This window comes from Syngnathus leptorhynchus, chromosome 15, assembly GCF_054491065.1.
Source record: "Syngnathus leptorhynchus isolate UIUO chromosome 15, UIUO_Slep, whole genome shotgun sequence".
NCBI classification, from domain to species: domain Eukaryota; kingdom Metazoa; phylum Chordata; class Actinopteri; order Syngnathiformes; family Syngnathidae; genus Syngnathus; species Syngnathus leptorhynchus.
In genome coordinates this window covers 4,411,343-4,544,905 of record NC_141209.1, presented here as the reverse complement: position 1 = coordinate 4,544,905, position 133,563 = coordinate 4,411,343, and the positions used below count along the sequence as shown (strand labels likewise).

The following is a 133,563-nucleotide window of genomic DNA, read 5'->3' as shown; positions in this document are numbered from 1 at the left end:
CCATAGTGGAAAGTGTGCGTAAGAGGCCTCTGGAGCTACATGTCAAAACACAGAGCACTGACTCACAAACACATTAAGAGCCTATGGACATCAGCCAGATGATCGCTGTTGATGAACACAGAATCGTTTACAACTAATCAATCAGAGCCACTGTAGAAATTAACCAATACATATTATTTATTTGGAATTTAAGAGAACATTACAGAAAAAGTGGACATCAGCCAGATGATCGCTGTTGATGAACACGGAATCGTTTACAACTAATCAATCAGAGCCACTGTAGAAATTAATCAATACATATTATTATATGTATTGTATTGTATTGTATTATTTTATTATTATTACTTGGAATTTCAGAGAACATTACAGAAAAAGTTCATTTGAAACTTTGGTTTTTACCAAGAAGTTTGTGAGTCAGAAAGTATTTTTCCCAGGAGCTGCATGGGCGAGTTGCAAAGAGTTCTCTTTTTTGTTTCTGGCGCATGTCTGAACAGTGGCTGCCATAAATCACAGAAGAGGGCCATTCACTAGTGCCTCTGTCAAAGAGGAGAGGAAATGACCTTATCTGTAGCAGAAGATCATTTCTGTTCCTGAGAAAAAATATCAAACATGCTCGCTTGCATTCGTCACCAGGAATCAGACACCGTTCTGTATTTGGAATCTGACAAGTGTATCTGAGAAAAAATACATGGAAGAAAATGATAAATTGGTGGCGGTAAATGCGTTCAATCCCGGCAAGTGATGTCATGACGTGCTTATAGTTAATGGATATTCGTCTTTTCGCACATATACTGGACAAGACATCTGTTGTAACATGAATCAACCAAGTACATCTACATCTATGTCTTTCCATGACTATTCCAGTCTCTCTTATCTTATCTTATCTTATCTTATCTTATCTTATCGCCGACCCCATTACCATTTCCCTCCTACTCAGACTCTCAGTATAACATATTCATCTAATGTATTATTTAAACTTTATTTCTTGTGTATGTGTTCTTCTTTTTCCAACTTTGAGGCCAAATAAGCTAATCAGCTTCTGTGTGTTTGTTAGCCAATGCTAGCTTAGCATTGAAAAGGAAGTAGACTAAAATACTGGCTATATATTAAATAAGAATTATGTACTTTATGAATCATATTTTGAACAACTTTCTTTTTTGTTCAGGTTTTAAAAGTGTTTGAAACTTTGGTTTTTACCAGGACTAAGAGTATTAAACCTCAATCCCTTGAATTAGCTCCATGTCAGTTAGCAATGTTTGGCATAGCATCTAACCAGGGAATTGCTATTAAATAGCCTACACTGTTTTTTTAATCCTCTGATTCTCTATTTTGTTAGCCATAAAATCAGGGATCAAGGATTGAGAGATTTGCCACAAAAAAAATTCTATCCCACAATGTCTCCATAGGAAGTATTAAAAGTCCCCCATGACACTATCCAGTGGGCTTTACTGACAAAAACTATTTCCTTGTCCCTCAACACACATTTCCAAGCTCCACTTGCAGTGGAAACCCCATTTCCTGGCCTCGTAAAATTCAGCGCTGATTTTGAGAAGTGCGTGCCGTGACCGTGGAAACGTATGATATGAAACGCTTGGGGTTGCAACGTCCCAAGATACCCATCAACTATTTTAAAGCATGCTGCCCCCCTGCAGTCCCTAAAACCTGCCAACTCGACGATGAATGCCACCTCATTCTGTCAATCTGGAGAAATATTTGTCCTCATACGGGCGAATTATTCTGCTTGATTCGTATTCCGCCAAAACAACCGCAATACCGTATTTGTATATTATACTTCAACTTAAGTAGCGCGAGTTCTTTTGCCACCTCATTGCTTTTTGGTCTATTTCATATTTCCCCCTTAAGTGTTTTTCCCGCCCCACCTTAATTACCTGCACGTGTTGACTGTTACTCTTCCTTCCTCCTTTGTTTTGATCTATGCAAGTAACTGTCTCCCTTGTTTGTGGCTCAGCCTTGTTCTTCTCTTCCAATCTGACCCACTTTTCCATTTCTTCTTTGAAGCCTTGGGCCTAACGATGTGAATGTCTTCGCTTTAGTTGATGTGGCCCAGACTCAGGAAAAAAAGAATTCCAAACGTCTAGCTCTCACGTGAAGACTTGGACTGTTTCGTGTTAACATATGTTTGTTTGGGTTGGGGCCAGAAACATCATGTGTACAGTTTGGAGGCCGATGTTTGTTATTAAAAACACACTGCTCAGGCACCCATTGCATTTGTTTATCTTGTTCTATAGTGACGTGGGTGGGTTCACTGACATCTGACTTGATTGACAGTTGAGTGGGTTTACTGTTCTCCCATAGTTAAGAACAACTTTCTGCGGCTATACAAATGTCAATTATGTTATAACCAGAACATTTCCATTCATTCAAATCTTAAGTCCCCATTGAAATGAATAGAAAATACATTAATCCGTTCCAGGACCTCCGGAAAAAAATACAAGACAAAATCTTAAATTACACTATATGAGGTCAAGTTGGGTAGTTCAGGGAACGAACGATTAGCATTTTTACCTTTGTCAAAGTCAAAGTCAGCTTTATTGTCAATCACTTCACATACCAAGACACACAAAGATTCACATTCGTGTGAATGGTTGCTTGTTTTTGTGTACACTGCAACTAACGGCTGACTGATTCTGGGTGTACCCTGCCTGAGGCGAGTCAAATATTAGCAACACACAGGACTTGTAGTCATGTGAATGTCTCCAAATATCTCAACAATTGTTCTTGTGCAATGTTGCTATGTTGCTGTCTGCTGTAATAGAGTAATTAGTGTTTGATTTAATGGCGATAATTTTCGCCTCAGAGCTTGAATTACAGTTTTTACCGCAATGGCCGGCGAGGGAATTTCATTCTGGTAGGCCGGGTTTTCAGCAAAGATATGTGTGGTTAAACAAGGATCCCCTCCAAAAACGATGAGGTCAAATTTTTTGTTGCTATAGATTGAAAACGTTTGGATTTGACATCAAAAGATGAACATGAGACCAAAAGATCAACAGTTCATCTTTTATTTCCAGGTATTTACAGTACATCTGGATCTGATACACAATTTACAAGATCAAAGTTTTATTTGTAACAAATGGTGCATAGTTTTAGGTGAGCATTGTAACAGTTTGATTTAAGTTAAATGTTATATGCGGGGTGGCAGAAGCTCAGGCTATATTTTTATTTCGGGTTGAAGGTATAGCCGATTTTAACACCATCGGGAGGAGTAAATATTGTTTGTCGTTATTGTAGGCCATAGTCGTATTTTTTGGAATCCAACTTAATCCACACGTGCTTGAGGACTGAATTCCTGGTGAATTCCCAAGAAATAGCCACCGGGCTGCTTGTGTATAGAAAGAACATTCTTGGCCGTTTTATTGTGTTGACAGAACATCCACACTGAATAACACTTGAATGTCATCACCTCGCCACGGTCAGCATGGCGAGACATTTGGATATCACTCGGGTTCCCTTAAGATTACTGCTACGACTGACCTACTTTTAAAAATGACCTAATTAAGTACAACTATACATCTACTATTGTCATCCAGTAGATAAACATTACAAATTTCTTAGGATGATCTCATTTTCCAGGTTATACCTAATACTTGTGAGGCCCTATCTTTGGGATTCCTTACATTCTTACACATGTTTTTGCTCAATCAAAGCTGGTAAGCGTTGAATATTTTCCAGTAGCTGTATGGCACACACTTGCCTCGAGCTAGAGGTTATTCCATTTTTGCACGTTCTGGGGTTCCCTGTCTATACTGCACATGATCATGTTTGTCTCTTGTTTCACGACCGATACCCGAGGCCTCTGTAATATAGACGTTTAAGTATATTTTGCGGGAAGTATAAATCAGAGCATGATGTGTAATTGTGGATCAATCCCGTGCCGTCTTATGGTTGTGTTGCATGAAATGACTTTCTTGCCGTTACATTGAGGACTGAAAATATTTTTATCAAAATGTGTCTTTACTGTCTGAATGTTTTCCTCTTGACAATATAATAAAATCCACATTTTTTTTCTTGACACTTTTAGATTTTTTTTTTAACAATTAGCTTGATCTTAGCTCGTTAATGTCAAGTATATCTGGTACTTAGGGGAACATCTGCTGGAAGATTATGTAAGACAGTTTCACAGTTTTCTCACAATATTACGACTTCATTCTTAAAAGATTATCACTTTTTTTTCCTGGAATTTTTTACATAATTTTATTGTGATGATTTAATTTGCCCTTGAGGGACTATAATTAGTCCAATAAATAAAACAAATACTGCCATCTTATTTTGTAACATTTGGATGTTCTCTGTTCTTGGAATAAAATATTTCATTACGTAATTTTAAGACTTTATTCTTGGGGTTTTGAGGAGTTTTTTCCACATGTATGTATTGTTGATGACTGTAAATGTCACAAAAGGCGTTTTAGCAATAAACCAGATACCACGTGTACTGTTTAAAGTTGCTTCGTGTCCAGTGCTTTTTGCTCCGTCATTCCCCGACGGTTCTCCTGGAAACCAGTCATTCTTGTCTGCGGCTGTCTCTGTGAAGAACAGGGGCTACTTCTTTTTTATGATCGCCCTTCTGTTTCATAAAGCCATGTCACTTCTATTTCCAGCATCTCAAGCATCTCCTTCCAGTCAGTGGCGAGAATTCTTCCAATGCTCACGGGCACATATTCAAAAGTTTACAAGCGCATTTGATAGATCACCAATAACAATACAATTGATTATCCTGTCTGAGCTATGTATAAAATTCCTCGTGTGTTTTTATGTACCTATCACTGAATCGGCTACACCATCAATATTTTGACTAGTGTGCACACAATTGTGACTGAGGTCAGTTTCGGTGCCCGGGAACGCGGCCTAAGAATGTACCAAACACAAACATTGCCTCGTTTTTATCTCTTCACCTTTAACAGAATCTGGACTCGTTGAGGAAGCTCTGACGCATTCGAGAAAGGTCTTAAAGGAAGTGCTGACTTCTTAGTATGTGATTTGTGGCAATGGCAGGGAGTTGTTTGTGAATGCGGATGGCTCGGTAGATGAATTATTACACTGCTGGAATGTTTTTTACAGTCATTGTGATGCCATCATATGTGGGAAAGGAGAGCCACAGTTGCTGATACACTTTTCAGTTATTTATTATATGCCAAGAGCACTGGCAGATCTAACGGGGGGGGGGGGGGGGGGGGGGCAATAACACTGCCCCCCCCTACTGAAATATGCTTGGACTCCCCAGATGGACGAGACCTGATGATTGCCTTTTGGGTAATATCCACTTTTTTTTACAATCCTACCACGAGACCAAGACAAGTACTTTTACACGTGTACAGAGGCACAGACGGATGCACCTGTTCTTTAAAACAAACATTCTTTCCAGCTCTGATCATCAATAAAATATATTTTTGTTCTCTCTCTGTGTGGCCAGGTACCAAATACCGTAGTTGGGGACTGCTGGTATATAAGAATCCATACAAATATGCCAATTATCGAACAAAAGGGTGGAATTTGCTGGCAAATATTCACAGAGTTACGGAGCCAATGCATGTGCACCAGATGGATAGAGTGCCCGTTGTACCTTTTGTGTTATCTTGGTTGCTTGGGAGGCAACTAAAACAGACCATCTAGGATTATTTTTCTTGCCGTTCAACATTGGCCACCCACCACACCGTGTTTAAAATATAGAAGTGGACAGTTTGTGTGGTATAGCTGGACTGTGCAGTTTAGTCGATTTTTATTTTCTTTATATGTAGAGGAAATCTAAATTTCAAAATTTGATGGATGGATTAAGATGAGTAAGTAGCAAATTGCCGACCTATCGACTATTATGAAATTATTTTTCCTGGCATAAGCAATAGGTGCCACCTGTCCCCGTTTGTAAAGAATTCGTCTTAATGTGTCTTTTCTATCTGCATCAATGAATCGTTACGTCGCCACTTGCCAAGTGGTGACTAAGTGTCTTAAAATTGGCAGCTGTCCGGCCAGAGCGCAAGTTGTGAAAACCCAAGTCCTGCAAAAGTTTAAACATCACTTCCAGTTATCAACAAGTGGGGGCATGCAGACTTTGCCTCCCGAGGTTTTTTTTCTTCCACGTCTGCAAATTTGTATATTTCAACATAGCGTAACTTAGTGGTTGATTAAGATGAGTATAAGATAATGGCTTTTAGTAATTTTACATGTGCTAGCCAGATGTGATCCTCAATAAACAATAAACAAAAAAAGATGAATGGATTCTTCCATGTGGACACATTGAAATGTGTCATAAATACCTGGATTGTACAAATTTGGTCAATTTTCCCTTCACTTTACAGGATGACTAAAAAAAGAAAAATTCTCAGAAAGACGTTTCGGGTCATCAGTGTACAACGGTTCCGGGAAGCCTGGCCTCCCCTTCCTCATGCCGCATGTCTTTCCATGCCCCACGAAAGAAAGGTTCCCGCCGCTCCTCCAGTCATAACTCTTGCTGTCATGTCTGAGCATTAACGGTAAAGCCCGAAATATGCACAAGCTATGTCTCGAGGGAACATAAGGAGATTCCATACTTCTGAGTTTGGGTCGGCCCGGATGTCCTTTAGTCTGGACATGAGGGCTTCCCCCGATGGAAAAAAAAAGGGGGAGTGACTATGATGAGACGATATTGCAGAGATTGACCGTAAATGTCAGTTTTTTAAGATTTATTTGAATGATCTCATTGTGACTGTCTGATGCCCAGCCAGCACATATGTTCAGAAACACATTTATGTAATATTTATATTGCACGTGTGTATCACATTTATTTCGTGTAGTTTCAACGTGAAATCTTGCGTGTGATTTTCTTCCATATACACCAAATTGAGTCTAACGGAGACTGACAGTGGACATACATGGAGCAGTTAAGGAATTAGAAAAAGTGTAATTCCGCCCATGCTGACCATGCTAGTTTTCAACATTTGGGTCCAACTGAATGTCACTGCATTCGCTTCTGTGCCCATTTTATGAACGGCGTGTTTTGTTTTGCAGCTGAAAACCACCAAAACCGCACTGGCCTCAAGTTTGCTTCTTGTTTTGTTTGACTTCAATTTCCCATTCCGCTGACAATTTGTTTGACTGCACACTGTACAAATAATGTATGATGAGAAAAATGGATGTACTACCCTGTAAGTGCCTGGCGACCAGTCCAGAAACTGATTTTTATTCAAATGACTTCTTGTGATTTCTCGCTGCTAAGCAGAATTTATTATTTATTTACAAATTGTGTTTGGAAACATTGGATGGTTGGACTTGTGCATTGAAAAGTCTCGTGACTGACATTTTCCGGCGGTGCTCCCATTGGGAGGCACGATTTAGGAGTGAGTGCCCTCGTGCAGTGGGGATAGAATTTCCAGACGTCGCAGACACATTGATGAGAGAAAAAAAACAATACACTGATTTCTCTTTCATTTGCTTCCACTTTTTAAGGTATAACTTAATTAATGATGTTTTTGCAGACTGTAATTTAGCTTCGATATATCATGAGCTCATACGTTCTGTCAGGGACTGAGGTGAAGTCATGCCATTGGAATTTTTTGAAGCTATATATATAAATATATATATTTTTCTTCCAGTTATTTTGGATCTTTTTTTGGACCAATTAGGAGTCAATGTATCGTGAAAATGCCATCGGCATAAGAGTCCAATTAGTCGCCGTAAATCACGACTACAGTATTCCATTTTTATTTTTGTGTTTTGTTCTGATTTAAAAGGTGAAGAAATACATCTGAAGGCTAATTTCATCAATATAAGAAGTGGGTCACGACTAAAGAAAGAATGGAAGGTGACCTACATTTAGAATGACCTTGAAATTACCTTTTTTTTTTTTACAGGACCATGTGCTTGTCTTTCAGCTAACGGTGCTTAATATCTGACACGTATGTGTGCTCAATCAATACCTTCATGCATGTGGAATTCAGAGTGCAAGGAGAAGAAAGAAAACCTGTGTTGAGTTGGGTGGTTCTGGAACTACTTTAAAAAAAAAACATCATGTCAGAGCAATTTTTGGATATTTTGCCACTTTAGATTTGAGTTAAATCAAAAATTTATTGTATTTTTGGAAGTGAATGTTGTCGTTAGCATTCGGCTAATTAGCCAGGGGAACTTCCTCAATCCCTGTCGTTCATTGCTGGTATTGGTATTTTTTTCAAGGATTTGGCAGGTATTTAAATTGAAAGGTTTTTTTGAGAACTTGTAGTTTAGTAAATATTTTCACTGCAGTCGGAGGGAAGACAGCCTCGCTGTCATATTCCACGATTATTGCCAAGCTAAACTCCCCCCCCCCCCCCATTCAGCCTACATGTCTTGTTCTCTTATGTAAGTTTTGGATGACGTACTATAGCGCTACGACTTAAAGTCAATCCTGGGGACATAGACTTGATGGGCATGTTTCTCCACAAGCAATTTATAGAGGCAAATGTAAGCAGTTATCAAATGGGAATTTAGTTTTCCAGTGACTCTTTGTAGGTTTATTTTGGCTTACAAAGGTATCATAATGTCAAGGATGTGGCTCTCAATTGTGTCGTTTATGCAGGAGACATTCTCGACTCGGTAGCAAGGTTTTCCATATAAAAACAACCAAGAATTTCCACTTCACCTCTCAGATTTTCTTCGAATTCTTAGGTGTGGTTGGAAATTGGATCACTGGTTGACGAATGGACGTTTTGCATAATTAGTCATTAGTCAGAAAATTTTTCACCAGCAAAAATAACACGGGTCAGTAAGGATATTTAGTCCCTTCTAGGACTGGTGTCACAAAACTTGCACATTCAAAACTCCAAGCAGTCCTGGAACTTTTCTGACACTGCTCATTAAGCCAACCACACCTCAAAACAGAAGAAAATCTGAAAGATGAAAGGAAAACCCTTGATTTATTTTACATGGAATGACCCAGCATGTATCTTTTTCCACGGGCCCTCACACTTGACCACATGAAGTACCAACAAACTTTTCACCCATAGGATGAGAGAGGAGGTGAAACTCTCTCGTCACCTGTCAGATTAAAAAAAAATGCTCCCATGGCTTCAGGGGCAAATGTACCTGCAGTGGAACATCAGATCCATCCGCCTGTCTGCCCATACAAAATTGTTCTGAATAGAAAGCAGCTGCGTGAACTTCAAATATGCCTATGAACACGATATGAAATAGATTCAATTAAATCGTTTTGATTTGATAGTAAAATCAGATCCCTGACCCTGTGTAGACCTTAAGTCACATGTCTCACGGTTGCATAATTTCAGATCAAATTTTCATATAATTTCATTTGAGCACGAGGTTCAAACAGCAGCATCTGATAACTGATGCTGATTTATCACTTCAGCACATCTGCCAGCCAGCGCACGTGTAGCGCATGTGCAGGCAATGACACGAGTAGGGAAAACCTTACCATGTGCCCGTGACAAGGTAACATGATCTTTCAAGAAATAAGCAGTTTATAAACTAAGGTCTGACATGACTCGGCATCCGAAGCAATTTGGAGTTCAGTATCTTGACCACAATTTGACATGGTCAAGTATTGAGGATCGGACCTTCAGGATGGAAGACAATCATCATCTGAACTATGCCGCCTCCTGTTCACGTAGTGTCTGAATGGCAGGAATTCATATGGCGCAAGTTCCCACCTATAGCTTGAGTGGAACAAGTCAAAAAAGGCCTATGATATACAAAGTATGTCTGGAACAGCTGGACGTGAGAATGTATTGAAAGCAGATGTGGCTTGGAATGTCCACCACATGGAAAAGCTGATTGTGCCTATACCTCAGCAGTAATAGGGCAACTAACAGCCAAGAGTATACTCAACGGAGTTGACCTCTCCCCCCCCGCATCTCCCGTCTCCTCGCTCTAAAAAAGACTTCTGGAAAAGTGAGGGATTAACACAGAAGGAAAGGCCTCCTGTTTGGAGATCTTTTGTGTGTTTTGTTATATTGTGTACATATATGTGTGTTTTCCCAGTGTGGATGTGTGAATGGCAGCCCCTCAAACGTAAATCCATATGCTGGCTGTCTGCTCCGTAAATTATCTGCAGCTCAAAGAATGTCAGGACCGCATTGAGTTGTTTTCAAACTGAGTTTCCATCTTTGGAACGATGAACTCCTTTAACATGTTTACGGCATAAGAGAGGAGGAGAGTTGTCTGTTGATTGAAATCAGAACATGAAGACACCATGGACGATGAACATCACGTGGGAGTCAGCAAGTTTCAAGGACAAAGCTCTCAGACTGGTCCAATCGTAACATGAGCAAAGAAAGTGTCGGGGTGTTTGTTCCAAATCTTCGATACTTTATTCAACAATGACAAATGCTGGAGGTCAAGAACCTCAATTTCCTTCCTGTCTTGGTGTGAGCTTGCTTCACAGGTATTTTACATTAGAGCCAACTTGCCAGAATCGAAATGTTAATTGCATCTGGCGGGGTAACATAACATTTTACCTTGGGCTCAGTCTCTCAACATGGAGGAATATTTATTGTGATTTGAACATGCAATCATGGAAAACTCGCAAGAATACCTCTGCGCAAAGCTCTCGGTAGACGTTAGCTATCCAAGTCTACTCTGCTAAATCACTTAGCGCTCTGGTAGCTTCACCGACTTAGCATTGATCTCACTCTGGAGACGCAGAAAAGAAAGTATCCATACCACAAACGGGTATCAGCCTGTTCATGCTTTTGACTCCACTTTGGCTCTATCGTCCTGTTAATATTTCTAGCAGAGGTTTTTAGAAAAGTTCTGGCAACCGCCGCCACCTCACAAACGAATACCCACGAGCTGACGAACCAACGTCTGCGAGGACGCAATCATAGATGATATTACAACGTGATCGTTAGCAAAGCGTAACGCAGTAAACCGACGGGCCCGAGAGGTTTACAGAATTAGATCATGTCTTCAGGAGCAATCGGCAGCATTCTGTGTTTTACTGATCTCGTCATCCAGAGTGTTTTTCTAATTTAGCAACAAAAAAAAAATTGATGTGTAATATTGGTAAGGTAATCCTCCATTCATCCATCCATTAGTAAACTAGCCAATGAGCCAGATGCTCACTATATTTTGTCATTGTATACAATTATATTCATTTATGCCTATTTTATTGGAGTGAGTGAAGACTTTGGTCTGGAAGCAGAAGTCATCCAAAGGCTGAATCATAATAAAAATATTCTGCATCATAATGACCTCATCACTCAGTCTTCCTAAGTCACAATATCATCATTGTTTCATTTGGAATTTACTCTGATTGTTTTGTCTGCTTCAAATAAAAACGTGCCTCCTCACTGATTGACGGCTTTATTTTTCCTGCCAAATAAAGAGCAGACTCTTTAGTTGTCATTCTTGGTTCGGATTAGGTGGCACAGTAGCTCTTTTGGTTGGCCTTTGTCCTGAGGATAACTACATTCATGATGATGTAAACAATTAAAAACAGAAAACAACAATTAAAAAGCGTGTTAAATTTTATTAAATGTTCCACTCATTAACAGGGAAATGATGTGCTTCCTGTTAAAAGGCCTTCTTGTAAACAGTCTCAGCGGGAAATGCAAATAAGACAACCGCTGAAGCTTCATAGTTCTCTTGCACAGTTTTTCATCATGAAATTTGGGTCTCGGCTTGCAAAAAAACGTTGGCAAACCTTTCATCTCTCTGGGACGGTGAAATTTACCAAATCGCTTCATAAATGCCTCCAATTAGATGTCTGGAGTTACTGACTGGATTCTGAACACGTTCGTCAGAGGAAATAAAAGTACAAACTAACAAAAATTTATGTTTTCCATGCAGAAACCGCCAACCAAATTTCTGAAAAATAAAGCCTCACCAAAAAAAACCCCACATGGCGGTTGATGACACGTGAATAATGACTTCACAGTGTACATTGTGTTTGTTTATTTTCAATGTTGAATTATTTTAGCCATAATAAAAGGTGTGTGCTACAAAAGTAGCAACGCTAATGTTACGTTAAGTTATATTTTCCGTCTCTGGCCATAATCAAATTTCAGCGCGGTGCAGTTGCGCGGTAGGTGACGCGCTAAGGTTGCGCGTTCGGCAGTGCGCTGCAGTTGCGCGATCGGACAAAATCAAACTTCCTGCGCACTGAGGTCCACTTAAATTTTGGAAAGTACATCAGGCCTTTAAAAATATTTTCTAAATTTCAGCGAGGGCTCTGTCACAGTAATGCGACCAGCGCGGTGCAATTGCGCGGTCGGTGACGCGCAACGGTTGCGCGTTCAGCGGTGCGCTGCAGTTGCGCAATCAGACAAAAATGCGCAAAATGAAAAAATGACGGGGTTTTTCGCTTGGAACGGATTAAATACATTTTCCATTATTTGTAATGGGAAAACATGATTCGGAATTCGAATGATTCACTTCTCGAACAGCCTTCTGGAACGGATTGTGTTCGAAAACCGAGGCTCCACCGTCTATTGCAGTCTATTTTTTTTTTAAATATTCAGCATAATGACACAGGCCATGAGCAGAATAAATACATTTAGTCTCCATAACGGCACTTTGGTTGCCGCCATTAGCGTCATCCATGGTGTCCACCCTTACGAGACACAGAACATAAGCGGCAAACGAAAACATTATTCTTTAAGTTTCACCCTGCTTTTTATACCCACAAATATTTTTGCGCGGCGAATAAACGTGTTGCCTTACAGAAATAAAAATGTCATGGATGAGGTTCCATCAGTACGCCACATGATTATGGACCTTACACAGCCAAAATAAAGTCTGTATTAGGCTTTTGAATGAGTCTATTCAGTAGCTGAGTGCATTACCGTATTGTCAGAGGGCCTAAAAGTGATTTAGTAGACATTTATCTCACATCTTTGAAAACATTTTAGATATGGTACAAGTTTTGGATAAATGTTTCGTTGTAATGTTTGTTTGTACCATGCTGTTTTTTATGTTTTAATATCAGTGGTGTAAATATCTTTTATTTATATTACCAAGGAAGCTAATTTGTTGAATTTCTCAGATTTGATCCAAACAAACAAAAAAAAAAAAGTGTGGTGATTTAGTTTTATTTGTTCACAGCCAGCATACTGGCTTTCAGACAACAAAGATTTTCCAAATATGCCACACAACAAAACTTTTAACATCAAAACACATTTAATTTCACTACAGTCCGTGACTCATCATTGCCATGAATCTGCTCTGTCTGCCCTTTCAGCTAAAACAAAATGCTACAATCTGTTCAATTTTGTATTACTACCCGTGATTAGAGACTTTCCTTCATCTAAATACAAGACAGCTTTGGAATCCCCTCACGTTGGGATGTCTAAAGAGGAGAGTCATCTGATTTAGTGGAATCATTATTTGGGTGTCTGCTAGCAGTAGGAACAGTAACTGTGACGGGAACGTTGCGGCCAACCACAACTATGACTGGAGTGAAGCTACATATAAACACACAGTTGACTTGTTTAATTCCACATTTGTTACCTTTTAAAGAAGACAACCTTGGATACTAAATATGGAATATCTTCAGACTTATTCGTGAGATTTGACTCAACAGTCTTGGCTTTCCAAAGTTAGAATTTTTGCGCAATACCATTTTTCCAGACTATTTTTTGTTGGAATTTTTGTGACATTCTTAATCAGCCACTCATGGCCTGATAAGGACTTAATTTACCATGAATAAATTGAATTTATCGAATAGCATACATCACACTTTTCATGGTCAGATTTCTTCCTGCCAGCAAGAATAAAATATAAAGAAGGTAAAATAAAATAAAATTAAATAAATTGAATATTCCTAATGCCAGTAATAATTAGTATTTGTTTGTTTACACAATACAGTCCTGATTTGATTTAAATTTTTGAGAGCTGCACAATAACATACTGATTACATTTTGTTGATATAATCTGGTTTAGTTTTTCCCAATTATTGTTTCAAATATGCACATTAAGCTCACAGCACTGATTTTTTTCCTTTCTGACATAACCTTGTAATGATGTCAATCCTGTCACTACTTCTAAAGGATAACACGTTGAGTTTTAAGGACTTAGAAAGTGAAACATTTGCACTTCCCTGGGCAAATTCCCAGAGAGTGAGCTAGCCAGTAAAATGACTCAACTTTTTCAGGCTTGCTCTTCTGAAATTCAACATCTGTGCTGGAACAAAATGCATTTATATATTTTGGATGTAGAAAGTCATTAAAGTTTTAAAGCCCATTTGGAGATGAGATTTTTGCATAGGTGTGGTTTATGATTATAATTCGGTGCAAATATGTTTTCATTAGAGGTCAGAGTTGCACTAATTGCAGCAAATCCCAAATCCGAGTTCATTATTAGGCAAAAACACGTCATAAACCAAAAAATGAAAAGCTCATGCACAACCGTGTTTCCAGAAATGCTGCAAGTGGGTAATTAATGACAATACTTTTATTTCGACCGCAGAATAAAACTGTCATAAAACTGTCATCTAAAAGAGATTTCACAAATTCTTTGGACTCGATATTGGCCGTGGTAGGGTCCTGTTGGTCATGATGTGGCTATCCCGAAGGGCTCTCTACCAGTGAGATTCCCGATGAGGGGGTCCATAATGAAAAACAGATATTTGATTGAAAATCTGAGTCATGCCTGTTACAGTAAGAACATAATCAGATAATCAAGATTTTAGAAAGCTTCTTACTGGCAGGGTGGAAAAACCTGATTTTGACCAGTCGGCTAATCGTTGACTCTTCTTCACGCAACGATTTCTGGTATCAATTGTACATGGTTCCTTATGGCTCTTTTTGTATATTTACAGACAGGTGGCAAGTGTTGCATAATAACAACAATAAAAAAAGATGATAACAGCAATAATAAAAATAATAAAAAATAAAATAAAAAAACCATAAATAAATAATGATAATAATAATAATAATATGATTCTAAAATTACTAAAGATTTCAAGTCAAGGTTGCCGGCTGTACTTGGTGTGCTAGAGATCAATGACGGTAACAAGAAAAAAACAACAACATGTATTTAACATCAAAGTCAACCAATCGGATGCCTGTTCTCCGAATTGACAAATGCAGCACTATTAAGTTTTACTATTACGGGCGTCCATACAAAGTTACTGCATTTGTGTCATCAAGTATCAGTTACACAATATAAAATGGAGTTGAGGTCAAACTATTTTGTCAATATCGTCCTTTGTGTGTGTTCTTTCTAGATCATTTCATTTCAAAAGATATCTTTCCAAATATTGTTTTGATTTTCGTTTGCAAGATTTAACGCTCTATGGGGCTATTTATTTTTGAACTTTTTCCACCTTGCTGCTCGATAATTGCCTTTCACCGCTGTCATCTGCAACAGTTTTCCCAATTTTGATTTGCACATCAAGGCCTCCATATTTTCCCCCTGATGACAAAAGCGAGGCGTTAGTAAAGCTTTATACTTTGTGGCGATGATTTTTTAGCACATAATATTGGCTGACTATGCTTTTCCTTCATTTTTCAGCCAATCTGTTGATTCATTCATATGCCTTTGCATAATTTGGCTGCAAATGATTCTTTGAACAACAATGAAGGGTTTGTTTGTTCTCAGCTGGATTAACAAACAACAGCTTGTTCTGCTCTGTGTTCTCATGGTGCCGCTAGCCATACCAGACATTCCAGCCACCGCCGTTGCCAAAGCCGACAAGAATCGAGCTTTAAGCTGTTAACATACACTCAACGTCACTGCTACGTCATTCAAAGTTTGCTCTTTCTTGGACTTCCAGGGTGGCCATCCCCAACAGCAGGACCACCGTTGCCATATAAGGGCAAAGCTCCAGTGTCATGGCAGACGCCCTCCCCTGGACGGATGGTATGTACATGGAAAATATGACTCGGCTCTTCAGCTTTCTTTTATCAAAGCTGACGCGTGTGTGTCCATGCTGTTTGTTCTTGCCGTGTTCTTACGTAACTTGAAAGGAGGTGTCAGAGGAGTGCTTCCATTTTGTCGATGAGAGAATGAATGAATGAATGAATTGTTGTCAATTTGACTTTCTTCAGGCTTTTAGTTTGGGTTTCACATATTTCTCTAGGTCAAATTGTCTGTGGTAGCCACTGAGCTGCACTTGAGTGAATTTATCTAACGATGATGATGCCTGAGTGTCTTCTTGGAAGTGAGAAATGTTAAATAACACATGGGTCGTATTTACAGTATGTTGAATAAACAGTCTATAAATTACGCATCATTTGGGATCTTCTTCACAGAGTTCCTGCACACTCACACATAGTCACTCCCCAGACTCGCAATTGCGAGTAAACAGTAAAACTAACATCTGTGACAAACGACATTACCGCGGAATGTAGATTTGTGGATGACTTCATTTTAGGATCGCTTAACATATTTGGATGGTGAACTCAAATGTATAGTTAAAATCTTAAGTTTTGGCAGTGTTGCTTAATGTGTTTACTACTGTGATGGATTGCGTTAACTTTCATAAGTGTGTATTTATCTGTGGTTATTGCCTTGTCATCCAATTTGGAATATTTCTGGCACGAGTGCAGGGAAAGTACAGATAACGCCGACGCCTGCATTCCAGTCAGGTGATCCGATTGGACCAACATAATAACATCCTGTCAGACTCAGTCGACTTGGCTATGGAGCAAACAACTATCAAAATTATAAATGTGAAGCAATTTTAGTTTTTGGGTCAGTGTCAGTTTACCTCCCAAACATTGCCTGAAAGCCCTCGAGCATAACGCTACATCCATTCGAATAGTCTGACATTATTGTATTTTATATCGTATTATTCGGGCTATAAGTCGCTTTGAAGTGTATGTCGTACCTGTTAAAAATGCATCATGGGAAAAAAAATTGTGGTTGGGATTGATAACTGGGAGGGATTCTAGTCTATCAATGGTCCTAGTGGCGGCAATCGGTTTAGAAAATGGATGGACGATTAATTCCCCGGAAAAATCAAACGCTTACCTCAAGTAGCTAATTGGTCAAGGTGTGGCAGGGTAGTCCGCAGGAGTTTGGAATAGATTCTGAATGGCCTATTTGGGGAAGCAAGAGCGGAGGCAATGTTTGACCTCTGGATGTTTCTGGTTAGAATTACAGCAACAGCATTTTGGATCGACTCTAAATGATTCAGAACAGATTTTCTGAGACACGTATGGCGGGACTTCCAGCCGGCTTGCATTTAGAAATGTGTGGAGGTCAGAAGCGGAGACAGCCTATATGCCACTGTGCAAATGTTTTTTTTTTGTTTTTTTTTAAATGATCTTCGGAAGGCTGGACAATAAATTAAATGGAGGTCAAAGTGCACATTGACTCTGCAGCAGTGAATCAGCAGATTCACAGATTGAACAGCGACATGTAAGAAATTCTGTTAACGCAAAAAGAAAGATTCAAATTGTATTAATTTGGTTTCGCAAGTGGCCATGGAGTTGGCAGCGTCTGCTCTTTGTGTGCACGGTGAAAGCTGACTTCCCTCCCTCGCTTTCTCTGCTTCTCCCTGTTGAGGTAGAAATGAGTCACTGAGTCAGCAGCTGGTCTTTATCATGCAATATCACCCAGCTGCCTGATCATTACAATCTGAAAACATCACTTCCCCTTTGGCCTTTTATGGATATTCTCAGCAATTGTGGCGAAATATCCATCCATCCGTCCATCTTCTTCCGCGTATCCGGGGTCGGGTCGTGGGGGCAGGAGCTTTAGGAGCGACTCCCAAAATTCCCTCTCCCCAGCCACTTCATTCAGCTCATCCCGGGGAATCCCAAGGCGTTCCCAAGCCAGTTGAGAAACATAGTCTCTCCAGCGCGTCCTGGGTCGTCCCCGGGGTCTCCTACCAGTGGGACATGCCGGGAACACCTCCCCAGGGAGGCGTCCAGGAGGCATCCTGATGAGATGCCCGAGCCACCTCATCTGGCTCCTTTCAACATGAAGGAGCAGCGGCTCTACTCCGAGTCTCTCCCAGATGACCGAGCTTCTCACCTTATCTCTAAGGGAGAGCCCGGACACCCTGCGGAGGAAACTCATTTCGGCCGCTTGTATCCTGGATCTCGTTCTTTCGGTCACGACCCATAGCTCGTGACCATAGGTGAGGGTAGTAGCATAGATCGACCGGTAAATCGAGAGCTTTGCCTTGTGGCGAAATAGATCAACTTTAAGGTAGAAAACCCAAAAAGGGAAATGTTTTGCTCGTTTGTCTTTAATATTAACCTCGGGCAATATAGTTACTGTAAAGATCGTAAAAGATGGTTAGCCAAAAATTACTAGATAATTTATACTGAATTTATTTGGTTGCCAAATATTTGGGCTCAATGACGGCGTTTTAAACAGTCACGTGTTATTTTTGAGTAATTTGAAATTTGGAGTTGGTATTAAGTATATTGCTTAGCTGAACTTAAGCAAAATCCACATTGCTTTGATTCATCTTGTATTTTTACTTTGTGACATTATATACTCATAAATGGTTAGAATTTTTTTTCAAGGATTAGTTGATTAGTTTTGGCGGTCACAATATTTGACTACCTCATAAACTCAAAGTCAAAAAAAGTACAACTGTCAACTCAAGCCAGCTGCACTTTGTCATGTGGTCGACTCTTTTGGCCTAATAGAAAGAACTCGGAGCAAATGCTTGTTATATTTTTCTTTTATTGGATGGTTGAAAAATGTTTAATGAAAACAAAAGGGAGTCGCAGTTTTTGTCAAGGCCGTGAATCACACACGAGTGGATTCCGTGATTGAATGTTAAAAAAACCGCAATGTTTATTTTTCCCATTCCGCTCGCCTAAAGGACAGGCAGCTCTCTGTCTTGGTCCATCTCGCCTCTTTTCCTTCTCAAGAAGCTCCTTTTGCCTCGTGCAGCCTCTAAGTGGGCTTCCAGTGGAACCTCCTGTCCTTTCTGTTTGCTTGGTTGCAGGCGTGGCACTGCAGACGTGAGCTGGAGCTGTCACTGTCACTTTACCCCAAGACAGCCCATTCCACTTGATGTTTATCCACATGTCTCGATGGAAAATAGCGCCTGAATTCTTTGAGACAGGCGGATCTCTCTCCATCCTCTTTTTATGCTTTCAAGCAGTATTAGTGGGCCGTCCCAAAGTTTTTCTTTGCTTCATCTGGCATCATTTTTCAAAACAAAACAAAGCAAGTGGAAAGAAGCGGCTGTATTCTGACTTCTGGAGAATGTAATTACATGCTGTTGCTAAATTGTTGCTTTTAGTCATTTCATAAGAAGTCCAATGGGATTCACATTAACTTTTAAGACTGCTTTCGATTGGGGGAATCCAATTGACATCACCTGTGAAGATCTCCTATACGATCCTCTTCTCCATACAACACTGACTTTAAAACTGGACCTCAGAACCTTGCGATATATATTATATGGTATAATTATTGCATTCCCAGTCAGATGTAGAATAAATAGACTTTATTCATTTACTACAGACTTGGGTCATTTAGACCAAGAGTTCAAAGCAAACATGGTGAAGCAGCATTTAGTGGTTATGCTACACGGAACAGAATTGAAAATTAAGCTCCATAAATGCTTTTAAATCCAGGTTTAAAAAAAAATGCTTTTTTAATGGAGTTTGTTTCAAATTTTGTTGCTGCGTTGTATGATTTTTTAAAAATACTTTTTATTATTTAATTAGTTTATTGACTTTGCTATTAAACGTCTTTAGTTTTTTTGTAGATGCTTTCTTGCCTTATATTTATTTTATATCAATGTTTTTCTTGTATGGATTACTTCAAATTAATTGTCCAATCAGAGGACCCAAATAATCATGTCAATGGTTATGTAATATAATCACTGCTTCACTAAAGCACTTTCATAGTTGAAATAAAAACCAAGCGTCATTAAAATGTCATCAAAATCGATCAAATCTTTCTGTTCCTTTGTATGGATTAATTTCTCCAGTTTGAAGTCTGCTCCATATGTTTGGCATGAGTATTTGTGATATCAACAGCACAGTGTTAGAATTGTGTTGTTAAATGCGAAAACCAGTTGAGCATTTTCCTTGGTAATCTCTTCAAGTAAATATTGTGGACAGTTTAGCATCTTTGGGAAACATCTGACCACTTGACCCTCCTTTGACACTCCTCCAGCCTTGATTAAATACTAAAAAGTACTGATTAATCTCCAAACATGGTTTAATATGTTTGCCAGAAAGGATTATTGCTGTAAACACTTTTTGGGGTTTGACCTACTATCACGCAAACTTCCGAGAAGCTGCCTTGGTGGCCATTTTGATTTACTGAGGTCAGAGACAAATTTGTGGTGGATTTCAAATTGGAGTTAAAACCAAAAACAACGCTGCTGTCTGTTTTTCCGTCATTGCGGCACACAATATTTCTCGTGAATTGTAAAATTTTGTTTCAGCTGTCAAGTTTTATAAAGAATCAGTGCTGTTTTTTTTTAAACAAGGAAGCAGGGATGAGGCTAACTCAAAACAAAGTTTGATTTAGAGGGAATAAAAAGTCAAACAAAACACTACTGGTCATGAACATAAAAAGAAAACAGCACATTAAAAACAACAGTGTCAAAAGAAACATTAGAAAAACAAAGTTGTGGAACAGACCATAACAAGGCGCGCCGAGACGAAAGCAGGAACTAAATACACACAAACTGACAAGACAACAAGGAACACCCAGACAGGTAAGAGGAAGCTAATTGGAAGACACAAGAGGGCGGGGCTAACAAGACAAGGTGCAAAAAATGACCTAACGAGACAGACATTGAAAAAAAAGAACACAAGGAAACGTGACAGCAGGAGTTAGAAAAACAAGGCAAAACTAATTCAAAAAAATTGCTTTCGGTCTGACCCCACTCGAGGTCTTTCCCGTTGACGACACAAACTCCATGACAATATTCTGCAGGGATGACTCAGTGAGTTTGCTGTTAATTATCATTTCATCTCAATTTTGTCAAATGTTACAAATTGCTTGAATGCAGAAGGACAAGTCTCGGCATCTGCTGCTTTGCTCTCCTCTTAGAAAATATGACTATTGGAAACCCGCTGGATTAAAATTCCTTGGTCCCATCATCTGGTCCTCTTTAACGCCCAGCGGTGCTCCTCGTGTCGTGCTTCCAACCAATAAGGCTTCTTATCGATTTTTGTATTATTATTGTTGGACCAATCAGAAGTTTTTTTCCACCTTATGGAAAAATTAGATCTTTCCTTTCCAAGAGCAATAGTCTGCTTATGCAAATTTTCACTAGAGCTGACAATATTACATGATTGAGGAATAATCTAAGAGCACTTGTGGTTCGGTGCTGCGTATCTTTCGATCTGCTTGTCATTCCTCACCATGCGCACGTGAACAATCTGGTGACTGACCATCGGGAGGACAGCGGGAATGTGAGAATTACACGAGGAAGCAGATGCTTTGGAGTCAGGCAGCTTAAAAGGATGACTCACACAGATCTGATGGACTGCTGTTTGAATGTATCAACGGCGTGAAATTTAAGACCCACATCTGCGTATTTGACACGTGCGTGTTTTGATGAATTATGCTCATTAAGCTCCCTAAAGTCACATGAACGCAAATGTTCTCCTGGTGGTCTTTTTGAGTCTGAATTTGGTGATGATTATACAAAAAAAGGACTAAGCCCAATTGTAAATTCATCAACGGGAATTTCGGGAATGAGAAGTTCTTGGTTTTGGTTAAACGAAGACGCAAGAAAAGGCAGGAAATAGCCAGAGCCAATTCACAACAAAAGTTATTTCAGAGTACCGTATTTTACGGACTATAAGGTGCACCTAAAAACCCCAGATTTTCTCAAAAGCCAACAGTGTGCCTTATAGTCCGGTGCGCCTTATATGTGGACCAAATTCCTAAATTTAAACTCGGCCGAAGCATTGTGATGAAATCAATCATAAGTGGCCCGATTTGGATTAAAAATCTGACATGATGCATTAATGGTGCGCCATATAGTCCGGTGCGCCTTATATGAGGACAAAGTTTTAAAATGGGCCATTCATTGAAGGTGCGCCTTATAGTCCGGTGCGCCTTATAGTCCGGAAAATACGGTACTTTACATGTGGAGCGGGTCTGCAACTTTTTTAAATTAATGGTAGAATACAAAAATACAGAACTGGACAAACAGTTACTTGTCATCTAGACTGTTAAATGAAAATATCTACTGCTGTGCCAAAATTGAGTGACTTCTTCCTTGAACCATCCATTGCCCCCTCCGCATTTCCTAGAAACCAACGACATGGGCCGACGGTCACGCTGTTATAGCCTTAGTGTTTATTTTTACACTTCTCCAGTGTACATTTACTACAGTGTCTGAACCTTTTAAAGAAACACAGAAATGAAAAAATATTCCATTAAAAAAAAAAAAAATAGTTGAGACGCCAGTTTTCATACCATTGAGCGAAGATATAACGTGAGAGACGGAAAGCAGCTTCTCACCTTATTGTTAAAGTCATCGGTGACCCCGTGCTAGGTGCTGGTACGCACAGAAAAAGCTAAGAATAGACACTGAGGAGACGTGAAAAGTCTGCTTTGGATGAAAAGATGAGTTGCTGGCACTATTTATTTCCCCACGCAGCTTTAGACTTGAGATTTATTTCAGTCGTGTCTGAGGCCTTCCCGCGCCATAAGACATAATTCTATTTCGTCTCGCTGGGAATCAAACCTATTTGTTTCGTTGCAGTAAGCACAAGATCCCAAATGAAAACATATTATGAAACCATTGTAGGAGCACCGCAGATGGGACAAACGGGGAATGACCTTTGAGATAAAATGAAACAGATTTCTGTAATCAGACTCTCAGTGGCTTTGGCACAAAAGACAGTAGCCAGGGTCTCCCAGTCCGTCCAAAAGTATTTAATCTTCTTCTCATAGAAGGATGGGGAGATGCCACGACGTTTTAAATCACCAACTGGAGTGAATCCTGTTTTCTCGTTTTTGCTCCTCTTTCTCCAATCATGTCAAGAACTTGTAGTGATAAGTAATTAGTATTCGGGATTTTGAATCAATTATAAATGGACTAACAGCTGTATTGTCTTTAGATAGCTTGAACAAAATGTACAATTCTTGCTTCTTCTGACATCCACCTTATTTTCCAATACACATTTCTTCAGTAACTCGCACGTGCTCATCTTCTGCTCCACCGCACGTGTTGAGCATGTGCTTCGCATTTTGACTTTGCGGGATTAATCAACGCAATGTATTCAAAATATGCACGGCTTTTAATGAAAACACCAGCCCCATTAAGTCTGTTCAACATCAACGCACTTGTGTTGAATTGAAACAACACTGAAGCAAATGGGACCTAAGAGACATTTTACTTTGCGAAAACAAAGAGCATCCTGCCACAGTATTGAGTCGCCTACGTTGTATTGGTTTTCTGGTGGCGGGGAGAAAGAAAATACCAAAGTCACATTTGAGAGGAATCCTGTGTTCCTCATTTCTCTGGAGCTTATATAAAGAGAAGGTGACCACAACATCCCCGCCCCCCCGCCTCCCCGCGTGCAGCCTCCTCTCGGCCGCAGTACAGCAGCCTCGGATAGACATCTCGTATGACTGCTGTCAACACGGTCATTAAGTCTTTCAGTGTGCGTCTGTTTAAACAAGCTTCTTCGGCAGCCGCCGGCCGCACAAAAACCCTTTCTTTGCCACGCCGTGATCTGCTTCTCTCAAATTCATGCCAGTGTCCCTTTCAATGGATGGTTGAAACGTATTGTATATCAAACAAATACTGTGTACGCAAAGGAATAGGAATGAATACTCTTAAAAAAAAATCTGTTACCGCCCAAGAAGAACGAATGTTCCCAGTTGAGTTAAAAAAATATTTTTATTTATACCCATATCTTTGAAGTTATTTAATAGCTTTGTGAAGATTATATGATAATGATGCTAATATGATCACTGTAAAATGAATACTGATCCAGGTTTGGCAGAATGTTTGAAGTATTTATCAGCAGTGTATGCCAGTTTACAAAGTTGATATAGGTGGAGGGCACCAGAAAGGTTCACGGGAGTCTCAACAGCCAGAGAAAAATCTAACTTTCATTTCAAAGCCGTTGAGATAATGTTCAAAATAGCACAGTTAATGCAGCTCGCTGAAGAATTTACCTATAAATTACTGATATTTTAATATATGCAAATGCTGTCATTTAGACCCCAAAGCAGATTCAGATAGTTTTAATTGTATTTCCTGGATCTAACTAATCCCCTCAGTAATTGTTGGTCTGTATCTAGACTGTTTTAGGTCCAACTCTCGAGGATCTTGGGCACTCCTGATCTAGATTATATTGGTCATTTTAGAAAAAAGACCTAAAACCAACATAATGTCATGTTCTTTGGATATATTTTGCACCACTATAGGCAAGTTAATAAATCTAGTTTCTCCAAACCCACCAAAGATCGTAAGCAAAAGGGACATAAACTACCTGTCGGTCTGTGTCGAACCGCCTCGTGTCACAAGTCCAAGAATATGTCCTCTAATGACAAAACCGACTGTTATTCCTGGCCAGATTCATTAAATATGTTCTCGTCTGTGATTTGAGACATCTGTGTTTTTGGTAGCGGGTGCGTCAGTCAGTCCACATTAACAGGTTACTAAAGAAGATCAGGTTTTTTTTTTCTAAAGGTGCAATGGAGAACCAAAATTGGACGTCCAGTTGGATCTTAAAGCGCTCCGTAAACATTGAAAAGCGACATAGGCTACTGTCGGTCGGGCGTGATCACGCTTTTGAAAACAGCGCTGGATTCCATCCGCCTAGAGATAATTACCGTAGAATGTGGCTTGTGGCTGACTGTATTTGGTTTTTCTACTTGCACCAAACTCTTTAACTTAAATTCCCAATCAGTTGGCTTTCCTGACAGCCCAAACTTTTTATGTCATGTCTAACGAGACAAAGTCTCCAATGGTCTAAAATACTTTCGAAATAGTGGTTTTGTTTGACATTGCATAGTGCCGAAAGATCCCTTACTGCATCAAAACCAGAAGCCGAAGTGTTTTGTGGCCGTTCCGAATGATCCTGCAGCAGGTCCCAACGGGAAACAGGGTGTTGAAATACTGTCGAATGTCTGCCGTCAGGTTATGCCCTTGTCATAACACTCTTGCGGGTCTTAAGGATTTCCATTAGATGGGCAAATGTGGTATTGAATGGTAGCGGCAAGGCCGTGTTTCGAATGCTCAAAGGGTTTGTGGTTTCCAACCTCTCTATTTGTTCCCCTGATGTGAGAGAGTGCAAAGTGAGGTCTCTGCACGTGCCTGGAAGTTTGGAAACAGTGTCCTTAGACTCTCTGGGGTGTTTGGAGTCTGGAATGGTTGAGCTACCAAAAATACCAAATCAATCAGAACATGATGGTTTTTAATGGAGTTCTCTTGTTGGAGGTCATACAAAAAAACAGTACCGTGACATTCGATTAGAATAATGACTGAAATTATATACAGGTAGGTGAGTGACATAGGTAGAGCAATATCTTTCATCGCAATAGGAAAAAGCCTCAGTGAGGCAACTAAACTGATGGACAAGCTGCCTTGCCTGTCACATGTGAAATTTAGGTCATTCAATATCTTAACTGGCATTGTTCTCCAAAAATATGTTGGATTTGATTTTTGGTCAGTAGTGGCAGACAGCAACTAGACAGACATTACCGAATCCAGACTTTTGGAGTTCACCAAGTGCAACTGTTGTTTTATGATTCAGAGATGAGAATTTTTTTTTTTTAAGCCAACAACATTCTTAAGTGCCGCCAGGCAACTTGGTTGCATACCCCGCATTGTCGCTAAGATCTCATGGCCTGGTCTAAAGTTATTGACTCGAATGTCCGCCCCCTTGGCAGAAACCATTGCTTCCTTCCTTTCTTGAGAACAATAACACCTTTGTCCAAGAGACATGACCCCAAACATCCTTAGCTTGTTGTGACAACTTGACTAAAGACTTTCCCTGAGCAAAACAGAAACCAAAAAAATGTCTTCATGGTGCATCATACCAGCCATACCACGACGTATATCAACCCTATGGGGTTGATTTCCAATTCAAGCCACAGGCATCCGGCATTAACTAGAAAATCGAAGCGCTTCACTTTTTCTGCCACACCGACACAAACAGTGACACAAATCGGTATGATTAATGACAGTCTTTCTGAGAATCGGCACGGGGGGGATTATTGGAGAGACCTCCCAGAAAAGTGTCGTGTATTTTCACAACAAGCTATTTTTAGCTGTTTGTCATGGTGGTGGTCCAACACTTGTTCATTTTCACACTTGAGTCATGGACTAACACTGATCTGCCGAAATGATAAAATATCTTCCAAACCCAGAATTTGAGGGCCTTGAATCCGTATCAGGATTCATTACTCGTTCAAATCACCATCGATTCGTGCGTGGTCCTTGTTGTGTGTTCTTTTTACAAGCACATATACGGGATCTGGCAAAGGCCTTTATTGAAGCAATAATATATATGATATGTATCAAACAAGTAAATAAAAGCAAATGTGTTCCCCGTAAACGCCAAATAAAAACATGTCAACAAGAGCTATTTAAAAAACATCACAGTTCTGTTGCGGCTGTGTGATAACCACAACGTAAATCAACAAAGGGCAAATAATCTGGAGCGACACATAGTTGTTTTTTTTCCTGGATCATGATCAGTCCCTTTCGTAGCAATCTAGGAAATCACAAACGATGGCAAACGTGTGTACCATGTGGCACGCTCATTATTAACAGCGAGAACTTTCCGTATATGATTTTCCCAATGTTGGAGGATGGCAAAGTGGAAAAAACGGGGCAGCTTTTATTGGACTATAAAAATGATCACATTACAATTGTAAACAAGCGCAATGGTACACTTTGGGTTACGCACAATCTGGTTTCTGGTTTCCCCGAACGTCACCTTTTCCTCGTCTCGTCGGGTGTCAGCAATACATCGTGTACAGCCTGAGCAGGTCAAAGAATGAAATCTCAGCGGTGTTACTCATAGGCTATAGATACGTTTACAATAATGAGGCTGTTAGCGGTAGGTAGGTAGGTAGGCAGGTACACAGAGCACATGTGACCCCAACTTGCGTTTGTGTCTCTTTCCTAACGCCAGACACCGCGGCACTGCGGGATATTGACATCAGAGAGAGGTTCAACAAAGCTGTGGTTCCATACATTGTCCTTTTAGGAATTCCTAAAGAGGGAACCCTTCCATTTTCATATTTAATTTACTGTCCCAATATCAATAAAAAGATACCTAAAATATATCTTTGCTTTTATATGTGAGACAAATTGATTCTTTGTGATTAATTAGTTGTTTTGTTTTGCTGTTGTTTCCTGAAAAAAAAAGTTCATAGAATGGCAAGGCAATGATGCTACGATGCTAATATTATATGAAACCACCTCAACACGCCGTTGTTGACAATATTAAAACTAGAATCAATTCCAGAGTAGTAAATAGTGATGCAACGTGAGAAACGTAAGGAAAATATCCTAAGTGTCTTTCTGCACGGGCCCAAGCCACAAGCCTTTCCAGGTTACATAAGAACTTTTTGTGTAGGCGGAGATTTCCATTTGTCTTTTAGGGTTGTTTTTTTTTTGCTCCCGTTGGCCCCTCGAAAATTTCCAATACACTGATAGGGTTAGCTAAAAGGAGAATGTCATTTTAATGAAGTGATAGAAAAAGGACTTGATCAGCTCAAAATTGTATTCCCAGCTTTTTGCTTTAAAAAAAAAAAAAACGCGTAACCCTTTATTAACTGTCAATTTATTTGGTTACTGACTCTAAGTGGGTGTTTGGAATAGAGCCTGCGTGATTCACTACCATTATTCCTAACAGATGATTATGCAAAATGTATGGAATTGTGATGATATGTATTTTGATCAGGAAAATATTTTTCTAACATGAGCTTGTCATAAAATACTTTGATTGATCTAAGATTAATACTGTAAATAAGACTTCTGTATATTATGATGGCGTCATCACTGTTAAATAATTGAACACAACAAACAGTCCGGGAAACATAATCCAAGAAAAACATTTGCAAATGGAATGTCAGCCAGGCCAAAGTCCTGCTTTTTGAATTTGACGGGTTGTTGGGATCACGCTGCTCTTTTTTGTAACTGTCAAGGACATCGGGCTGCCTCAGCGTGCAAATTTGTGAACCTAAACACCCGTTAGTCGCACACAGCTGCTTTCGGACTTAGGCCCGCACATTAAACGGTAAAGATCATGTCCCTGCCTGACCTAAGATATAAAAATGGAAATCATGATGGCATGAAGGCCGTGGTCTTGATTGTGACACCACATGGTACAGCACTCGAGTGAAGTGAATACATTTCAAATCAGGACTAAGCAATATATGGCCCGGGTGCCATAAATGGCCCACTCTCTTCTTTAATCTGGCCCACCGATTATTTCTGTTGTCATATTTAAATTTAAGGAAATGATGGGAATACAAAATATGCAATACAATATATTTGTCACATGAGCATTTACTACCACAGACGTTGACATTGAAAATCACTCCTCCTATGAACAGGATTAATAAAATCCCTGCGCTAAATTAGCCTGAGTTTGATTTGTTTGCAACAACAGGCAAGACATTACTGTGACTTGCCCACTCAGAACTTTCGGTGCTGTGTGTGTTTACACATAGAGTATCATAAAAGGAAACGTATGTCCCGTGCATATGAAGCGAGCAGATATCAGTGGTTGTGGGATTGTTCCCAACAGTGCAGATGGCGGGCCGGGCTCATGGCCAGCAGGTCTGTGACTGTTTAGTCCCTGGGATGTATTGTAGGAGTAGGCAGCTGTCCTAAAGTTGACAAGCAGATATCTTCCTGTCTGAAAGAAGGATGATGAGTGCATGCATATGTATCGCTCTTTTGTATTGTCCTGCAGATAGAAGACATAACGGTCAGCACTCCTCTGCAGTTGCGGTGCTAGTGGGGGTCCATGGGAGCACTGCCTCCCCCTCCACCCCACTTGGGTGCCAGACCAGATAATTAGCTTGTGGGTTTGGTTTTTTGGGGTTTTTGTCGGGATTTTTGTCCACATATTCATCCACTTCCCGGGTGCCAGACCAAATAATTAGCTTGTGGGTATTTCTTCCACATATTCATCCACTTCCCCCAAAAAAACATTTCTTATTGATTTTTTTTTTTTACCAATATTTTTTGAATAATTTTAAATATTTTTTTTTTTCTGTGAACCAAAATATACAGTAAATGCTGATGATCTGAGCAGATTCAAATGCGGTGTTTTCAACATGGAGATTATATTCAAGGTCTCTATAATTTGTATTTCTGGTACAGTATTGTATGTCGATTTTACCAGGGGGAGTTAGAGATGTATGGAAATATGTATCACACCCCTCAGCATCATGACCATTAATCTGTGGTGGTAACATCTGCTTTGAACTTCCAAAAAAGTGCTCGTTTGGAGAAACAAAATGTAAACTACCGTGGCCAGGCCATCACTAATTAAAGGAGTTTGAATGGACATTGATGCCTTGACAACACCCATTGGTTTTTCAGAGGGGAGCTGCAGGATCCGAGTTTACGGCAGTTGCTGCGGTCGATGACTGGAGCCACATTTGCAAAAGCAGGGCACCTCGGGGAGCTTGGTCTGAAGTTGAGATGAGTCATTAGAGACTGCGCAGCTGACTTTGATAGATTTGAAACACTTGTCACTCAACAAAGGAGGCCTTTAAATACACCCCTTTCTACCCATGACCTTTTTAAAACCCTGCAGTTGTTAGCAGATGTTAATATTAATGCTAATATTGCTATTGAAGTTCCACCAGCTTCATATTTAATACAGATGGTTCTCGGTTCTTTGCAGGGAGCAGCAATTTTGTCCTTTAAAGGCCAAACAAATACTCAGAATGGAATCGGGAAGAAATATCCAAAAATGACACCTGGAAATTTTGCATGGAAAGCTCTCCCTGATGCCCATTTACCAAGACATTTGTGGTTTTTAAATCCATCTTGAAGACAGCAGGAGTTCTTCTTCTACATGGGTCATTAATTGCTGACGGAGAGGATCGTTTTACGTAATGTTATGTAAGGATGACATAGAATTGTGTTACCTCCACTTATACATGAGCACTTGAAGAGCGATCGGGTGCAGAATTAGGTGAGAATGGTAAATGTAAGAGTAAAAACAAGGAAAAGTCACCCTTACTATTTCATAGAAGACTTATATAGTGAGTCAGGTTGTTTTCTACAAACTGCCTCACTAGTCAAAGAAGTAATCAAGTCTTGTCCATTTTTTGATCTAAGAATATTCTCAAATTCGTCATCTCTATCAAATGATGAATTACAATTACTTTCAAAATGCCATTAATATATGAATGATTAGATATTTGAACACAATTTGGAAATAATAAAACACTAACAAATGAATTTTTAACTAACTTTTATTGCTGTCAAGTCTCCAACCCTGAGGTGTTCTTAAAGTTCTCAACAATATTAGAGCTACATTGAAACATGTCTGTTTTCACGCGGATTAATACTGCCCTTTAGTGGTTTAAAAGAGCAATAACAGTCAATTAAAAGTCCACCACAAAGTTTTCAAAGTGTGGAAAAGTTTCTCCATCGTCAAAGTCACTACAGTATATTTATATAATCCATACTATGGGAGTTCTGCTTCACATGTTCACCATTCTCTGATCTATAACCAATAACTTATTCCCATTTATTTGCTTTTCCGTTAGAAATAGATAAAAGATTAAAAAAAATCTGCTGGATGTCGCATTCAATGCAGATGAGACGTTCCCTTCACGTCACTTAATCCCATTCGGAATCCCCTAAATGCCCACTTAATCCCAATGTTGTGTTCTTTTAGGAAACACAAATCACAGGCCAATGTTTTGCCCAGCGACATCGACTTGCATTCTTTGACTGATTAAGCCACACAAAGAGTTGACTTGATTGGAGCCTTTGCATTTTCTCCCGCTGCTCTCATCCCGGTGGAATGCTGACTGAAACATTTTGTGGTTAGTCCTGTTGAAATTGCCTTCAAGCTTGGAAAAAGACACAGAGAGGGTGAGCACAACAAAGAAGAGAAAGCACGGTGAAGGATGGAGAAGCTTTGACGCGTGTTATGTAATACAAGGAAGGGATGATGTCCGGAGATGGTCTTCACTTTCCTGTGTCTCCTTCTTGTTCCAAATGAAAACACAGCTCGAATGATTTATGGTCATTATTTTTGCTGATTCTATTAACATTCTCTCTCCATTTGCATACATCAAGCTTATTTGAAGAAAAATGATATTTAAATGAAGCCCTCGAAGTATCACGGGTGGCAGCTGTGAGCTTTTCCAATGATTGGGACTTGAAATTTGCGGCTTTTCAATGTTATTTTATTCCTGAAATGTTTGTGGTGACGTGACCCCGAGTCTCACCTTTCACCGCAGGCTTCTGGCATTTTGCAAAAATGCCACTAATGATGTCGGTCTTTGCCGCAGATGAAGGCTTTGACACCCAATCATAATAAATGGTGGAATGCTATTGGGAACAGAACACGTCCGTTTATCTCATCTGTCTTTGCGGCATTGCTAAAAGATCATAAGTATTACGTGTCGAAGGAAATTTGCTGTCAGTAGTTTTTAGAGGGCAAATGTCTTATTTGGATATAAGATATTTCATGCCAGCTTTAAAAAAAAATATATGGTTATATATTAGAGGTCGGGCCATTTTTTTTTTTAATTATATGAAATTTTATTCTGTTTCTCAAGGTGTAATGGATTGCAATTCGGATGACGTCGAGCCACATTGTGAAGCGGCTCTGGAGATTGAGTCTTCCCGTTTCAGAGTCAGTCATTCTCAAGGAGGCCAGGCGGATGGGGCTAAAAAGGAGTTCAATAAGAAAAGGTAAATTCACCGGCACCCTGTCCAAAAAAATGATTCAAACTGCTTGTCATGTGTCCGGTCAGTCGCTCCGGCAACAATCCAGGCAGGCTAAAGCGAGTGTCGTCTTATAAGAGAAAGACCCGACATTTGGCGGTGGTTCGGAAAAAGCCCCAAGGGTCAGGCAGGACGCAGGATGCGGCAAAGAACGACAACATGCTGAATATTCACCAGGGGATGTTTGACACGGATCCTCAGGTGTTGACGGCAAACCACGATACTCAACTCGATGAGTTCTCCAAACTTGCCGAGGTCAGCAAAAAATTTCTATAATTGTTGCTGATTATTCGGAATGATATTTTCTGATTTTTCCCAGCTCACGAAGGATCACAGCACAATAACCGAGGTGCTCCTTGGAAGAAACTTAAGACTCAAAGTAGCCTTAACACTGTGGAAAAGACATTTTGGAGAACTGATAACATATTTCCAAAGGTATTGTAAATTATTACAAATTTAAGACAATGTGATTAATTTATCAACCAGACTTGATCAATTACAGACTTACTTAAATTGTCATCCTCAGAATCCAAGATAACAGCGTCTTTGTTGACATGCTCCCTCTAATAAGCAAACGGTAAGATCGTCATGGAAACGCTCTGTCAGCAAATGTTAGCCTAGTCGAATGTTCTCCGCAGCATAGATGATGACGATGACTCCAACATCACCATCGGCTGTTGCGTGGACCTCTTCCCATTGGTTCGGAATGTTCTCGTCAGTCCATATGACGAGTGAGTTCGGATCTCGGAAGCTGTCGTCACGCTGGATCTCAACCGTTTTCCGTCCGCTTAGATACGTCACCGTCGGTTTGACGTGGATCCATTCCGTTTTGAAACGCTGGTGGGAGCAGCTTCAAGAAAGTGGATCAGCCGAGACGTTTTTGGATAGGTATGTGGTTCCGCATGTCTGCTTTCTAACCAATTAAACATCAACCTGTAAATGTAAAAATTTTGGGGACATATTGTGTTTATGATCTGGTTGAATGTTGTTGCAGAAACTTCCACGTCTTTAATCAGCAGTTGCTGGAATTATGGCAGCGAGAGCCAAAACTGAAATCTTTTCCCGGTTCTGCAGGAGACATGGCAAAGGTCATTGACTCCTTCCTGTCTCAACTTACTTTCCATCCATGAAGAGCCAGAAAAGAAACTCTTCTGCAGTAGAAATTCATCCCTTGAGGTTCTGAAAATGTCTTATGTAATTCTAAATGAAGACATTTATCAAGCAGGACAAGAAATGTTGATGTGATGCTGTCTAGTAGTGACCATTAAATGTTTTTCTTTCCACTCTATTGATTGATTTGATATTTAACCGTGAATACGTTTGAGCTTAGCTGTCACTTATCAGGAGCTGAACCTTGTTGGCCTCAAAGCCGAACTGGACTTCAGCCTTGTTAGCTCTTGAAGGCATTTGAGTTGGCGAGAGATATGAGTTGACTCATCTCACTACTCACATGTGGCTTTATCTGACTTGACACAGATAAGCGGAAGGGTTGGCGTCTGCCATTGTGATGTCAAGTCGAGGTTGAAGTCCGGCCAAGATTAAAAGGGACGGCTTGTTACTTTTTATTTGTGCTTGATTAAAGTTGCAGTGTGGACGAAGAGTTGCAGATTTATTTTTTTTACTGTGGGACTTGAGTGAAGGTAAGACTTTTTTTTGTGCCTCGTTTTTTTATTTTTTATAGTCACTTCTGCTTGATGCATTTAAAACGTGATTGCAGGAGGATGGTGATATTTAAAGTTTGGCTCATGCTTTTGCTCTTGCCGAGTCTATTCGGAGACAACATGGAGCATCTTCAAGGAGAGAACTTGCATCTGCTACCCCCTGATCAGCATAATGTGGTCATGAATTACGGAATGAAAGGTAGCTTCAATTTCCTTCAATTACGTATAAATGAGGTGGTACGTTAGATTTAAAAACCTTTTGTGATTAAAATTTGATGTTAAGGAAACTCAATATATTTTTGCATAATTGCTGCATCAGCAGTTTTCTAGTCATAACAGAAATGAAATGGGGGGGAAAAATTTAACATTAAAAGTCATGGTTAATGTTATTTATTCTCTGAGTACAATTAAATCTCTTCAAGTTAACATCTCTGATTGTCACCTGCAGTGTTACAATTAAATCTTTTCAAATTAACATATCTGATGATCACCTGCAGCGTTGCAATTAAATCTCTACAAATGAACATCTCTGATTGTCACCTGCAGCGTTACCGAGAGATTGTCACGAAATGCTCATGAGCTCTTCAGGTCACGCCAGAGACGGCGTGTACCTGATCCAACCGGGGGACGCCCCCATCCTGGTCTTCTGCGCCATGCAAGAAGGAGGATGGACTGTAGTCCAACACATCACCGTTAACAGCAGCGTCAATTTTGACCGAGTGTGGACCGACTACAAACGTGGTTTCGGTGACGTCACTGGCGATCACTGGCTCGGAAATGAATACCTGCACCAGCTTAGCGGAGGCTCGGCACGCTACAAACTGGGAGTGAAACTCGTGGACCGAGACGCCGTGACAAAAACGGGGGAATACGATCCATTCCTGGTGGAGGATGAGTCATCGGCGTACAGGTTGAGGCTGGGTTTGTTTCATGGCACGGCCGTGGATGCCCTCACCCAGGACACGGAGAACTACCTGCACGATAATCAGAAATTCACCACTAAGGACAGAGACAATGATAATTACTTCCAGAACTGTGCCAAGTTGGAGTTCCAGGGAGTGGCCGGGGGAGGTTGGTGGTATGATGCTTGCGCCGGTGCCAATCTGAATCGAAGGAATGTCATCTACTGGCAAAAAGACTGCAACAAAGAGCGACTGTGCAAATACGCATGGATGATGGTGAAACCGTCACACACGGTTAAAGCCGTTCATTGCGGTGACTGCAAAAAGGATGAACTATGAAAAGCTTCTCAGCAGAAGATGCAATGTGGCTCTGGACAACGATCCAAACTGGAGGTAATTGTACAAATAAAAGTAGAAAATGACCTGTCATTCGGCGGGAAATAAAAAAAATAAAAAATGAAAAAAAGAAATTTGAAAAATGCACTAAGTGCCAAACCCCATTCATTTACAACGGCGTGTCCGCCAGACGGCGACATTTCCCCGTTACCGCTGGCTGCGGCGGGAGATCGTAAGTAGAAAAGTCCCAGAAAAATACATACATAAGAAGGATAAAACAAATCTAAAAAGACTCAATATATTCTGCAGGACATTGACATTTATTTGAAGAAAATGGATAAAAACGGTTTCTAAAATACAGATGCATAAAAGCAACAAGCCAAAATAAAAAACAACTTTCCTTGTACATAACATCACTATCCAGTATAATGGCAACATACTCACTTTTAAATTCCCTGTTTGAAAGAGTCTTTCAAAAAAGGAAAAGATATTGGCTTTGCCTCAGTAAAAACAAAACAAAAAAAAGGTTATTTACAAATAGCAACTTTGTGATGAGAGCTGTATTTGGAGTGCTGTGGTATAAATACAGTGAAGATTCGTACTAAGAATTAATTGTGCCCAGCAAACAGGATGCTGCCACAACTGCCTGTGCTTGTAAACAGCAGCACGTTAATTAGAAGCTAAATTATGTCAGACACAAACAATTATTTGCAACACAACTGGGCTGTACCCTTTTAAACAGGTGACATCCACTGGCGGAGATGGAATTTTTCCTTGGGGGCGGGCAAGATACTTTTGGGGGGGTCCTAAAAACAAAAATTGCAAATCCCCCAAATTCTGTAGCAAACACTAATAAACATGTCCCCTACTTATTCAGCCTTCCAAACATCTTTGGGGCGAGGGGGCAGTGCCCTCCTGGACCCCCCCCCCCCCCCCCCCCCCTCTCCGCCAGTGGTTCCATTCTATTTATGATATGGCTCCTTCCATTTTGTGTTGGCACAGAAATTCGGACAAAGTAGCGACAGGCTGTCTCTCACTGATAGCGTGGAAAGGACTTCAAATACCACTAAGGACTTTTTAAACAGTTGTAGTTATGATGTTTTTTGATATATAGGATTCTTTTATTTTTGTTAAATTCTGTGAAAATGGAATCTAATCTAATAATCAAGTTGCTATTTAGAGCACCAACAGAAGATGGAATGTAACATTCGGGGGTGGCGGTGGTTTGGAGGTGAGGCCTCCATTTTGAAAACCTCCAGCTTCTAAAACACATCAAGCAAGTTTGGCACCGACCATTGGGTTTTGTCCGTACCAATAGAGTTTCTCCTCAATCCGCTTCTTCTTCCACTGGCAGAGTAGAAGCATGCGGAAGGTTTTTTGGAAAGTCTTGTTGCAGAGAGCGTAGCACATTGGGTTGACGGTGCTGTTGACGTAGCACAGCCAGTAGCCCAGATGCCACAGGGACACGGGGATGCAGTCCGAGCAGAAGGTGGATATCAGCACCATGATGTTATACGGCGTCCATGTTAGGATGAAGGCCAGGAGGATGGCACTGAGGGTCTGCGCTGCCTTCCTCTCTTTAATCAGCACCATCCTCTTCCGCTTTGTCATCTGGTTCTTCAACGTGACATCCTTAAACGCCGAATGGCTGACCGACTCCGCCGAGGATGACCCGGTTTTGGCCTCGCCGTTTTTGCCCCGGTGGGGGGCCAAGGCGTCTTTGGTGGCGGGTTTGAACTTGTACGACACGCGCTTGCTACTCTTCTGAGAGTTTCTTTTGAGCGGCGTTTGGAAGAAACTGTCCTCGTCGTAGCTGCTTAGCTGTTCGCTCTCGCTTCCCGCCACGCTCTTGCCGCCTTCGCAAACTTGGTTCCCCAAAGGGGGCTGCAAGGCGGACTTGTCTTCATCTTCTGAGGATGCGTAGCTATTGGAAGCGGTCATGGGACCGGTTTTGGACCACTCCTCGTTGGTGGAGGCGGTGGATTTGGCGGCGTGGCTTGAGGATGACCATGAGGCTTGAGTGCGGTCTTGCGCCGCAGACTTTAGCTTGCAGCTAAAACACGATCGACTGATCCGTACCCGGTTGACGTCGGGTTGTGCGGACTGATTCGCTCCCTGAAGCTCCGCTAAATCCTTGGTGCGTTTTTCCGTCTCTTTATAGATCCGACAGTAGAGGATAGTCATGACTGACACGGGGATATAAAACGCTGCAATAGCGGTTCCAAACGTTATAATGGGCTCTGAGAAAAACTGAATCTGGCATTGTCTTTCGGGGACGGTTCTTTTGCCCACAAAATATTGCCAGCATAGGATAGGCGGTGCCCACAAAACAAGAGACACCAGCCAGGCTAAGCCTATCATGATGCCGGCCCTCTTTGGTGTCCGTTTGGCTCTGTAGGTGAGAGGCCTGGTGATTGAGAAGTATCTGTCGAAACTGATCACCAACAAGTTCATGACTGAGGCGTTACTGGCCACGTAGTCCACAGCCAACCACAGGTCACATGACAGGTTCCCTAAGGCCCAGTAACCCATCAGGATGTAGGAGGTGTACAGGTTCATGGAGAAGACGCCGATAATGAGGTCAGCAGCCGCCAGACTCAGCAAGTAGTAATTGTTCACCGTCTTGAGTTGGCTGTTGACTTTAAAGGAGAGCATCACCAGGATGTTCCCCACTATGGTGATGAGGCTTACAATGGCTGACACGGTCGCTATGGCCACCACCTCCCAGAGATTGTGTGTGACCACTTGGATATCCATTGTACTGTTGTTTACTGTGACATTTGGGGCATGCACAGTTTCCATAGTTGTGGGCTTAGTTGCACCGCACCACAAAGAGACATGTTGAATTTGACATTTCCTGTTAAGAAAAAAAAAGGCGGATTAGGGAGGAACATTGTTATCAAGGAAAATGCGTTTTGTAGCCACTAGATGGCGATATTTCAAACTAGTGACCACTAACAATGCCCTTTTGATGGAAATGTTGCTCAATATTTAACCAAAAGGGAGACTTGGTGTATTTCTATGTAGGAAATAATTACAAATAAAATGTTTTGTTCAGTCTACAACAGCCTACTCTCTTTATTTTGTAATACTTTTATTTATGGTTGTATGTGGATGTTTTTAGTCCAATCAAATTTCAGCATTTATCAATCAATCAATCAAGTCAAGTTTATATAGCCCTAAATCACAAGCAGTCTTAAAGGGCTCTGTCCTCTGCATTTAACCCATCCCCATGTGATTTTGATCCATCCCCTGGGGGAGAGGGGAGCAGTGAGCAGCAGCGGCGCCGCGCTCGGGAATCATTTTTGGTGATCTAACCCCCCAATTCCAACCCTTAAATGCTGAGTGCCAAGCAGGGAGGCAATGGGTTCCATTTTTATAGTCTTTGGTATGACCCGGCCGGGGTTTGAACCCACAACCTTCCAGTCTCAGGGCGGACACTCTACTACTAGGCCACTGAGCTGATTTATGTCAATCAAATCTTCCCAGAACCCTCAAACTGGAGAAACTGCAGTGCAACCTACTCAAAACTGAATGCAGTGTTTCAAAACCACATCTTTTTCACCAGCAGATGAAGCCAAAGTCTCACTTTGACTCCACTGACACACATTTATCATGGGTGAGGGAGCTACTTGAAATTAATATGCTGTGCTTTTCATGACCTACAAGAAAGCACAATTTCATCATGTGCTGATTAAATTTGCATATTGAATCTACAGAGACCTCAATCTTCTCCCCGCATAGCCATGAGATTTTTTTTTTTTTTTTCATTGGTGTTCCCGTAGAGGGTAACATTTAACTTGCACCCTCAGGCTCACATACACCTGCTTCAATTGGGCACCGGAACCTGATATTTATAAGCTATGCTTTTTAATACAATAGCACCTCTACATTATTTTTAACACACGTGTGCAAAATGCAACATTTTGGCAAAATATCCCAATTTGACAAGTGACTTTCACATGCATCTGGATTGATTTGACAGCTCCAGCAGTAGCCCGAGGCTCACACAAATAACATTCCCATCTCCAGGGGGGGGTCCTCCACCAGGAATTGGATTGGACCTCACCTTGTTGTACAACATTTCACATCACATCACTTAAATCTCTGATCATTAGACTGAGCCATTACAGGAACGTCTGTTTTTTTCTTTATTAAAGCGGTGAGACTTAATAAGACATTTCTTTCTTTTCGTCATGGGACTATAAAAAAATTGTGCCCCTTACAGGATCCGGAAAATATGAAGTCTGGTTGTTGTGGCTTGACGTGACAATCAATATACATCACACCACAAATGTAAATGCCCCTAATAACCTACTGCAATAACACATAAAATAATAATGTGTTCAAAATAATTCAAGTGGATGTCTTTTTTTTAATTTACCTAATAGCGTTCACATTGCACATAATCCCACACACTCGAGCTAGAAGAAAGATAGATGATGTATTAAAAATCCAATCCGTCCTCATTATAAGTGAGGGAATATAATTAGCTTCCATAAAAATTTGTTTTGCAAGATTTGTTTTTGTGTAGGTTTTCCAGCAAACGATTTGCAAATATTGGAACTAAAGTGAATTTGCATGAAAGTGAAATGTTGGAGTGACGTGATTGGGCAGGCGCTGTTTGTACCGGTTCGGATGGTTGCCATGTCACCATTCATGCCGTTATCTATAATTATAGTGTCATTGGCCATGTATAGTGCCAACTAACCACTCATACAATTCAACTTAATTCGTTTGATTTGAGTGAAAGAGGCACGAGTTCCTGCTGCAGAAAAGCAGCTGCCGATGATCATGACTCAGTTTGTCGTCATTCTGCGGATTGTCTGCCCTCCCTTGATATGTGAATGAATGATTTACAGCACAGCCATGTGTGATGATGATGAAGAGGATGATGATGATGCACTTCCTTCATGCATATTCCAATTTTCAAAAAAAAAACATTCAGTGGCATGGTCATTGGAGGAATATGATTGGCCGTCTGCAGAAACCCGATTTATGTCTGCAGGCAATATATGAAGTAAAGCTCTGTGAAGGAGATAAGTCACGCAAGATGAATTTTACTCTTGTCAGGGAACTACACGTTAAAATCAGGAAATGGATGACCCGATTGTTATTTTCGAAAAATACAGATTCATCCCCGTGACATCAACTTAAATATTGCATTAGGCCCGTATGCATAAGTAATGCTCAAGTTTCCTTCAAAGTCAAGCGAAAGTGATCGAATTCTTCATCTTCTGTGGTCATCTCATCGCTGTAGCTGGGACGTCATGCTTAATAACCTTCTCTACACTGGGGGGGACCGCGGCAGCAGAACACATTGTCACGCGCTGATCGCATATGTTTGGCATTTGTGCAAGGAAGGTCGGAAGATGAGAGATGGAGGAGAAGAGATTAAAAAGGGGCGAGTGGAACACGAGGCACAAAGAAGCCCAGAGGTCTCTGGCACAATGGTTATTACATTCTGCAGTCAGCTCACTGACCCATAGTGAACACTTGTGCCCACAGTCGTATGTGACAATGTTGAACAGCACCTGAAAAAAAAAATGCATTCTGTGCACTGGAGGAGAAACAATATTGTAATCATGAATGTAGAAGCACACAAGCATGCAATGTAAAATACTCTCCAGTGGTGCTTGGTGGCATTTAATGACTCTAATGCTGAGAAAAGAAATGCAAATGAAGCATTTGTGCCAATGCTTTTTCAACTCCTCATAGAGCAGGGGTCGTCAACCGGTGGTCCGCGGGCCTCTAGCGCTCCGTGGCGATATTGCAGGTGGGCCGCGAAATTGGAAATGGATAGTAATTGTAACATTTTTAGAAATAATATGGATTCTTATTTAGACTTGATTTATTTTCCAAACTAATCTTGTGAATCATTTACCCATCCAATCATAGAGGATAAAGAATCTATGACTATTGATTGTCTAAATGTGTTGCTGCACAGTTTGTATTCAAATATCAGCTGCATTAGCAACTGCTTCAAGGATGTTTTAAATATCTAAGGTTTATTCGGTGGAAGATTGTCTTAATGTACCGTCGTGGAAACGACAATGTCCTCTGACTCACTTTCTAAATATGAGTCTGTGAGTGCGCGTCTGCTCGCCGTGTTTGTGCCTCCGGCTATTCTGCTCCTGCCTCACAACATGCATACATGAATAACCTCATTACGTGCATGAATTTGATTTTTTTTTTGTTATTGTTTATTGATTAAAGCAATATTCATGTGAATATATTGGAGAAATTGGCAACTCATATCTAAGCGTTTACTTCAGTGCGATAAAATATAAACCCATCTTTTAAATGGCCCTAAATTTTGTCGAAATTTGTGAAAAGAATAAAAAGTGATTTCCTCAATTTATAAAAGAAACTATCCATGAAAACTGAACAGACTTCAAATGATTGCTTGACCCTCATTTGTTTTGTCAAGGAAACCAAAAGAGGAGGGGATATTATGCACTTTCCTTCAAACTAATTCATAATTCAAAATGATAAGGCACATTTATTAAAAATGTATTCACATGCATTTGATAATATCACATTCAAAACATCAGATGACTTTATCGTACAGTATTTGCTACTCATGCCACTTTTTTTGTGATACAGCAGGTGTTCCAAGAGGGTGCACACACACACACACACACACACACACACACACACACACACACACACACACACACACACACACACACACACCTTCCGTGAGCATTCAATGAGGTAAAAGTGCACATTAATAATACATGCTAGCGAGACCTCTCAGATATGCACTTGTGCTGCTATTTCCTGTCAAATCCGGGTCAAAGCCTCTGAGCAGTCATCAAGAAGTGCATTATTAATCACTTCCGAGTCGCCTAAGACGATGATGACACACAAAGATAAAAAAAATTAAAAAAAATACTCACAAAGGCAGAGGTCAGAATGAGCCTTGCAAGTTAATCCCTTTGTTTTTTCCAGGAAGTCTTCTGAGGGTCAAGTGCATCTTAGAGGTTCAAAACACAGTCGGAGAGGTTGAGGAATCCCGCTGACTTGGAGGCAAAATGTGTGCAAATGGGAGGAGGAGGATGGAAAGGAGGGAGGAGGAGAGAACCGCGCCTGCTCCACACCATCAGCTGCCAACCACAAGATGTCCAAATATTCCCAAGTTGTTTTCAGCGTGGAGTCAAAGGTGAACTTTTAAGTTGAAACAAAACCAGCTGCTGTTTTTTTTTTGCTCCATCTTCCTTCTCCTCTTCTTCTCTTGCCACTACTGATGATGATGAAGTTGCATGTGGCTGAGACACACGTTCTTGCACGCCGCCGGGAGCAAAATTTCCCATAGGGGCGACTGGTTCATCATTTTTCGGGACAGTGAGCACGCAGCTCCTGAGCCACACAGAGTGGAAGAAAGTGGAGGGTGCATGGATGGAAGGAAGGAGGGAGGAAGGGAGGGAGGGGCGGGGTCGATGGTGGTCAGATTAAACAGCGGTCCCCGCCGACCGATTTCACATCGAAGCCGGTCGCCATTTTAAACAGTTTTGTATTCATGTAGAAGTTCTTATCATTTAAATGTAAACTTACTTTACAAATGATTTTCTTACAAAAGTAAGTGCTCATGGAAATAAAACTCTCGAGAACAACCCAAGCTAAACTTACCTCCTCCCCAACCTCCAAAAATAGGTCTCTTAGTCGAGATGCATCACTTTGACAGATTTACTGTGCTACTTTCAATTTTTAAGCAACTTTGGCGACATCATAGGGCGTTTCAAAAAGCACACAAAAAAAGTATAGTCTTATGAAATGGGATCGATTCTAATACGACTAACAACGAGAAAATGTATTTTAGATGTTGGCTATCTCCAATAACTGCTTTCGTGAGATTTGACACGAGGCTTCAGATCAGAGGAAACCTGCTTATCTCCTGCGTGGTGTTTGAACATGATGGAGGCCAAGGCAGTGTGGCAGACGTGTGGACCGTAAAACACCAGCATTGCTTTTGTCCTCACATGGGAGAGCACTGACATGGCCACAGCAGATAAGGACTGACAGATGTTTTGTGCATGTGTGTGTGTGTGCGTGTGCGTGTGTGTGCTAACCAGGGAATTCATTATTTCAGCAGCGCTGGTTGTCGCTGAGGTCCGTCCGTGTATGTTTTAATCCGGATGATGGGTGCTGAACTGTCTAATATGAGCCAGCCAATGTCGAGTTATAGCTTGGAACTGGAAAGGTACAATTACATTCTCATATCCGATGTGTGTTGCCGGAAATAAATGATCCAAACATTAGCATTTATAGTGATTTGTATTCCAGCTGAAGTTAGTTATGTGAGGATAAAAAAAACAAGAATTTCAATTTTCTCTGTATTCTGTTTTTCAGAGAAAAAAAAAAAAAGATCGTCCTAGAACAATTTGGATTTAGTAAATAGTTTTCAGATTTGACTCAAATGTTTTCAAAACCTGACGTTTTATGAAAAACATTTTAACTCAAAAGAAAATGACTTTATTTTTGTAAGATAGTGGATTTTTTTTTCCTGTAACTCTCAAAATATGACTATTTTAAAAAATATGCACAAATTGGCCTAACGTTACAACTTTTTGTTCCACTTTCAGCGTGGCATATCCCCCGTTATTGATGACATATTTTTTTCTTTGACAATGCAATCCACTCATTGCAACTCACAATGAAAGCCAGCCATCGTACGGCTTTGTTAAAAGTCTAAATGAAAAGATGAAATCCAGTGATAGCAGCCAAACAAACAAGGCAGAACTTGTATCGTCACGTGCGTCTGTCCTGCTTCCCGTCCACTTTTTGCGATGAAGACATTCAGCCGTCCCACCTCATAAGCAGCTTTGACCTCGTTTGTCCTTCAGGGCCGGCGGACACGGCCTTCCCTCGCTCGTCACCTCTCGAGCGCTTTTCCGCCTCACATAATATCGAGAACGTCGCAGGGCACGAAGCCTCGTTTCTTGCCGCTTGCCACCCTGATGAAGCCGTTGCTTTCGTCCTCACTGCTCACACAGATCTAGTGGGACAAGATAGTCATGAATTATAGTTAACTCTGTCACGTTTGATTTTTTTTTTTAGGGAGGCCAAAAATAGCAATTTAAGTCGGAATTTGTAAATTATTGACATTTATGGCAACTGTGGGAGTTAGCAAAATGAAGCAAGGAAGTTACTTGCTCCAAATAAATTAGCTGTATTGTTTATATTTATTTAAAGTGGATTTCAAGACAAGGTTCTGTAAACTCTGCTTTGTTGTGATAGCAAAACTCAAAACATTTAGTTAACTTGCCCAAATTACAATTTTATATAGTATAGAAAAATGTTAATTAAAAATACTGTATTTAAATAAATGGTTTAGTGTAGTTTGCGCGATATCGTCGTTACCAGGTCTTTCCAGCAGATGGCGCTGTCACCCTGTTGCTGACAATTGTTCATCAGTGCCGGGATCTTTTCATAAATTCAAAGTATTTCATTTAACTTTCCTAATTCTTTAAAAAAAAATGTACTTCAAGTTAAAGTCGGTGTATGATTTTGCAGCACGGTCCGGATAAAATTTATTCAATCTAATTTATTCCAACTAAGGAATAGGTTAGAAAAAAGAAAAAGTCCAAATTGAAGGAGCTCTCAAGTGCCATTACAAACACGCTGAAATGTTCCAGATCATTTTGTGCAACCTGTACTCTCCTTAAGTGATCACATTACGCTAAACTCTTAGGGAACACGCCAATCTCATATTCTGCGGCTTCCTATCCGCTTGGGGTTTGCTTGCAGGATTTTTTTCTCCAGAGTCACACCATAAGCATTGTGGGAAAAAGAGACCACTCATTAATGTGCATATTTGACGGATAAGTCACATGCGGGGGCCACAAAAAAAAAAAATTGTGACGTGATGATGCAAGGGTGAGTGATAAAAGAGGACTCCTGGGAGCAGCAGGAACAAAAAAAAACCTTCTTGTCATAATCGGCCTCAAAAAGGGGTCAACGAAGACAATCTCAAATGTTCATTATTTACGACAAAATATTTTGTGTGTGCGGAAAGCCGTATGTATCATGCAGGGTTTTTTGGTAGAGTTAAAAAAAAAAAAGAAGACCAAATAGTACCTGTCCTTCCTTTAGCGTAATCTGGCCCTGCTCTCTGCAGCCGATGAAGGTCCTGTTACACCTGAAAACTTGATCTCCCACCCGCAATTGATGCGCAAAGGATGCCGGGAAGAAACCGATCCTGTCCTCAATCACCCCCTGGAAAATATTAAACAGATGATAGATGATATGTGAGTTGTTGTTCTTTTGTCAACTTCCGCATTATTGGTTTTACTGGCGAAATTCTCCAAAGCGGCCAGATGTGTGTGTTTATCCACAGCATGATGAGAAGCAGCAGTGAGAAATGCACAATGAGTTGGCTCGTGGTCTGCTAGCAGCATGCCGCCTTTTATCTCCTTTATTAGGATTCCAAACTCTCTTTTCCATCTTTTCTACTGCGATCATTGACTGTTCAGTTCATCAATCAATTCATTTCTTCCAGGTTCATTTCATTGTGCTTGGGGAAAACATATAGTTATTATCATTGCCTTGGAAATGATCCAAAACAATTCATCATTACTAATAAGTCCAAGAAATCACAATGTGTGAAGGGAATTTAACGCTTACCTTCCACCAATCACCGTTGGATTCGTCAATAAGTAAAATTCGGTCTCCTGCCCTGCAATAAGAGGCAAAACAATGGACGGTTTGTAAACAATTTGTCTATTTTGCGTTGAAAGAAAAGAGAGCATTATTATGGAAAACATTTGTATAATGTTCATTTTATTTGAAATGTCTATTTTCCCACTATTTTATTTTATTGTATGTGAAATGTCTTTTAATTACACCTGTCTCACCTGCCGTCAGAGAAGGAGAGCCAATCAGAGTGAAGGATAGGGAGTTGGAGGAAGAGAGGTGGACGGGAAGACAGGGGGAAAAAAAAGACAGGAAAATTGTGAATCACTGTGCCGCATGTCTGTGTGTGCCGTAGTAATTACAAGCATCTGCTCGCAGTCATTGTTGGCAAAGTTTAATGTAGTTAAAAAAAAAAAAAAGGAAAAGGAACAACTCGATTGAGGAAAATGTGAGTTTTTACGTAATTTCCCTTATTTCCACCTCTTGTGATTGTTGGAGTGTGTCTTTATCCTGGTAATAATCACTATTACTGAGAAAATACGATTCACTGTGAACAGAAAAAAACAATTCCATATCTAAAAAAATCTTCAGAAAAGGACCGGGTGAAAATTTCTCAAGTAGTTGGACTTGCCAGTTCTCATCATCATTATAATCATCACGTTGTTGAAGTAATCACATAATCAAGCACAAGTAGAATTTTCTCACTTGCAAGTAAAATGAATCATTTTCAAGAAGTATCCTTCTCCTCTCCTGAATTTATGTTGCATATGCTGATTCAAGTGATTGTGTTAGAATCCGTTAGCGGAACACAGGTATCACTCCATTTGAGTAATTTGGTGGGAAGAGGAAACCAAATTGATGCTTGAGATGAAGGACTGCACGTGATGACTTTCGTTTCCTGTCTTAAAAAGTGTGTCAAAGCGTACGGTGGCCATGATCGGGCGCTTTGACACTAGCGGAAAATGCAGCAAATATTTTTTATATATATTTTTTTTTTTTAAATAATACTGTTTCACCTGCGAGTGTTTTTGTAAAAAGCTCCATCATCAAAGTCGTGTTGTTGTGTGTGTTTTGCAAACTAGCCTCATCTCCAGGTCATGGCTCTCCTGGGCAGTAAAACTGTACAAGGCCACGTAGGTGTTGAGCCGGAGTGCATCTTGGTGAAGCTGGCTGTCTTCCAGCTAGACACACACACACACACACACACACACTCAACAATAACCACACACAAGCTGGTGGGTCCCACGCAGCACCTAAACAACAATTTTGAATCTGTATCGTTCCGACCTCAACAGCATCAAGATTGCCGAGTGGCTTTTCGTCAGCTTTTTGCCATTTTTTGTTTTCATCATTTTCATTACTGTCCCCGGAGGCCACACAAGCAATTTGCCTTGTGCCTGCTTCCAAGTCATCCATCAGCTACTCCTTGTGGATGACACATGGCTTCATTACCACCTGGTGCCTCAAGGAAAGCAAAGTTCTGCCATCTTGTAAAAATACCACCTGTGTTTCACTGTCACCCCCCCACCCCACCCCGTCCTGCTACCAAACGCATCTACTTTTCAAGGAGTGTGAAATGTAGCAAGCAGGCTCCACGGTGGAGTTAACTGTGACAGAACTGACAAGAGTGAAAAAAATATATATATTTTATGGACTGGTGCTAATTGGGACAACACTTCTCCGACAACTTCCTGTGTGCATGCCTCTCGTCCCATTTTAACTTGGTGTTGACGGAACAGATTGCAGCTAATCTTGCACAACGTAAATATAACGTGTGCCAAAGCTATATTTACTGTCCCAATGTTTGAGAATCTACGAGTGTGAGTATATATCATCCATCACTACTACTCAAATGACTAAAATGTTTCTTTGAGTGAACCCAATCGGTTGAATTACCATTTTCCCAGTACGCCTCCATCTGTCTCTGCCTTAGCCAGAGCTAATGGACCCGTCGGAGGATGCGCTAACCATGCGCCGCCAGCTGTGCTCGGCCCGCCCAGCGCAGCACCGCGTATTTGAGTCTCTTCTTTTTTGAGAAGCGAGGGGACGTTTGTGAATTTTCCTTGTATGGTTTATTATTATGTTTGCCCAAATATCTGTGGTCTATTTCTACTGACAATGAGGCCTAAACATGCTCAAAAAACTCCTCTGTGCATTCCAGCAGGCAAAAAGAAAAAAGAAAAAGACGGCCTGGTAAGCTCCCGATGAGATTTTTATCATCACCCTACAGGAGTTGATAAGATATTTTTTTGCTAACGGAAGAGCCACAGATGCAACCAGTGAGGTCAAGCCTTGGCTCCATCAGCGCAAGTTTGCCGTGCTTGTGTCAGCTCCAATTTGATTTGTTACCGCAGGAAAAAGAACTTTTCCCTCCATTTCCTGGGAACTGAAGCGGTAATAGCGGAGGGCATTCAAGATGAGTGATGCGAGGCTGCATTTTTCGACTCGCCAGTGTAGCCAACAAATGGATTCGAAAAAATTTCTCACCTCAGAATTGTGGGGTGTTCTCTCCGGCTGAACTCGGTAGTACTCAGCCCCGTTTTCCAGAACCGTGAAAACTGAGTGAAAATATACACACGATAAATTGCAAGCTGTCGTTCGATTGGATCGCAGAATCGTGACAAATGGAAATTTTTCCACAGCCCCTCACCATCGTCGCTGTGTTTTCTTGACAGTGCCTGGCTGCTGCCGTGAGCCACCGCTTCCTCCGGGACGTTATCCAAGTCACTGGTCTGCAAAGAAATCTGATTTCAATTGGACAATTCTATGAAAACAACAATACATTTAACGGAATCATAGCGGCGGGAATCGTCAGTGACGCTAAATAACAAAGGCCCTCGTGAGTGTAGACAGAGCATGTTTCCAAGCTTGCATTCGTATACTATTTCTAAAACACACACACAGCTACACAAACAGTTTGACTGTCTTTTCCATTGTCATTACACAGTGGCACAAATCCAGAATGCAGTGGAGAAATAAGTGGAGCCTAAACATTAATAGCCCCCCCCCCCCGGGTGATTCAGTTTTAAGTAATACAGCGCCGTGATTCATTAGTATGCACTCGTCAATCATGCCAGTGTTATTTGTTGGAATAATTTCCCTAATGTCCAATTTTCCCTGTTCCTGCTGACTCTGTGTTCCTGTTCCTGCATCGCATCCTCATACCTTCGAGTGTCAATGAAACAGCCTAGCGGGGCATAACTAGCAATTTGCGCTCCCAAATGTTCAAACATTTAACGTACAATCTTATCGTCGTGAGTGAACACGAAATTTCACCGCCACAAATATGAGGATCGTAATAAATTAAGCCCAAAGAGTTTTCGGACTGTGAAGCCTTCCCTAAGTGATTCGTGCCCGTCTATTATCCTACCCTGTACGAAAAATGTCACGGGGTGGCCTGAGAGCGTTTATAATCAGTCCAATTCATCTCGAGGACTGTAACATGAGCACGACAGCTCCCCGTCATGACCGCTAAGACCAGAATGCCTTTATTGGTAGTGTTTATGACTCCGCTGAGGTGGTATCTATTTGCTCCATCAGCTACAACATGTCAAAGGCAGCAGCACCAAATAAACAAAGTGTGTGAGGTGGACCGACAGTGAGATGCATGGCTCTCGACGACATATTGTAGTGTCGGGTTAGGAGAACTAATGGAATGTTTCAAAAAAGATATTACCAATCGACTTGAAATGACCTTACCGAATTTCTTTGTGGAGATTCTGAGCCACTGGCCCGTTTGGATTTTTGTGCCAACGACGTCCCGAATCTGAGGGCCTCATAGACGGGGTCGACTTTATTACCGCAAGCTGTAGTGGTACAAAAAGAATGGATTTTTAAAAAGTGTTGTCAATATATTCAATCATGTATTGATAAGTTAGGCCGCTTACCGATGGGCATGACTTCTTTGATGCAGCCGTATTGTTCCTGAATTAATAACGGAGAGCTGTAGTACCGTCGGAAGCCTTTAGGCTGGCAAGAAACACAACAATACAATGATAATAATGGAATATTGCTATTTTGTCACCAGCCCAAGTCTCAAAACATCAAAGTCAACCCAAACAGTTAATAACAAGCACTGATGGAAATAGCAGCAGACCAAGACCTCGGTACAAATGAAGTCATAGAAATAGTCTCGGTCGCCGAGCAAGCTAATGGAGAAGCGATGGGAATGAGAACTCGGAATATCACCTTTGCGGGAAATGACATTAAATGTGAATTAAAAGAAAATGAATGATTACAGTCTTAAATCATGCATGACCGTCATAAATCATCCGTTTAAATCTACAGATGGCTTTTGGTAAAGCGGGAGAGTAAAAGTTGTGTGACCTCCAATAAGGACAACCGAGGTCTGAAAACTACAACGATAATCATTTTGTTACGAAACCAAACTACGCTATAAATATTAGCTCATAAAAACAGATATTCCTAATGTCGTGTTCGTCAGTGACGCAATAGATGTCCGGGTTTTTGCTTAGCGTTCTCAGGCTGAAGGGAAACAAGCATGCCCGCACAAGCGTCCCAAGTTAAGAGAGGCAAATTTAGAGCCCAATCCCACAGGGGGAAACTTTGTCCTCTTTAACCTCTCAACCTGATTTTCCACTCCTGAGAGCCAATCACTTCCTTGCTCCCTTTCCACTCATTCCCGAACAGGATGCGCTTGTAATACAAGGATCAAAACACATTTTACAAAGAGAGCAAACATGTTTAGCTTTATGGAAAATAAAAATAGGTTTGACATTCGAAAATATTTTGTCCGGGGCTGCAGGAACATTCCAAAGTGTCGCTCACATTAGTTGGCAGTTTATGTTGTTGTTTAGTTTGCTTCATAAAAACTCTAGAAATTATGATCGTGACCTCAATGAAGTCAACGACAAAGCCCTCGAGCATCGTCGGATCTATCCTGTGACGTTAATAGATCGACGGTGACGTCGGGCGGCGGGGGTCAGAGGTTTGGTGTCGGTGGCGTGCTTGGTGACAATTAGCTTGCAGATTGACTGGCAGAGGGATGATATAATGAGGAGGTGGAGGAGGAAGAGGAGGAGGATGACGAAGATGGCTGGATGGCAGTCGCAGATGTACCAGCACACTCACACATACACTAAAGTGTGATTTCTGAATATGCGCATTCTGGTGAGGGATGTTATTCATTATTTCATGTGATTTCAAGTTGATATATCAATATTATTTTGATGATTAATGTTGTTTTAGTAAGTCATTATTTTGTTTGTAATGTCAGTCCAACATCTCCAATGGCAATAGTGATGACATCACGAAATGGATACGAATGTGATCCCAGGCGATGCACATTTCATGAAGACAGGCGCTCTCACCAGTTTGCCCATGCAGCGCTGCTGCCCGACGCCGTTCTCGCACTTGTGGTGAAGACTCATCTTGCAGGCTTTACAACGCAGGCCGTGCTTGGCCGTGTTGCCCGCCAGGAACACCACGTGTTTGGCTGTGGTACCTGAAAAACAAATGGGATGTTTCACATATGCTTGCAGTCTGTTGACATTTTCACCCCACAGCAAAAAAAAAATAATAAATGTTTATGTCATTTCACAGTTGATGGAGAGGCCAGCACAGAGACCCATAGATTTTAAAAAGCCAATTTTCCATTAAAGCGAGATCAGAAGCCACCACGCATCAGTCAATGGCGACTGCTCGCATCCTACACAAAGGAGGTCAGTTTGTTTAATAGTTCTGCATCTGTGCTTGGGTATCGATTGCTCAGTGTGCAATTGCTGTGGCCCCGCCCACGTTCTGTCCATGTGAAAATGTGGACAACTATTGATCACATTTTTTAGAACATATTTTTTTACCCCCCCCCCCTTTCACTAATTGCTTATCCGCTATGCTAATCTACTACATATTGTGATGTTTAATGAATCGTATTTTCCCGTACCTCGAGGCAACGATATACTTTTATTTAAGTATTGCTTTGAGTTACACTTTTATCCAAAACAGTTAGTGATAGCACACACATGTCCCTGCTGTCCATCAGCTCGTTTGGTGTGACTCACTCCAACGTGGAAACAATACGCCTCCGTGCTAGCAGTTTAGCGGTTGGACCAGAAAATGACAGCTTGGCAATGGTGGGTGGGTGGGTGGTTGGGGGGGTCTCGGTGTTTGCGTATTCAGTAGTAATTTTGAGACTATTTAGCGTGTATGAGAGGTAATCCCAAATTTGAACTCTTATGACCCCTGACAATTGTCATTTCACAAATGTGTGATGCCACATTTGAAAATTGACCTCTTTGTTTATTTCTATCTTCCCCACCAGCACAACTTTTTGTTTTTTTGTTTTTTTTGCTTTCAGAATAGCATTGATCCATTAGTCCAGCAGTATTACTTTCCGCCCTCATACTTCCTACCTCAAATCAACCTAGCTGAGGTTCTGTAGACTAATTTGTTACTTTGTTTTTGCTATGACAAAATAAGCCCCGCCCTCTCCCCCCTAAATGACTAATTGACTGCATTTATTACAACACTTCACTGGTTTAAAGATGTTAAAATACTATTATTCCAAGCGCCCCCCCACTCCCCTCATGTAAATTACATTTCACACTCAGTCAGACATACAAACATGTCCTTCGCCCACGTAGGTGTTTATTTAATTAGCAACTCGCTGCAATCCATAACACAGCGTCGCTTGGCACGCAGGTATTTTTATTATATGCCAGTGTATTTAATTCACTTTTACTTAGAGCCAAATCAAATTTTCTCTCCGCCTCAAGCTTGAAATAAAAGAAATTGTTTTTGTAAAGCAAAATGTTTAGACTCGCTATGCCGTGATGCAATTCTTACATATTTATGATTCAATTTATGCTGACATTTCTTATAATGACGGATAGATGGTGATGCAAGAAGCAGGTGGGCGTTTAAAGTTGGTACATAATTGACCTCTTGACTTGATAAGGATTCATGTAGTGTTAACTAACCCCATACCTACGATCATGTGGTTGCAAACGTCGCAAAAGGTAGGCTTCTTGAAGATGTGCTCCATGAAGCAATGTCCGGCCGAGTCCACCTGCAGAGGGTTGCGTGTCTGCGAACGCGACGTAGGGGGAGGAGCGCAAGGGATGGCGGGGGGCACGGGCGGGATGGGCGGGCCGCTAGTGCCGATGTTGTACAGGTGCCCCGTGCTCCCGCTCACATCGGAGAGGAGCTCCGTCTTGTTGTCGCCGCCGCTTCGGAAGAAGTTGTCGGCGCTCTTGCTTCGGATGCTTTTGGTTTTGAAGGACAACGAACGTTTGAGCTTTTGAAGCTGGAAGCAAACAGAATAGAATTGACTCTTTGGAATTCAAAATAGAATCATTGCTAAAAAAGCTTCCCCACCAGGACACTAATGTCGTTCTTTCCGGCCATGTTGTTTGTCAATCTCATTACCTTCTACACTGACAAGCCTTTATTTCATCTGGTTCTCCTTCAGTTGCTTTATAAAAAATCCCTTTGCTACTGTAATGAGACTGAAGGGCTCTTATGCAGCGGAATGGATTCAGTTTTGACGTAATTGAAGGCCGGAGAAGAACTCCTTAATCAGGCTTTGTGTACTAATTAAGCCGCACAATGCCGGGAGGAATTTATTTATTTTTTTTGCAATTGCTCGTGAAGATGCTCCCTCCTATTTTCATGTAAATGCATGGCATCATACAAATACATTGCACCTAGATTCAAGTGTTTATCATTGAAGCTTTGTTGCAAAGAGGATCAATAAGTCCTCGGGGTGACATCTGATCAATTTGGCAAACTCACACGACTGTGGTGGGTGGTCTAACCCTGATCTGAGCACCATCAAAAGCACTGAGATATAATTACCATCTAAATTCCAATATTTGCTCTTGAAATTGTAGTGATTAAAATGCACGATTCAAAGATAATTGGATGGTTTTAAGGGCAGCACATGCTTTGCTTGATAGCAGTTAACTTGCAAGGCACATGAAGCATGGGAGCTTAAGGATGAGGATGACACCTAATCAAATGTAGCACCATCAAAAACACATTAAATGAGACTTAAGGAAAAGCATAATCTACTGGATGAGATCGTTAATTTATGGCTTAAATATATTATGTTGCATTGCACTAACCCTCCTGCGTGCAGAATTAAGAGCAAATTAAAAATAAATTTACAAGCAAACCAATTTTTTTCCCCACAGGTCATTTTGACCCGCAATATCACAGGAGGGTTTCTAATGTGTGTCAACATACGACCATGTCGTTCGTCTCACCTTCCGTTTGGGATGTTCGGGCCTTGCGGTAGTCTTACAAAAAGGGGGTAAGGAAAAAAACAAACAAATATAATTTTATTTCTGTGCAGGGAACCGTGTAGAACTATTTAGCCTTCCGCCTGCGTTCTTTTGTACGTCATCTTTTATAGGACAGATATATTTAGATAATTTACAACCACCAAAATGACCACTAAAGTAAGTCCTTATGGAGGAAGATTCCAAGCGCAGGGTATCCCAAACTTGGACTTGAGGCCTGTTTTGGGTCGTAGTTTGGAAAATTCGCTTTTGGTCGCCACATTCGGTATACTCAGAACCAAAAGCTGTGGCTTGAATGTAATAATTCGTTTGGATTGACACAGAGCTGCTTCTAATTAAGAAACGCTGGATTTGCGTAACACATTTAAACATGAATTAAGTCATCATCTTTCGGTACAAGAGACGGCACGGGTCTTTCTGACCCGTAGGCGAGACCAATGTAGCAAATTATTTGCACTCTGAAGAAACTGTTTGTTCCTTATTCCGGTCAAATGAGGTCACAGAAGTAAGATGTCAAGTGAAAAGGTTTTATTTTATTGGGGACATTACTCTAGAAACTTAAGTTGATTTTTTTTTTGTAACTTTTAAAGAAGTCCTTACCTTGGTCTCTTGGTTGGAAGTATTGCTCGGGGATTTGGGAGACTCATTCTGCTCGTCTTCTTTTCCCCCGCAACTTTCCTCCTGGGCAGAGTTGGCCGGCGGGATCATAATTTCAGTTTCTAAATATACAAAAAAAGTAGAATGTGTTTCCTCCTCTTCTTCGCCTCCTCCTCCTGGCAATGTTTACATCATGTTCATGATGGTCACCGTGACCCGAGCAGAGGTCAGCCAGAAGCGCCCTACTCCTAATAGAACGTACGAATCACATGGGAACACACGAGAAGGTGTGGTTAACAAGTCCAAAGTGAAAGTAAAGGGAAAAGAAAGTCCGATGCTGCTGGAGAAAGTGGCGAGCTTCTTCCTCTGTGGTTGGTGCGTAAAGACTCCACAAGCATGCTGTGCTCCACTATGAGCTGGAGAGAGAGAAAGGGAGGGAGGGAGGGAGGGAGGGAGGGGGGACAGGGGGGAGGATCTATTTGGTCGTACACTAAATTATCCTCCCAGTCAACATTAGGGCATTTGATAGTATACTGTATCTGTGCCAGAAGGTGGTGCTGTTTTTTTTAGTGATGATTTTATATTAAATACAGAGCAGGGATTTATTCATGTATCATAAGTATGATAAGATACAGTATGAAATTGAATGGTATGATTTGAAGGGTTATGAAGCACCACGTCCACCAGAGGAAAGAAATATATCGGAAAATATTTCTTGCAGTATAAGGCGCGGCTGTTGAAGCGAGACATCCCTCTAGGCGTCCTCTAGACACCACGTCCTTGAAGTTTCGTTGTGGGACGGAGGAAGAAGGCGCCAGACTGCAGCCTCCTCACTCTGACGGGGGATGCAAACACCCACCGACACGCATACAACGAGACAACTGAGCACTTCCTGCTCAGCTTCCGATTCCCTCCTCGAGAAAAAAAAAAAAATCTATATAGATTTCTTTTTTTTATTTGATTTTTTAAATTTATAGATAGAGAGATACGTGTTGAGCAAGGTCCTCTGAAAATCAGTTGGCAACACTAGAAATAAAAAATAAAATAAAAGCCGGCAGCCACAGGAGGTTAATTATTCCAAACGGAGGGTTTCATCACACCTCTTCTATTTCTACTATCACTGCAATTAGAACACTGAGACCTGGACCGTAATGGACATGATGTCTTTGAGAGGAAAAACAGCATCATCTTTTCTTAGAAAGTATATTCCAGAAGTGCAGAATGTTCCCTGTGAAACTTGTGGTCAGTGTCTCAAGAGGAGTGTGATGACGAGGAAACATGGAAACAGACGCTGGCAAGGGAATGGAGTTCCATTCCGGTGTTTTGATTGACATTTGTATTCACGCTCATGACGTGGTGAATAATGGGCCGCTGGCTTGTTTTCCAAGAGCGCTACTCTGAATATTTAGCTGCTTCTCCACACGTGATGTACCAACAGCCACGTCACCGTACCAGTTATTTTTGGACTCGTCCAGATGTCGAAACCAGTGTAGAAATCACTACAATTAGTGGTTGCTTAACGGAGGAGAAGGGAAGACAAATCGATGCTCGCTTCAAAGGAATAACTCAAAGACTTCAGTTTTTTTTTAGTCAGCTTTTTGCTCAGTTACGTTGGAACTTTGCATACTCATGTTCAAAATCTGAATGCAGAAAAAAAAAAAAGAGAGAGAGGGATAAGGACAAATGAAATAAATTATAATCCACACAAAATCGTCCGTGGATCTGTTATCTTCAGTCAATGAAAAAAATATTTTAGAACTAATTCTAAAACTAAGCTAAAATGAAGCTATTTTGTAAAAATAAATAATAAAAAATATTAATAATAAAGTTGCTTTTAAAAATAATTAAAATGAGTCCATTTTAAAAACAAAAAAGTCAAGATGAAATTGAAAAAAACAAAGAACTATAATGAAAAATCTTGCATCTTGCCATACTCCACTTGTTAAAATTTTCCCTCCCTCGCAGTCTCCAAATTTGAATACGATATAGTGAAAAACGGAATGATCGAACACTCTTATCTCGTCAAATGAAAGGAAGAACATTAAATGTCAGGTTCTATTAAGTGCTTGAAATAGCCCTTTAATGCCTGTCATCTAAAAGTGTGCCAATTACCAACTTGACATTACACACACACACACACACACACACACACACACACACAACTTCCACAGCATGTGTTACAGCGGTGAGCAAATAGATTCCCTGAGAACCGAGGCTAATTAGGCGATCTTATTATGAGCTGTCCTAGGAATAGTCTCTGCAGGGTATATGACAAAGTAATGAGACACCAGCGTCTTTGTGGCCATATGAATCCGAGTTCGGTTAAATGATATTAAACGATATTATGGAGGAAAAAAATGCTACAAGTACGTTTATAGGCAAGTACATTGGGACGTATTCGCCACTCAAAATATTTACTCATATTTATCAAGACTTCATTCAAGTTAGCTTCTGAATGAAATGATCAATCTTATGCAAATTTCACCACGCGTTTATTTAGCATTCTGAAGGCGTAAAAACCGATTGAAATGCCAAACACTTTCCTCCCGCTGCGACTAAGCTCAAAGCCATGTGACGTTCGTTTCATGATGTTTCTATCATTTGATGGAATGGCGCCGCTGACCTTAAACGGTCTCCAGCTGGTCATCTCGGACTCGGTGCGCGGCGGTCAGCGCTAACGAGGCGGCGGCTAAAAACAGAACGGAAGGAAGCAGCCGGTGACTGGGGACAGCTTTGCTTTCAATCGCAGTAGCGTCATCTACTAAATGATGCTGTTTATTTCTTTCTGCACGCGTAATATGTTTCGACCCCATTTAAATCGTCCACTTATAAACTCTAGAGCTCATCGAAATCTATTAATAGCCCGTCTGATATCAACAAAACATATTTGGTGTCAAGGTGACCTTTGACCTCTATATGACTTTTTTGTTCCTTGCATTTTTTTTGTGTATCTTATTCTCTTTGACTGTTTTAAGATTCGAGAGTGTTCAAAACAATTACGCTAATCAACAGCGAGAGCAAAATCAGACCAATCAACAGCAAGCGGCTCTGCAGCTAATTGCGCGTCTGCTAGCTACCCTCAAAGCGAACAATCGGCCCGTGCCGCAACTGTTCTACCTCCGTGTCGTTAGCGTGCCAAACAATACCGCACGGGCCTTAAGTGCCACAAACAGCTGCACGATTCACTTAAGTTCTATTACAATATGAATGCGAGCGAGCGTCCCGTTGTGAGTCTTAAGTGATCGGCTTTGTGTCTTGATGACGCGGATGGATGCTTGGGAGGGGGTAAGAGGGCACAACGCCTGTCTTCCTCCAGACCTTTGTCATCCGCTCTGCGTCAACTTATGGCAGTTGCTAAGAGACAGTGATAAGATCAATCAAATGGAGCAAAAAAAAAAGGGAGGGGGGGCAGTTCCTTGGCAAAATAGCTCTTTTTTTAGCCTACACAGAGGCAGATGATCATGTTATCACTTGATCAACTCACAAGCTGCACATTGAAGAACTCATGGGATCATCGGAGCATTCTGCTCTGGTATTTCCTTTTTCCTAAGTGGAAGCTTACTCAGCCTGGAAATGGGAGTGAGTCACAATCTGGCATTGGGAAATAAAAAGAAACACAAGTTGAAGCCATTTCCCATTTTCATTTAATACTCACAGGATAGCACTTTGGGTTTCTTTTTCATTTGGCAGTTTTTAGACTCACGTTTTTGATTGGGGGGGGATAAAAAAAGGCAAAGTTTGGAAATGTGACCCAAGAGCCAAGCTATTTCCCGTCACTCGCTGGGAGGATGCGACATGTTAAAGACTATTAACTGTGACAACACCTGCGCTCTGCAAACAACAGCTGCTAGAATGCTTGTTCTTACCCTAGTTTGGTTTCAGCACAGCTGTAATTCAGAATGATGAATGCTCACCACAGCACTGTTCAACATATTTTGGCAGGTTCATCAATCAGTAAAAAACAAAATTTTCTCCTAAAAATGAAGTACAGCAGCTAACAAACAGGCTGGTGGAGTAGAGAAAAAAATATATTCTGACACAAAAGGGTCCACTGAAATAGGCGGAGGAAAAAAAACGATTATATATAGCAGGAAAACACAATCATGACTTATGGGTAACACAAAAAAGTAGCAAAATTGTTTTGTTTTTTTAAACAGCTCTATATTTAACAGAGACTAATTATGAGTCAGTCTCATTTACGCATCCCCCCAGACATTTATCAGGACCTACATTCAGATGGCTGTTCAAGGTGGAGGTGAACTGAACTAGGCCAAAGACTCTCTCAGAAAAATAGACTGGCTCACTTAGGAGCAGCTTCATTTTTGAAAAAAAAAGAAGGAGGGAATGGGCCAGAGTGTATGATAATAATGTTTGATTAGGGTTATTAATTACATTAATGGAGCTCATTTCTTTTTCAGACGTTTAGATGAGCTCAACTGCCCTCTTGTGGTAACATTTTAAACTGCACTAGGAAAATAGGTCCTGACGTACATTTATTTGGCTGACATGTTGAAGTTTTCCCCTTAGACATGATGCTGCTAGTCAAAGACCAAACGATATTAGTTTCAAAACATTTGCTCATTTTTATTTACAAATCAATACATAAAAAAAAACATGCATATTCTAGCAAACTAGAATTGTGTTCAACCCAACAAAGAGGCTCAATGGTGAGAAACCGAGGTATCATTTAACTTGTCAGGTGACGATGAAATGTCTTCATTTAATAGTGATAGAAGAGAAGAGAAAAGAATGCAAGGTTAAATAAAAGTGGCATGACAGCAAGCCTTTTTTTGGTGGTGGTGGGGTCATTCCAACACATTTTTGGTAATTTGGTGAAGGGGGGGGGGAATAGCACACTCAACAAATGTTAACAAAAATTGTTAGGCAATAAGGAATGGGATAATAAAAAGTTGTGGCACAAACAGGGGTGGGGTAAATAAAATCAGGCATTTTAACAGGCAACAGACGGTAAGGCGTCACCAGGAATATTTATAATCACCACTCATCTCCTGTACAAAGTTATGAGAAAACACATATAGGTCCTCCCGCCCTCCTGTTTTAGCTATTTAAACTCAACGTGTACATTGACTTTAAATTTGTTGAGTGTACTCACAAACCTATTCAAGTAGGATATAGAAAGTGGAAAAAAAAAATCCCAATTAAAAACCCTCCTTTTGGATGGGCTAAAAAGTGCTCCTTATTGGGTCACTGGTCACTCCTCAGTTGAAACAGTCTGTTGAGTTATTGTTCTGAAACCTGGAGCAAAAATTGGACTTTAAGAGATTTGTTGACTAACAGGCAGCAAGCAGGCAGCTACTGCATTGAGGTCTGAGGAGCGAGGCTGCAAACCACGGGAGAAGACCTGAAAACAAGCAGGGAGATAAAAAATGTTCAAGACGTAGGACCATACTAGCGTCGTAATATCATGTGGATAAAAAGGCATTGCGACTTACATGGAGCAGCGGCAAGCCAGGGTCAACTAATTATGCTTGCCGGCAACGCTGTCTTCTTCCTTCAGGACAAATTTTTTCCTTAGTGCTTCGGAGATCAGAGAAGCCGAATCCTCCTCTCTCAGGGACGTGCAGCCTCTGTTAAATCTGACGTTGATTTAAGAAAGAAAAATTTTTTGAAGGAATATTTAAAAAAAAATAAAATAGTGACATTTCAAACAATTTGTACCTGTCTTTACTCATCTTCATACGGTTCATGTCCTTCAGGATGTCCATCACGTCTGCAAAGCTGGTGGACTTGGACAACGACACCGTGTCCTCCTCCGCCTCGCGGTAGTCCATGCTGGGCCTGTCCAGGTCAAAGGTGGCTGACGCCGTCATGGAAACCGGCGGCAGGGGATCGGGGACCAGCTCCGACACCACCGACACCATATCCTTTTCGTCGTCTTCCTCTTCCTCCTCGTCTTCCTCTGTGACGTCGCTAATGACGAAGGAGGCGGCTACTGTGGCCGCCGGCTGGTAGGGGGCGGTCTCGAAGGGCGCCATGGAAAAGCTCATGGTGGTGTCGTCAGGTGAGAGCAGGTCAGGGGTCAACGGGTTGGAGCCTGGAATTAATTATATAATTAAATGTCTTTTTTGGGGGGGGGCTTTAACTATAACGAACTTACCAGTGTCCTCAGCCACAATCTTTGCAATCTGTGCTCGAAGTTTGCTCAGCTCATCCTGCAGAGCGGTGGTGCGGTTGAGCGCAGTCACCCCAGGTTTCCTCAGGCCCTCCATCCGCTTGCCCTCCCGTCGGAAGTTGGGCACCGAAGAGTTCCTGTGGAGCACCAGGAGCGGCGTGGGCCTCCATTCGTGTTTGAGAGGCCGACTGTCACTCCTGGAAGAAAAAATAAAAAAAGAACCTCACAGGGTAAGCTTCTAAGAAGCATCAAATTGAACCAATTTAAATGTTTCCACTTTCATAAATCAGATAAATTCCTCTATTCGTCTTTACCGCACTCTGGCATATGTCTCCTCTTCATCTGCAACGATCCAGGCAATATCTGCCAGGGTTGGAACCATGGGACCATCCGTAGGGCGAAGAGAGGGAAGACCAGGTAGTTCCTGATGTTTACGAGTTAAATTAATTCATTTTATATTACATAAAGAGAGTTTTTAAAAAATGAGGGGGCAGTACCTGGAAACATGCCCTTTGTGGGGGTTTGAGTGGAAGAGTGGAGCCTATTCTCCTCACCACACTGCGAGTAGATCCATGAGGCTTGTTTTGCCAAATAGGAATAACGTCCTGCAACAACAAAAAAAGGCAAAGACTGCATCTCTGCACATCTAGATTACAGGATGTTTCCGCTGGCAAAAAATGAACATGGCAGTGCTAATTGATGCGGTGTTTAAAACAAAGTGCTGTCTTACTGTTTGGGTTTCCATGGTGACGGCTCAGCTTGATGAGGCGCACCGATGCTTTGGTGCTCTTAGTGGCTCAAGACTGAGCAGTTCAATGAACAGATGCTGCGTTAATCTGACAACTCTCGGGATGTAAATTGGAGATTAGTCAGGAGCATCTGTTGGGGAGACACAATCGGAGAGACAGAAGACATCATCAACTAACTTTAGACGAATAAACAACTAAATTAGGGATCAGATTTGCTTCGTTGTAAATTAACACAATTGGTGCATATGATGTGATTAGACTGATTTAAACTGGATTATGTGAAATGAAAAAAAAGAGTCATTCTACTTTAAAAGGGACGAATTTTAATTATTTGTATAGTATCAGAATTTGTCAATTTGACGCTTGGTAGATTTTCTTTTGCAATCAATTAATTCCCCGTCATTCACCAAGACTCTTGTGCTGTTTTGTGCAGTGACAGTATTCTAATGGCGCCATCTGGTGGCATTTTGGTGTCAAGGACCGACGTTGAAGTGACTTAAAGGGTTTCCCTTTAAACATATGCAGTGTTTTGCCACTATCTTGTGGCATCTATAGGCAATTACTAACTTTTTCGGGTAACACCAGGTAGCACATTTAAATTGGGGACAAAAAATAAATCACCTCTCCACTTTGTTATGACGTCAAATTTACCTGGTTAATTCAATGGGGGGGGGGGGTTACTATATCTTCTCATCATGATGTCACCGTTTATGCACGGTTCCGATTTTTCTCTTTTGATGATTTAAATAAAAGGATGCCGAAGTGCGTGAGTGCAGACAGCGTCATTGGATTATTAGCACCGGCGGCTAACGGTATCAAATACAATAGGCCGTTTATTAGCTTCGGTAGCAGACGATGATCCTCAAGTATACCATCGGTTTCCCAGGCGCTGCGTTTGAATTCAAAGATAAAAACTAAAAACACGCCATCAAAACTTACGGCAAATGAAATATGTGAGGTTCGAAGTGGTAGATTATATCCGAGGCGAAGTTTCTCCTTTTCGTCTTTCACTGTTGTGATGTCCATTGGCGGAAGCCAGTGTTCAAATTCCGGTGATGGAATTGAGAAGATTTTGTATCATGGCGCCTCTAGCGGTGGCGCCGAACACTTTTCAATCAAAGATTATGTTTAACTTCAAGCAAATTTAACAGCAATTTAAATTCGAAAGTATAACGTTGTGTTTGCAACAGCTAAAAGAGAAGCTTACACACTGTATTAAACACTGTAGTAGAAAAAGTTGCCGAGTCGCTTATTTGTCATCTCTGATTATATAAGAGCGTTCCCTCAAACAAATTTCCGCTTTTGCAGGAAGTTAAAGGGCGAAAACTGGTTTTAATAGCTAGTGGGCGGACCATGATTGCAGTACTGTTTTGTATGCGACGTTATCATAACACCGCATCTTGAGGACTGGGGCTTTCGGCATCCCTCAGCGAGTGACCGGTATGTGACAGCTTTTGCGTGCTTCATCCATTGGGAAGTTGCTTTGTTGTTATGCTTCCGATCCATTGCTGCCTGTCAAACGCCGCGTATAGTTTTGCACTTCCCCTGCGGCGATTAGAGCAAACTCGTCAGCACTTCCTGAAAGCACGCTGATTTACTTGGGTGTGTGTTGTCAAAGGACGCTCCGCTGATCAAACAAATCAAATCACCTCCCACAATAAAAAAAAAAAAGGCTGCGGGCCTTTGGAATGATGCATTCCTGTGCTGTGATTTAAATAATTAAATGTATGTCTGCACGCAGCATAGACATTTAGAGCAGTGTTTCCCATTTTGTTATGTTCTACTGCTCATATTTTGAATCGGGAAAACCTCACAGCACACTTCTAAACAAATGCACCTACTTTGAATGCAGAAAAAGCTTTACACTGTTTGATGAATGACAACAGGTGGATATACAGGTTAATTGTGCCTACTGCCCTCTAGTGGAGGGGCATTTCTTCCAAAGATTCAGTATTTGCAGAAAAGAGTTAATGATTTTCATCATCAGTGTATCTTCATTTTTATTTTACAACAGGGTGCAATGAAATAAAATAAAAAAAGACTTAACCCATCCAAGAAACAGGAATAAAATCATGACCAACAGGACTGGAGTTTATTTCACCTCCTGTATACATCCTCCCAATTGTTTGGACATGCTAATTGAATTGGCAAGATGGCGCCATTAGTCCACTAAGATCACTTTCCTGCGTCTGCAAAAAGGCATCCATGTATGCAACCTGACCCCCCCACCCCCCTTCTGCACCACAGTTATGTTGCCGCCTTTTCTTGTGAACTGCAGATGCTGTAAAGTGGGAGCGAAAAAGCCAAGCCAGTCATGGGCAATAAGAGGAGGAGGAAGGATGCCAGTTGAGCCCCCCTCCTCCTTCTACAGCGGGACCACAGCCAGCATCAGACTAAAAAGACAAAAAGGATGGCTCAGTCTGTGAGAAGGATAGACATCGGCATGGAGCACAAGCCGCAGAGGGACAAGAGCCGGACCAGCTACTTTGGCAATGTGAAGAGCAGGTTAGGATTACGGCGTGCTGCATAGAAATAAAAGCAAGCCACGTGATGCGTTTGGCTCACTTTTGCCTTTCAGGTTTAAACCTGCCACAATACAGCCTTTCATTCATTTCTTGATGTGAGGAGAAGGCCGGGACAAAGAATGTGTTGTGTCAGATTATGCTATGAGCAAGAATGTTTTTAGCTGCGTTCAGTACAACTATCCTTTCCATTCATTCTTCAGGCTGGGTTCCAAATTGCCCGCGGGGGTCTCTCAGCCTCCGCATTTCGCCAAGCGGCCTTGGGATACCCAACCTCAGGCCCAAAGCTTGCAGGAACCTTCAGCCAGCCACCAGCATCATCAATACCAAACTGCCGCTGGCCAACCTTTAGACCACATCCCGCACATTCGAAACCCGATACTACGGCAGTATTACCTGCAAGGTACCCTGAATGTGTTGCTGTCAGTAGAAGACACCATTTTTTGCAAGTCAGTTAATTATCCATTTTTGTGCCGAAATAAAAGATAATTATACCAAATAAAATTCAATACTTGATTATCTTAAGTATCATTAGAGTGAGCCGGTACTCACACCAGACTTTGAAAATCACTGTCCGACTTGATTCCATTCTATTGTCATGTGATCTCAAATTAATGTGTGTGTGTGTGTGTGTGTGTGTGTGTGTGTGTGTGTGTGTGTGTGTGTGTGTGTGTGTGTGTGTTATGTGTGACTTTTTGGTGTCTCCACAGGGACCTCATGCGACTCCAACACGGCAGTGAAGCAAGAGCAAATGTCACGTGAAGTCAAAAGCAGCACGGTCAGTCCAATAGTTCAAAAAAGGAAATACTGGAAAATGTCATATCTATTATGTAAACGTTTATGGCTGGGAAAGTGATAAAGTATATGAAAAGAAGAGTGTCCAAGGTTCAGTTCATAGACGAGTGTTTCGGTCGTCATGGGTAGACTGAAAGTGTTTGAGAGCCTCTACAGCAAATACAAAAGCAGGACTGCATTTTTTCATGTTTACTCAAAGGTATTTTTTTCTTTTATTACATTCATTAGCTCAGCTCTTCCACGGGGATAATTAAACTAGTCGTTGTGTCTTCTAAAAACAGCATCGGGTCAATTTGCGATGACTCAACAGTTATCTAATTCTGTTTTACCCTAAATAGTTTTTTCCCTTTAACATGCTATATTTTTCCAGAAAAAAAAAAAAAAAATCTCCCAAACTAACTATTTAAGTGTACCTAATTTAATGTCCTGTGGTTTTTGTTGTTTCTAATCCTCCCAACAGGATGAGTCAGTGTTCAACATCTCATCCCGCTTCAGCAGCGGTGACACAGCTCCTCCTCCTCGGTCACAATCAGCACCTTTGTCCGCCGTCCTTGTCCGCATGGAGGTAAGAGTCAGCACTCGTCACATGATGCAAGCTCACTTGTTGTTATTATTGTCACTGCCCGGAGTCGACATGCAAAAACAGTACACACGATGGATGCCGAAAGCGTTTTTGTGAAGCATTTTGTGACAGGGAGTTATATAAAGATGTATGATCAAAAATACAATGGAATACTGATGTGTTCAAGGTATGTATGCACGTTCTTTACGGTGACTTTAATGTCTTAAACGGTGTCATGTGGAGCTCTTGCTATGACTACAAACACAGAAAAGGAGGGGGCAATGCAGGCAGAAAGAGGAAGTACTTCACAGTTGCCGGGCTATGTCACTCTTAACATGGCCTCCGTTGTGAAGCAGCAACAGCAAGCCGAGGAAGAGAAGAGCACCGCGACGGCCGACCCGGACGGTTGCGAGGAAAAGACGTCGCCGAAGATGGATCCCGATTTCGCTGAGCGACTCGCTGCTCCAGCTCAGTCGCCCTCGCCTGAAGCAGAATATGACAAACTACTGGTAACTCAAATTGTCTTGGTTTTTGATGGGAAATTTTTAGTTCATGTTATTTATTGATTTTATTTATATTTTATAAGGAGAGGGTGTAATTAATCTTTGACACCCTTAATAATTGGAAGTTGATTAAAGGCCCTTTAAAATGTCTATCAATAGATAATTTGTTCAGTATACATATTTCATTTCTTCAAGGCATCTCTTTTTGTATTTTATCTCGCGTGCTCCAGAGGATGCACTAAACAAGATATTTCTTATTTTAGCAAATATGATGTTGGCTGAAATATTTATGGCAAAAACAACTTCAGGTGTTAATTTTTTTTTTCATTTAATAAATTACTGTAAGTATTTTTTTTTTCTTTTGCTATCAGTAGTCAATTTAACATTTTCTTTTCCCACTGTCAGCAAAACCATGGGAGCATGTTGTTTGGATAGCATAAAAGTCCCGTAAGCATTAGCTAACTCTATATTTAAAGAACATGTGACATGTAACATGATTGTTTTTTTTTTTTTTTTCTCAGTATAAGCACAATGCAAGTTAACAAAACAGGGCAACTATGCTGTGTGTATAGTCAACAGGCATTTTATGTCATTGACAACAGGATGTGGAGGCGGTTCCGATGCCTGACGGACAGCTCTGCCTTTTGGCTCTCCCGCCCGAGTGCTGTCAGGGGGAAGGTCCAGATGCCACGCCTTATCTCAAATTGTTCTGCCGCCACATCACTGACCGCAAGGTAAATCCAAATGCAGAAATTGTTTTCTTTTTAATATATGACTATATTTTCTACCTTGGCTTCGTCAGGGTGTGGTTTCGGGTATCCTCCTGGTGACGACGAATAAACTCTTCTTTGACCCGTGCAAAACGCACCCACTGGTGAAAGAGCACGGATGCGAGGAGTACCTCCTGTCATGCTCTGTGGACCAGCTGTCGTCCGTCTCCTTCTTCTCTGATATCTCACATGTTCACTTTCACTACTCCCAGCAGAGGTGAAAATAATCAAATTCATCTAGGATTTTAAAAAAATCAGTCTAATCTGAAGGGTTGTTTTTTTTTTTTTTTCGTAGGAGAAAAGGGAAACAACTTTTCCACAGACTGAAAAATTCCAAAAGTCAGGATCAGAAGAGGGAGTCGGTTTCACTTCCGGCACCTGCAGATATCTCCACTTTGAGTCTCAAAGAGGAGGCCTCTGCAGAACGTGACAGCAAAAAAGTATCTGAGGAGCATCTTGATAAGAGCCCATCGGAAACGTCGGAAGCTTCCGGAGGAGCCCTCGGTGTGGCCGCCACTTTCTGCTGCGGCGCTCCGGAAGTTTCAAGTCACGCGAAGACGACGGATGAGGCCCGATCCGCTTCTGTGTTGAGTCAGACTGCAGGTACTTAACACTCTGCTCTGTTGAATGCAGTCGTGTCATCTCAATAAATTCCCTTTTGAAATCTCCAGTTCCCGGAAAGCCCTCATCAGAAAATCCCAAGTGCGTCATGTTTATACGACTGCGGGTTCAGTCAGGAAAGAAAAAGCGGGCCGGAGGATTTCAATTTGGAATGACTGAAACGGCAGCTGCCAGACGGGAAGCTTGGATCGCCCTTTCGCAAGAGAGGTATTGCTAACTCGCCTGTCAAATATTAGATATATTGAGTTGCCGCTCAGGTTGTCTATTCAACCTCTTGTTTGGCAACTTGTTGACACAGCTGCTGACCTATTTGTGCACCCGAGCTGTCCCGAATAACCGTTTTCTGTTCTCCCGTTTAGCTCCGACGAGCTGCACGCCTTTCTCAAGCGCCGTCGACCCGACTTGTGTCTGCTCAAGGGCGGGGGAGAAGAGGACGGGGAGGCGGATCATAATGAAGAGGAGTTTGTCCTGCTAGAGGATGAAAAGGAGGAGGGAGTGTCACAGAAGCAGCACAGCTCAGGAGATGACTGGGAGGTGAGTGGTTTGTTTTTCGAGACGCAACAAATGGAGGAAATAGAATTGAGTTGTGTTGTCTTTGCAGATGGTGTTGATGGAGGACAACGGGGACAAGACGGGACAACTCATGGACAGGGAGCCGGAAGGACTTAACGCCATTGTGGAGAACAGCCACATTTTAGAAGCCTCGCATGTTAGAGAGGTCAGTGAACCACAGGTGGAGACAAAAGTATTGGGACACTTGGCCATTACACGACAGTATTCTCTCATTTGACACGATTTTTTTACTCGATACTTTATATATCGGCATCTTTTCCCCAGCTGTGCAAGGAGCTGCCCCCGAAAACGGTGGGCCACGCCTGGCAGCTGGCGTACAGCACGTCTCGCCACGGCGCCAGCCTCAAGTCACTTTACCGCAAAATGAGTGCAACAGACTCACCCGCTCTCGTCGTCATTAAAGACGCCCTGGAGGAGGTGACGTTTCCGCTTTACCGCTACGACTCTCGCTTATCTACTACAACCTTTCCTTTTCCTTCCACAGGTATTCGGGGCTTTCCTCTCGCACCCGTTGAGGCTCAGCGACGCGTTTTACGGCACGGGAGAAACTTTTCTCTTCATGTTACATCCTCGATTCAAGGTCATTAGCTTTATGAGCCCAAGTTGCTAATTGCAAACTTTCACTGTGAGTAATTGTACACACTTTATTTACCACAGTGCTTCAGATGGACTGGGGAGAATTCCTTTTTCATTAAAGGAGACTTGGATTCATTCGCCATTGGTGGAGGAAGGTAAAGTTTATAGTGATGGATTTTGGCGGGGAACCTAATATATATTTTCATCCATCTTTTTTTTTTTTTCTTCCCTGCTTCACAGCGGTCACTTTGGTCTGTGGTTGGACGAGAATCTCTACCTGGGCCGCAGCAGCCCCTGTTACACCTTTAATAATTGCTGTCTCTCGGAAACGGACGACTTTCGCGTCATGGAGCTGGAGGTGTGGACATTCGGCTGAGGCGTCACACAGTTTGAACCCGGCTGTCATTTCATGGTATCAGGTCAGGATTGATTCACACGGTCAAAACGGATTTGGACCAGCGGGACTTTAGAGCGCCAGCTGCCGGAAAGGACGTTTTAATGGATGACTCATTCCCGAGGGTACGCTTTCAAGAGACTTTGCACTTTGTGAATCGGTCATGGTTTATTTTGTCACATTAGTTTAGGAAAAGACACGTGAACAATATTCATAATCATGCGTATTACGTATGCTAATGCTCCCTTCTTGACGGGATGTCATCAGTAGGCTGAATAAAATAAAGATATTATTAATGCAGAGCATTCGTCGCAGTTTTGTGTATTCCAGGCTAATTTTGAATGTTGCTTTATACAAAGTTAATTATGATCACTTAAGTGACTGGAAGGTAAATATTTTTTGCATTTGCAATGGTGTAGAATTGGACTAAGTTAATGTGCATGGAGTGTTAACAGATGACACTTTATTTGTAAAAAAAAACAAAACAAAAAAAAACAACAACTTTATTTTGTTTTGTACAAAAAGTCTTGAAGTTACAGAATCAGTGTTTTCCTGTTAAATTCCAACTTCTCATTTGTGAGAATTAGCAAGACCTTGGCAAATTTTCTGTTCAGGGTCAAACAAAATGAGACAAATTGAAATCAGTAACACATTAGAATCTTTTTTTTTTTTTTTTTTTTTTTAATAACAGGAAATAAGATCAATAATTTGGTCTGTCGAGGACATCAACTGTGTCGCTTTGCCTTTCACCAAATTGGTTCCTTGGGAGTTAGGCAGCTTGTCGGATTGATTTGCAAAAAGCTGCGAGTCAACTGCTATAAATAAATTCTTTGGTTTTGTGTATCTCCCCTTTGGCAAACCAAAAAAAAAAGCACCTGATATACAGACAAAAAAATTGAACGTCACAAAAACACATCTTCATAAATGTCATCAAATATGCTCAAACTGTTCTTGTTAGTGTCTTTTAATTTGCATTGCACTGAGCTCTCACAAAAAGCTACCAAATATTTCAACCTTGACTGAACTCTTCATTTTATGCTCCACAAACTCATGGTGGGAGAGGGAGTGAGCATCCGGAACGCTTCATCAGCAACTATCATCAGGTTCTGCCCAGCCCCTGAAGAGCTTTTAGGCAACACCGTCACAAACTGCTGAAAGGCCCCTGGAGGCTTCACTTCCACTACACAACTCCCAAAATGGTCAAACTTAGATTCATTTGGAAATTTGACACAAAAACTGCTCTTATTCGGACACACACACTTAAACATACACACTACTGTTCCAGGTACTCCTTAGCCCTCTCCAGCCCCTCCCTCAGGAAACTGATGTAAGTGGAAGTGGAGGGGTCTTCAAACTCCCCGGAGAAGCTGAAAGTGGTTCCCTCCTGCTCCTCGCCTTCATCAGGCTTCATGGATGTCTGGTCCAGGAAAAAGTTTGCATTGATGTGATGGACCTTGAAAAGAGAGCACTTAAGTTTCACGAGGTTAATTCGGTGATTGCGTTCAAGTCTGGATCTTATTTACAACGGTTCCATTCGGCAGGGCGACCATCATCTCCACGGGGAAGGTGTACTTGTCGAGATGCAAGCGAGCCTTTTCGCTCAGTGCGGAGCTCCCCTCATCAGCCTGAAGCAGAGGAACAGAAATATGAGACAAATGATAGTAAATTAGCTTCTTAATATACAAATAGTTTCCTCTCTGAAGCAGTTCTCACCCGCATGTTCTCCAGCTCTTTGACTAGAGACCAGCTGCTCACAAAGCTTTGGTTAAGCAAAGCCAGAACGGGCGAACTTTCCAGGACAGTCTCCCGGAGAGTCCGCCCAGAACCTACAAAAGGCGTGAACTAGTTTGTGGACATCTAATGGCCTTAATGTGTTTGTGGAATTTAAACGTGATCGTCTCACCTCAGCAGGACTGGTCGTCTAGCGCTCCCCAAAGCAGAATAGAATGTACCAACTTTTTTTCTACCTCGGCTCGCTGGAAGACCTCCGAAAAAGGCAGGTAGGAAACCTATCGTACGGTGAAGCAATGAAGCAACATGTTGCGCAACACCGCAATGACTTCACCTTTTACCTTCTTGAAGGGATACAGAGTGACCTCGAGGCGACTGGCGGCTTGTTTCCGATCAATTTCAGCGCTCCAGTCGATATCCTCAAAGATGAACTGAATCGGCTCGGCGCTGCTAGCTCGGCTGTCGATGACGTTGCCCTCCTTGTCTGTGATGATGGAGGGAATGGATGGCCCGGCGGACTGCAACTCCAGCTGTGGAACACGGTGAGACATAAAGATAGCTGTACTAGAAACTAGACACTGAGAAGCTTTTACCTTTGGTAGGAACCCGATGTCCACCTCCATGTTACTGCTCTCACTTGCACCATAAAGCCACTCCATGTCCACATTTAGAGACCTGCAAAAGTCGGGAAAGACAATGTGTCACTTTGCCGTGATGAGTTATGTCATCATAAGCGGGGATTTACTTGTCACTGGGGACGTAGAGGTGAAAGTGGCGCACGTGCGAGGCGTCTTTGGAGAGGACCACGTTGCCTGTGAATTGGCCCGGCGTGAACCAGAAAGGAAAGTTGGGGACTTCGTTTAGCTGGAATTCTGCGTGAATCCTGTATGGGATTTGGAGAAGTGGTGTTTTTTTTAAAAAAAAACACTCCCACACGCTTTTTATAATGACATATTATTATGAATGGCTGTATTTCAGAATTGCACTTCAATTACTATAATTAATTAAAATAGAACTTGAGTTTGACTTTTCAAAACATGATATCATCGTGTGGTTCTACTCACCTAAATACGATGTCGTAATAAAAGTCGTTACGGGCACGGATGCACGCGACGGTGCCTTGAGGTGCAAAACGAGACTTGATGAAAGGTCGGGGGTGAAACATGGTCAGCAGTGAGTGAATGAAAACCTGCAGTGGGAGCAAGAGCACAACATGTCATCTTCATCTGGACTTTTAGTGAATAGAATCAATTTTTAGAAGATACCTCTTTGCCCTTCGGTGTGGGAGGGTGGTAGCGGTTGTTGGGCAGGTAGCCGGTGAAGATGTTGAGCTCGCTGGGGATTACCCACCACGTGTCTCCTACCTCCTGCTTGTTCTTTGGCGGGAGGAAGACCTTGAATTGGCTGGCGAAGAAGGAAGAGGAAGGCACAGCTGGACTCTTCCATGAGCGGAGACCACTCAGGCAGCTATGAGAGACCTGGAATGTCAAATAACACTTAAAAAAAAAAAACTCTACAACAAATAACTAAATTAATATCATATATTGCTTACACTGCGTTTTGTCATGAGAGATGTAGTATGTCAAATTATGATCATTTTCCTGATTTTGCTCTTACCCCAAGGAATCCATCTTTGCTTTTTGTCATGGAGTCCATGTGGAGAGGCTCCATTTTGGCCTCCAGTATTAAAGTCTCCCCATCTGGGTCTTCAATTACCTCATCTTCAATGTCTCCTGGAGGTGTAACCCCTGTGAGTTTCTCCACAATGGGTTTGAACTCCTCGGGACTGAGATAGAGGTCATGGTTGATGTCTAAAGAGGAGAAGAGAAAAAGCCCCTCTGCACCCAGAGTCCGCACGCTCTCCTCCTAATGGGGAAGCAGAAATTCACATTCATTAGACATACTAGAGTGATTTCAAAACTGGGTTACTTCTACAACAATACAATTGGCAGAAAGTGGAAAGAATGGAAAAGATCTGCCCGGAGGCCACAGCATTAGCTCTATTCCGTCAGGCCATGTCTCAGACACATGTTGACTGCCAAGATGCACAATGGGGTGGCAAAGAGGAGGGGCGAGCAAATTTCAGACCAAACACTGAGTTGTGCCAGATGGGATCACTAAAAGACACACCCCAGCTTTTTTTTTTTTTTTTATTAAAAAAAACAATGGGCTTGACTCACTGCAGACGTGGTGTCGTGGTATGCCAAACTATTCGGGGACAAGCGCCAAAATGGGTTGAGGGGCAGTTATTAAGTCACAAAGAGCTTTTTGCTTTTTGGTGATAAGACATATGGAAATTGTATCTTTATTGTGTCTTTGGAGTACTTGCCCATCTATCAAACTCAAGTTGAACAACTTAAATTTTACTGTAACTGCATTTTTCTGCAATTTGATTTAATGCACGTCTGTTGATAGTTCAGTGTGCATTCAACTAGAACAAAAATCACATGATGTGATCAAAAAAAAAAAAAAAGAATCAGACTATGCAAATGCTTGAGGTTTCATAGTTAATATTTATTATACAGTCTATACACGTTTTAATCGCTATAATTAATGTCTAAACCTAATCTTTTGGATGATGACTTTAACTCACATGTCTCTTTAGAAGGTGGGCATCTTGATAGTACTTGACCCCCCAAGCCAGAAGAGGAACGGCAAGAACTAGTAGCAGGGTGGACGTCCGTGCGGAGATCCAGCAGCCGGAGCCCCGAGTCGGCGGACCCTCCTGACCGTCATAACGCTTCTCCTCGCGGGTATTTTTATGCACGTCCGCCGCCATCCTCTCCTAACACAAAGGCATGTCTGTCGGAAAGCATGCAAAAAATGTCCAACCGCAGACTTTCTTCTATGCAGAGCTGGAGGCTGTGCTGCTTTCTCCGTGCAGAAGAGGAACGTCCTTTCTGGGGGATGAAGTTCCCAGACAACCGCTAGCAAATTAGCCTCACATCTTGGTAGGATTGCTCGTCGAATGTGTCCCAGACGTTACGCGCTTGTAACTTCAAAGTAAAAGTATATTCTACTGTATGATCCTCAAATGCTTTTATTTTGAAACTACAATTGTGGAAATGGACATTGCAGTGTTCGAACATTTCCGTATGTTTTCGGAAACTGTTAAATGGGGTAGCATCTTGTCGCCTATTTCATCTCTGGGGTTCATTTTTTTTCCTCCCAGGAGGCTGTTAAACAACTTAAATTACATGTTAGTCTGCCAGAAGCGATATTAGAGCGGAATTTGCAGCTTCTGCTTCTTTCCTCAGCTGTCCACATAGGTAGCAAACACAGTAAGTGCTTAAAAACTCAAATGAATTGAGTTAACTCTTAAATGTTGTCATTACGAATGAATTACAGATTTTACTTGGATCAACAAACCATTTTGCACACAAATCCTTTTTATTTACCTTTTTACTGGACTGGAAAATACATAAAATGCATGTTCAAATATGTGACATATGCAATTAATTTATCAAAGAAAAGATTTTATGAGGCTTTTGTCAAATCAACTTTACAACGCAGACTTTATTGCCAGTCTGCACACTCCATATTTACAAAAGACTTTCATAATAATGATAATATTATGAAAGAGCTGGCTGCAAAAACACAATTTAGTGAGTCATGCATGTTTGACTTTGGAGTTTTTTTTAAACCCATATATCCAAGTATCAGGAGATTTTCAGCACATATCTTCTTCCACAGGTTGCGTCTTCACCTCGATAACTTTTGGGGGGATGTAGGAGCCCATTCCGGCTGCTCTGTCTGCCTCTGCCTGCGTGTATGGCTCCTCTCTAAGTTCTCTCAAACTGGGCAGAGGAAAACCAGGCTTAGAGTCCAAATACTACGTACTTTAACAAACACAAAACTGGCAAAGCCTTACCGTTTCTTGTGGACTTTGGTCTTGAAGTGGTCTTTCAAAGATTTCATGTCCATAAAATATCTCCTGCAAGACAAAAAGGCACTGTGTTATGCTTTGCCTTGAGTAGGAAACAATAATTGTCCACTTACGCGCAATGTAAACAGTAGTGCTGTGCACATCCTGTCACATCATAGTCCACTTCCTGATTAAGTAGTTTGGTGGCGGTTTCAGGCTTCATGTCTGAATGGATCTCATCCAAGTCTTTGGTCCTGCGCTTTGTTTTCAACATCTTATTAATGTTTTTCTTCATCTTGTGGTTTTTCGTTTGTTTGGACTTCCCCATGGTAAGACTGGTGGTCTGTAAGGACAAACAAGGCAAAGGCAAAATAATTGAAAGATAATATATGAGGTAAAGGAATCGACTACGAAGTACTTGTTTTTTATTTTTTTAGTTTAAGATCATGGGGATGAATCGTTATGTGCAGCGACTTCAAAACTCAATCCACACCATCTATCAAGTTCCGAAACTATTGGTCGAGTTGTGCCGTCTTTTTTTATGACCCAACATTGGTCAAATATAAGCTTGATTCTTTACAACATATCGATTTCCGTCATTTTTCCTCGTCGTCAACATCTTCATGTTTACTTACCTCTTACACGTGCAAATGAGTGCAACCATTCACTTCCGGGTCGGAAAGAAAAGCCAGAGTGACGTATCCATTAAAGGTCAATAGATGGCGGTAATGCACCATAACAATTTGGAAACCGCATTAACACAAAGAAGAAGAAAAGAAGGCGGTGACGCTCTAGTGCATACGCGCCGTGGAGGAGAGGGAAGATGGCGGAGAGGATTGTCGATCTTGAGCGAGAATGGAACGAACGGGGCCTGGACACGGCCGAAGACACGCTGGTTGCAATGGAAACCCTTTTGGCCACACTGAGGGCTTTTGAAGACGGCCTCAGGCAACAGGAATTGTCTGTGGCGTCGTCCGCGGACTACTGTGACAACTTTTGTCAGGTAACGAGTGCGTGAAACCATGATAGCAATCATTAGCACAACGCTAGCTCAGTTTGGGTTGTTTTCCTTCGAGAGGGGCGAGGAGGTTCCAGGATGCTCTGTTTTGTATTTTGAAAATTACAAATCGTGTTTGTGTACTAACGTATTCCAGTTGGCTTCTAGCAGTTAGGTCAAAAGATGCGAACGTCACACGATGTTAAATGAGTTTAAATCAGTTTAGTGTTACCAGACACACGCCTCATTGTGATGCAGTTGCACGTTGAGACAAATTTGACCTTTTACATCCTAAAATAAGATGTTTGTTTTGAACAGATGCTTTAAATGCTCAGCCAGTTCATTTTTAACTTGTTTACTAAAGTGAATTACAAATTTACCAGTGTGTGCTTGAATCTAATATTATTGTCTGACTTTTGATCCCGAAACTGTACATAGCATAATTGTGCATTTTTCTTTTTTTTTAATAGCAATGGTAACATTGTTCAAGAGGAAGTCCAAAGGTTTTCCAAATAATCTCAAATTAAAGGGGTCATTTGAACTAACCCTAACCCTTTAAATTTTAAAGGGTTCATTTATAATAAACTAAATACAAGGATCAATTAATCATAAAGGATGTTTTGATACATTGTGAAATAAAAAAAAACACTTTACCTGTGTTGTAGCAAAACAAAGTACCAATTTATATTATTATTTAAAAAAAAAAAAAAAGGAGGTCATAAAATCATGATGCTACCTGAGCTGGGACCATGAATAAACTGCAGAACAGAGGCATAGTTTGCACAAACAAGCCTCTTTCCAACTCAAGCATGCAGATTTATTCGGAAGTAGTAATTAGTATGCTCATACAAACCTTCTGGGCTGAGATCCTTTTTCGAGGTTCCCCTTTGTGGGTTTGCCATAAATAGACGATGGGGAATTAATCAAGGCTCCCCTGGGGAGAACCAACCTGCAAGGGAGTCTGTCTGGCGCTGAGGCGTCTTTGGGAAGTCGTGTCATAATAACAAGCTCATCAGCCTGCGGGATGAAGGTGGCACACTTTTACATTTTTAAGATCAACTTTAGTTTTACACCATTGTAGATTTTCAGAGGTGGCAAACGGTGGACCGTGATTGGTAAATACACACAACGTGACTGTGTGTGTGTGTGTATATATATGAGTATATTTTTTTATTTTATTTTTCCCCTCACTGTGCAAGTCCCTTCGGGCCTAATCAGTCGCCCCTCAAACCAGACTATGTCAAGTGGGATCAATCGAGCGTCGCCCCTTCCCCTCAAGTGGAAAAGCTTTGGAAATCCCACCTGTCTGACTGTTCTAAGGGGAAAACCGGTGTCACGCCAGCATCTGTGTCTATTTTTTTCTCTCCCAGGCACTTATGCATTATGCCGGCAGCAGAAACTCCATAGACCACGGTCTTCCGCTTCTCGAAGTCTACTGCCTGTCGATAAACTGTTTCGCCGCCGCCCGATCACACCTCACCGCAGAGTCGGACAAAGTGACTCTTGTTTTGAAGCGGCTCGCTCTGTAAGTGCAAATGTTCCCTTCAAAGCTGCAGCAATTATGACAATTTGAATGAATTTACACCAACATGCTTCTTGTTTGTCACGCAGAAGTTGTTTTGAACTTTTTCTGTCAGTTCCCGAAAATGAAATCCCTTTTGAAGCATGGGATCAATTCCACCAATCTGTTCAGGTAAGAAGTCTTCTTTTCTTTTCTGTTCTTTTTTTTAATGGAGTGTTAAAATTGAGATACCAAGGCCAAGTCTTTTAATCTTTGGAATTTTTTTTTTTTAGAGTGCACATGACACCTTGTTACAGTACGGGAGCACAGACCTTCAAGCTTTATTACAGATTACGGGCGAAGGGGGTGCATGGAGCAATCCCATCCTCGCCGCCCTCCTCTCTGGAGAGCCTATCATCAAACAAGAAGGTTCAGAGAAAACTCAATTTGTCGAACTACAGTGACTTCAATCTTAGCATCAAATTGTGCTGTTTACTAAATTTACTCTTCCTTGTGTAGTGGACGCATACATTTCCTTGGAGGGTGAGGGCTTCATGGAAATGCGGGTGAAGCATCTGGAGAAGATGAGCGAGGTGGCCAAGGCTGTGGTGCTGGCGAAAGCGTGCACAGAGTGCAGCGCCATCCCCAACCAAGCTACATTTCGTCACACATACGTCACTCTGCTTTGCCAGCTGCTTCCCAACGCGGAAGCTATAATGGAGGTAAATTCTTACCCACTAATGCCTCCTTGTGACCTCCCTCTTCACACAAAACCTTTACTCCCTGACAGATATCCAGGCAAGACTGCAAGGATGTTCTTGAGATTACCGGCAACTTGGAGATGGAAGGGGAGGAGAATGCCGGCTTTATCCTTTGCACAACCTTCCTGACGCAGCAACTTCAGCAGCCCAGCCTTGACCACTCCTGGTGAATCTCTAACCGTAACCCTCGGGGGGAGGGGGGGATCTTGTAATATCGCTACACCCGTCACAGCTCGTTAAACTTTAATGAACTCATTGTTCTATCCACAGGGAGCTGATTCATCTGTGGAGTAAACTTCAGAGGAAGCTGGACCCCTCACTTGTGTCTCTTCTTGAAAGGTGCCTTCAGCTGGGTGCCATCGCCATAACAGTGCAACATTTGCTGTACCTGGCCCGTTTAATTCAGACAGAGGTGAGATTTTTAAAAAGATGTTTGATTTTGAAAGACTTCAACTGTGGCAATTGTGAATTTGGTTCAAATATTCTTGTTTTTTTTATTTTTTTTTATTCCTTTTCAGGCAGAGGCAGTGGGCACCGCTGCCTCGGTGGAGCTGTGTGTTAAAGCTCTACAACTTCCAAAACACGATGACTCGGAAAGCAGAATCGGTATCTGTAAAGTTCTGTCTGGCCTCCTCCTCAATGATCTGGAAGTGCTGCGGGCCTGCCACCTTACAGAGTTTCTGCTTGGCCCCAGTCAGCAGGTATTAAATAGCCTCCAGGAGCTCTACCAGTGCCCAGACCAAAAATATGAGCAGGAGAGCAGCGTCATTCCCAACTCGCTACGCTGTGAACTCCTGCTGGTGCTGAAGGCACATTGGTCCATTGACCCGGAATTCTGGGACTGGAAAGCCCTCAAGTATCACTGTATTTCCCTTTTGGGGTTGAAACCCGAGTCAGAATGGGAAGCTGACGAGGAAAAAAGTGAGAAACTACCCATGCTTCAAGTCAACACGCCGACAGAAGAAAGTGAGCCCAAACCTTGTTTAAATGGAAGTCGTCGTCTTCACACGCAGCCTGAGGAAACGCCTTCTCGCATTATCGGCGGCGAAGCAGGAGCCAGAAGAGCCAAGCTGTGTTGTCGGATTTGTACACTGTCCTTCACTGACATTCAAATTATCCACCATGCCAAAAGACACATTGTGGATGACGTACACCCCTGCCCCATCTGCCTGCAGAATTTTATGAGCAGAAAGGAGCTGCTACCCCACATGAGACATCATCTCCAACGGGAGACGCTAAGCAACAACGTCAAAATTCAAGACGATGAAATGGAACCTGGTGAGATCACTGTTGATCCTTCTTTAATTTTATATTACAAATCCACCCGTGATCCCGGAGTGCTTCAGCACATTGTGCAACAGGCCAAAACCGTCCAGAAGAAGAAGTGCGCGGACAACGAGCACGTGACGTTCGATTACATGAACCAGCACTTCAGTCTGCAGAACCGAGAGGAGTATTTCTGTCCTGGAACAGGGTGTCCTAGGGTTTTCAAACACTCCAAGTACTTGTACGTCCATTTAAAGTCGGACCATAAAGGCGATGAGAACGTGAAGCATTTTCATCAGATGAGAGAGCAACGGGAGAAGTGCGCTTTCTGTCGGCGCCACTTTGTCTCCGCTTACCATCACCACAAACACCGGAAAGTTCACTACTGTGAGCAACCGTACATGTGCGTGGCGACGGGTTGTGGCGCCCGCTTCGGTTCTTCCAATGAGCTCATGTTGCATAAACAGATCCACGGCTATCAGATAAGCTACCAGTGTGAGCTTGAGGGCTGCGACGTGAATTACTCTGACCTGGGACAACTTTATCACCATGAGGCGCAGCATTTCAGGGATGCCGCATTCACCTGCCCTGGCGCTATATGTAAAAAATTCTACTTTTCCAAAAGGGAATTCCTAGAGCACCTATCGACGCACAACCTTAAATTCTCTGAAGAGGACTTTGAGGATCAGAGGATGGCGAAAGAGACCATTTTTAAGGCTGATTTAGAAAGGGCGGCCCTTGTTAGCAGTCCAAATGACGCTGACGTCGGTGTCGTCGGAGATGACCAGAACAGTTCCTCAGAAAGTCGTTCCGCCTCCTGCTGTCAACCATCTGGCAACGTTAAACCCAAAGCAGTGCTGACCTTGGTGGCTGTGTGTTTCGACGGATGCAAGTTCACCTGCGGGTTCGAGAAGTGCGGTATGACTTTCTCCCGAGCGAGAGATGTCCAGAGACATCTTAAGCACGCCCACCCAGAACACCTTAAACTGGAATTCAAAGAGCACAAACATGACAAGGAGCAGGGTCCAAAGTCCAAAAAGATCAAGACTGAAATGGAGTCAGACAACGATGAAGACGAAGACCAACTCTTGGATCCGTGCTCACCTGGAGAAGATGGCCCTGAATGGACGACCTCTCCCGCTGTACCAACTTGTACCAAAAATGATGTCCTTAAAGAAATCCTCATGAGACTAAGTCGGCTGGATCTGAATTCCCTCAAGTCCCCACAAAGTCAGCCGCCTCAGTGCACCCAAAAGACAAACACATCCCTTTATCACGACGTCATGGAAAAACGAGCCGTGGTTTTGCTTTCGAAACAATCTTCCCCGCCGCCTAAAAGAAATCTCACAGCAAAAGCCGTCCAATCGCTCGCGACTACTAAACCCCACGCATGCGCCGTAGTAAAGTGTGCCTTTAAGACCGCACTGATTGATCACCTGAGCCGCCACTACAACAGCGTGCACGGCTACCCAACTGAAGAGGCCGAACAGATGGCTCATTTTAATGCCACCCCGTGTCCGCCTCAAAGAAATCCAACCGAAGAAAAAGTCATCCAAGTACTCGCCAACGCCAAACCGTACACTTGCCAGATAGCCAAGTGTCACTTTAGGACCGCACGGACCTATAGCTTGATGCGCCACTACATTAAACTACACCACCGCCCGCTCGAAGAAGCCAAACAAATGTGTGTCACGGACAGGCCGTATAAACCCTTCAAGTGTCATCTGTGCTCGCAAACTCACAGAGAGCTTAAAGGCTTGAGGAACCATTATGTTCAGATGCATGGCATCTCTTCCAGTTTGGTGGAAAGATTTAGTTTCCGATCGTTGCGACCTACCAGCCCCACATTACAGAACTTGAACCCGACAGTGAAAATAGAAGCACCCAGTTGGGAACAGGAAGTGAAAAAACCCGAGAATAGACAAAACCGAAGAAGTTGTTCTTCAGCTCCGGCTGTAAATGAAGCTCAAGAGGATAAAAGTGAACACAAGGGAGACGTTGAGGACGAGGTGACGCCCCAGGTCAGAACGAAACGCTTGGTGACTAAAAGTAATCTCTGCTACATTCTCGATAAATTCAACAAACCATTTCATTGCGTGGCCAAAAACTGCGCCGCCGCCTTTTCCACCCAGGTAGGCCTTGTGCGCCATCTTCAGTTCACACACCGTTACAAACGCTCTCAGCTCCTGCTGGAAAAAGAAGTGCAACAGGGTCCCGAAGTCAAAAAGGAAAATGTGCGGAAAAGGCCTTACCCGAGCTCCGACGAACCCAAACCCCAGTTTAAATGTCAGTTTGTCAACTGCAACGCCTCCTACCATCTCAAGAGCAGCCTGGCGCGGCACACCCGCATTGTGCATTCGCAGATGCCGGGACTCATCAGGTGCAAGTTTGATGGCTGCACAAAAGTATTCACCCACAACGAGGCGTTGAAAAAACACACCTTGTTTCGACACTGCGAGTACTACGACTCGCTGGTAGTACGGCTCCAGAGCACTCAAAAGAAGTCAGTTACCGGAGTCCAAAAGAAGCTCATAGTAACACCCACCAACCCCGTGTCGCCGGAACCCAAACAACCCGCCCAGTCGGACGAGGAGGACGATGTGACCAAAGACGGGGAGAAGTCTGCGGTGGAAGAGAAACAGAGTTATGTTGTCCGATCACACGAAGAAGCTTTACAAATGTGTCAAGACCGGTTTTTACCCGTCACCTACCCGTGCATGATTCAAGACTGCGACTCTGTCCTCAAGTACTCGCGCGGCCTGAGCCGCCACTACAACACAGTTCACCACATGCCAAAAGAGTATATTCGAAATAATGCCGACACGCTCTTTTACAACGCGGAGCAGCTGGAGGAATTGATTCAAAAGAAATCGGCTCGGCCAACCATTGTGGGAAAAGAGAACCCAAACGGAGTTTGTAAAATGGAGTATCAGCCGGAGACCTCACAGGGACAGGATGCTCAGGTAAAACTGCACTCGGTCAAAGGACAAACCCAAATGGAGACTCTTTCAGATCCTCTGACATTCCCAGTGGAGGAAGTGCTGCCGCCCGAAGAGAGAAACGGAACTCTTTCAGATCCTCTGAGATTCCCAGTGGAGGATGTTCTGCCACCCGCAGAGAGAAACGGACCCCTTTCAGATCCTCTGAGATTCCCCGTGGAGGAAGTGCTGCCGCCCGCAGAGCGAAACAGGGTCCTTGTCGGCGCCGACGACGTGTTGTACGGAGAACCGAGTACCGCCACTCACGCCGACGATTCTGTCGTGCCGACCGGTCGCAAAAAGGTGGAAGAATTACTCAACTTGGAACAGATCAAACCACTCCTTCGTCCTTTTACTATCAATCTGTCGCCACCGTGTTGTGTGCTGTTGACTACAGAGGAGGGTCTTCAAGATGCAACAAAAGATGGTAAAATATCCGAAAAGTCATCTCCGCCTCCAGTACGGCAGCCTCTCAAGCGGAAGAATGAGCTTTCCGTGCAGCCATCAAACGTGATCGACCCCCAGCCTCTCGGTTCCCCGCCGCACTCTTTTGACATTACCACATACAAGCCAGTTGGCTTTGAGGCATCCTTCCTTAAGTTCATCCAAGAAACCACACCAAAAGACAAAAAGACTCTAATCTGTAAAAGGCGAGAGTCCTTCCGGCGCAGTTGCTCGGTCAAAGAAAACAAGCAACTGGGAATCACGTTCACCCGAAGCAGACGCAGTCATGCCACGCTTCACAAATGCCGCGGTATGACTGGGGACTTCCCATCTGTCCGAAACTTGAAGTCCATCTTGGACAAAGCCCTTGCTGGGTGCGGGGACCAGGCCATCAAGCAGCTTCAGTATCTCAGACCCGTGGTGGTCCTGGGGAAGCCCGTTTGTATGGCCAGCCTGCCTCACCTCTTCCCAACAGACTCCAACAACAGTAAACTGCTTCTGGGAAGCAAAGTTTAGCAGTGCACCTTTTTTTTTTTTTTTTTTTTTTAATGAAAATGAATTTTTGTTAAATGGAACCGTTACTCATTTGCTTGAATCGGTGAGGCTGTTTTTGTTGCTTATTTTGCCAAACAGAAGACTTGCAGATCATCAGCATAAAATTCAAGCCACGTCTCGCCCAGCAAATCTCGGTTTTTTTTTTTGTGCACATACATAAGCGCTTCGAGAGCTATGGACATTTTTACAGACTATTAGAAATATTGGCAAGAGGCTTTTACTTGAGTTAGTAATGTACATCCTACAAAAGTTTAAAAAGAGTGACTGATTAGCACTTCTAAGTTCATATAAAATGTGTGACATTTTGCAGTGTTTGAAGATGAAATACCTGTGTACATTTTTAATAAATGTAAAATTTAATATCTAGTGTTTTCTTTCCTCATACCGTGACCACATTGTTTCGCGTTGAATAAATAAAATGATCCGCAGACGTGAAAGTTGGGATAGATTAACGATCAGGTGTAATTTGTGTTTATTGTGGTTTCTTTGCAATAGAAAATAAGTAACTGCACTCCACAGTTTAGCCACGGGATGCGCTATAAAATAATAAATAAATATATACTTCTTATTATGCAGCAATACTTCGAATTTAGTTTATAAACGTGGGCTGTTAAGAATTTACTTTGTTGGGTTCGTGTCGGAGCAAACCGGATACGGAATCGGTGTGACTGGAGCAGTTTCCGTCCGGACCTTTTATGCTGCTGCACTAACTGCGCGCTCATGAATGAAGTGTCATTATTAACGATGGAGGCTTAAAAACAACGTACGGTTCGTGTAGTTGTCACTTTTGGGTCGGTTTGACGTTAGTAAAAGTTTTCCATTAACTAAGCTCGTATCCCACTCGTGTGTAAAGTTTTTGTGTACCTAGCCAGGCTGACGGGGCAATAACGTTGCTGTTAGCCTGTTTAGCTAGGAGCGCTTTCTTTATTTCTTAGTCCCCCCCCCACCGCCTCTCAAAAAATTAAATATGTTCGACTTTATAAATGAACTCCCTGTGGAGAAGCAGATATTTTATGCTGTTTTGGGCTTTTCGTGGACGGTATATATATGGGAGGCATACCTTGCACATAGACAGGTAAGTTGCTTGTAAATCACAAAGTAGAAAAAAAGGAAGTATCGATTCTTGTGTAATGTATTTACCATTTGAGCCCCTTGTCATCTTTGCAGCGAAGGACATACAGGTCAACGACACGTGTGCCTCAAGAGCTCGAAAAGGTAATCGATTCAGAAACCTTTGAGAAGTCTCGACTATATCAACTGGACAAAAGCAACTTCAGTTTTTGGTCTGGTCTGTATTCTGAGACGGAAGGAACGGTAAGCTACGAACGAGAGATGCTCAATTGCATTTATGGGGGCGTTTCTTGCAAAGTAATGTGTCTTTGTTACTTTCAAAGCTGATCCTGGTCCTGGGTGGCATTCCTCTTCTGTGGGGCCTCGCCGGCGCAGGGACGAAACATTTTGGATTCGGCCCCGAGTACGAGATCACGCAGTCCCTTGTGTTTCTCACTCTTGCCACCCTGTTCACTGCTTTGACTGGCCTTCCCTGGAGTTTGTACAACACGTTTGTCATTGAGGAGAAGCACGGATTCAACCAGCAGGTAATTTATGCTCGTTGAGCTAATGTCTCTTAGAGTATGCTTACAAGTCATGGACATGTGACTACAGTATTTTTAACTCGGTTTGATCTTGCTCATTAGACTTTGGGGTTCTTCATCAAAGATGCTGTGAAGAAATTCGCCGTGACGCAGTGTATCCTGCTCCCTGTAACCTCGTTGCTCCTCTACATCATTAAGATTGGGGGAGACTACTTCTTCATTTACGCCTGGCTATTCACCCTGGGTGTTTCTTTGGTGAGCTTTTGCTATAGATGCAGGACATCGGCTTACCATTGAATTCCGTGTTGTTAGCAGCAGTATATAATTGTATAATTGAGCACCTCTGTTCTCCGGGATCATTTGCTGTCTCGCTGTTCTCAGGTTCTCGTCACCATCTACGCTGATTACATCGCACCTCTGTTTGACAAATTCACTCCTTTGCCAGAAGGGGAGCTGAAGACGGACATTGAGGCCATGGCTAACAGTATTAGTTTCCCTCTCACCAAGGTTTATGTTGTTGAAGGTGTGTTCATGACAATGGAGGTGTAATGTGTTTTTGTGCAGTTTGCAAAACATTGCCCGTGTTTTCCAGGTTCCAAACGGTCTTCGCACAGCAACGCATACTTCTACGGCTTTTTCAAGAACAAACGGATTGTACTCTTTGACACGCTGCTGGAGGACTATTCTCCGCTCAACAAGGGAGACGAGGCAAAGCCCGAGCCAACAGAAACTGACGGCGAAGCGAAAGTCAAGCCCAAGGTTAGACATTCAAAATTGATCAAATAAGGTTTTGTGCTATGAGCAATATTTCTAGCTTATGTGCTAACCTTTTGACGTTTTTTTTTTTTTACAGCACAAGAAACAAGGCTGCAACAATAAAGAGATCCTTGCCGTTTTGGGTCACGAGCTGGGTCACTGGAAGCTCGGTCATACCGTTAAAAACATTGTCATCAGTCAGGTGGGCGTTTCACTTTTTATTTTGTTTTTTGTCGGACGTATGTAAAATGTGGCATTAACATCCACTGTCTCTCTTCCTCCGCCAGATGAATTCCTTCCTGTGTTTCTCTCTATTTGCCGCTCTTATTGGACGCAAGGAGTTGTTTGTCGCGTTTGGCTTTAATGACAGCCAGCCCACTCTGATTGGCTTGATGATTATCTTCCAGTTCATCTTTTCGCCATATAATGAGGTGACCATGAGGACATCCTTATCTCTAGCAATTAATGTGAAAGAAAAACAAAAAAACAACAACAGTCCAAGTTTGCCCCAAGGTAATTGACATGTTTCCGTTTCATCCTTCCAGCTTCTGTCCTTCTGCCTAACGGTCCTGAGCCGCAGGTTCGAGTTCCAGGCCGACGCGTTTGCGCGCAACATGGGCAAAGCCCCTGAGCTCTACTCGTCCCTCATCAAGCTGAACAAGGACAACCTGGGCTTCCCTGTTGCCGACTGGCTCTACTCCATGTGGCACTACTCGCACCCGCCCCTCCTGGAGCGCCTCAGAGCGCTAGGCAACATCAAGCAAGACTGACGGGGTCGTAATGGGGGGCGGCGAGCACCGCCTCCTCCCAAGGGCCTCCGGAGACCCATCCTGGCCGTGTGACGCCTCCTCCAAATTTTATTTGATCTTGTTTTAGTAATGATTGACTCTTTTATTTTAAATTGTCAAATCAACATAAAGCAACACAAATGACAGAAGGGCCTCAAGAGTAAACACTGAAAATAGTGTGGACAATGTGTGTTAATGTCAGTTTTTGTCACTGTACAAATCATCTTTTGCAGATTGGCTAAGTAGAAATGATTTGTGCACTGTGTGTACTGTCTTAAAATGTAAACAAGACACATTTCCGGTGTCATCCCTGTGTGGGCTATGTGTAGTTTGAGAGCAAGTTAACATAAAAGTCAAATTTGACAAAGGATGTGTGACATAGCTTCACAGACACACAGGCCACAAAATTCGAGTTGTTGCTTCCATTGCCACTATTTCTTTACCCAATCAAGAATATTAGTCAGACTGAATACTTCCGTTCCCAGTTTAAAAAGTAGGTCATTGTGTATGAGCTCGTAATGTGCCTCCAAATTCTTTGTTCTGATACTTGACCCTGTTAGAGAGACAGCAGTGCTGACGTTTTTTTATTTGCATCTGAATTTGACTTGTGAGTTTTAATTTTCTTTGGGGAAAGAAATAGGTCTTCTCATGCACCTGTTTGCTGACTGGGGTCCAATGTACCTGTTACTGTTGATAAGTGGATTGAATTATGGAAAGAAAAAAACATGGGGTTTTGATATTAAGTTGAACTTTGTTCTCTTGATTTTGGGGATCTTCGATGAATGCAGAGTTGCCTGCCGATGTTTATAAAGGGATATTACTGGGGGGGAGGCTCTGTAAGGTTCCTTGTTAAGACAGGTTTCAAGAACATTACTTTCTTTGCTGAATAAATTTATTCAAAGCCTTGTATGCTTTTTATTCGGTCAATTGAAAATAGTATATCATCCCAATATTGACTTAACTCATTTTAATAATAATAGGAACTTGTGCAACAAATATTATAGTATGTATTTGTTCCCCCTCACAAATAAGTTTATGAAATAATTATGCATTTATAAAGAAAATAATAACGTAAGCACAAACGTTTGCCCAACCCAAGTGACGTCACAAATACATAAAGTACTATAAAAATAAAGATTAAAATTATAATTCCAGCGGTATCATCTATTTTTTAAATCTCAATTTCTGTATTTCTACTTTGGTAAAAAAAAAACAAAAAAAAGTCAATCTCACCTTAACTTCAGGTCAAAGTTCACGTGAGCGTGCACTTTGACGCGTTTTATTTTGAGACGTTCCATTTGTCAAAATGGGGGCGATTTTATGTAGCGGTAAAGTTTCACAACGCGTATATTTTGTTTTGTACCAATGTAGTATCACTTCTAATCGATTTCGTTCAGATTAAAAAGAAAACTTTATTAATATTTGGTGCATCTTCCATCATTCCATCTTTTACCATGGCATTTACCCCCCTCTGTCTGGGTACCAATGGCGCTGTCCACTGGCTGTATGTATTTTCAGACAAGGGCAAACTGAAGAGAGCGCTACTGTTGTCATTGTCATTAGCCACTCATACTAGCTATCATGGCGAGGTTCTTGAGGCCCAACATCCGCGGTTTATTCACTTTACAGCAGAGAATGTCATCCGACCAGGTACAACTATGTCCTTTGTGCCTAGCTCCTCAACAAAAGCACCGATTTCTGGCGTTAAATGCCATCTTGTATGGAGTAATTTCAAATCCGTAAACATTAGCTGCCAAAATAGCCATGGAGTAATTTCAAATGGCTAAACATTAGCTGCCAAAATAGCCACATTAGGATTACTGAATTTCTTAACCACGGCACCTAATTTATAAAACTCAAGCATACCTGAAAACTAATGTTTCATAACTGAAATAATTGTGATTTCATCTGTATACACACTCAAATGTATTTAGTGTGAAATCTGAGCTTGTTTACTTTAAAGGTGACTTCAACAGTTGGAGAAACAGGTTGTACTTTCTGTCAGCTTGTGGAAGAGCCTTGATTTTTTTTTTACCTGTCACAAAACATCAACATCAATAGATGAACAAAAATAGATTTGTTATCGTCTTGTTATTGTGTACTGCTATAAAGATTAACCTTAGGAATAAACTAATGACAGTGAAGGAAAAATTGGCTTTGTTACTTATTCTCGCTATTCAATGTTTTTTCATTGCTTTGACTTTCCCTATTGCAGTTGGGTGAACTGGGTAAAGGTGCAGGCAAAGGTGGCGGAGGCGGTGGCTCCATTCGAGAGGCCGGTGGAGCCATGGGAAAGAAACAGGCTGCAGAGGAGGAGATGTACTTTAAGTAGGTGTCTTTTCTCTCCTGCACCATTGAGCTTTCCGGTCCATGGCTTATCCAGTAGAACTGCATCCATATTATTTTTTTAACCCAGTTTGGCCTATTGCAGTGCGGAAAATTGATTTTGCGATTTATCTGCACAAAAGGCGCAAGGAACAGGAACAGCTGGCTGCACTGAAGCAACACCACCAGGAGGAAATCGACCATCACAAAAAGGAGATTGAGCGTCTGCAGCGGGAGATTGACCGTCATAAGGGGAAGATCAGGAAGTTGAAGCATGACGACTAAGCAAAACCGGCTTCTGCAAGACATCTTTACTGAAGGCTGTATTGCATATAAAAATATATTCCGCCTTTGTGTTCTTCTTCCACTCACCATCTCAGGGTAGAGTTGCATTACCGGCAAGGCATGATTGTATGGTGAATTATTTAAAGCATTTGCAACAGTTCACAAAATTAATGTTATTTCCGTGGAACAGTGTGACATGATTTGCATGAACTGTTGTATGTTTCATACATCAAATAAAAATGCCCTTGTGTGATAAATGTGTTCCTAATGCAAAGAATAAGTTATATCTGTTGATGAATAATTTAAGTAAATCATGCTCATGGAGGAGGTGAACCTGTCCTGGCTGATTTTGGGCGAGAGGATAATGTTCACAGGATTGTTTTTTATTTTTTAAATAATACCTATAAACATTCAAACAAAATATTTTGCATTATTAACCTTTGAACACATAAGATTGACCCATTTGTTTTAAGTCTACACAACCTGTCTTGGGACACCCATCCACAAGTGGCGCTAGAGCACATTCAACACAATTTAACGAGAAACCTTTATATACGTCACTTCCTGCCGCCCGTGTCTTTTACCACGGGCGGCCCCGTGTATCTTTCTTTTCGCTCGTCATGGCGGACCGTTTCAATAAGGTGAGCTTCATCCAAAGGACGATAATCTTATTTTAATCAGTTTCCCGCGGTAGTTTCCGCCCCGTGATTTCGTTTGCATGCAATCGAACACTTATCAATAACACAAGATGATTCCAGGGCTATCATTTTGCTAATAAACTGTAGTAAACGCGTATCTGTCGGCTCGCGTCTCCAAATGGACACAACTTCCATCATGGCAGCTTGCTAGCCAACGCTGTTAGCTAGCTGCTAGCTAACTTGTCATAATGCTGAAATCTCGATAGATGAATTTATTCAAACTGAATTCGTAGAGGATACGTAAATGTTATCAGCTACAATTTGTTGACAGAAGCGTCTGCTGGGGAATTTTGTTGCCTAATGTTTGATCGGACGCGTAGCCGGTAATGCTGCCATGTGCTCATTTTAGAAGGTACGCTATTAAATATGCGTTGCAAAATTATGTTGCTAATATAGAAAATCGTCATACCTGAAGGGAAAAATGTTGTTACATACTCTTACGGTACCAATAGCTAGGCTCCCCCATGATTAATTACCTCATGTAATTCCCATTGTGTAATCTGTAAACATACTTAATTTTGCAGGTTCTGCTACTAGATGGCAGAGGCCATCTGCTTGGTCGGCTGGCTGCCATCGTTGCCAAGCAGACCTTGCTGGGTATGTATGCATTCTAATAAAAGGTGTCACGCATTAAGGTTATGCCAATTAAATTTAACCTTTGTCATTGATGATTACTTCAACCCTCGTTTGAGTTTAACGACCATGAGAAAACTTACATGCACTACCATCTGAGACAAAATGTTGTAAATTAAAAGTTTTTAATATTTCTCATTTGGGGTATTCAACTGGTCTTTATTTTTCCATTGCAAAGGACACAAAGTTGTGGTGGTCAGGTGTGAAGGCATCAACATCTCTGGCAATTTCTACCGTAACAAATGTAAGTGGCACAATTTTGCATCCACTTTTAAAGCTATTCTTTTTTATAATTAGATGACTTTCTTAATGTGTCAATGATGTAATTTAAAATATTATTTTGAGTTTTAAATGACCATGAGATAACTTTACATGCACTACCATCTGAGACGCATACATTCCACTTCGATGGAATCCTGGAATGTCTTGAATGTGCTCTAACAATTTATTGTTGGGTTGCTGCAGTGAAGTACCTGGCTTTCCTGCGCAAGAGGATGAACACCAATCCATCTCGTGGACCCTACCACTTCAGAGCTCCCAGCAGGATCTTCTGGAGGACGGTCAGAGGTGAGACAGAAGCAACCACAAAATCCACTTGTTTGTGACCCTTTCAACAGCGTTGATGAACTTTTTAACAATCTGATCATCTATTGATGAATCTTTTGGATCCGATTTCTGAGTTGGAAGAAAATGTGCTTGGGCAATTGTTCAACTCCACTGCCCTTTTCTAACTCTTGTATTAATTGTGTGCCAACTTAGGCATGCTGCCCCACAAAACCAAGAGAGGCCAGGCTGCTCTGGAGAGGCTGAAGGTGTTTGACGGCATCCCCCCACCCTATGACAAGGTGATGGCTCTACACAACACGGTGGCCTTGCGTTATGCTGTCAATGATGTTATTTGCCTTACCTTACCATGCCTTGTTTGACTGAGGTTTGATATGAACACACAAAATCTGAGACATGCCAGCCTCAGTGTTTGGCCCTCCCGGAATTCTTTAGTGTCTAATTTTTGGCTTCCTCTCCTTCATCCAGAGGAAGCGCATGGTGGTCCCAGCCGCTCTTAAGATAGTGCGCCTGAAGCCCACTCGTAAGGTGAGTCACCCTGCAGCGATTATCTGCCATTAGTTCCAATGTCTAAATGTGCCCATATCTTGCTCCACAGTTTGCCCTCCTGGGACGTTTGGCCCATGAGGTGGGCTGGAAATACCAGGCCATCACAGCCACGCTGGAGGAGAAGAGGAAACAGAAGTCAAAGATGCGCTACATCAAGAAAAAAGCCTCCATCAAGATGACCAAAGTGGCTACGAAGAACGTCGAGAGTAAAATAGCAAAGTACACAGACGTTCTCAAACAATATGGTATTCTTGTCTGAAAAGATTGTCTGGCCAATAAACAAATTAAAATGTTTATAACAAAAACCTTTGTTCATTAATCACCTGAAAGATAATTCACTTCAACAAGATGCAGTTAGTGTTCATTCACATTGAGGTGACGTTTAAATTGGTGTCACTTATGTGAAAGTAATGCACTAAAAGTATTTATCTTGCAATAAAAGTTTGTCAACACTCAGGCACATTTATTGTTTTTCCTATATTTAGTGTTTTTTCATCTTTCGCTAGAGGGCAGTGTTGCGCTAATTGCGCTTAGACTGTTCTACACCCTCGTGGAATAAAGTGCAAAAATGCATTTAAATAGAGGTTGTAATTTTAAAAACAGACTTTAACGTTGGCTATTTACATATAAATGTTAGTTTTCTATCAATGTGGTTAAATGTCACTACTTTCTCTCCATAGTTTTTGCTAAATACTGAATGTAATCAGCTGTTGCTTTCAAGTGTGTCTTTGCTTGCGGGGGTGCAAGTTACCCTTCTGGAAAGTGCCACTTTTTGGATAAACTCTCAAAACCAGAACAAATAAAGCCACTATGCTCAAAAAAAGTAAGCTATCACAACTGTTAACAATTGTAAAGAATAGTGCCAACACTTTGAAGCTGTCATACAACACTTTGAGTCTTCCAAAAACTTTGCATCCGTATACAAGAAGCATGCTAAGTGGATCTTTGCCTCCTGACAGCAAAGGTATGTTGACACAGTACTACTTTACATCACTACTTTGATACTTTAAATCGTCGTTCATTAAATTGTTTATTTTCGGCTAAACTAATTAGTCTTTGTCATCTCACTTTGTTGTGACCAATCAAGCATGGATGGAAACGTGACGTCACAGTAGAAATGTAGAAATGCATCTTTCCTTGTCTTACTTTCGTTTTGTTTTATACTCATGCTAGCCGGTGCAAAGTTTATAACCCACTTTTTCTTTGTTATGGTCCTTTAAGCACCAAAAGGCCTAATCTTGATACTAGCATGTATGTGTGTCTCCCTGGAATAAAAAGTGATTTATGTCAAAGCTGTGTTTTCCAATATCAGTGACTAGAATAACAATGACCCTACATAAAAAAATAAAATAAAAATAAAAAAGCAATAGGTGCAGGATCAGGCATGTCAAGCATTTTAACTATGATCCATCTTCATCATGAGCTGGTGTGCTCCACACACCTTGTGTTTATTTGTTCATTGTCATTGACCTCTAAGCGTAATTGAAATGATGTAGAGTGACAGGCTCTTCATTCACGTAGAGGTCATTCTTCATTTTCAAGACAAGAACATGCAAAATCCGGCAAGAGAGGCGACTTTGAGAGCCAGAAAATTGGTTGGAGCTCCTTGGAGAGAGCAACTAATCAAGTCCTTATCAGCGCCATAATGTAATGCACCCCCTTCGTATTTGCTGTGAAATGTCACGTATTTGAGCACGGCCTTGCACGAGATGCTCGTCCTTGAGAATGCACCGTTGGGAAAACAAGCGCTTGGTCACGTGGCTCATCTGGTATGATGATAAACAACATGACAATGGTGAAAAGCAACGTGACAAATGAGTCAACCCGTGACTGTTGCGAATGAAGATGCATATCATTTTATGAAGGAAAAAAAAAAATCGACAAGAATGGAGGAAAAAGTTTTAATCTTTTATATTTAAGATTTCAATTTTAAATTTAATTTCAAAGAAAGGCAAAGACATCCGTAAAGGCCGAAGGATTTATCAGGAGAATAACCGAAACGCAATGTTTGCCTTTGTCCTATGAAAGGCCAAAGAGGTCCGAGTTCCCGCTTTCTTCCCTCGCCATTGATTTAATTTTTTTATTGTGCGCTTACAAGTTGCCCCCGCAGTTCCATTGATTGGACAGCGTGACTTTGCGCAACACGGTAAAGAGCAGTGTGGGGTTATCAAAATGGATGACGGTGGGCTAGTTTCAATAATGCTCTCCGAGGAACAATAAACAATTGCTGCGTATCGATCCCTGCTTGCACATTCATAGAAGTGCGTATTATAATCTAAAAAATAGCAACCCGCGTTTGAGCTCGGAACACAAACATTTTTTTTTCTTTCCTTGGCCCTCGCTCAAATCAAACGCGTTGGCCTCGAATCCGCCGAGACGCTAATGCAGCTCACGTGGAGTTATCAATTTGACCAGAGCGCTCTCGCGGGCTTTCCGGATGCATTTTCACTCGCCATCAGCATAAACAAGCCTTTTTTGTTGGACTACTTTATTTCGTCTCCTTGCTCTGGTCTCAGCATTAAAGGTTTCGAATGCAACCATCCGCCTCTCGAAGCGCACGTCCGCACAATTTACCTCGTCTGATGGAGGTCACCCAGAACAAATGCATCACGAATGAATCAATCGGAGTGGCTTAAACTGTATTATAGATTGATTTTGTAGTTTATCCAACGCAGCATTGCTTGTGTGAAATGAGCTATAATGAGACAGATAGAAACGGAGGATTAAGCAATCCCGTTTATTTTTAGCTTTCATCACTGAATGATTACCAAACTTGCTTGGAGAGGCGATTGAAGGTCAAACAAACGATGCTAGCATACTAGCACACCACTTCAATTTATCCCAATTATTTTCATCTGATCCATGTTTAAATTGTCACTGTATGACAAATGTTCTAAGCAGGCTACTGTATAAAAGTAATTTAACCTCTGTAATATCCAACCATCTCATTGAGTCACAAGTGAGCTGGAACGTCTCCCAGCAGACTTTGGACAACAGCCCAAAGTTCTGCACCGGTCATCTCGTAATATCAGGCCACTTTTGTTTTATTAAATCGCTATGGAATCTTCCATGGATTATTAATAAGGCAGATTTTGCAGGCGAGAGCAAGAGCAAAAAAAAAAAAATCATGCAGGTGTATTATGCAAATCAGTTTTGATCATGTAACATGCACTACTAGTCTGCAACCAGTAGGGGCGCTGTTGATTTAATCTCCATATTTTAATAAGAACAACCTGACATTGGGAAGATGATGCTAACCTTCACCATGACACTAATATGCAATAAAGAGTCGAGAGCATTCAGTTCATCGTAAAATTGATCGTTCATTTTATCTCTAGTCAACAGAGAACAATGGTGCCAGGAAGAACTGTGCCAGGAGGTCTGCAGGGATGTTTCTCAGCTACCCATATCTGACATCTTGCGGTATCTCTTTCGACATTGAGCTCAGTGACTGAATCAACAGCGCTTCAGGTTACAGCCATGTAGTGCACTCTGTTGTTTCAAGATTCAATTAATCGCTGATCGATTGCGTACAATCGGCTAACAATGGGTTACCCGATTGTTGATTTTTTTTTTTTTTTTTTTCAGTAGATTGGCATTGTGTCAGCATTCTGCAGCCATTTGGGATGTGTTGATAACATGTAGCCATTTCCTTCTCTTTTCAATATGCACACTCGGTAATATCTTCCCATGTATGATAGCGCCCGAGAGGCAACAATGTATGTGCGAGGTATGCCAGTCCCCGCATATAAACAAAGTATAACGATCTCCATGAGCCATCTGTTCTCATTTTTAAGTAGGCGGGTTGGAAATAACATTTTTTTTTTTCTGCGGAGGAATAAATATGAAGCCTTTCAAATACAGTGGCATGTAAAAAGTGCATGTCTCTTTTTTCTGAGGACTTGCCATGAGTGGGTATTTCATAAGTTAAAGTAGAAATGGATGAAAAATCACATCTGATTGTTTGGATGCACTTAGGAAAATAAATAAAAAATACTGCTTCTCTGTTAATGGAGGTCGACATGTCTTGGACAGTGTAGAGAATTTATTTTTTGGAGCATCAATACCACTTTTTCAGATTGATACCAGTACTCAGTTGTTGACCGATACCAAGTATCTGATACTACTAGTACTTTTGATACATTAACCCCCCCCCCCCCAAAAAAAAATTACATGGGAGTTTTCATAGCAAATTTAAAATGGAAAACTACTACATCGGTTAATGATAGACTCGCGCATTCCGAATTGTGTACCGAGTTAAAATGCTGTAACTCGATCGTAAACCGAGGATCCCTTGTGTTTTGTAAGTGGAAATGCACGAAACGCTAAGAGTAAATTAGACACGGTAAAGAAGGAACTTTATGTGCACTAACTTTCTTCTACATTGAATGCTTGTTTTCTTACTATTGACCCTGATTTACATCAACATGACAAGATAAGAAAGAGTGACTGAGTGCGGCCAGAATTGTGAACATCTTGCTAAATCGTAATGAAATCCACCATTCACTATTGATTTGCTCTCCCGTGACGCAGAATTCAGAGTCGTCTGCGGCCATGAGTAAGACTCTTCTTGAAAGTCATGGATTGCCGTGCAGGCAAATAAAGATGTCTCTATATGGTTGTTGTGTGTGTGTGCACCAGTGCATTGAAGTCATGAGGGACCCAGTCGCGCCATTAATCAATTTTCCAATAAGCACACGGCTCGTGTCCCGGTAGCTGGCGAAATCTACTGTGCGGCTCAACAGTCATGTTCCTTTGGCCACTGGAGAGTTATTTTTGCATGTGCTGCTCTTCTGTGAACCCACTGACTCTGCCCCTTCCTTGGTTTTTCTTCTAGTGTGGACCTTCACACTCAACCAAAGAAACCTTTTTTTTTTTTTTTTTAATTAGTTCAACTTTATAATAATTTAACTTTCAAATAAAAATGAATGTCATGCTGATATTTTCTTAAGGAAACTTGTTCTAGTGCAGCAATGTGCCTCAAGGTACATTTCGGGGGCAATGCTAATCAATTTGACATAATTCAACATTTTATTTAGTACCGGAACTCACTTTTCCACACACTGGACGGCTCGTTGAGGTTTCCCCCTGCACAAAAATGAATGAGGTCCGACATAAGAGCTGAATGTAAAATCTGTTTTTGGAGGAATAGTAATGCTTAGTTTTGACTGACACGAAGAATAAATGTGGAATACTAAAGGAATAAAGTTGGACTTTTTTGAGAAAAGTTTATGTTGTTGTGTTGATAATGATCATAATAATAATAATAATAATAATAATAATAATACAAATTATAATACGGTTTTTTTCATTAACTGATACTGATAATAAATTCTTATTAGATTAAAACTAGAATACAGTCTAAAGTTTACAAGCCCAAAAACCTTTGGGGAACTTTTCAGATTTGCCTAATAGCATTTTTTGGTTATTTTTATTGAAATAAAACAGCATATAGCAACCACATTTGTCTCTAACTGCAGGAAACCCAATTAAAGCAGCCCCTGACCAATCTCCAAGTTTACAAAAGGCAAATCAATGCTCTATAAATGGGATTTGATTTTGAAAGATTTTTTTAATGACCACGTGGTTCATTGAATTTGAAATCATTTTGCTACCGGCACTCAACTTTTGGCTCAACATTACTTTTTCTTTCCTAAAAATATTGCTCTGACTCCAATTATTTTATTTTTTTTGCCTTTTGTATTACCGCTTGACATCAATGACACGAGCAAATGCAAAATTATACCATGTACAATATTGCACAATACATACTAAAATATCTGTTGGACAATCTCCAAGAGTAATTATGCACACGCCTACCCTTCCTCCATCTCTCGCAGCAGGAACAAAACGAAACAATGAGACATTCATATAGAAGAGCTTGCTTAACTCTAAATTTATTCATGACGCTCCCTGGAAAAGCCTTGGAATAAATCACCTCATCTTTCCAGAACCCTCCCCTTGCCCTCTGTCCTCCTCCCTCATACCTCAGAGGAGAGGAAGACAGGAGAAAAGAAGCTTGGAGATAAAAGGCAAGCCAGTGTGAGAGAGAGAAAGAGAGAGAGAGGACATTCTGTATTTCCCTCCGAGGTAGATTTTTTTTCTATCAGACTGGGTAACTTCTCACCTGGCTGATTTGCATCATAAACTGTTGTAGAATCCTTCTCGGGGGGCATCCAACTCCGAGCTTTTAAAACTTTGCGGGGCAGTAAACCCAAAGTGGCTCTTTCCGAAGAGCAGAGCCATCCGTGACCCGGCGCCGTAATTCGGAACACATCTCCAAAAGCCAATTAAGAAGTCTCGGAAATGCATCATTAATTTTGGGCCAGTCTCCCAACAGTGTTGGGTCCAATTACCTCAAGGGGACGTGGATATTGGTGCTTGTGGGATTACCTCCAAATAGGCTCTTACTTAAATATAGTAGATGCCCCGTTTCAATGAGTTCAATCCCCCACTGTGACGTTTTTACTTACTTTTTTTGTTTGTTTGACTCTTTTCTATCTATTGCCCAAGAATTGTGATATAATCTCACTAGAAAGATGCTATTTAATTATGGAGCCTCTGTTGCTAGCCAAAACAGCAGCAGCCGTTCAACACTGGTCGACTGCGTGCAGCCTCTCGGAGATTCTTTCCTCTAAGTAAACACAAAGGGGAGGTGAGAGACGCTCCAGTACGCGGAGCCCCCCCCCCCCCCCCCCAAAAGCTTCCCGTAGGTTGATGAAGCCTGAGGTCAGAAAAAAAAGATCTTGTAGTTTCTGCAGCTTTGAAAAAGATGAGCTATGCCGTCAGCTGCGAACACATCAACACAGCTTGTTTATAAATAATATATATAATGGGAAAACCACGTTGGCAGACAAACGTGTCGGATTTGTTCAAATAAATCCGATGGAGCGGGACGATTGTTAAGCCCCTTTTATTAGAACTGCACACAGGCATTCATGGCACGCACTAAGTACACTAAAGATACAATAAATTGCATTCTATCTTTAGTTATTTATTATACTGCACTGAATCTACAAAAAAGCAATAAATCTATATTATCTCTCTAGATGCTAGGGTAGGCTAGGTTCGGGCTATGCTAGGCTAGGCTATACAATGCTATGCGATGCTATACTATGCTATGCTTAGGTGTGGTACAATATTGTATTGTATTGAATTACAATAAAATATATGTACATAAACATTGATATTCATGTCATATTTTCTTAAACTTGATTATTGATGTATTTATATAAGCAAATGATGGTTTGAAAGCATAATTAGTCAGACTTTATGGGCACCATCCGGGTCACAGGACCAATTGGAAAAATGCTGGTGCACTGGAATAGTTGCAGTGTCATCAGGATTTAAAATAATAATAATAATAATAATAATTTAAAAAAACAAAACAAAACACATTTAAATCATAAAATATACATCTTTTTGTCACTTTCACAGGTCAGAAAAGCAGTCGGTGGAGCCAATGCCTTCGGTAACCTCCACGTGTAGGAACTTATACCCCCAATTTCGCTTTAGGTGAGTCATTGGGAACTTTCTTTTATCTCCAGTTAATCATGCTCGAGGAACCCCACTATAAATGTATTTTCCTTCTTCCTCGCTCTTTTTGAAAAGGCCCCTTGAAAGGACCAAGGTAAGAGAGAAAGGGTGGGTGCCATTGTGTTTGGATGTATTGGTGAGTGGTAAAGCGAGAAAGATGCGTGCTGCCCGCATCAGAAGAGACTTTAATCATCAGCAGCAGAGCCAGAAATGCAGGCCCGGCCGGGTCTTGAATAGATGTATTGTTTGTCCTCGGCACAAACAAACAAGAGGATGACGCCAGAAGCAGGTAATTGCAACATCTTTGGTTCTCTTTCACTTTTGCTGATTTATCCCACTGCCCCACCATCTCCCTTATCTAAAATTCACCTAAGCCCCAAAGTATTGCAAAGATTTTAATTTGGCTTATGTGAAGCTGTCAAGTTCATTGTTCGATCTTTTTATCTGCCTAAGTATAACATTGAAGGTAAGTGTTAAGTGTTTATTTCAGTTCTGCCTTTGCAATTCCAACCAACTCAGGATTCAACAGAAACAGAAAAAAAAAAGTTAAGTCAGCTGAAGTCACTTTTCCAGAACTGTCCAAAATTGCCAGTGATTCAGTTTTGACGGACAGTTGGCAGTTATTCGACTTGATTCTTGTGTCGAACTACATTTCATTTTACCCACAAGTCTTTGTAATATTTTGCACCTCCAAATAAGGTAGCCAACATTTTCTCCTTTCACTATGATACGATAGCTAATGAAGCCTCCAGTGAGTATAACTCTACGGAATAAGATAAAGTCTGTATCTCCTGGAACACCTGGGCAACCAGAGCCATCGTTAAAAATGATCTTCCACACACCATAAGATTATATTTTTCTTCCTATACTACCGATTTATCAAAATATGAAAACTTTGATCGATTTTTAGCCATGTCCTCAACTCCCCCATTGAACCGAGTATAATGTTCATTCATGAAGTAAACGAAAAACAAAATTTGCGGAATTTTGGAACTGCTAGGATTTATTTCGTTGAGTCGAAGACATGATGAGAGCGGCGCTAAGCGGGAGGAAAGAGCAATGAGGTGGAGGAAAACCAAATTTGGACCATTAATCATGGTTGCTGATGGTAGTTTCCAAGCAGAACTTCTGTAATTGCTTCCCTGCCTCTGACATTCTCATTAACAGCACGCCGGCTTGTCCGTCTCGTCTCTCAACGTCTTCCGCGTCGTCCCCCCCCCCCTCGTTTCCTTTCGAGTCGGTATGTGACTTGTTTAACAAGAAGCAAACGCGCTAGGATAGGATCACGCTCGCTGTCATTCTCTCAGTTTGGATTGTTTTGAACCTGATCCACCTGAAATTGAGGATTCAACAAACAAGAATATAGCAGAAATAGCTTGGACATTTGTTTTGTGTGAACATTTAGACTGGCATGTTGAATAATTCATAAAATTAATAAATAATATCATAAATAAATAATAAAACTGTGTTTCATATTTAATACAGAGCAGCAATCACTTACTGAATTCATTTAAACTAAATCCTTATGGAATAATATGGACTTTGAAAGGACATTTTATGAAGATGTCTACAGAAGATGTTCCAGAAGATAGGTCAAACCATTACATTTGCAATAAACCAGAAAATACGACAATGTATTCATTTCTAAAACTTTCAATGGATGAAATTTTGTTACTCATGTAGCTCGGAGCACTTTAGTTAAAAAAACAAAACAACAGTGTTTGAGCTTAGCAAGTGACTTTCGACCGGCTCACGAAATATCCGGCAATGTCATTAAAAGCCCGTCATGCTCTCGGCATTATTAAAGAAGGCAAAAGAGACTGGTGAGTGTTCTAAAATAAAAAATATATCTCTTGAATGGACTTCATTTTTCTGATGAAGTCATTTAGTTTTATGTGGGACTTCACCAATGAGGGGCAGCCAAGTGCGATTGAGTCACTCCCCCTCATATTGGCTTATAGTACTTAAAAAAAAAAAGAAGCTACTTTTGTTTTATAAGCACATGCGTGATCCTATCAAACGTAACGTGCCAGAGGGCAAAAAGGACAACAAAGCATAAAAATCATAATGCATCTCAAACTAAGACTGCACACACAGTGCTATTAAAAAGACTTAGTGGTACACGATATACGAGTATAATAAAACATCTTTGCAGCTAGGTCAAAATTACTTGCAAACATTGCACTTGATATTTACAGTCTATTATATCCAAAGCTGCTTTGTGAATTGAGTTTTTTTTTTCTTTTGTAAAGCTCATCTTCAAAACACTCAACACACTCGAATATTAGCTTCATTTTACGACTTTGTCTGTAAAGTTTTTTTTTTTTCAGTGGTTTGCATCTGTTTGCTCCTTCAACTTTAAGATGAGGGGTATTATAGCAAAGCCATAGCTTGTCATCTTATGTGTGCATGACAAAATGAAAGGTATGGCTTTTGTGAATAATACATTTTTCACTTTGCTAGTCTTCGAATTGCAGTAAATGGAGCACACGTGCTTGGGTTTTATATCTATTATGTGCTAAATAAATTCTTTCCTCTTTCGATCGAATATATACAATGTGATTGCATAAGTGTGCACACCCTCATATTCGTGGGATGTGGCTGTGTTCAAAATTAAAAGTCAAATATTTTCAAACTCGTATTAAAAAGGAGTTATAGGTCATTTTAATGGTGGAAAAATATAATGACAGTTTTACATTTGATAAGGAGTGTGTCCACTGTCGCTGCATGGAAGTAGAAGTTCTTAATTGGTTTTAATAACACTCTCCGGGTCATGGCTTTCTGCTTTGGAATTTTCTCGTGTTTCTTCGGGAGGGTCGAGGCCGCGTGATAAAGACAGCGTAGGCGTGACACCGCACCAAGTCACCATACTCCACGCTCTGATGCTTTTGAGTCAACGATAGCTGAAGAGTCAGATAGATAGCAAGTTGTGTGGGTGGTTTAAAAAAAAAAAAGCTTCCTACATTTCCCACTGGTGTAAGGACCATTAGTGGATGTTCCATACAGTAGCCATGGAACCCTCCAGCTTTTTCTCTCAATGTCATAGCCAACAAAGTCATTGGGGGACTGCACAAAGCTAATTAGCAAGTCATATGGGTATATCATCATTATCTGGAAATTATATTTAAATCGAATACTGTTTATTGTAATACTGATTCATTTAATCTATCTCGATAATTTTTCAATTTATTTGTCTATAAGATTTCAAGAAGGCGCTGACTGATGTCGCTTAAAAGCTGGCTGCATTTCTTTGCCATTTCCAAAGAGCATGAGGTTGACTACAGAGTATTTTTTTTTGGGGGGGGGGTGTAGTCATCGGTTCAAGCAAAGTGCAACTACAAGCTCAGAAGATGAGTGAAATGGAGGATAAAAGAAAAAGCCCACAGAACCTCTTTTAAAAGCATAATTCCAAAATAATAATAAAAAAATGGAACATTAGTACGTAATCATAAGAATACTCAATGGATGAAATTTTTTTACTTCACACGTGGTAGACAAATAAGCCTGACACATTTATGACTCCACCAACAGTAGAATGTGACACTTTTTTTAATAAGCCAGTAATCTCGTTCTTACCTGGTCCGCCGACGTTAATTTCCTGTCAGGCATGCGGTAACGGAGTGAGCGGGCACAAAAACACAACGTCGTGGAAATGAGAAATCGTAAGAAGCATTCAGAGACGAAACAAAACACGAGAAGGATATTTGGAAGCTCACGTAGCATTGATGCTAAATCTTTTTATCCACTGTGTCAATACAAAATTGACATAAATCATTCTGCTTCACTTGTGATGCTTTACATATTTATAATTCCAAATGTCAAGTGAATTTATCCATTTAGTGAATTAGCTTAGTTTTATTTATTTTGGTCTTGCTGATGTTAGATCATTCAGTATTCAGTTCAGGTGTCTCTCAGGCTTTGAGATAATTCGACTCTAGAGAATAAATAATGGTCAGCAGTCACTGGAGGCCCGGCTTCCATTTTTCAGTCTCAAGATCAGATGACTCTTAAGCTATCTCGGATTTGTATCATAATTACCTGAAGCCGGCTTGATAGCTTTGGAAGCTCAAAGAGTTCAAAATTTATAATGCGGTGAATTCTCAATTTCAAAGTTTGAGAATTTCACAAGTTTTGTTTGGCCAGGAGCTGAAATGACTTATGGGAGCTTTCATTTGGGTTTGGTTAGCTATTTGTGTTTCCAGAGTTTGTTTCAGCAAGATATCAATTAATAATCAAACAAGCACTAATTTGTTGGAATTGGCCTGAAATAGAAATGAAAAGATCATCCAAAAAATCGGCATTAATATGCATTTCCGTCTGGATGGGAGATATAAAAAAAAAAAAGGGGGGGGGGGGTCATCCATTATGGTTTCTCCCTCTCTTTTGTGTCTTTCCCCCCTCACGATGTGCTCGTCAAGCTCATTTGTCGGATGCTGATGAGTCTGTTTGGGAGGTGCATTGTTAACTTGGGTCGTCGGGGCCTTGTTTCACGGCTGAATTATCCTCGAAGCGCGGGATCCGACCCTTGATTAAAAAGTAAAACGAAAACAGCCCATGAAAATTGTACGAATGATGAATAGCTGCGCTCAGAGGGACTTAATAGCATTTGATGCAGGAAGAGCCCGCATAAATGTGTTGGCTGGCCACCAAAAAAAAAAAACACGTGCATCCAAGCATGGCGGACGCATTGTCATGTTTGGACGCAGTTTGGCTTCGGAAAGCCTTTGATGCTTACAATGTGGGCGGATTTGATAAATCTGAAGCTTATAGCCTTTGTTTCTCCTCTTATCGTTTGGGCAGGGCGAGCGCCGTCGTCTATCTCAGGTCTGCCACGGATGTAAATACCAAATTGCATTTTTGAAAAATAGGCTTACACATCTTCAACACGTTTTTGTCATAGTGGCTTTGAGTTTTTTTGCAGTGAAAGTGTTGCACTTGATGACCCAACTAGTGTTGGAGGAAAATCTAGTGAAGTGAGCCCAATTTGGGCATCGTCTCCACTCTTCGAATCAAAGTCAGCAAAGGCACACAGACAGTTGGGAGGAAAAAAATATATATATAAAATAATAAAATAATAATAATGTATCCAAAAAAATTCAGTTAAGGTTAGTAAAAAAATATTGAATAATAAAATAAATAAATAAATAATAGAAATAAAAATAATATACAAAATAATATTTTATATGATAAATAATAATAATAATAATAATATATCCAAAAAAGGTTGTTCTATTGGTGACAATCAATCTTCTTACCCAGCTGCCTGATATCATCTTTCCTCATGTCGACTGTTGCCATAGTGAATCGACACCAACATGTGGTCCATTCAGAAACCTTTTCTGTATTTTAATCACCAGTTCCATTTTTCTCATAGCAAATTCTGTAACCTTAGACCAAAAGTTATTACCTGATATGAAAAAACAAAATCAGTTTTGAGATACTTTTCTCGTTTTGATACATTCAGTCATATTAGTCTTCAAATATCAATGAATGCCAGTGGGTGGAAAAGTAAAACCAAATATTCAAGAAGAAACGTCATCAAATCCCAATTTAATTAAGTGGCAGTTGTATACCTCCGAGCAGCATTATCAAGCTGACACAGCCCTGCGATTTGCTTGACTTGTCTGTATAATGGGGGTGTCACCCGCAGCGGCGGCCATTATGGACGATTGCTCCAATACGATTTCCTTAATCTGCAAATTGCCTGTTAGGATTTCAATGCAAGAAGATTTTGCATGCAGACACACAGAAGAAAGTCTTGCACGGCCCAACATAAATCAAATTCTATTTACAGATAAGCAAACAGTTGAATCTTCAAATGCACAAACAGAAGTGGGAAACCGTAAATCCATCGAAGTGGCTTTGTTCCGTACAGTGATTTTCTCTCTTCTCCGTTCCCTTCAATCTTACCACTTAAAGGCTGCCTGACAGCCTGTCAATAACAGCGCCATTTTTTTTTCACCTGCCTCTGGAATTGCTTCCTATACCTTTGTTTTCGTGAGCCGGCCGCGATCCCGATCCACAACGAAAGCGGGATCCCCCGAGGTGGCTCCTCATTTACTAGCTGCTTGAAGTTGTTTAGCTTCTTAAAACCTTCCTTTGATTGATTATCTGAAAATGTTTTACTCGTTTTGTTTGGCTTAAACGGTCACTTGTAAGGTGAGCTACTTGTTTTAAGACCTGGTGAAGCAGCATGTGGCTCATGTCCCGTGGTCATGATGCGATCTGACTTCTCTATAACGGTTCCCCACTCTTTGAACTCAGTATATGACAATCCATGTCTGGCACAATCAGCACGATCACAATTTAGACCTAATTACAGGGAATAAAATGAGCAATTCATTTGTCTGATTAGTTTGTAATCATTTTCTTCCCTCTTGAAATTGGCCTAAAAAAAATTCTCAGCTTAATTTATACTGTCATCAATTTCTATGGGAAGAATTGTTATGAAGGGATTATGTTTGACCTTCTAGTTTGTTATATAGTGACAGTGAATGCTTCGTTTTTGTGCTTTGTTGTTTCTCTGTTGAAATTGTTTTTTTCCGGTTGCTTTGAGCTCAATGTTTTGGAGCCGTTCCTCCTGTCTGTCAATTGCATACCTATTAGTTTCAGCTCTTCTGTTTGCCCTCGGCTTTACAACCTGTGACTTGTTCGGGAGATTAGTTCTGCTGGAAAACTACTCGAGATGTTTAATGCACGTTCTGCATGTGTATGGATTTTACTACAGCATACAAACGAGCTCTGATGAAGACCTGTAAAAGCAACAATAACAAAACTCTCAAAAGAAGCGAAAAGAAACTTAATGTTCTGTAGTTCATGGATGATTTTTTTAATTTGTCAAAACATGGAAAACCTTGATGGCATCAAGTCAGGTGAAACCCTCTCATAATATTCTTACCTTGAGAATTTAATACAATGGTATGATGTGAAATTACACAGAAAATAGTTTTCATAGGCTTGCACTAGTTAATTACAAGGACAAATAAAAAAAAAACCCAGACAATTGGAGCTGCAGTAGCCTTTTAGATGAAAAAGAAAATTGTTCAATAATCTGACAATAATACTATAATATAATATTGCCTTGATGGTTTTCAGTGTGATGTGAAATGACACAGAAAAGAAACTACCGGTAAAATATCTGCACTCCCAAGAACACTTACATGCGCTCAACTTTTTAGACCAACCAATAATATTCGACCACCGATAAGAAAACCTTTTTCAAAACTGTGACCTAAAACTAGCATTTTCTTTCTTTTGATATTTTCATTGACTTGCGCCGTTGTGGGAGTGAACACAGCCTCACACAAAATGGGAGGGGAGTCCAGGGAAATATTTTGACACAAACTTTAAAAAGACACTTTAGGGTATAAAAATCCAATAACAACACCTCTTTATTGATTCGATGAGCTAACCAGTGACTGAGCCACCACAACAAAATGTCCCGTGAGACGTGACGATGAGCAGGAGCGGATAGATTGTGACATATCTGTCGCTGGTGTGTCAAAGACCCTCGGGCATCGAAGTCCACAGTTGAATCCAAGGCGCTAAACGAAGACAAGACCTTCCTGCTTGTATGAATAATATAAACATCATTTGCATAGCCATCTGTACGCTCTTGCCACCTCCTGTTAAGGGATTCTGCTTAACCTACAAGCGGATAGGTCATGCTCATTATTATTTTTTTGTACTACACAATACCTCGTCTGAATGCTTTAATAATCAGTCACATTATTTCTTGTTTTGCTTGCATTATTCACTGTGGTACGCTCTTTATAAGTGACTGTGAAGTAAACAAACGTCGGATGCGCTCCGCATTTGAGTAAATCAACGCCTCTGGTCTCCATTTGAGGAAATCATGCTAATTACTTTCCGGGAGGCAATTCAAATGAAAAACAAAAAAGATTGGAAAAACATGAAACATGTCTCCTTCATTTTGTTTAGCAATCCGTTTGGGATTCTATTTACATCTCCTTCGAGGAATCCTAATCTAATTTAAAACCTGGATCAGCCGTTGTATTTAAAAAAAAAAAAAAAATTGATGTATAGCTTTCACTGGAATGTATATATATTATAATGCCCATCTTGTTCCGATCATCACAATTAAACTATTTCAATGTTTACGACTATGAAAGAACTACGGTATTCTTTTGTTTTCCTCACAATTGATAAAATCAACCGGCAAAATGCAATGTTGTTGTTTCGATCCGCTCTCCCCGAGGCTGTGTGGGTGTCCTTTAGCGAGACACAAACCCCCTAATTGCTCTTGATGAGCTCGTTGTGATTGTGGTGATACACTTGCTGAGAAGAATGGAGCAAGGACTCGGAGCAAAAACAATCCGTTGCTTTGTAATTAGTGGCAAACATTGGGAAGTAAAAAAATAAATAAAATACATAGTATGTCATTTGCTTTTTAATTGATTTTATTCCCCTCATAAAACCTTGAAGACCCTGTTTAGTGAAAACAAATATTTTCTAAATTTGACACAACTTAGAGGAGAGTCCAAATTGGAATGCTTAAAAATATCCCCGACTATATAAAAACATGCCAGCTCTCCATTTTTGCCCCAAAAAACTAAAATAATGAAAAAAAAACACTTAAATATCTCCGCAATGAGTCCATACTTCGCACATTTCCTGGCAAACGAATGTAGCGGAAAGGAATCTGAACCGATTTTGATTATTCAGCCATGTGCTCATACGTGTTGATTGGTTATGATAAAAACCCGACGCTTTGCATGCATCACATTTCGTCTTTTAACAGCAGAGAAAGAAAAAAAAAAAACAGCAATCACATAAATGCACACAAGCAGATTGGTAATGAGAAATTACTGCGCAAGCGAAAAAAAAAAACACCACGCCTTGAATCGATGCCCAACAGCAGCACGTCTTCGCCGTGCTCCATCTCAGGAGATAATCGCAGATGATTCCAAGACTCATTTGATCATAAACGGCGACAGTAAATGTCAACACTGCGGCGCTGAGTAAAAAAACAAGCGTGCCAAAGGCATTCATGAGAGGATTCCAAAGGGAAGCCTTCACCGTCTTCACAAGGCTCGTGGTTTCCACTAGTACAATAATCAATGTTCTGCCTCAAACCCGGCCTATAGATCACACGATTTTAATTAACTCTCCTGCAGTGTCTCCGCGCGCATACATTAGCTCGGCCGGGTCTCCTGATAACGTGACCTCGGAGACGTTGCAGCAAGGCTCTTCATTAGCCAGTGAATTATGAAGAATGTTCATTCCTGTCTCGCTAGCAGAACTCATCGCCCTTTTGTAGCCTCCATCATTTTGCCATTTGGCCCAAGATTCCTAAGAAGAAAATCGGTGTTACGTATATTTGACATGCTTGATGGTTTTAGTTTCATTTACTGCCGCCATTATTGTTAACTTCCAATTCACCTGAAGTTGACCGCTGTCAAAAATTATCTGTGGACATAATGCAATGAAAAAACTGCAACCCTAAAGAGGTGATAACCATAGAGCAGGAAATAGTAATAATTATGTCATGTCCTGACTAGTTATTACTTTTAAGTTATATCTCGGATCTCTCGGCAAGATTTATAAAGCCATGTCAGAATCACTTTAAATGCTGAAAGGAGTCTCTTGAAGTATAGTCTCTTAAGGGATTTCATTTTTTTTTAATTATTATTAAATCCATGCTGCCATGTCATCCTTTTTTCAGTAAGGTTGTGTAATGATCTTACTTGGTGCCACCTCAACTGTCAGCCTCAGTTACTCGACGCTGTAACCTCATGTAGTAATTCTCATCAGCGCTAGAGCGCCAGCCCTTCAGGCAGAGAGACTCAGGGAGCCGTGAAACGAGATGTGGACTGCTGCGGGTGCCCCGGCACACTTGAATGGTGGCTGACGTAGTGAGGAGAGGCGTACTGACACAGGTTGCCGGGGATTAGGCTGAGGGCTGACAGATTGTCTCCAAAGACTTATAGAGAACGGAGAAGAAAAAAAAATCTTAGCGCAAAACTCTCATCTGGCTTTTTTGGTTGTTGTTGTTGCGGGAAGATTAAAGTCAGATTGAAAACACAATCGACTTCCAGACGGGGAATAAGAAGCGGGAGAGAAGGATTAACTTCATTAAAAAAAAAAAATACAGTGAAGTCAATTTTCTGAATGATCAGATAATATTTGGTGAAAAACACAATGCAACACATATACGGAGAATCGGTTCATTAACTAAAGAGAATCATTCGATTAATTGAGTGTGATTAATGTGTGACTAAAACTCATATCATGAAACGCTTATGCAATTCTTCAATGAACATCATGCAATTCATCAGATTAAAACATTTGTTTGATTACATATGATCTCGATATTAGCTTGATTAAATCTATCCATCGTCTATTTGCAATTCATCACGTCCTCGGCTCAAACCGCAATTACGGCCCATCAACGTCATGGCCTCTTCTTATACGCATACGAAATGTGCAACCCTGCATAAAATGTCTACTCGTCCATATATTAACACTCAGATAAAACGAAAGTGGTTGATGTACGCCTGTTGGTCCATATGTTGAGAGGGAACATATGCATATTATCTGAAGTGTCTGACTCATTCGAGAAAATTGCGTGGTGTCGCTCCGAACTTAATTCTCCCTCACTTGCTGGCAAATGAACTCGAGAAAATATTCCATACTTCTGGTGCTCTGTATGAAGTAAATTCAATTCTATAATTTTTGTGTGACCAGTCCTGGAATATTTCTGACACACCTTGTAATGTATTTTGCAATTTTGGAGTTACTTCTTTAATGTGCCTGAAATGGAGTTTGGTACTATAAAAAAAAGTTTTTTTTTATATAAATGCTTCATCAGTGTGATTTGAATGTTAATGTACTTTAATTTGTGTCACTGAGTCTTGATTAATTAATTCTGAATGCTCTTTTTGAAGCCTGTTGAAAAAGATATTTTCCGGGACGGTGATTGGGATGAGACTAAAGCTTGTTTTTGTCTTCTTATCACTGGCATTGAGTTTCCACTGATTTTCCTCCTTCCAGCTCAGTGAATACTCAATAATGCCAAAGCCTTGACTGCTGTCTTGACATCAGTTTGATATTTTTCCCCCAAAAATCAAAATTCGAACAATTTAACATTGAGCGGTTCAAGTAGGGTAAGAACAAAATGTCCTAATCAGGAAAGTCTCCACTTAATCTGCATTAAATATCAAGTTGGATAATTATGCCTGAAATATATTTTAAATATAGTCTTAAAGTGTTCGTAGTGAAGTTTAATTAGAAATGACCATTTTAGAATCGCACCGCATGATTTCATATTTTACCTGCCCATGGTGAGCTCATTATTACAGATTTCCTCCTAATCAACTAATGTCGATTCATGCTAATATCTCCCGGAAAATAAAGTTCAGCTGTTCTATTAGGCTTCTGTTGACATTTCTGTAGAATCCCACAGCGACCTCCCACAGCATCGTTGACAGGTCAAGTGAGAATTGCAAGAGTTGAGATGTGAAGTGTCTAAAGCATTATTTCTAGTTCAACAAATGAGATAACAGTAAAGCCATGGGACATTTTGCTGGCAGACAAAAAAAAAAAAAGAGAAAACATCTGAAATGATCTGAATTCCTTTTATCGCACCACGCAGTCTCATCCTCCGCACTCTCATCAGAAACCGAAGCTTTCACAGTTCAGGGTCAGTCTTTGGATCTTTGCGCTTACGATTGACATTTCTCTGCGGCTCCCAACGGGGATCCAAAAAAGCGGAAACTATATCGACCACTTTGTATGACAGACAGGCGAGTAACGCCCCCTTGAGTCATATTTTTTTGGAATATGTTTGGAATTTCGAATATAAAGGGAAGAAATGTCAGATCCGCCGGGTCGTATAAAGTCGCCCGACTTTTAATATCTCTGTCACACACCGTACGGCTGCGAGTGAATTGATCAGTGTCACAGATGAGTGTTTAAAAAAAAAAATCAATTCACACTGGAATATTAATAAAAGCCTCGCTCTCATACTTCATACCTGCTCACAGGCCATAACTCCAAGACCTGGAGTAAATTATTAACTGACTCTGCAGCTCAACTCAGCCTTGTGGAGCTTAAAAACTGTCAAAGATGGCAACTTTGCTTTTTTTTTTTTATATATATATTCTATAAATGTTTCCCAAAGTGCAGTCTACTGCATCACATCGGTCCTGGATGGAAAAAGTGGAAAATGGTATTTTTAAGAGGTAAATAAATAGTTCCAGGAGTACCATCACATTCAAAGTCAGTCCACCTTGATACACACAAATACACACAAATACACACACACACACACACACACACACACACACACACACACACACACACACACGTATATGTTCATCTTTATCGTCACTGATACAAAGTGAAAAGTACATTTTTCAGATGAACAACAGCAAACAAAAAGAAAGAAGACTCGATAAACACAATCTGGGGGATCCTTTCATCTGTGGTCCCTTCTCAAGGTTTCTCATTTTTCCCCTGGTAGGGGTTTTTGAGTTTTTCCTTGCCCTTTTGGGAGCCCAAGATCAGGGGATGCTTTGAGAATTATTGTCAATTGATTGTCTATGTGAAGCCCTTTGAGACTGCTTGTGATTTAGGGCTATACAAATAAACTTGACTTGACTTGACTTGACAATTATGGACCGGGAGGCAAGGGAATAAGGAAAATCCCCTGTCTTATCCTTCTTGGCTTAATTTTTTATTGGAATCTGGATTCTTATTGGACAATATTTCTCTCGGGATGTTAGGTCAATTTCCAAGTTGTTTGTTTAACTCGTACAATGACATTGGACACTGGGAAATATGTCACAATGAATTGTATTGGACGCTATTTTTCATTTTCCCACGTAACCTTTATTGAGCCCATTGCACATGTTTTAAATGAGAAAAGTTGGCGTAACTTTAAATACTGTGAAAATGTCACACAAAGAAGACACACAAAGGTCAATTAGTCTACGGGTACCCTTTGCCAACTCATGGAAGAGCGTGTAATTGTTTTTTCTGCCACTTGACATCAATGACACCGATAGATGAACAAATGTCAATGATTTGTAAATAAATCATTTTCAGTTTAATGAATGAAGTGAAACTGGATCACTTCCAGCGACCCAAATGCAGACTGCCGATCTAAATATTTACATAGCGTAACTCCGGCAAATTCATATTTATGTAATTACAGTTTAATGATTAACATTAGAAAGCTTTTTAGGGCGCCGTGGTGGTCTTTATGTGCAGCAGGGCTCAGTTCCTCTCTATTTTTTTTTTCAAGCACGCTTCTGTTCACATTGAGAGAAAATTGGATAATGATTCCTCATTCCAAACAACAGCTGAGCAGCTTGTTAACAATGAGGGGAGTGTTGGCATTTTAGTTGCGGGACCGCTGGGATGGAACAGTCAACACCCGAGATTTTTTTTTTTTTTCTCCATTTAATGCTTGTTTTGACACTTTGGCAAGCTTTTAATGACAATGTGACTCCGGAGTCGTGATGGAATTTCCTGAGGGGGCAGAGAGTATCAAAATAGAGGAAATGAGAGATGAAAGTGGAGGAAAAAGAAGGAAACGTCCTTCGGGTTTTGTATTTATTTCCCTGTCAGAAATGTTCTTGTTGTTTGTGGAACTGTCTGTCGAGCAAGCTTATCTCGACTTTATGACTTTCCCTTGGCGACCTCGCCGTCATGTCTATGCGTCTCTATTATTGTTCCATATCTTGGAATTATCATCAAAGTCTTGTGCTAAGTAAGATGTGTTATGATTAATTACTGTCAATTAAAACATCCTTTGGTGATTAAAAAAAAAATATCTGTGGTAAAAAAAATTCTGATGAGGGAAGTCGGACGTAGCCAGATGGAGATGAACCCGCGTGAGTGTGACGGCTATTCAAACCTCTTCAGCTTTGCTAGCCAGACGTCCTGCAGCACTATTATCATTCCTATAAATGGACCATGACTTGATAATCCTTTATTCTTGCCGAGTTGGCAAAGAAATTTGGAGAAGTGAGCGCCTGAAGCCTCTGTTGCCATGTAAACCTCAAGGAAGGGAAGGGTTGATGAATGTGTTGTGAAAATTAAAGACAATGATGCATAAGATGACACACAAGCCCAGTCTGATCATGATTAAAAGCTAAACCTTCTGAGTCTTATGTACTCTAGACAACTAATTACTGTTTATTCAGTCTTGTATTTCTTGGGACTTGCGAGGAATACCATCGATTAGCAAGTAGCTACTAATCGACTGATGTTCCCATTAGCATAAATGGGAGTTTGTCTTCAACGATGGCTCAGCAAATCTTAGCCATTAATCACCACTTAAAAAGTCTTAGGTACAAATTCTATCAACCTTTTCACTATGTTGCCACACGATTGAGAAAACAGACGAAATAATTTGAATAAGGATTGAAGGAGAAGATGTCATGTATCTGTATCAGAAGGCAGGGGCATTTTATCGGAGTTAAAATCCATAGTGAGAGCAGAACAAAAGCTCACCGGGATTCCAAAGTGAACAATGAAAGTTTATTTATTTATTACTGTTTTTATTTATTCATAAAGGCTAGCAACAGTTATATCAGCGTAGGAGCCCACTCCCTCAAAAATATTCTTTACACACATCACGTGTCGTAGAAATTCTCATTAAATATAAGAAGGGACTCAAGAGACGTCCAATATTGCTGTCAATAATTAAAAACCTATTGAAAGAGGTTAAATGGTGCCATTGTGGTGAGTCGACTGTTATCAGCCGTAATGTCATGGCGTCCTGCATACTGATGAGAAAATCCCTATTCTTACAGATATTTTTTTCCCTGACACGAAAATTGTGGCTGTTCTGAGCCAAGCGAAGTCTTTTAGCCGCACTGTCGTTTATTTATAAAACCATTTCAGGAGCACGTTTGGATGCATTGCAGCACCTGCTGTTAGACTTCTGTTAAATCTGCTGAGCATGCCCTGGAATGTCGGAAAAAGAATATTTCTGCAAGGTGCAATATCCAGCATCATATTTTAGTGATCCAAATGGAAGCCTTTCATTTACATAAATTTCCATTTTGCATTTAAATGAACCACACTGGAAAAACACGTGTTCATTATTGTGGATTATTTACTCCAATTAGTACTGAAACATAAATATGGTTTCCAGAACCAGATAACCATGCTGATAAAAAAAGAAATTGTAGCCTATGTACCAAGATGCCTCGATTGGCCTTCTCTTGAAACTTTGAAACTTTAACTCCATGGAGAAATCCCTCCAAGTCAGGTGTTAAGAACATTCCAAGCACTAATGGATCTAGAGACTTTCCCTGTGACAGCAGTGCTAACTGCTTTGTCACCACGCTGCTCAATTATTCATTTTTAACCGAATATTTCCTTGATCCCGCTGTCAGACCTTCCGATAAGATTGAGCATACAAATGCGGACGTGCCCATCACATTAGCAGAGGTCATTGAAGTTGGAAGAAATCTGGATGAGATTCACTTACGGATACCTGGTACTGGTTCCCGAGGAGACTGGAGGGGTTGGGTTCTGGACCCGAAGTCCAAGTTTCCAACAGGCTGTAATTAGATGCTGGTGCCGAATGACATCTTAGATTAGTGTTGAAAAAGATTTCATGGCACACCAGTAGATTATTACATCCCAAAAATGTGGATACACTTTGTGCTTATGATTTTAATCGTTATGCCGAACAGTGTACATTAACGGATGAGCAAAGATACGGGACATTATTTGTTGTCAATAAATAATTCACAAGCCGATGAAGTCTAATTGGACAATTTCCCTACTGATGGTCTCTCAAGGCACATTAATGTGTCACTGTGCTCCGGTTGGGAAGTTCTGGCTTTGACACATATATTTCTAGCTCGCTGTGAATTTGCTACCACAAATGCACATAATGATGGTGATTTTTTTTTTTTATTTGCAACACACACACATATTGCTGATTGTCGGTTGCACGCAGGTCAACCATTTGCAGTCTGTCCAAGCTTGGGAGGTTTTGTAATTTAGCAGCAGGCCCATAATTTGCACAAATGAAGTGCTTTTCCTTGTACATATATTCATGAAGTCCCCAGTCAGTACAGCAGAACACTAGATATTGCTGTGGTCTGGGGAAAAACATCATGACGATTTAGAGGTTTTTTAGTACCTTAATGGGATTTTTTCTTTACCCTCATGTAGCAAAAAAACAACCAATGAAAAAGTTTTTTTTTACGACAGGTTTAAAAAAAAAAAAAAGAAAACACTTCCAGTGCATTCCCTTTAGACTACACCTTCCCATTCTATTTCTTTATTTATTTATTTATCAGCAATTCTACCCTGCATCCCCAATTTCAGCTTAATATAGTATATCAAAATGTTGTATTTTCTTCGAGCCATTCTTAAAAAATAAATCCCCAAAGTTCCTGCATCCATATGAGAAATACTCCAATATCTCCCTATAAATTAACATGGATGATGTTTTATTGTAAGACCAAAAACACACCTCAGTACCAGGCCGACAGCAATTGATGATACTGTCCAAATGTTGGCCGTCCATCTTCTTGCCAAACATTACTCCCCGAGATTTCCAATGCCCAACTTTTTGATAACAAATTGTTCCCTTCACCAAACTTTCCCAAAATGTCCCCCGTCCTTGTGCAGCACACCAACTGACTGCACCAGGGTGAGAACAAAAGCAGGTTTGCATATCACTGTTTTATTCATAAGCTAACTTTGAGTTTCAAATATTTCAAACACAACAGGGTAGCATCTGGAAAGCTCCCTCCGGGCAGTTTCTTAATTAAAGTTTGTACTTGTAATTAAAAAAGCAAAGCAATACATAAATATAAAAGATGTGGTTCCTTTCAAGACTGCATTGGAAATTTCTCTGATCAAGACCTCACTACTACTGTAAGATAGAAAAACAAGTTGGAGTCCAAATTCAGTGGGATTATTTCAAAAAGAAAAAAAATGCTTTGTCATCAGCATTTAAAAAGATATTTATGAAACCAGTCCTGGAACTTTTCTGACACACCAAAAACAGCTTCCTATATTTTCTTTTAATCATGTCGAGAAGCTCCCATACTCCATCCATCAGACGAGCAGGTTTGAGAAGTTTAATTTGTCACTCCAGTGGTTCATCATGTTACAGCAACTCAATTTTCGAGAATTCTTTGGAATTTCACATATGTCTTTAAAGCGACACTTCACAGCTACTAAAAACGAACAAACGCAAAGATTAAGCAATGCGGTCCGGTTGTTAAAAGACGAACTGTCCGTCACTGTCCATCACGCTAAGTAGTCCCAATCAGAGAAATAAACGAAAAGCGGGCCGACTTTACTGTGGGGGCTTTGGGAGTTTATTGGTCATGAATCACCACAATAGCCTCTAATAATGTGTGCATTATTCTGATAGATGACAGAAAGGTTATTGTGCAACTGTCACCGTGTTTATAAATGTGAGTGTGTGTTATCGAGTTTGGGACTTGATATGTTGAAATAAGTCATTCAGGACAAGTGTAGGAGCTCTGCGTTCCTTATGGAGGCAACATTTCCTCCACATTCATCTACTGTTCCATCAGCGTACGCTGGAATGGACATCTTTCATTCAAATGGGCGTTTTTACGAGCAAGCTGAGTTTTCTATTATTGCCTCGGCACGTTAGGCATTGCATTGGATATGCTTTTTCATTTTTAAAACCAAATGATGTGATAGAAGTGGACCTTCGTTTGTCGCTGTTTGTCGTCTTTATAAATGTCGTTTTCAGAATGTGCCATGGGAAAATTAAAGGGGTATTATTTTTCAATCTTAAATGCTCTGTCAGCTAACTGTAGGCGAGGTCGGATGAAGAAAATAATCTGATCAAAAGTTGTTGGATTCTTTTCAGCAGTTCCAACACTGCATGACCATTCAGTCGCATTAGGCCACGTGGCTTGGTCTGCTTTAACTCGCTTGAATGATGAGATCTGTTTCTTCATTAACATTTTCTATACATGAAGAGCTTTCTAATTAGCTTTCAAGGAGTACCGTATTGATTCAATTAAAGATTGAAAATGGCAGAGAAGGCTGCCAACCCGCAAGCTCAATCAACGCTTTTTAATGAACGGATAAGTTGGTTGCCCTGTGAATTGATGTATATTGTGTACAAAGAGGCCCAAGTCTTAGAAGGGACATTTTTGTTGCAGAACATGTTACTTTTGAGTTTTTCTTTGACTTTTTCCATGCCACCACAAAATGTCGGGTGTGATGATAACCACTGAAGATTGACCGATTATAACGTAATATAGACAAACATGGCTGCCAAATAGATGCTAACATAAATAGCATGCTAATCATGGCTAGCGGCTAGCGCAAACTAAAATAGAAATCATTTTCTCACAAACGTTTTATTTTTGCAAATGAGGGAAGACTTAAGTTCAGTGAACATTTTAAAGAAGTTACAAGTTTGCTATAATAACTTTTAATGTATATAATGCTTTTCAAGTGACCCATAACACAATAGCTAATTACTAGCATTAAAAATGACAAAGCATCTTGTAAGGTTGTTTTTGTTTTTTGTTTTTTTTCTCCCCCAGGCATTATTCCTTATATTTCAATTACCATGCATCTGCTTCCAACATTTGTCTTGTCAAACAGGCTATACTCTTTATGTCCAAATTGTCTCCATCCATCCAAAGTCAACAATGGCCGGGGGTCACAGTCATCTTTTTTTTTTCTCGTGGCAGCTGATTTTTCTTTGCCTCGACTCAATATTGCTCACACAGTAAATTTCACAGTGGTGTGATGTGGTTAAAGGAGGTCACAGTGAGGATTTATCAGCTGTGACGCTTTCTTACGGCTTTTCCTAGCAAAGGTGTAACTTAAACTTCTGCAAATAAGTTGAGCAAAAGGTGAAATGTTAAGAAACAACCGACCCCATCTACCTTTTCCGCTAACGTACTTACTTCCACATGGCTGCACTTAAAGGTATATATTTATATCCAATTTTTTTCCAAGTGACTTTATGGTGAAATAAATGTTCACATTACTTATTTGAAATATACACTAATTTGAATTTGCCATTCAATTCAAATTGAGGCAATTACATTTAATTTTTTTATCTACATAAAACACACAACTTAACTTTAAAAACAAGACTCCATGAAATGACCCCAAAACTCCACACTTAGAATCTGAGCCATTTTGTAAACATTGGCCACAGCAAGTACAACCATTTGACAATTCCAAAGTAGCCCCAGGAAAACAACAGCAGTTCATGGCAGAAACATTTGGGGAGTTGAACAAAAGACCTGCAAATCACAAGTTGGCTACATCAGCAACAACCTCGAAAGGGAAAGAGTAAAATAAGGACTACAAATAAACGTGCAAAGGCTATACTAGAAAATACAAACCACTTATCAGTCGGATTTATTTTATTGATTAATTGATTGATTGAATAAGAAGGATGGGAAGGAAATTTTCCAAATGGTAATAAATTCAGGGACTCACTCACTCGCTTGCGCACGCACACACACCCACAAAATGAACGCAACTAGTTGACGACCCCCTCCATCGCATGAGACGCTGACATCTACCCAGCGTGTCCTTTGCCTCCACCTTCTTTAGAAGGGAGGGGACGTGACTTGTTTTGGTCAAGTTTACACATGCAGGCGCGAGGAGCCGTTCCGCCACGTCAATCTCCACGCCGTGAGATGCAATGTGGAGCACCATGCGCGATGGCAAACCAAGCAGGACGCACACAAGAAGCTGCGCGCTCCGTACGCGCGTTTGCTCGGGACGTGCGTGCGTAAAAAAGGACCTCTCTGCTTCCAGGGGATTCCCCGATTGGTCGATTTGATGGCTGGAGCAGACTCTATCCCTCGAAAACATGGTGAGTTGCAGTGTTTTTATTGATTGATTGTTTTTTTTTTTCTTTTTAGACATCTGTGAGTTTTGATAACCATGAATCACTGTCACAAAAAAAAAAAGTCATTATTGACAATATGTGGTGATAAAACAGCAAGTAATAATCCAAGTAGGGATTGTTGCCAGAACATCTCGGAGATCTCTGCAGTGAAATTAATGACAGTTACGTGTTTGATAGAACACACTATTGTGGTTTGCAGGTGTTTCTAATAATTTGGCATCTTCATTTAGGTACAGTAGAAAGAGATCATTTCTGTATTATGCCACTTTTAATTAAAATCATAAATATTTGATAATAATTCTATAAGTGCATACATTAAAAAAAATGAAAACTGAAGAAATTGTTTTCTTTTCCCTTTGGGCATATGCGCTTTGTAGTGGTGTAGAAGTGCACTGCATTATGTACTGAGGTGTTCCTAATATTATGGCCTTTCCATGAGAGGGACATGGTACAGCATTTGAAATTTTGCCTGATTGTTATGAATGGAGATATTATTTTGTCATAAATATTGAGACAATTGTTTACTCTACATCTTATACGCTATTTGCTGCCCACTCCAATTATGCAGAGAAGATATCGAGAGCAACGCAATCATAAGGGTGATGACAGAGCATTTGGTGATTTGTTGATTCTTGATATGATCCGACGGGAATTTCTCCCTTTTGATTCTCATCATCCTCATCTGTCTTCAGTGCATCACGTCTGATGATTGGTCCCCATATTGGCAATATTTGAGTGATGTCAGAAGTCCAAAGTCGAAGAACTAAATAATGAAAAGAAGTAACTCGGGAGTGCAAGTGAATTCAGAGAAATGATGAAAAGTGCGCTCGGTGTACTGTGCTGATACTCTGTTCTCTCGCTCGTGGCCCAGAGGTGAGCGCAACCGCATCAGAGCCATTAGAACAGCTGGAAAATCCTCGGAGGGTTGTCATGCACCCACTGATAAATAGTTAATGATACAGAGTGATGGAAATGAAATAGATTAGGAAATAGAACAAGAAGCTGCTCTCAAGTCACATTTCTAGCTTGTTATGCTAATTATACAAATGTGGCTTAATAATTAACATTGGAGGAAAGTCATGATGAGGTGGAGAAAAACAAAGCAAAAGATCTCCGTAAGGGAAGTGGATGCTGTAGATAGTAACCAGCTCGTGGTTGTAAGGAGGCGTGGTGCCTGAGGCTGCAAATCACTGAGATCACTGTGATAACTCAGGGCCAGGTGAGGCTCGGAGTCAAGGGTGCTAAGAAACCCCAAGAAAAATGACTCTCAACTACATCACGCTCAATCGGCCAACAAGAAAGCTCCGGTGAAACCATTGTTTCGAAGCAGCAAAGACTTGTGGTGAGGTAAAAAGCAACAGGAGAAAGATATTGAGAAAATGATTATATTCAGAGAACATGTTACTTGATTGTACAAAAACACAATGTGCTGTGCCCCTGGTTGTCATGGTAACAAATACCCTTCCCTGCGTTTGCATGAGATGGAACAAAATGACATGATCTGAAGAACTCAAGTGCGACAAGCAACCTTGCCACAGTTACCATGGAAAAAGTAACTTAGTCACTTCACACTGATTACTTTATTTTAAAAGGACCTATGTTACTTTTGTGATTAACATATGTCAACAACCCTGCTTAACATAAAATTGAAAACCAGGCTTTTTATACATAATCAGAAGTGCATTTGTGAAAAATATAAAAACCAAAACTACTTGAATTGAACAAACAAAGGCCAAAATGAATAAAAAAATAACTACAATGGGGAAATCCCAAACTATCATAACCCTAGCATGATGTAGTGGGTGTGGTTAAACCCTCACAAAGACTTTAAAGTGCAACTGAAAGGACAATCCAGCACTCAACGTAAAGATTTATTATATAATTCTTAATCCTCCGGGTATTTTGATGAAAGCACGTCACAAACATTCTATAAATAATTCATCGAAAATGCGCTTGAAACCATCAATGACCTTCCCTGTTTCTAAAATGTCAATATAAATGCTAATATCGCGCCAAACATTTCTGTTACATATTCATCGTAAGTGTAACTAAAGTAATAATGGCATTTCATGGCAACATTATAAACAAACATTGGGGGGGGGGCACTGTTTTGTTTTCTCCATGTTGTTTGCTTAAGGTCTGTCAGTGCATGACAGCTATGAAACAAATGTGGGATAATTTTAGCGTCACTTTGAGTCTTGAACGCTGCTCACAAGCAACAACACAACTACAAACACACTGAAATTCTTTGAGGTGCCTTTCAACGTCGCATCGCCAGCCCCCCGTTAGGCCTTCTCTAAGCGTATACAGTTCGTGTTGGCTCGATCTGATCTGAGCAGATGGCGGCTGCAAAAAAGTCTGCCTTTGGGCTATGAAACACACCCAACGAAGCATTGATGAGATTTTGTGAAGATGTGGCTATGTGATCAATAATACAGATGAAGATAAACTCATAGACAAGCCTTGTCCGAGACAAAGCAGTTCATAGCCGTGCAATGTGGACAACTGTCAGCGCTAGACAACGCAAACTCTTGTCATTTATCACACCAGTAATCATAACACTAGAGGCCAGTCGGTGAAATAACGCAGAGTTGAGGTAAACAGCGACATCGGTGTCACAAATTGATAGTAAACAGTACGGAAAGGACAAATAATCATCACAACACCAGTCATCTGTTACGGGCCAGATGCAGTTTACAAACTCCAGTTTCTAGAAACAAGCCATTTTCAAAGAGTGCTCGCTAGTGCCACCAGTAGGACGTAAAAAGAATTACTTCCCGGCTACAGTTCAGTTGCACTTTTTAGCACAATTCTACTAAATTTACAATCGTTGGATTCAGAGCTGTCGAAATTAATCGATTAATCGACCGGTCATCGATTAATCGTTTAGAGCCATTTTTTTTTTTTTTTTTTTACCATAGAATCGTCCAGATTTTATAATTCCAGTTTGGTGGGTGGGCATAGCCTGCAGTGTGTGTGCACTACCGTGTGAGTGTGTGTCTCCCAGTGTTAGATTTATCCTATGGACTAATGATGAAGGGCCTCTCCGGTGTCCTAGATCTGTTCTGGTTCCTGCTCCACTTTCCAAGGGTCACGTCCCTGAAGTAGAGTTGGATAGTTGTGACGTGTAGCGTCGTTGAAAATATCGTTTCTGAAGCCTGAGGATATTTCCTTCTAGGAATACGATGTCAGGGTGCTGCATTTTAATCGGTTTTATGGAAATTAACTTCAGTAAAGGTTGTTGAGATCGATATTTATCTATTCCAGTCTTAATAGGTCAGAAGAATCGCTTCCTTTAGCCAACTATTTTAATTTATTTTGGCTTGAGTCGTGCTAAGCACATCTGCTTTACATTTCTAAGGTTGAGGGTTCAAGTACAGGTTTCAGCCTTTTTGTGTGAGGTTTTCACGGTCTCCCTGTACTTGCGTGGGTTTTCTCCGAGGACTCTGGCTTCCTCCCACATTCAGAGAACAAAGTTCATTGAAGACTCTAAGTTGTGCTTGGATGTGACCGGCAGTGTGCATGGTTGTTCCCTGCGATTGGCTGGCAAACAATTCACCATGTACTTTGCCAAACTGGGAGAGATTCTCGCTCATTTGTAAATTGTCCCTCTTCATGAGCTTGAATGATGGGCCAGATTGGAAACGTCAAAATGTGACAGTGAAGTTTAGCTTAGCCAATGAGTCGCATGTGGCTCGCCAGGTGCGTTCTGTCCACCGCAGGCACACTTTGGCTTTTACCTCTAAGGCCTGAATTAGCATGTTCTCAAAAATCCTTTTTCTTCTACTTTCATTTGCATGTGCGCGTAGGCGGATGGTTGGGGGAGGAAAGGGAGGGGGCAGATGGTGCATGTGCATGTACGCCTGCACAGCCCGGGAAGAACACCTACTCTCCGAGCTCTGGGGCACCTGCAAATAACACGGATGTACCAAAAGCCCCCCCACAGTTTTGGAAAAAGAACAATACCTCGTTCTTTTTTCCTCTCATTCCTCAAAAGCTGCAGATCTTCACCGCTCATTCACCAAATATTAAAATGTTTTTTAACCACCATATATTTGGAAAATTAAATAACGACAGAAAGTAAATTGTTTAGGTCTAGCTTTCTAGCTACACACTGTTGGACGATCGGTCTTCTTAACCAAGCATGTTTTTATGGAATGTGAGGTCAAATAATGTCAGTTTTGCACTTTTTTGCAAATTTAAATGGGTCAATATCATCTGTTCCACCTGCGTGAGCTTTAACCTTGAAGCTACACTTTGACATACCGATCGTCTGGAGTGCTCCAACAGTTCTACTAATCTATATTTTATACTGCCATTCTTCTCCAAGGGCCATCTATTATTCATGTTTTGAATGGTTGCTAGACAAACAAAACACTACAACTGTTATTTTATATTGCAACGTCAAGCGGCACGGGAATGAAACGTGTTTGCTAATGGGACACTTGGCACAAATAAGAAGTCAAATAAAGGTGGACATCTGGCTCATAAAGAGATGCTGCTACCATCTAAAATTGTGACTTTGTGTAACCTTTGTTCCAGTAGCGACATAACATTGTTTCACATCTCATCTAGGTTTAATAATAGTGAGTTGGCAGAATAAGAATGAAAGCTGGCTTGAGCTGCGAAGGTTTGCGGACGTAGCGAATTTTGGGCTTTTGTCAGAGTTTGTGAAATGTTGATGTTACTCATTTGATGTACTTTTCGTCGACACACACTCATTAGAGCCGTGCCCGCTTACCATTTAGTGCACGCTCGAGTCAACAGCAGACAGGCGTTGACAGACGGGCGGTGATAGCTTTACTTCTGCTGAGTTAAATCAATTAGTCCCCCTCCAGCGGGGGCCAGGCGGCATTGGCAGGTCCACCTGGTTCACGGGGTGAGTCTCTGGTTCAACCAGCGCTTCGAACGCATTATGTCGAGCATCTGGTGGGACTCGGGCCAAGTCTGAAAGTAGAAGTGAATTGAATTACTCATGAATGGGGCTGTGATGTACTGAATTGTACATTGAGTACATTCTGTTTGGAAGCTGTAAACGCTTCATGGTTGCGGGCTCCGCCCCTGTAGCGTTTCATTTCAAAACCAGATGGAGGAACTAATGTCTTTTCACGCAAGCAGTATCCAGCCCAATTTCGGTAGGGCCTGTCCCTAATTGGAAATCTTTTCCTCTCATCCATTCATTACCAGGCTCATTATCTCATTGTCTTGCAAAACAGAGCTCAAGGAAGATAAGCCTTGTGTTGGATTTGACTGAGATGTAAACCGATAGGCCATTCAGCCATCCATCACATGATGAAAGTGAAACTGGAATACAACCGCAAAGGTCTGACACAATCTATTTTGGGAAGCGTGTTAGTTCTTCTAGCAATCTATATATAGCTAGCTCTATATAACTATCTAGCTCCATCTAGCTAGCTCTATCCATCTAGCTCTATAGCTCTAGATATCTGGCTCTAGCTAGAGCTACCTATGTCGCTCTATCTAACTAGGTCTTTCTATCTGGCTCTATTTATCTAGCTAGCACTATCGAGCTGTCTCTGCATTTCTGCTGCACACCACACAAATTAAATGAGGAGAGCGAGCGCTAGTACTGAAAAGCCACTGGCGCGCAATCCTGCATCCCACATTGTGCCACCTGTCACCCTTCCTGTGGATCCAGAGTGCTTGAAACTGGTACAAATAAAGTTGGACAAGAATTGCATGCGATTTCATTCCCTTCTGGGAATGAAGCGTGACTGCTAAAAGAAAGACACTGTCACCAAGATGAAATCTAATAAGTTTCTCTCTCTCTCTCTTCCACATACAGAAGAAGACCAAGGAACAAGTATGGAGAAAGCCTTGATAGGATCATGAAACTGTTGATCGGGTTCTTGTGGAGATAGCGGCCTGACAAGCCCACCTGTGTATCTGTCATCAACATCTTACCGCACGCCGCCTCGTCTTATTGAAGTGGAGCCCATTAAAGTGGTTGATAGATACAAAGGTTCGGCGCCGAGGTGTTCTTGCCGGCCGACTGCAGCTTGGAGATGAGATAAGAGGAGTGGAAAGAAGAGCAACAAAAGTGGGCATCTGACAGAAGCTGAATACAAATGACGATCCACGGCTCCTGTAAGCGGGCCCCAATCGATATTACAAAACTGAAACGGACAAATAAGCCGGCTTCAATTACAGGACCATTAGCTCGGGACACGAAATGATGGGATTAGACGTTAGCTTCGGGTTGATATGAAAAACGGGGCCTGGGGGATTGAACCCTGCATTTATGGGCGCATCTGTAATGAGGATCTTCTGAAGCTGATCTCAAGCAAGATGGAGGTGTACAACAGCTCACTGGACTACTTCACCGGCAACGTCACGGAGATTCCTGATCCGACCGTCGAGTCCCCTTATTGGAGCGACGCCTCCATTTTGGGCTTCCAGATCTCCCTGTCCGTGCTCCTGGGGGTGGTGACTTTCGCCACGGTGCTGTCCAACGCCTTTGTCATTGCCACCATCTTCCTAACCAGGAAGCTGCACACGCCCGCTAACTTCCTGATCGGTTCGCTAGCCGTCACCGACCTCCTGGTGTCCATCCTGGTGATGCCTATCAGCATCGTGTACACGGTGAGCAAAACCTGGTCGCTGGGGCAGATCGTGTGTGACATCTGGTTGTCGTCCGATATCACTTTCTGCACGGCGTCCATCCTCCACTTGTGCGTCATCGCCCTGGACCGCTACTGGGCGATCACGGACGCGCTGGAGTACTGCAAACGCCGCACCACGCGCCGAGCCGGTATCATGGTCGCAGTAGTGTGGGTGATCTCCATCTCGATTTCCATGCCTCCACTCTTCTGGCGGCAGGCCAAAGCCCACGAGGAGCTGACGGAATGCTTGGTGAATACAGATCAGATCTCGTACACCATCTACTCCACCTTCGGGGCGTTCTACGTTCCCACGGTACTTCTCGTCATCCTCTACGGGCGGATTTACGTGGCGGCGCGCTCTCGTATCTTCAAGATGCCGACGGCGTCCGGGAAACGCTTCACCACGGCGCAGCTCATTCAAACCTCGGCGGGCTCGTCCTTGTGTTCGCTCAATTCCTCGTCCAACCAGGAAAGCCACCTCCAGGAAGGGCACGTCCACTCAGGAACGGGGAGCTCGCCTCTCTTTGTGAACAGCGTGAAGGTGAAGCTGGCCGACAGCGTGCTGGAAAGGAAGCGGCTGTGCGCGGCTCGCGAGAGGAAAGCCACCAAGACGCTGGGCATTATCCTGGGCGCTTTCATCGTCTGCTGGTTGCCCTTCTTCGTGGGCACGTTGGTTTTGGCCATTTGTAAAGACTGCTGGGTTCACCCGGTACTCGTTGACGTCTTCACCTGGTTGGGATACCTCAACTCGCTCATCAACCCGGTAATCTACACCGTGTTCAATGACGAGTTCAAGCAGGCCTTCCAGAAACTCATCAAGTTCAGGCGCTTCACCTGAAGACCACGGAAATAGTACAACGAAGTAGAATTCATGTAAATTTAACATTTTGTGAACATTAGGTGGATGTTTTTTATTTTTGACACCCCAATTGATCAGTGCCATACCACGCCGGATATCAACAAAAGACTTGCATGCGGAAACGTAATGATTATTGCATTCATCTAGAAAACACGAGGAAGATGGAATCACTGGCAACAACATTAGGTACACTTAGTCTACTGCAGTGTGAGGCACAGTGGCTAGCAAGTGTACCTTCAAAAATGGCCAGTGAGCAGAGAGACTGGATGCAATCCAACTTTGGGTTAAGCCATCAAATGTATCCGTCTTCGTGTTGTACTGTACGCTGCTGCTCATGTATGGTTTTCCTGTGGTGCAGTAAAATACTTTCCCCTAAAAGGTTCAGTAAATTGCTCTCCATATATGCTCTTGTGTGCTCTTGAAAGTGTTTGTGTGCGTCTGAGTGTATACGAGGCGGCGGCTTGATTGAAATGTATGCATTGTCAGCGTACCGGGAGCAGCGTGGAGTGTTTGACATTTGTTTAAGAGCAGGCTTGCCTTGTTATTATGTCGACTGAAAGGAGAAATGGCATTACCCAATAAAAGGTATTACTGTGCTAAAAAGAACCGGAGCGCGTCAATAGAGTGGTCGGTATGTTGAAAAGAAATACAGGTCAAAACAAATGTTTTTTTTTTTTTTTTAAATATAATTATTTTTAAAAGCAAGTGACCTGAGTGAACTTTGAATGTATTTCGTTTCAAATAATGTTAATCAACAACAGCAACACATAAAGGTTGCATATATTTTAAGTGCTTGTTAGAGAAGGTCAAAACCACCCGCAATCTATAATGGGGTAAATAAACAATATTTCATGGATGTCTGTTGGGGAAAATATAAGATCCACAGCGAGGAGCAAAACATTTTTTTTTTTTTTTTTTTACACCTTCCTCTATAGACTGTGTGAGGCTCAGACAAAAAATCAGTCATGCATTGAGTGGATTTATGAGAGCGTGCCCCTGGGGGAAAAAAAAAATTCTTTATCTTAGCACATGACCCCAAATAGTGTGAGGTCAAATGACAAAAACTTGTGATCCTACCACAAACTATTTTCAGGTTCTTCAACAGCTTATCCAAGATCTTGTAACCCGATGGCCATTTCTGCCATTATTTCTTCTCAAGCACTTTGCAAAGTACCCAAAAGTGCTGCTATAGTCTTTTTCTCAGGCACTTAATTAATTCTCTAATCACCTCGGAACAACTGAACATTTATTATTCATGTCTACACTAGTTTCCCATTCTCATTTGTCTTCGTTGAACTTATTAGGTGCTTAAGTCATTACCCCTGGTCTTAAAGCAACAATAGGTAATCATTTGACCTCCAAATAGTGTTTCTGCCACATAAGCTTGGACTAAGAAGAATTCTACCCTTGTTGCCTTGGCAATCTGGGATCACTGACTTCAGTGGTCAAAAATAATAATTGGACTAGCTAAGACGGCGCCTGCTGGGTTAGCGGTTGTCTTTCCACAAACGTAGCCGCACACACAAGAGAAAAGAGCAAAACACATGACATCGTTATGTCACTACATTTATTTATTTGACGGTTTTTCTGTTGCTTCGGTATTTCTCAGATCAGAGCTTTCGCTGAATATATTTATGTTGCACTTGTTTTTCATGTGATCATTTTGCCAAGCTATACAGTGTGATTGGCTTTTTTTTTTTACAAGTACAGTAAATGACATGTCAACAATAGGGGGCGGAAGTGAGCTAAAAAGCCAATTAGTCCCTTAATGCTGCTCTCATACACGCAATTAATTTTCATTATCCCCTTAGGCGGCTTCTACATGAATAAATAAATCATCAACTGTAATTGAGGCTAATGATAAGCACCCTCGACAGCATCTGTTTACTCAATAACATTTTATCCACAGATGTGAGAGGGCACAGTATCACCTTGTAATAATAAACAGTGTAAAAAAAAAAAAAAGGTCCTATCAAACAATGATGGACAAATAAAAAGCTAATTAAGCAGGCGAGAGAATTTAAGATGGTCCAAATGATTTATTATACAACTGGGAGTTTTGGACCAATTAAGAGACAATTTTCCTTGACTGGGAATTACAAGGCCAACACGAGTGTATGGCATTAAACGGTTGTCAGGGAAAAAAAAAAAAAAAGCAGATAAATAGAACGCTTGAAGCAGAGAGAGCAAAGGAAGTATCTCTGTCCATCTATCTGCATTAGTGTGCAAAGAAGTGGCCCGGAGCCTGAAGTCGGAAAGGTCAGCATGCACTTAACCTCCTGGGATGAGGACTGTCAGTTGTAGACGGCTGCGAAGGGGCTGAAAGCGAGCCGCGGCGCACACCAAAACAGCTGGATGATGGAAATGGAAAGGCAACGTCGGGATTGCGAACAAGACAAATTAGCCCCTCGAGATTCAACCTTTCAGTCAGAACTTTGCAACAGTTGTTGTAGAAGGGCTGAGTCTTACAGCTTTGTTATTGAGTTTAAATGAATGTCTTTTTTTGTCCATTTTACGAATGCCTGCGGAAATGCTTCAAATGTTATATTCGTTTATATTCAAGAAGATGTCGGAAGAATACAATTAGAGGCTTGTGACGGTGTGCCTCACCCGCGTTGAATTGAAAAGGAATGAGGGGAGCCAGGAATCTAGTCGACTGTGTTCACCCCCACAACGGCGCAGACACCCATGTCTCCTTGCCCCCATCTAGGAAAACGTCAATAGAATGAAAACTCCACAGTGAAGACTTGCACTGAGTACGAAGAGACCTTGTTTTCCCATTTCATGAATATTTCAACGTGGCAATTTCTGATGCAATTGCATATTCCCTTGTATCATAGAACAGATATCAGAATTCATTTCATAAGATTCATGATTACAGATGAGTCTGAATTTATTCATTTGATCAGCATGAGGAAAATCTCTGAGTTTTTTTGTTGATTTTTTTTATTTTTATTAATTATGCAAATGTTCCCATGGGAAACAACAGGGCTGTGCGCAGCAGGTTTACACCATGATTAACAAGCAAGTATGAAATCTGACGTGCTTTCCTACCACCTCGAAACCAGCGTGATCACTTGAGTGGTACTTTCCATGCATGTAGAAGCCCATGCATATTTAGTGGTATATAGTACATGAGACCCCAGGAGACCTGAACAACCCATTGTGGGCAGAAGCCTTCACTAAACTAAATCTATAGAGAATATATTAGGTCTGAGCATTTCCCAATAAGATCGGGGAGGAAAAATAACCCTTCATACAGCCGGAGAATTCTGACAGTTTTTTAAATGCATCCAAAAAAAAATTCCAATTAGACCCAATTGTATGTACGTGTAATCCTTGCCCTATGGGTTTAAATCAAATAATTATTCAGAATATATCATAAATATTTCATCTGCTTTGGATTTATCACTGCCAAATGTCACAAAACCAGATGAGCAGTGCACCGCGTCAGGTTTTACTCACAAAGATAAAGACCACAGCAACATTTCAAATTTCCATCAGCCACTTGGCTGGGATTCAACTGGCATTTGGCGACAAAATTAGCCTTTGATGGTGTTCTTTGGAGCGGTGGGGTTTGCGGGATGAAAAAAGGTCACGTTTGAAATGTTTCGTCGTTTTAGCAAAAGCACTGCATGGAAAAAACCTTTGGAGGGGGGGGGGGAATGGTCGCCACGTTACTATCGCCCTTCTGTTGACATGTTACACATTGAGACAAAATTGTTTCCTTGGCACCAGTCATTAAATATGGTGTGGGGAACAATGGTTTACATTCTTCCGGAGGTGCTGCTGTTTTGTTTAGCAACAAGGATTAGCGGTGAACTCTTGTGTTTAGCAGGCAACTAAGCAGGCGGCAATGTCCTGTTATTGATCTGCAAGAGCAAAAATGGTTGCTATGACAACTTAACAGCAACCATGTTAGACACAATGAAATGTTAATCATATTGACAAGACATGGATGGCCGAATACTGCATTTATACAAAAATAGCCCATAAAAAAAAAAAAATTCAATGCTTTTATTTTGTTTGTATGTGCCCTGCTATTAGGTGGCGACCAATTTAGAATAAATATCCAAATTCAGCTCATGCCCCCAAAAGCGCAAAAGAAAAAAAAAAATCGGCCAATCACATAATGTGTCTCTAATTTTGATAGCTTGAGCTCCTAATTAATATAGCTGGGACCCAAGAAGCTCAATATCTTTTCAAAAATACATGGATGAATATTTTTCGATGATTCATGTTTTGAAAGGAAGATGCTTTCATCACCAAGACAGGAAATCTTCCCATTGAGGAGGAAGCATTTTATTCAACATGCATTATTCAACATTCATAAACATATATACAATATATACAGATTCTTTACGAGACAATTCATCATTATCAAAACTTCTTCATTAATTTGATGATCGATTGATTAAGCTAATAAAAGTTGCGCCCGGTAATATAATTTTCTCTTTTTACATATTTATTGGGACAGAGGCTAGTGTTAAAACATGCTGTATGTGTATGTACAGTACATTTTTCCATCTGCCCTCTTTAGGAAATATTCAGAGAAATACTTGTGTTATAATTAAAATTCAGTCACAACATGTCTTGGGTCATTAGTGTTGTGAGGCGAGCTGGCTGCTTTTGAATGGCTGACTTGGGAAGAGCATCTTCCATCATAAATACTGCATCGGTGTCTTCCACAGAGAGTTTCTACATGGCTCAAAATGTCTCTCTTTTTTTTTTTTTTTTTACCTACTGTGCGGCAGTTTGAGGAAAGATTTTTGTTCGCCGGCCCGCTGAGGCTTACCTTACAATGTAACCAAAGTTACCTTGCCGATCATCACTGTGGACACTTGCTTTAAAAGTGTTATACAACCTTTTGAGTTGTACCCAATTCATTCCAGGGCTGAGGTTTAATTTATTTGTTTATTTATTTATTCCAATTTGAACAAATGAGAAAAAAAAATGTATTGTGCTTAAACTCTTGTCATCATAAAAGCTTTATTAACCGCCAAGGCACTTTTTAAGTAACATTTCAGTCTCAACTATCACATTTAATCACTGTAATGTAAAATATTTATAGGAGTTGTTTCGAATTATTCAGTTGAACTTTTTGCAAGGGAAGGAAATCGAAATGGCTAGATAACACAGAATGAATTTATTTGAACAACCAGAAGCTAAGATTTTCCAATTTGGTTTTATTGTCTTTGCAACCCTTTTTGAGACTGCCGGAGAACTTAATGGCAAGTGTGACACCTCATGTCGTCATCTTTTCGTTGTCCCCCGTTTCACAATGAAGTTGCCTTTACATCTTAGCGCCCACACATTTATAGGTCAAGTTGGATGCTATCGGATGGAAGACGCCAAGGTAGCCTTTTATCAATACAAAAAAAGGCGGGCCTTTCTGTCCCCGTTGGCCTGGAGTGCCGTGATTATCCCAGGCACTTGGTTCCTTTTATGACTTGAGTAACTCACCGGTTGAAAGGAACTCAGCTGAAACGCAAGGGAAGAACAAGAAAGACGGGGGGGGGGGGGGGACAGATGATGAAGAGAGAGGATTAACGAGGATGATGGAATGTGATTAAAATGGAGGAAGGACATTTGGAGATAAAAGAAGTTGTGAAACTGACAGCAACTTTCATCTGAATCATTTCACTAAGTTTCAGTAAATTAATTAAAAGAACATAATACTGACACTCTCTTAATACTATTAATTTTATTTTGTTTAAATAAATATAATTAAAATTATTATATATATTACAAAATTACATGTTATTATTATTGTTTAAATTATTATTATTATTATTATTATTATTATTATTATTATTGACCGATTTGATGGACTACTTTCCCTTCAGTGTTAGAGTAAGACACAAGATGATTTAAATTTATTGTTCGAAATCAATATTCTGTTTCTGATGTTTAGTTTTGGGCCTTGGAAAAAGTCCAAATGTTTACTTGGGAATTTAGTAATTAACTGTTATGCTTTGTGACGCCTGAAGGCAATTTAAAAATCAGCTAGAAGAAATTTTGTTGAAATGTCTTATGAATAAAAAGCCCATTATCTTGTCAGAAGTCATTATGTTTGTTTCCTTACTGATTATTTCTGTAATATCGCAATGCAACGCAGATTCACAGATGTTATTCTCTTTGCTTTAGTTTTTGGGAAGAAAAATGGGTTGTTTACTATTTGGCAGCAGCACAGGGAGAGGCTAGAGCATTTGAGAGCTCTCCTGGGGGAGGCAAAAGAAGATCACAACGTCTCTTGGCTGCTGAGCAGGTGAGCTTCAGTGGAAATGGCATGGAATGCTAAGGTCATCGTACAGAGAGGCTGACGGGAAGGTTAAAGAAAGTGGAAAGTTGAATCCCACGGGATGAAAGGCTTTCCGAAGCGGCTGGTTTATAATGTTCTTTCATGTCCGTCAAACAAGTCATGGGCTGGGGCACAGCCAAGACATTCCATGCAATTCTTCATTCACACTTCTTCTACAGTCTGTGTTGCTCCATCATGCTGGATATAAAATTAAAGCCAGAGTAAACCTCTTTTTTTTTTTTCTTTTTTTTTACTTCAGATCAGCGAGAGAACTTTGTGATAATCTGATGTAATCATTTGAAAGTCTCGGTGAAGTCGATTTGTTCAGTTCTTGAATTTAGGGGCTACTTTTGTGGCATATCATATATTTGTGTTATGTTATATATTTTATTTATTTATCTATTTATTTATATTATCTGTATCTTTTCTAAAGTGTTTGTCCTCATTGGGGTAGCCGGTGACTCTAGCCCAAAATCGAACCATGCTCTTATTTTATAAGGATTAAATTTCAAAGATTGCCATCAAGAAGCTGTTTACCAAGCAATTACTGAACTGTTGTCAATGATGTTTTTTCATTGGCATTTCTGCACTCTAATCACAGCAAAGCAATTTATCTGTGCTTTGTGATGGCTGGCGCTGATGCTCCGATTTCTATGCACTGGCACATGAATTAGTCATCATGTGTTAAAGATAGTCATTCACGCAAGGCGAGATGAGTTTCGACTTGTTTGCGGGATGAAGCATTTGTCAAAGATCATTGCATTAATTCAAATGCACTCTCATGGAAGGTAACATGAATTAAACATGGAACGACTTTTAACGTACTAAGAGAGTTTGATGCCTTTGAGTTTGTCTCACGAATGCTGGAGAGCAATTGATGTGTACGAGCTGTCAAAGACGTAAATCTGGTTGACCTCGCTCACACACTCAATTCAAACATCCAGTAAACAATATTGAAATACTCTCCTTGACAATATTCGATGGTATAATACATTTTTCGTAGTAAAAGTAATTCACAAATGTATGTTAGGAGTTTGTTTGAAGAAGATGGTTTCAATTATGTGTGGAGGTTGTGCATCTATGCCAAAGCCTGCACTTGCCCTTTTGTTCCAAGCAGCACTTTTCTTTCATCTGCCTTAACAAGCTGACCATTTATCACCTCTCGCTTTTCTTACCCCCTATTTTCACACTCCTGGAAAGAAAATAAATGAGCAAGACCTTGTAATGCAGGTTTAGTCGTTAGCTTCATTGGCTGAGCTGTTTAGTCGTAAAAAACAAAAAATAAAGGATTGTTGGATTGTTTTGGTAACTCGTATGCTACCGACTGTGCGAGAAATGAAAACAACACTGTGTGATATCAAAGGTTGGACCGCTGCAGTGGAGGGAGAATTCACCTGTGGTGTTGGAAGGGGGAAAAAAAGAACTTAAATATGTGCTCGCAAAATGCAGTTTACCATAAATAAGCGCAGATGTCGTAATATCGGCCTGGTTTATTGGAGGCGAGCAAATCTGACTTCACATCGCTGATATGCGCCATTACAACAACTATGTGCAACTCTACTTCATTTAATGTCCTTTTATTGGAAGACAGCACATATTGTTGCTCCACGCCCAGGCCTCCCTCCAGCCAGCCATGTTCATACGCTTATGCACACATGCACAAACAACACACACACACATGCAGTTGCTGCTTCCACTGATGTTGGTGGGCCAGGAAATGAAAGGCAGCCT

The 133,563-nt window shown here is 41.1% G+C and overlaps 13 protein-coding genes and 2 non-coding genes across 22 annotated transcripts; 10 read left to right on the top strand and 5 right to left on the bottom strand.

Annotated features, from left to right (window-relative positions):
- The first annotated feature begins 15,396 nt into the window (after positions 1-15,396).
- LOC147045232 (KATNB1-like protein 1) lies at positions 15,397-33,390 on the top strand. Of its 3 annotated transcripts, none has more exons than XM_085931951.1 (9): positions 15,397-15,780; positions 31,597-31,732; positions 31,795-32,020; positions 32,085-32,200; positions 32,292-32,342; positions 32,404-32,496; positions 32,558-32,653; positions 32,760-32,853; positions 33,242-33,372. In XM_085931951.1, the coding sequence occupies exons 1-9, from the start codon at positions 15,753-15,755 to the stop codon at positions 33,305-33,307; spliced, it is 906 nt and encodes a 301-aa protein (XP_085788077.1). In that variant the 5' UTR covers positions 15,397-15,752; the 3' UTR covers positions 33,308-33,372. The 3 variants fall into 3 exon arrangements, with proteins under 3 accessions (XP_085788077.1, XP_085788079.1, XP_085788078.1); XM_085931953.1 differs by having other exon boundaries at positions 15,398-15,780; positions 32,760-32,941; positions 33,242-33,390; XM_085931952.1 differs by lacking the exon at positions 33,242-33,372 and having other exon boundaries at positions 15,398-15,780; positions 32,760-33,051.
- Positions 33,391-33,459: 69 nt separating this feature from the next.
- On the top strand, positions 33,460-47,481 carry LOC147045230 (fibrinogen-like protein 1-like protein). 3 transcript variants are annotated; one of them, XM_085931954.1, is made up of 5 exons: positions 33,460-33,625; positions 33,973-34,721; positions 41,619-41,829; positions 42,487-42,867; positions 44,760-47,481. In XM_085931954.1, exons 1-2 carry the CDS (start codon positions 33,460-33,462, stop codon positions 34,665-34,667), a joined length of 861 nt encoding a protein of 286 aa, XP_085788080.1. In that variant the 3' UTR covers positions 34,668-34,721; positions 41,619-41,829; positions 42,487-42,867; positions 44,760-47,481. The 3 variants fall into 3 exon arrangements, with proteins under 3 accessions (XP_085788080.1, XP_085788081.1, XP_085788082.1); XM_085931955.1 differs by lacking the exon at positions 44,760-47,481 and having other exon boundaries at positions 41,623-41,829; positions 42,487-43,738; XM_085931956.1 differs by lacking the exon at positions 44,760-47,481 and having other exon boundaries at positions 33,487-33,625; positions 42,487-43,738.
- chrm5a (cholinergic receptor, muscarinic 5a) lies at positions 35,937-37,466 on the bottom strand. Its single transcript, XM_085931949.1, has one exon. It carries the CDS (start codon positions 37,464-37,466, stop codon positions 35,937-35,939), a length of 1,530 nt encoding a protein of 509 aa, XP_085788075.1.
- On the bottom strand, positions 42,944-54,466 carry stac (SH3 and cysteine rich domain). The gene is made up of 11 exons (XM_085931950.1): positions 54,161-54,466; positions 52,245-52,563; positions 50,630-50,763; positions 49,187-49,268; positions 48,999-49,105; positions 47,950-48,031; positions 47,787-47,857; positions 46,383-46,480; positions 45,291-45,342; positions 44,745-44,882; positions 42,944-43,662 (listed from the first exon to the last, which is right to left on the bottom strand). The coding sequence occupies exons 1-11, from the start codon at positions 54,266-54,268 to the stop codon at positions 43,564-43,566; spliced, it is 1,290 nt and encodes a 429-aa protein (XP_085788076.1). The 5' UTR covers positions 54,269-54,466; the 3' UTR covers positions 42,944-43,563.
- A 4,250-nt stretch (positions 54,467-58,716) lies between these two features.
- Positions 58,717-62,219, bottom strand: mtfr1l (mitochondrial fission regulator 1-like). The gene is made up of 8 exons (XM_085932767.1): positions 61,979-62,219; positions 61,021-61,169; positions 60,788-60,895; positions 60,605-60,714; positions 60,276-60,487; positions 59,837-60,212; positions 59,611-59,754; positions 58,717-59,519 (listed from the first exon to the last, which is right to left on the bottom strand). Exons 2-7 carry the CDS (start codon positions 61,033-61,035, stop codon positions 59,637-59,639), a joined length of 939 nt encoding a protein of 312 aa, XP_085788893.1. The 5' UTR covers positions 61,036-61,169; positions 61,979-62,219; the 3' UTR covers positions 58,717-59,519; positions 59,611-59,636.
- Positions 62,220-62,344: 125 nt separating this feature from the next.
- Positions 62,345-69,037, top strand: LOC147045227 (oxidation resistance protein 1A). Of its 2 annotated transcripts, none has more exons than XM_085932245.1 (16): positions 62,345-62,479; positions 63,318-63,544; positions 63,765-63,964; positions 64,272-64,339; positions 64,817-64,921; positions 65,275-65,427; positions 66,024-66,155; positions 66,224-66,408; positions 66,487-66,794; positions 66,863-67,019; positions 67,172-67,346; positions 67,414-67,530; positions 67,650-67,802; positions 67,870-67,965; positions 68,043-68,116; positions 68,202-69,037. In XM_085932245.1, the coding sequence occupies exons 2-16, from the start codon at positions 63,450-63,452 to the stop codon at positions 68,335-68,337; spliced, it is 2,154 nt and encodes a 717-aa protein (XP_085788371.1). In that variant the 5' UTR covers positions 62,345-62,479; positions 63,318-63,449; the 3' UTR covers positions 68,338-69,037. The 2 variants fall into 2 exon arrangements, with proteins under 2 accessions (XP_085788371.1, XP_085788369.1); XM_085932243.1 differs by having other exon boundaries at positions 65,272-65,427.
- Positions 68,839-73,021, bottom strand: selenon (selenoprotein N). Its single transcript, XM_085932246.1, has 11 exons — positions 72,680-73,021; positions 71,704-71,952; positions 71,352-71,564; positions 71,151-71,275; positions 70,832-70,969; positions 70,680-70,761; positions 70,428-70,616; positions 70,259-70,364; positions 70,069-70,181; positions 69,879-69,980; positions 68,839-69,808 (listed from the first exon to the last, which is right to left on the bottom strand). Exons 1-11 carry the CDS (start codon positions 72,863-72,865, stop codon positions 69,629-69,631), a joined length of 1,683 nt encoding a protein of 560 aa, XP_085788372.1. The 5' UTR covers positions 72,866-73,021; the 3' UTR covers positions 68,839-69,628.
- A 419-nt stretch (positions 73,022-73,440) lies between these two features.
- On the bottom strand, positions 73,441-74,698 carry znf593 (zinc finger protein 593). Of its 2 annotated transcripts, none has more exons than XM_085932049.1 (4): positions 74,587-74,698; positions 74,086-74,294; positions 73,958-74,020; positions 73,441-73,883 (listed from the first exon to the last, which is right to left on the bottom strand). In XM_085932049.1, exons 2-4 carry the CDS (start codon positions 74,277-74,279, stop codon positions 73,757-73,759), a joined length of 384 nt encoding a protein of 127 aa, XP_085788175.1. In that variant the 5' UTR covers positions 74,280-74,294; positions 74,587-74,698; the 3' UTR covers positions 73,441-73,756. The 2 variants fall into 2 exon arrangements, with proteins under 2 accessions (XP_085788175.1, XP_085788174.1); XM_085932048.1 differs by lacking the exon at positions 74,587-74,698 and adding an exon at positions 74,445-74,576.
- rlf (RLF zinc finger) lies at positions 74,516-82,878 on the top strand. The gene is made up of 8 exons (XM_085932047.1): positions 74,516-74,954; positions 76,319-76,473; positions 76,560-76,641; positions 76,743-76,878; positions 76,969-77,171; positions 77,240-77,376; positions 77,481-77,622; positions 77,729-82,878. Exons 1-8 carry the CDS (start codon positions 74,775-74,777, stop codon positions 82,412-82,414), a joined length of 5,721 nt encoding a protein of 1,906 aa, XP_085788173.1. The 5' UTR covers positions 74,516-74,774; the 3' UTR covers positions 82,415-82,878.
- A 226-nt stretch (positions 82,879-83,104) lies between these two features.
- On the top strand, positions 83,105-86,491 carry zmpste24 (zinc metallopeptidase, STE24 homolog). Its single transcript, XM_085932638.1, has 9 exons — positions 83,105-83,528; positions 83,621-83,767; positions 83,848-84,051; positions 84,151-84,303; positions 84,430-84,571; positions 84,641-84,807; positions 84,902-85,006; positions 85,092-85,235; positions 85,350-86,491. The coding sequence occupies exons 1-9, from the start codon at positions 83,421-83,423 to the stop codon at positions 85,572-85,574; spliced, it is 1,395 nt and encodes a 464-aa protein (XP_085788764.1). The 5' UTR covers positions 83,105-83,420; the 3' UTR covers positions 85,575-86,491.
- A 603-nt stretch (positions 86,492-87,094) lies between these two features.
- atp5if1b (ATP synthase inhibitory factor subunit 1b) lies at positions 87,095-88,459 on the top strand. The gene is made up of 3 exons (XM_085931781.1): positions 87,095-87,242; positions 87,808-87,920; positions 88,061-88,459. The coding sequence occupies exons 1-3, from the start codon at positions 87,174-87,176 to the stop codon at positions 88,200-88,202; spliced, it is 324 nt and encodes a 107-aa protein (XP_085787907.1). The 5' UTR covers positions 87,095-87,173; the 3' UTR covers positions 88,203-88,459.
- Positions 88,460-88,758: 299 nt separating this feature from the next.
- On the top strand, positions 88,759-91,102 carry rpl13a (ribosomal protein L13a). The gene is made up of 7 exons (XM_085931780.1): positions 88,759-88,843; positions 89,425-89,497; positions 89,712-89,777; positions 89,999-90,100; positions 90,293-90,378; positions 90,566-90,625; positions 90,696-91,102. The coding sequence occupies exons 1-7, from the start codon at positions 88,823-88,825 to the stop codon at positions 90,903-90,905; spliced, it is 618 nt and encodes a 205-aa protein (XP_085787906.1). The 5' UTR covers positions 88,759-88,822; the 3' UTR covers positions 90,906-91,102.
- LOC147045221 (small nucleolar RNA Z195/SNORD33/SNORD32 family) lies at positions 89,558-89,638 on the top strand. The gene has a single exon (XR_015068396.1). It is a non-coding gene; the product is annotated as a small nucleolar RNA Z195/SNORD33/SNORD32 family (small nucleolar RNA).
- On the top strand, positions 89,844-89,927 carry LOC147045220 (small nucleolar RNA Z195/SNORD33/SNORD32 family). The gene has a single exon (XR_015068397.1). It is a non-coding gene; the product is annotated as a small nucleolar RNA Z195/SNORD33/SNORD32 family (small nucleolar RNA).
- Positions 91,103-98,318: 7,216 nt separating the features above from the next.
- htr1d (5-hydroxytryptamine (serotonin) receptor 1D, G protein-coupled) lies at positions 98,319-126,153 on the top strand. 2 transcript variants are annotated; one of them, XM_085931779.1, is made up of 2 exons: positions 98,319-98,471; positions 123,856-126,153. In XM_085931779.1, exon 2 carries the CDS (start codon positions 124,275-124,277, stop codon positions 125,508-125,510), a length of 1,236 nt encoding a protein of 411 aa, XP_085787905.1. In that variant the 5' UTR covers positions 98,319-98,471; positions 123,856-124,274; the 3' UTR covers positions 125,511-126,153. The 2 variants fall into 2 exon arrangements, with proteins under 2 accessions (XP_085787905.1, XP_085787904.1); XM_085931778.1 differs by lacking the exon at positions 98,319-98,471 and adding an exon at positions 117,879-118,013.
- The last annotated feature ends 7,410 nt before the right edge of the window (positions 126,154-133,563 follow it).

Coding starts and splice junctions, on each gene's coding strand:
- htr1d (XM_085931779.1), top strand. CDS start 124,275: ATGAAAAACGGGGCCTGGGGGATTGAACCCTGCATTTATGGGCGCATC.
- stac (XM_085931950.1), bottom strand. CDS start 54,268: ATGATCCCGCCGGCCAACTCTGCCCAGGAGGAAAGTTGCGGGGGAAAA. Junction 49,269..50,629: donor AGCGCTGCATGGGCAAACTG/GTGAGAGCGCCT, acceptor GTTTCTTGCCAG/CCTAAAGGCTTCCGACGGTA. Junction 45,343..46,382: donor AGCCATGACCTGGAGATGAG/GCTAGTTTGCAA, acceptor CTCTTATTGCAG/GGCAGGAGACCGAATTTTAC.
- znf593 (XM_085932048.1), bottom strand. Junction 74,021..74,085: donor CACTACTGTTTACATTGCGC/GTAAGTGGACAA, acceptor TTTGTCTTGCAG/GAGATATTTTATGGACATGA. Junction 73,884..73,957: donor ACCAAAGTCCACAAGAAACG/GTAAGGCTTTGC, acceptor TCCTCTGCCCAG/TTTGAGAGAACTTAGAGAGG.
- LOC147045227 (XM_085932243.1), top strand. CDS start 63,450: ATGGCTCAGTCTGTGAGAAGGATAGACATCGGCATGGAGCACAAGCCG. Junction 64,340..64,816: donor GTGAAGTCAAAAGCAGCACG/GTCAGTCCAATA, acceptor TCCTCCCAACAG/GATGAGTCAGTGTTCAACAT. Junction 67,531..67,649: donor AAGCCTCGCATGTTAGAGAG/GTCAGTGAACCA, acceptor TCTTTTCCCCAG/CTGTGCAAGGAGCTGCCCCC.
- chrm5a (XM_085931949.1), bottom strand. CDS start 37,466: ATGGAAACTGTGCATGCCCCAAATGTCACAGTAAACAACAGTACAATG.
- rpl13a (XM_085931780.1), top strand. CDS start 88,823: ATGGCGGACCGTTTCAATAAG. Junction 90,101..90,292: donor CTTCTGGAGGACGGTCAGAG/GTGAGACAGAAG, acceptor GTGCCAACTTAG/GCATGCTGCCCCACAAAACC. Junction 90,379..90,565: donor TCCCCCCACCCTATGACAAG/GTGATGGCTCTA, acceptor TCCTTCATCCAG/AGGAAGCGCATGGTGGTCCC.
- LOC147045232 (XM_085931951.1), top strand. CDS start 15,753: ATGGCAGACGCCCTCCCCTGGACGGATG. Junction 32,201..32,291: donor CTGATAACATATTTCCAAAG/GTATTGTAAATT, acceptor TGTCATCCTCAG/AATCCAAGATAACAGCGTCT. Junction 32,654..32,759: donor GCCGAGACGTTTTTGGATAG/GTATGTGGTTCC, acceptor ATGTTGTTGCAG/AAACTTCCACGTCTTTAATC.
- LOC147045230 (XM_085931954.1), top strand. CDS start 33,460: ATGCATTTAAAACGTGATTGCAGGAGGATGGTGATATTTAAAGTTTGG. Junction 33,626..33,972: donor CATGAATTACGGAATGAAAG/GTAGCTTCAATT, acceptor TGTCACCTGCAG/CGTTACCGAGAGATTGTCAC.
- zmpste24 (XM_085932638.1), top strand. CDS start 83,421: ATGTTCGACTTTATAAATGAACTCCCTGTGGAGAAGCAGATATTTTAT. Junction 83,529..83,620: donor CATACCTTGCACATAGACAG/GTAAGTTGCTTG, acceptor TCATCTTTGCAG/CGAAGGACATACAGGTCAAC. Junction 84,572..84,640: donor CAAGGTTTATGTTGTTGAAG/GTGTGTTCATGA, acceptor CGTGTTTTCCAG/GTTCCAAACGGTCTTCGCAC.
- rlf (XM_085932047.1), top strand. CDS start 74,775: ATGGCGGAGAGGATTGTCGATCTTGAGCGAGAATGGAACGAACGGGGC. Junction 74,955..76,318: donor ACTGTGACAACTTTTGTCAG/GTAACGAGTGCG, acceptor TTTCTCTCCCAG/GCACTTATGCATTATGCCGG. Junction 76,642..76,742: donor AATTCCACCAATCTGTTCAG/GTAAGAAGTCTT, acceptor TTTTTTTTTTAG/AGTGCACATGACACCTTGTT.
- mtfr1l (XM_085932767.1), bottom strand. Junction 60,715..60,787: donor CACAAAGGGCATGTTTCCAG/GTACTGCCCCCT, acceptor CGTAAACATCAG/GAACTACCTGGTCTTCCCTC. Junction 60,488..60,604: donor GAGACATATGCCAGAGTGCG/GTAAAGACGAAT, acceptor TTTTTCTTCCAG/GAGTGACAGTCGGCCTCTCA.
- atp5if1b (XM_085931781.1), top strand. CDS start 87,174: ATGGCGAGGTTCTTGAGGCCCAACATCCGCGGTTTATTCACTTTACAG. Junction 87,243..87,807: donor AGAGAATGTCATCCGACCAG/GTACAACTATGT, acceptor TCCCTATTGCAG/TTGGGTGAACTGGGTAAAGG. Junction 87,921..88,060: donor GAGGAGGAGATGTACTTTAA/GTAGGTGTCTTT, acceptor TCTGCACAAAAG/GCGCAAGGAACAGGAACAGC.